The following is a 103,025-nucleotide window of genomic DNA, read 5'->3' as shown; positions in this document are numbered from 1 at the left end:
AGCGCGAGCGCACGTTCTTCGTGTCGTGCATCCACTACGCCGAAGGCGTGAAAGAAATTAATTTCGCGATAGCGTCCGGCTAATTGTGAACCGCACTTTGAGGGGGGTCGCCACCCCGCACCCGCCCCCGCCCTCTCCCCTCGATGTATCACGATGCACCGAATACGTAAACATATCACTGCTCTCTATCCTAATGACTCGTCCGGCTGCAGTATATCTCCATTAGACAATCGCGTCGCTATCGCTCTCGATCCTTACGCCCGCAATCCGTTTAGGAAGTTACGTTATCGTGTTTACTGTCCGCGGCAATTATCTCGACGTACGTCCTGGACCGAAAGATTTTCCGGAGAATCTGACGACGAGGAAGCGGGAGCTGGTCAATTTACGCTATTCAGACCCCGCTAGACAGTAATTGTTAAGTAATCGAGTACGAAGATCACATTGAAAGAAAACCGATTGATTATAGACTAGTTTATTTTTAGTTAATGATTGGCCTTATCTCTGGTTGATTCACGAAAGGCGGCGCGATTAAGTTTTATACATGGCGGCGGAGAGCGACGCGCTTAGACGATCCCAAAGCAGCTTGCAAGGCGCAGTGCATTTCCGCAGAACTCGCAAAGGTTGATCGGTTCGAGTACAACTTCATTCACCGATAATGCTTAAATATAATAAGTCTCGGCAAAGTTGAGTTGAGCAGTTTCGGAACAGTACCGCAGCGGCTATGCTAATACAACTTCAATGGAGCGCGATCTACGTCGGGGAAAAATGATTAAAAGACTTTGCACGCCGAAATTTATTCGTACTGAAATATATTATATAAGATTCATCTGTGTGTATATATGTGTGTGTGTGTGTGTGTGTGTGTGTGTGTGTGCATCTGTGCGCGCGCGCGTATAGCCCTTCAGCAAAAAATATTACTCCGCTAGGGAGGGATGTTTCAAGAGAGAGGCGTCACGACGTTACTTTCAAATGAGTGCAAATAATTCGTGAAGTTTAAACAGCTGTATCGCTTACAACGTTCCGCCCGCATTTTCAAAGAGGGTCAGGGAGAACGAGAGAGAGAGAGAGAGAGAGAGAGAGAAAGAGAGAGAGGGCGGGGGGAAGGGGGAGGAGAAGAGAAAGAGCTGTTCTCTTGTTGTAATCCGTCGAATAAAATATCGTACATTCCGCGGAGAAGCGCGAGAATATTAGACGAAAATGAGCGCGTTTTTACTTGAAATGTGTACAGTGAGAAACACGTATAATTCGGCGACTTATGGTCGCCTCATGAAGGCACTTCTATTGCAACGCAAATAGTGCCAACGTACTCGTGTGCAGTGGACCGCGTGCGCGCGTGTCATTATACATTCCCCTTTGCTCACGCCAGAGGTGGATGCATGAGAAATGGCGACGCGTGTGACAAAAAGCTGAGAACCGCATACGTACCGCCCCACTAGGATGTGCCAAAGAGTACGTGTCGGCTACGCATATTTATCTACCGTACGCGTCGCATTTCGCTACTAGCTAGCTAGGAAATTTCGGTACGCGCGCGAAGCACGGAATTGCTAGTTTAATACCGATTCCGCGTGCAAATACACAGCAGGGGTGCGCCGGGCGGCAGTGGTTGGCTGTTTGCGAATTAGGTGCAATCAAACGCAAAATCACACCGGCAAATATCACACGATTTACCAATCGCAGACTCCCGCAATTAATTGCTCGGCGCGGTGCACTATTAGCGAAGACAGTTCGGCTAGATTTTGCGAAGATACGACCCGGGGAGCCTCGCAGACGTCGAGAACGGCGCGTTTATCTGCGCTGTGCTGCCGCGTCTCTCATCGCGCGCCTCGGTTATTAAAATATGCTATTAAAGCTCGTTATTGTAAAGCAGAGTCGCGTAAAAATGTGCAATTTTTTTATGAAAAAACTGAGAGCTATTTATTTTGTCATGCGCTCGGCGTTGTTCGACGCGTCGTTGAATTATTACCCTCAACGCGTGAACTAAAACGGAAAATGGCGCTTTAAAAAATACAATAGATAAAGAAGCGTTACAAAAATAAGTACCGCGCGTCGCTAATCTTCGTGAAGATTTTATATTTTCAACGCGCTGGCAGAACCGGCGGCAGAACGCTCAGAAGATAACGCACCTCGTACTCGTGTAATTGTTATTTAATTATACCCCTTTAATACCCATTGTTAATCGAGTTTTCCGTGAGAAAGAAGTCAATGGGAAACAACAGCGACACATCATCGTGATCAATTCTTGATGCAAAATCTCTTGTATCTCTCATAATTCAGCTGCGAGTTAAATTTTAAATTTCCACGGGGGCCAAAGCTCACTCGGTGAAGTTAACGCGAGAAAGAATATTTCGCCGAATTTCTTGCCTGATCTTTTTATCCGATTTCCTCCGATTTTAATAAATCCAAGTGTGTCTTAAGGTGTCGGATGTACAAAAGCGATTCAAATTTCATTTCGAGTAATCATCATGCCGACGTTGATAACACATCGACGTGGATTTCGAAGAAATATGTCATTAACAGCCAAGACGCGGCAGGAAGCCGGCGCTATTAATAAAAGAGAGTTAAAGGCGGTAAAGATAGGAATTTATCGCGAGACTAAGCCGCTCCCCCCCACAGTTGTGAATAAAATATAGTCTGTGTGTCAGTCAACCGCCGTCAGCCGTCACCTCGAAATGCGAAATATGCGATAATTGCTCCGCCGATCCCCCGAGTTATGTACTTAACGAATCAAATTGCTCCTCGTGAGTGTCAGCGAACTGGTGCTTAATTTTTAAGAAGCACTTGTCTCAGCGATTAATTCATCCTCTCCATTACCGGATTGCTCCGCCGCGTGCATCGCGTTCAGCGGATTACGGGATCGTGCGAGACCTTTACAATCAATTCAGATCGCAGGGGCGAGAATGACGCGTAGCGCGCGCGCTCGCGCACGGATTAAATAATGACGTGCCAACAAACGCGCGATGAGTACGCACGCAAAGGTGGACGCAGCCCGTCACTCCAAGGGAATCCGCTTGTATTTCCTCAGGCGCGAAAGCGCGAAGCGCTAGGGTGCGAGTTCACGTGACTCTCTCCGCGAATGACAGCGCGAGACAGATACGTTGATATTTAAAAACACACACGGCGGTTGTAATGGAAATCGAGTGGATAAACTGTCGTGCGCAAATGAAGGACGCAATGAAGGTAAGCAATGCTGACGGGAACGTTATTCTTATCGGCAAATTTTTATTTCACTCGTCTCGTGGAGAACACTGTTACGATCACTCGGCGCTCTATTGATTAGAAGCGACAGCATGTAAATTCGGGAATCGGGTCACCTGCAAGATAGTTTTTATGCGATCTGTTAATTTATACAGAACATCTCGAAATAAAGTCTCGATGAGATTAATGAGCGCGACTTCGCGGCTTTCAATAATTACAGATCGATGCTTGGTGGTCCACTGTGCGCTTTTTTTGAGCGAATCGATCGAGAGGGAGACCTACTTTTCGGAAGAAAGTTTGAATCTAATCAGACGTCGATAATTAGAGCCACCGGACGAAAGTAGCCGACTCGGGAGACACGCGGCGAGAAACGACACGGAATTTCTTGCGTTCGTAGCTAGTCTAAAGGAATCGGAAACGCACACTCGGCAATAATGCTCGAATGCTCGTACTTATTCGCAAAATGCATAAAACACAGCCGTCCAGATTATCTGTTTTATTCGCGATAAAAACTCGCACGGGCCGACAGCTTTACTCCGGCGCGCCGTGCATAAATTAGGGTTGTAACAATTTTGAGAATCGTAAATCGCGGTCGTGCGCGCGCGCGCGCGCGCGCGCGCTGCTACGCGGCTTTTCTCTTTGCGAGAGGCGCATTCCGGCGTAAGTAACTCACGTGACGACTAGATTTAAGGGGGCAAGCGTTTATTACCGTCTTATCGCGAGTATCGAGGAGCAACGTGACGCGACCCGAACACGCTGATTAAAAACCTCGGAAATAGTTCGTTCTCGTCCTCGTCGCCCTCGTCCTCGTCATTATCATCGTCCTTGTTATCGTGCTCATAGTCGTCATCGTCGTCGTCGTCACTGTCGTCGTCGTCGTCGTCGTCGCCATCGTTGTCGTCGCCGGAAGCATATCGCGCCGAATCCCGCAACTAATTCGGGACTAATTCGGGCAGCAAGAGCCGGGCAATTAACGGTCGGGCCGTGCCAAGTGGATTTACGGAGCCTTCGGTCGGACGGCGCGATAATTCGACGCTAAGTCATTAGCCCACGCGAATACAGCGCAAGGCGCGCGTAATGGCGCCGACGTATTTCAGTGGCTCCTAATCCGCGGGTATCCCCCCACGTGCCGACACGCCGCGACGCTACGCCGCGTCTCGTCCGGAAGTCTCTCGCGATTACTTCCCTTGAAATTTCTGCCGTTTGTCTCGGCGCGCCGGCCGCGACGTAGGAATAATAGCGCGGGCGCGAATAAACGGCCGATCTCCGGCACGATCTACGAAGTGTCCCGTCCAACGGCTAAAGAACCCATTTCCCAGCCGACCGGCCGAGAAAGAGAGAGTAATTATTATCACGCGAAAGGATAAGGAGAGTTCGTTGGACTAACTTCCGCCGTGATAATTTATATCTGCCACGATTCGTATAAGCGGCGATACGGCGTGGCGCAACCGAGAAAAAGGACAGACACCCCCGGACTAGACGTCGCGGGGAAAGAATAAGCCGTGGGGGTGGCGAGGAGAGAGAGAGAGAGAGAGAGAGAGAGAGAGACCGATGGATGGCACAATGCCGACTTTCCGCGTTTCCATTTGCATGCGCCTATTTTCGTTTACTCTCGGCCACGGCGACGGTCGTGAGTCGAGAGCTGCGATCGCGCGGTCGATAGCGGGGGTGGGAGGGGGGGTGGGGCAGGGGAATTTGCCCGGGGGAAAAGGGGGAAGTACAAAGACAACAACGAGACTCGCTCTTTTCCTCTTTCTCTCTCTCCGACGTTGCAAACGTCGATTCGGCAGGATCCGCGTCAGGAACGAAGGAAACTGGACACAAAGCCGCGGCTACTAAGCGCGGAGCCCGTCGTCGGGGATTTTTACGCCCGGACAGCGTGTCGGAGCGCGATCTCGATCAACGGGTAACGTAAATTCACGTTACGACCCCGCGGTACGATCTCTCCCGCGGGATCTCGCCGCAAAGCTCCCCGCGTGGCGCGCGACGCGGCGCGGCGCGGAACGACGTAGCGGTTCGGGAAACCCGCTGGTGGTGGAACAGGAGCGCGCCGCGAGCGTGGCAATCTCGTTCGTTTAAATTACTGCCGGTCCGTAATCACCTACTGACTTTTATCATCCGCGTAATAAACAAACCGCAATCGTAAAAGCCGCCCGTAAAATTCCGCTCCGCGGGGGCGGCGGGAGAAAAGCCCCGCGACAGAGTGCGCGGTTAATGCGAGCACGCGGACCTCGCGTTGCGGAAACAGCGTCGTAAAACAATGCAACGAGCCGGAGCCCTTCCGCGTGTGCCTCGCTCGCGAGGATCACGATCGCGTCGAGCAGGGGCCGCGGGGTTCCCGCGAAACGTCAACCGCGAGTTCCCCGAGCGCGCGGAGCCGCTCTCGGCCGACGATGAAGATGCCGAGGATGTAAAGTCCCATCTCGCGGTCGCAGGCCCTTCGGCAATGGCCGCGGCAGGACGCGCGGCTGGTTCACCACGTGGATATTATACGCATCGCGATATTTGGTCGCGCATTTTTCGTGCCGTCGTAGCGTGGTTGCGTAGCGTGGGTGCGTAGCAGTGCGGGGTACGTGCCTGTGGCTCGTTAGGTGCTCGATGATCTTTACCTGATGACGGATCGTTCAGCGCGGATGCCCATGTCGTGATGCAGAACACCGGGATCGCGAGAACAGGGAGCATATTGTTACGTCGACGACGCGGCTACGTCAACTGAGGAGTAAACGCCGGGCGTCGCGACGCGGTTCCACTTTGCCGCCAAGCACGCGGGCGCCTGCGTGCTACCTCGCGCGTCCCGCCACTTCCGCATCCCGGCCCGGCGAGGGTCAAAACGACGACGGGGGGGGTCGCTACCAAGACGAGATATCTGTTTACAGTCAAGCGCAATTCACAAACGCGAGAGCGACGAAGCGCAAACGCATCGCAATTGCATTTCGCGCGTACATATTTGGCGAAAAGGAAGACAGTATGTACAGTTAGAGAGAGAGAGAGAGAGGGAGAGAGAGAGAGAGAGAGAGAGAGAGAGAGAGAGAGAGCGGGCTTGCATGCATACGCGGGGAGAAGTACCGCTTGAGATTACGTCCTCTTTCAAAGAACTTCAGAAACGACGAGAAGAAACTTCCTCGTGCCCCGAAGACCTCGGCAAAGTCCTCCCTTCGTGCAGAACGTGCGAATGCCGATGCGGTATTATTATTTTTCCCTTTTTTCTTTTTTGCTTCTTGAGATTTGCTAAACTACCAAAGTGGGACGGTTTTTTGATCCACCGTTGTCGTTGGGGAGAAATTTAAATCTTCTGTTAAGAAATATTGGCATCGCGCGAGATTAAAAATTGAATGCTGTTTCCGAGACTTCGTCTTTAATTCTTCTCCTTCTCTAAAGGACGTTGAACTCGTTCGCTCATTTTTTCGTACATTATTTAACCTACATTGTGAACATATTGTTACTGCGGAATTAAGAACTGAAAGGCCATCCTTGCGCTGAATCCTTTGACGCGATTATCGTACCGCATAAAATTATAACGCGTTATGAGAATTGAGATTGCTAATGCGCTTGTTATCACCGCTTGGAATTTTCTTCTAATTTGTATGAAGATAGAGGGCAAGAAACAAAACTTGTTTAATCGCAAGTCCACTTTCATTCTGATTAACGAGAATGCCTGTCGAAAAAGTCGAGAAAGAGCGAGTTTGCATGGTAATTACTTTCGCAATAATTACATTGCCTTGTAATCGTTCTAACGATCTTATTTCACTCCGCGTCTGCTTCTTGTTTAGCACAGACGAATTTTAAAGCGTCTTGATATTCATTTTACACGAGCCGGATTTTAATTATGGAATTTCACTCTCGTCGCGCTGGCGATGCGCACTTGCGAGATGATAATTGAGAATTTTCAGACATATATTTAGCATTTATCAGTACACTGTTACATGTCGTGCAATTTCGTTTGGGATGTCATCTATTATCCGTAACCCAATTACAGAAGTTTCATTAAAATATTGAGCGTATTTAAATCGACATATTACGGCTTTTGTAATGACGGGTGATAATAACGCGACAATATCTAGAAAATATAGAGGAAAAGCAACGAAATGCGCACATAACAACGATCAGCGTCAATTACCAGCCAGTCAATGACACGCGTTAATGTGCCATTCGTACAACGATATTCATAATTATGAAAATTACAAATTGTATTTCATGAAGCCTGATAAAATTGCCGTTACGACATTGCCAAAGAGTGCATTTACGATCGTTTTATTCCAACTCGGTAAACATCCAGTCTAAGTATGAAATAGAACAATTGCAGGCTATTATCAAATACGCTAATAGGTAATTAAAATTTTAACGCGCCTTGTCGAGATGTACCCGATAACATTTTCACATCAGAATCAACTTAGAATTTCAATTTGACCGATGAAAGTTTCAGAACAACGTGTTAATATAACACGTACGTCACCAGAATTTATTTGGGGCATATGCCCGCAGATCATCTTGTATTCCTCTCCCTTTACATAATAATGCACAATAGACTTAATCTGATAACGTGAATATGAATTAAGATATTTTTATTTTATCAAAATCTTATACGATGCATATAATTATTTTTCCGTATACAATGCTCGATAGTCTGTTACGGAGCTAAAATAATCCGAAACGTGCTTTTCTCTGTCTTGTTTCAATTTTTAGTCACCCTAAGCATTACATATTTTGTTAACAAACGAAGTCGTATATGATACACGACGATACGAGACGACGCGTCAAAATAGCGTCAGATATACGTCGCAACGATTGATGGTACAGCGTGAATTTACCGTTAACAAGATTGTTTTCCATAGTAATTTCTGAGATTGATCAAATAAGATGTGTCTCATGCATCCATCGTCCGACGAAATATCACAAGTAGCTACTCCCTTTCCCATCGGGCGGGGATGATGTCTGTGCGGCTGTGTTCAGAATAACTCCTTCGATCTTCACGTTTCCTGCAGGCAACCTGAAAGTATGTATGAGCGTCCTTTTCAACATCTGCATAAGCAATGAGACGTATAAATAGTACGTACAATTTAGCTGTTCTGTTATCCCAAAGGTCGTCAAATACCTACGTATTCTATACCGTATTCTTTCAACTTTTTATTACTCCGCATATCTCATTGGTACTCGCCGAAAAGATATTTATTTTTTCTTACTTGACCGAAAACAAACAAGTCTTTCTCCAACTAGTTGCTCAGCAGCATTCGTCGTCACGTAAGCGAGTAAATTATCGCACTGCTGTTTCAATGTTCGTACCAGCATCGCCGAGATATTTGTTTCCTCACATACGAAGCCAGAAATAAACAAGTCGTCCTAATTGGTGCTCACTTAGCGGCGCGACCACCTTTGCGTCGAATTGCGAGCGAATCGCGCGACTGGTCGGTTCGCGCATTATCCGCATTACACTCAGAAGTCGTCATTACAAAAGCCTGAAAATATCACGGCGTAATACAAATACACAACACAAAGCAATCGTCGATGAGATACAAAGCAGTTTATCGGCGCATTGTTACGGAAAGCAATTGTTTGTTTTCGCCGCTCTTCCGTAACTTTCCATGCTTCGATGCGCCGGTGAATTGTCCACTTTACCACCCGTAGCGTGATACGTACGCAATATTGCTTTTTTCCCCGTCTGCATAGTTTTTTTGTCACCATTTTGTCGAACTAGTTCTGGGTGCACACTCATGCAGCAAAAATCTCTTCGCGATATTCTCACGCGTTCGACCGTGGCGGAAAATTCTCTTTCGGCATGGTTGCAGCTACGCGTTCCGATATATACAATAGGGTTTTATTTATACGGCGAGAGCGGATCAACAAGCGGCGAACGGTAAATAAACACCGAAATCGTGAAAGACACCTGCGCGACCTGCGCAGGGCGGTTTACAGAGGGGAGCGGTAGAGACAAAGCGCTAGACTAGTGTGATACAGTGCAACGCTCTTTCTCCCTATCAGCGCGGCGTTTTCTTCGTCGAAGCTGCTTCGCCGCGATCGTAGTGGAGAGTTCGCGTGATAATTCATGCTCGCCGCGGATACTATTTCGAGCACGCGTGCCACTTGATGGAATCGCACCTCCGGTTCAGCGCCATTACGTACAATTGTTTTCGCTTATTACATGCATGCGATTCCAGCTAGGCCCGAGTGTGCGGATATGGCGCGGGCGCGCTTGGTAACTTCCCACCCTATCTTCTTCGCCGTCGTTGATTCTCTCCGACTTGGGAGGCTCGCCGTAACCTGCCGCAAAAGAAATTCCGATTTTTCCTGCGCAAGCTTCACCAGACTTTTCAATCGGCGAATTTTCAATCTCTCTGTGTGTGACGAATTCTGTGTTCCATATTACGCTCCCTCGTACGAAAGAAACGCGCCTCGTTATCGCCAATAATGTAATTTGCGAGATAATCCACGAACGGTATCTCGTTGAATAATCGGTCATCTTGATTAAACTCGTGCACCGGTGTATGCGCGCGAGGTATACGCGTACATGCGCCGCTGCGCTGTAACATGTATTCATTAAAGATAATTGATCAAGTGCCGTAAAGTACAAAAACTGATTCCCCGCTCGCTCGCTCGCACGCGCTCGGACACGCCTTTATCAGGAATTCGATCAGGAATGTGTGCGTCTCGCGGGCGCTTTTCGCCAAACGCTTGTCTCGTCACGTGGGATTCGGCGGTGGGATAATGGTTCGCGATGCAAGTGCGTCGTATGGCAAATTCGTTCTCGACTCCGTCGCGTCCCTATCGGCTGATGAACTTAAAACTATATCATAGCGAGGCTAAAGAGATGTTCATGAATACGGAATGAGCTGCAACGCGCTTAATATACATGCGTCGTGCAAACTTTTAATTGCCGTTTCTTTGGTAACTAACTGTGCACCACATTTTCATTAACTTATCTGAAACTCATCTATTTGATAATTATCTCTAATATTGCATTTAGCGCGCGACCGAATATCCCCGAGTCTGACAAATACGAGCCAAGTATTCGAGCGACTCGACACGTTTCTCCCGTTCCTCGCATATTTACCTGCGTGCTCCGTGCCTTTCTTTACTTTCTCTTAAATTTTCTCTTTATTCATTTAAATTTTACCTTGCAATTCGCGCAAGTTATCACCACAGATTGCGAGGTTTATTATCAATTCTCGTGCTACCCCGTGCGTTTGCATTTCTTTACGTTATAACTGCAGATGTTTGTCCGAGGATTCTCTTGTAATGTAATCTTATAAACATATTTATAAGCCATATCAGGAAACCTGTGCCACGTGTCGACTTTCTATTTTAAAAGTTGAGGAATTAGTCAATTCCTCCGACGAAGGAGCACGCTATATAAGAACGTGCGACCAAACCACTTCGCGTGTCGGTGATTCTACTGTAAAAGCAACTTTACCTTCATGATCTTGGCACCGCGTTCCACGACTCGTGAGACACGCTATGCCATCATTAATGTCCCGTAGCGTAGTGCATTATTTTATTTGCATGATCATACCTGCGCTGACTCGTCATTCCGAGGGAACGGATGGTTAGTAATTCCAGTCTTCGTGAAAGTATTTTGCGAAATATATTTTTCTGCTCGCTAGTTGATTTGTAACGATCGGCAATCACGTTACTCCCTTATTTTCGATCCTAACGCGGCGTGATCGTAAACGAGACGTTATCACAAGCCGACTGCACTCACTGCATCGCGATCCGAGACTTGCGACTTGCGCGCGATTGATCGCACGATTCATGTATGGAAACATCGATTATAATCCATCACTTCAACAGTCAGTTGAAAAATGCAAACGTCTAAAAGCGAAATTTTCTATATATTGACAGGATTCGAAAAATGTGTCATCAGTCAGTGTGAAGTGATTCTCCGCACCAAGTGAAGAAAATAAATATTATCGACGATTCTGCGACTGGGGAGGAAAAAAAAATAATCGAGAAACTAGTCGCGCAGTCGTTCGACACGACATAAAAGCGTCAGCGAATCCAAATTCTTCCGGCGAACCACCAGGTTACAATCTCGCCAATTCCATCTAATCATTCGCGATTAACGAACGCGCTCGTACACAGTCGGGAGCGCCGTTACAAATGACGTTAAGTTAAAGTTCGAGTCTGCCGTTCGCCGGGCGACGACGAGTCCACGGAAGCAGGTTCCGCAACGAGTGCGGCGCGGCCGTTCGGGCTCATTCGAACACAATTGTCGCGTGCACACTCGTGCTAGGTACATAGCCGAAGCGGGTGTACACGCCGAGCGAGCGAGCGAGCGAGCAGGTGGAAGCGGATATTCGCGCCAATCGTCGAGGCCGCGGCGGATCGAAGCGGAGCGGCCAGGGATCGATTTCAATTTAGCGGCCGTTTAAAGCGTGCACGCTCGTGGCTAACGAGCTTTCGAAAGTCGTAGATATCCGACAAGTTGGCCTACCAGAGGCAGTCGCTCGCGGCTCGCAACTACCCGCCAGAACTTACCGCAGTCAGGCAGCGAGTACCGCGAGCATACATGTAACACGACACCGTTAACTTCGCTCACTATAGTCGCACCGTGGACGTTACACGCGCGCGCATAGACACACATATACAATGAAGCGGCCGCGTGGCGGTTCGGCTTCACGTGGCAGGCACTCCCGGCAACCCCTCCTCGTGGGGTGGCGATCGTAGGTGGTAGGTAGGCATTGTTAACGTCTGGAAAGGATAAGAACGGCGGGCGATGGAGGAGGGGGGGGGGGAAGCGGTGGCAACCCGAGGACTGTTTTACTGCTTTTCCAACGGCGGGAAGGGAGAAGGAGAAAGACAGACAGAGTCAGAGATAGAGGGGAAGAGAGAAAGGGAAGTCGGGACGGGATAGCGTGCGGTTGCCGTTGCGGAGATTAGTGAGAAAGGGAGAAAGGGCGAAAGGATGGAAAGAGAGCGGGTATGCACCTGAGGAGAACGGATTTACGTTCGGCAGGTAGATTACACATTACAGCCGGCGCTTTTCTTCGCGAGCAGCTTGCTTTCGTGCAAGAAGAAGCCGTAGCGCTTCACTTTTTCGTTAATTCCAGCCGAAGGATCGATGCCACTGATAGGGCAGGTATGGCAGGTGCGTCAGATATTACACTGATTTAATCAGCGGCTCGGCTGCGCGGCACGAGAGAATCGACGTTTCGCAAATATTTGACAAGATTCGAGTCGCGATTACCTTCTCGCTGCGGTTTTACACATCGAGGAGAGAATAAAACAAGACATTTTTTATAGAAGAAGTCTTGAAGAGAGAGAGAGAGAGAGAGAGAGAGAGAGAGAGAGAGAGAGAGACAGAGAGAGAGAGAGACACAGAGAGAAAGAGAAAAATAATATACGATCCGCGTGGTCGCTACATAATGAAATTAAATTATGATTGTCGAGGACGACGCCACAACGTGCGTTTAATTAATTATTACGACATTATGTGCAATTTTATGGAACATTAAAAGCAACCGAGACGTATATGTAGAATCTTCAAAAGGATCTCCGGAGCGCCAAATATTTTTCTGGTGCTACCTTTAATTAGATATTTCTGATTCTCTCCAAAAAGAAGCATAGCACGATAATACATTTTTATAAATCTTATCTACGAAAGATCGCAATGAGACGCAACAAGATACACATAATATATATGTCATTTTCGAGACGTTCTATTATAATTAATATGCTTTCACTTAATTTAATGGTAGATGTCCATAGAGCGCATTATCATGGTATTCAGGTCGACTGAAATAAATGAGAAGACAGTGAATTTAGAAAACCATTTCATTTATTTATGTATAATTCTTTTTATTTAGACAGTATACAGAATATCTTAAAAATATCGTTGTACAGGCACGCGTTTGGACACTGCAGCGCGAGCAAAACTGCAGTTTTGTTATTTCATAAATCGCCACCGAGTCACAATTTTATGCAATATACGGTCTTACGTCGCTCAAACTGAGTATAACAAACCAGGAATGACACCATCAAACGCTACTGGAAACAAAGCGCGCGTTCAAAATTTTTCTCATTCTCTCTAAGAAACTCGCGTACATCAACAAGTGTTTGCTCATCGTAACTATTTTGGGAGTCGTGACTGATCGATAGAGTCTTTTTCCCTGCCACACCGTGTGAGAGAATAATAACTGTTGTGCGACAAGATGAAACGGATGTGTTTTATTCTGCGACAAAATCAGGTCGAATGGAAAGAAATAAATAAATAAATACTTTTGTCGTACGGTCGTATACTTTTGTCGATTATTCATAAAGTTATTTAAAAAGTTATATTAATAGTTACGTGGCGTCAATAGAGTTGGGAAAAATTACACATTCGTTCGAACCAAGTCGTAAAAACTCTACAATATCGTAAACGTTTATGTAGAAAAAAAAAAAGAAACAAGAAAAAGAAAAAAGAAAAAAGCAAGGAAAAAAGGAAAAGAGGACGACCCCAAAGCGGGACGAAATGTCGCTCGCGGCAGATTGACTTGTTCGTCGTCGTATATGTTCAATTTGCAATAAATGGTTACGTATAACGTACCGTAAACAAGAAACGTATTCAAAGGCTGTTATTTTTGGACAGATTTTGTTCGGTTCTTCCCTCGCGATCCCTTTTCCTTCTTTTTCCTTTCATTTCCTCTTTCTCTTTCTTTCTTTCATCCAAGACCGGAGCGTCAGGTTGAAATCTCCGTTACACGGGTTGTTAACGAGAAAACAGAAACGCGCGAGGTATTAACGCGCCACCGAGTAACGACTAACCAGAAACACGTAACATTCGTCACAAACGCGCACCGGCTTCGCTGAGTTCGGCAAGGCTGTAGTATTGTCGCTGCAGGCGTTACAGAAAATGTTCCCGCAATGACGACAATGGTGCTGCAACAGAAACAATATCCGCAAGAAGTGTATTATCAGTCCACATTAATTGTTAAGCTTATTTCTCTATCATGCGATAAGAACAGAGTGTATCGCGCAGTGTCTATTAAATTTTGCATCCTGTAAATGTATACCGTGAAGGAAGTGCAAAATTCGTTTATATTATAAGATGAATCGTGAAAATTAATATCCTTGAAAATAACGTATGCGTAATTACGTAATTTAATCACAATTTCTGGAGAAATAATGTGATGAATTTCTAGCGACGTTTTGAATATTACAAAGATATTTAATCAGATACAGACCAGACGCCGCGCGTGAATCTTTAATATACGACATATTGAGGAAATTAAACTTTAATTATCGACATTTTAAATGACTTCTCATTTATATAAAAACGATTTATAAATAAAGGAAAGTCTGCTGCAATCGATCAACCGCTTAATCTTTTTATCGGACCTTTTTATTAAATCAAATAATGAGATCCAATGACGCAAATATATCTGCCAAGTTGATTTATATAAAATAATATATAGAGTGAGTCGGGCTAATCAATGCGTATTTAAGGTTTTTGTTTATTTCAAGAAGTGGAAAAACAGTTAACTTCGTATTCGTCCCATGAATACTACCAGCAATTTGCAAGTGAAATATGAATTTTATTCTAGCGTGTAAAGCAAATATTCTGAATATAGACGCGTCCGCTGCGAAATGAACGCTCTAAATTCGCGCTGCGGAACTTGGAGCGATATTCGTTTAATATACGTTTACTGTAACAATAATAGAGAAATTGATAGGTATATCATATTTAACATTTAATTTTACTCTTGAACGCAAAGCGAAACGATGCAGTGAAAGTGATATTCGACCTCAAGCATCAGGATTTCTTCAAATATTGGCACATTGTCGAAATTGACAATTATTTATAAAACATCGAGTCCGTTGAATTCGAACAGCATGAATGAAATGCACGGAGCGCAACTTAAATTACACGCTGAGTCAGATCTCGAGATTTTAATTCGGACGTCCAAACCAATAACATAACTTGACGATGAGAGTTTCTCCACCTGAGTCCTACACGTTAAAAAGTAAAAAACTCTGTAACGTAGTTCGCAGTTACGGATTACGTGTTGCGGATCGAAAAAAGTGCATGCCCGTACCTGAAGCTGGCACGCGGACAACGGCCAGAGCTTTTTGCACTCGGCGTCAGGGATACTATTGTCCGCGCGTCAACTTCAGGTAAGAGAGCGCTTAATACTTTTTTGCCGCACTTCTTGCGCCGGCCATTTCCATGTGAGGGTCGTTAGATTGCTAAAGTATAGACGGACACGAAACAGGGCTGGCCGGCAATCTGGAAAGTAACTTTAGCAGGCGGGAAACAACGAGGGTGACGACAAATAGGAGAAATAAGTTAGTTTTAGTCGTATCGACTGTACAGTGTGTTTCAGAGGAGACTCACGCTTCCTGCGCGAGTCGTGCCGAAAGACGAGTAAAGAGGAGCGGTGATTGTCCCGACATCGGTACAAATTAAACTCTGGCAACTTTGCATGAGGAAAGTCCTCGGTTGAGCCTAAGTTATTTACATTTCCGGTGAAATTTTATTCAACCGTTGTGACATATTTGCTTTGAGATATTTGACTGTTCGATCAAACAGAATCAACTCCACCTTCGTTAAAATAATTAATTTTCTTGCAACGAAGAATTTATAAAATTAATTTCCTTGTAATGTGAGAATCTATAAGTTACGTACAATTTCCTGACACCGGACAGTTCTATTCGCGCTACGACGTTTATGAGAAGCTACTCCCGTGACTCCTAATTGATGCATTTAATCGGTGCTCTTACGTCCGATACAGACGTTCGTTGAATACTTTTGGACAAACTACGCTTCATCGGAAACATATTTCAAAAAAAAAAAAAAAAAAAGCTATCAAGACACCAGGTTCTGTTTTACAACTCTTACAAGCTTTCTTTTAAGCTATTTACAACAAAGGCGAGCTGTTGCTCCATTTAGACGCTTCTTTCTGGTCTACCAAACATCTTTGATATTCTGTTTTGTTACCCCATCTTACTTAGTGCTTACCTTAGTGCTTATTTCGAAAATACGGTTCTTGTTTAAAGCAAAAGCGAAGAATTCATCGTCGCTTGTTTGTGCGCGAATAGTCTGCAGATTTACCAGTTGCAATGGAGAATGGGGGAGGAACGAATGTCGCGACACCCACGCGTCGCGTTTCGTTTTTGTGCGTCGTCGTTTCGCACCTCTGCCCGCGCCTCGTCTCCCCATTACCCGGTATTCTTTATTTTCGAGCCATTACCGACGGTCTATTATAATAATGTGCTATTCGTACCGTGAAAGAGAAGCGTAACGGCGGGACCGAGGCGACCACGATTCTAAATTTTACATCTAAATTGAATCCCCTAAGTGAGGCAGCCGGATCGCCGTTCCCTCTTAGCGCGAGGGTGGCGAGGTTGCGGGTGATGGGGCAATGGGGTGATGGGGTGACAGTGGTGGCGATGGTAGTGGTGGTGGTTGCCCGGTTATTACCGGGAAGTAAGAGCCCGAATAATATCGTCCCGATAACCGATTTCCTCGCGAAGTTAATTATTGAACCGTCCCATCAGCATGACTTACGACCGAAACGTAGTAGATTGGTGCCTGCAACTCTCGCCGTACCGGCGTGCCTCAAGCTCGTCTTATCTTAACCGTGATAGATAACTACTTATAGATACTTTCCAAGACGAATAAATCAGTCTCTGAGATCAGATCCGAAAGATACCGTCGGGGAAATGATCGCGAACCTATGAGCGATCTATAAACTCTGCGCGAATTCGATTCTGAGTCGAGTCGAGTCGGCTCGGTTCGCGAGGCGCAACGCGAAAGTCTGGTAAACCGTGAGGACGCCGTCGCGGCTCGCGTCGCTCACCTTTGTAGCGCGCAACGTCGAGCAGACGGGCAAACTCACTTTTATACAATCGCATGAGCAAAGAAACGAGTTTTCATCTCCGGAGTTACTCGTTATGAGAACGCAAACACTATTGTGCTCGCGCCCATTCATTGTTGCAGGACGAAGATGGAGAGGACGGCGGAGCCGGTGGTCTTTCCCCTTCTTTCCGAATGTACGAATGTTTTAATCGCCCGTTAGTAATCGATCACGACTGATTCCGGCCGGTCGCTAATATACAAAACCCGAACAAAACCCGAACTGGTTATCTTTGTCGATCTTTGCGACTGCGGTCGCAAATAATCGAACCACCCCGTAGTCTGTCCTAATTGATGTTAATATAGTATGAGGTATGAAATATTTATTAAATATTTATTCAGTTGGAAATCAAATATACTTTTCACACACTGTTCCTTGCTGCTTGAAATATGCGCGTGCTCATTCGTCGGTTCACCAGGTCGGATTTGCTCGGCGCGCAAAAAGCGATATTTCTATGAATATGCAGCGCATCTTTTACGGTGCCGCACCGTTCCCGTTGCCGCATCGCATTCGTATAGCGCCTCAATATTCACTTATTATCGGCATTTATAAGAGCGACTTGACATCGTTGTTTATGATGATTCAATATTGCAAATGTCGCTCCTTTACGCAATAATCGCACGTGATACTTAACAATAAGTGCGGGTTCTCCCCGTCTCTATCGCACATATACGGCGCGAACAGCCACGTGGAGGAAAGAGCGATCGGCTCTACTAGGCGAAAAAAATTTGTCGCGATTTCCGCACCGAAATGCATAACGATACCGCGACTAAAAGCCTCGTCCTTCATTTCGCGTTGAGGTATCGATCGTGAGAAAGAGTCGCTCGTTCCCCGACCTCAAATTTCTGCTTCCTCATGCTCTGTCATTTTCAAAACGAACTCACGCATCGAATCCTATGAATCTCGTCGAATCTCGTCAAACGGTAAGTGGCCGGAGAACGGAGAACGTATTTCCCGACGCGATACAATCGCTCTCGTAACAGGGTCGCGGCCGTACGACTATTCGCCGGCAAATTTTTAAGCGCGGCAACAACCGCGGCCTGGAACTTGGCTGCCGCGATTCGTTGTTACCGCGGGCGAATCAAAACGCTCAGCGATGCATAAAACATACGAGAAAGTTGCGACCCGCTCCTTCCTCACCCCTCATGTCCTATCTCTTTTTCCTTCCCTCTCTCCCTCTCTCTTTCTCTGCTTCCTTCCCTTGTTAACATCACCACCGGAATCAAAATTCCGCAATCCGCGCAAACTGTGTCAAGTGCGCGTGCAAAGCAATTGTCGGTGTACCGCGCGTGCACCAGCGCGTGGCAATGCGCTCTCAGCGAGCGAGAAAGAGAAAGAGGAAGAGGGAGAGAGAGGGAGAGGGAGAGGGAGAGGGAGAGGGAGAGGGAGAGTAGAATAGAAAGAGAGAGGAAGGGGAGAGACAGAGAAAGCGAGAGAGAACGAGAGCAAGAGGGAGAGAGAGCGAGGGGGAGAGAGAGAGGGGGGAGAGAGAGAGAGAGAGAGAGAGAGAGTGAATTTAGCGTCTTAACATGGTCAACCGCGTCAGCCGGTGGACTGTGCGCGGCTCGGTGCGAGGGAAGGTTATTGTTTTGCATGCTTTTGCATGTGCAAGTACGCGGGCTTGCGGCCGGGCGGTTTTTTTCCAGCCACAAACCCACACCTTTCGAGAGACTCGCGCGCCTTCAGCCCTGCGCGCCACGTCCTCGGGTACCTCATCGCTTGCGCCAAGCAAGCCGCCAACGTGGCGCGGCTTGCTTGCCCACTGGCACGGTTCCACCCACACACGTCTGATCGTGCTATAGGTGGCCTATTCTATATTAAACAGTATGGTAATACACCTACGGGGCGAAAAATGAGTAACAAGGATACCCGAGCACTGCCTTGTTATTATGCAATAACTTACCACCCTTTCCTACGCTCTCCTTTCAGTCCCCCAACCCCCCTCGTGGCGGCGGAGAGCGCGCGCGCGCGCGCTCACATTCTCCGCCCGTCCCGTGTACGCGAGTATTCCTCGAAGCGTCGGGCTACGTAAAGCAAAGAGAGGAATACAAACTAAATGTGTTTTATGGGGCGAGCAACGTCTCTATCACATCGTCGACTGAATATGCATGCGGGCCATGCATGCACAACGCATAATCACGAACGTATGTCGAGTGATGGTGCAGTAATTGGACGTCTTGAGAAGGAAGAAAGCGCGGGGAGCAGAAGAGGGGGGCAGGGGAGAGACGCAGGGGCAAGACGCTGTGTTCGACAAACGGCACGCCGCCAAGGAGGTGGTGGTTCATGGTGGTAAGAGTAGATTGTTCAACGACTTTTATCCGCGGTGGTCGAGAAGTCGCGGAAGGCACGCAAGATCAATCGTCACGCCGACGATGAACGAGGCGTCGGATCGCACGCGACGACCCGGTTCTTTCGGAACTACTCCGTTCAGCTCCGAAGAGACTGAGAACCCACCACCACCGCCACCACCGCTGCCACCGCCGCCAACACTAGCACAGCAACACCCCATCATCCCACGCGCAACGATTAGCGCGACGTCGACAGGTGAATTGTATTTATCGCGCGCGTCCACGAAATTTCGATAAGGGGTCTCGCTATAATTCTCTCCACGGAATTTATCCCGTATGACGAATGCACGAATACGCTCTCCGCCACCGCCGCGCGCTTCCCTTATCGATGCACGCAACTGCAACGAACGGAACGATCAGATCTCCGCGAATACTTTAAGGCGCTTGCTACCGTGCCAGCGGATGATTCGAAAAATGAAAGCGAGTCGCAAACAAGCGCGCGTTGAAGCTCGCGCACGCTTCGAGCTTCATTGTACTCCCGAGGAAATCACTGGCGCCCTCGGGCTCGCTCTCGTGTAACGCGACACGTCTCGCTAATGAGCGAATGAAAAAACGTTACGGGCTCGCTCGCGGCATCGCCGCGCGTTCGCGTTCGCGCGCCGGCCGGCCGGTGCTTAACACGCTCGAGAACTTGTTTAAACCGGCGATCCCTCAAGCGGCTCTTATCTATCCGCAAATTCCGGCCCTCATTACGGCCTATCGCGATTTAATAAAGGGGGAAGTTAGGTAAACGAAAGCCTTTAAGTGTAATTGCTAGCCCGGGCAACGCGATAGCCCGCCCTATCTCTAATAATACGACTGTCGTGCATCAAAGTTGTTGCGCGCGAGTAGCGATTCCGATCTCCGAGATGCCGAGGCCCGTGACGAGCGCGCGCACCTTCGTCGGATCTTCGCCGGGGTGGCCAGCCTGGCCAGGTGGCTATGGTAGCCGAGTAGGCAGCTTTACTTCCGAGATTCCAGCGAGCCACCCTCTATTCACAACCACCACCACCACCACCACCACCGACCACGGTCATTTAACGCGCGCACCGTCCCGTCTGCGTCGCAGCGTTCCGACGCCACCTCGACGGCTAGAATCCGCATTGACGGGAAAACGGTAATTTCCAAAGCGACGGGGATAATTGTACAATTACGTACGGTGCGCCACGTTCTCAGCCGAGCTCTTCCTCCTCGTGCGCACGCGCGCGCGCGAGTTGCACTTCTGCGAATAGATCGGTCGGGCGAGAGAGTGGAAGGTAGGAAGTGAAGAGAAGAGAAGAGGGTGATTCGCGGAGGAGCCGGAGAAGTTGAAACAGAAAGCTGTAGAGAGAGAGAGAGAGAGAGAGAGAGAGAGAGAGTCAGACGGAAAGTGAATGAGAAAGGGGTGGAGCGCGACGAAGGGCGCGAGAAGGTTACGAAGGCGTGAGGGCAATTAAAAAGTTTGATTACCTTGCGACGAGTCATGTTGAACTCACGGCTGCACCCCTTGCATTGGGTGACCATCCGATCGTTCGCCCAGGCAACCGATCCTTCTTGCAGCGCCGACTGCTGCTGGTGCTGCTGCTGCTGCTGGTGCTGCTGCTGCTGCTGCTGCTGCTGCTGAACGTTGTCAGCGGCCTCGCGCAGTTCGGCCGCCGCTAATTTGGCCATGCTCAATTGTCCCCCAAGTTCCTCCAGAGTTCGTTCCTGCTCGCTGCACACCTCCTTCAGCGCGTAATACTCCTCCTGCAGCGTCAAGTATCTCTGGAACAACGGGACATCCCGGCGTCGCGATTATCCGGCGTGTATTTATTCGCTCGTACGCTGCCACGATTAACGGGGAACAGCCTGACTGCCGAGAATTTCGTCGGTGCGATGAACGCGTGAGCGTACTAATTTATTTATTAATCTGTTGCCCCGTTCGCACAACGGTGTTACTCGAGTCGATACGCGAGGTCCACGCGAGAAACGCTTTTTTTAAATAAACCGATTTAGTTTGATCGCGCGTTTTTCTTTTTTTCGCGCTGTATTTTCTCGCATTTTCTTCTGAAAAATCGATTTCATGGAATATTTTACATTCCTTCGATTCTTTTTGCCCCAATTCTTTTGTCGCCCTGATTATTCAGATGACGTCCACGTTATCGTGCAACAGCTTAATGCGACGCGCTTCGATAGTCGGACTTTCAGCTTCACTTTTCACGCCCGTCGGGAGCGACATATTTTTATGCTCCATACATTAACCGCAGTCATTATATCCAAGTGCACCCGGCGGATGCTGTTGCTCCATATTCTAGTTGAAATTAACTTATTCTTGCTCCCAACCATCAAATAGTACGTACGCGCAAAGACGCGAGATACGCAAAGACGAAAATCCGGTGGTTGGAATAAATTTCATTAATCTATTTCAGGTCGCCGCACCGCGGCACTTACTGTCGTTTCTATTATCGAAGGATGGATAAATCTCCGCAACTGCCGTTTGCCGATTGAATTAGGTGCAGGCTTATAATCCGCGCTGGCAGGTTTCGAGATGAGATTTAAATAGAAAGATCGAATCGCGCGTCGCGTCGCGTCGCGTCGCCCGTGCTACCCCTGTAACTCCCTGTAACTCGACGTCGCAGCGGAACTTACAAGGGGGCGGCGGCGGCGGCGGCGGCGGCGGCGGCGGCGACGGCGACGATAACGTTAACCGATGAGATTTATTCGTCTGTAGTATGCTTAAAAGGCAATACAGATCGTAGCTTACGTACGTACCTCGGACACCCGTTTCAGCTGATCGATCTCCTGATGTAATTGAGAGATCTTCTCCGTGTTACAGATCGATGTTTCCTGCAAGGAGGTTCTCCATTCGCGCTCGAGTCGCAATTCCCTCTCGACCCCATTCGTCCGCGCTTCCCTCTCAGCGGCCTCCGCGTCCAGGACTCTCACCCTCTCCTCTGCGCCCGATCTGACGCCATCGATCTCCTTGCACCTGATTAAGTCAAATCGCTGATACTTAAACGTAGAAGACATAAAACCCTCGTCTACGCCGCTAGAAGCCATTTCGTTCAATTGGATCGACGATCTTTAACTCATACCTCGCGCCGGGATTACGTCAGGATCCTGGATAAATGTGGGTGTAATGACGCGTGACGCTATATCTGAAACGATGATCCCGCTCGCTCGGTACAAAAATATCGCGCGCGATATCGATGGCTCGTCATAAATTTCCTATTGGTGGGACGCGATTCGCATTTCACGTTTTCGCACTAATTATATCAACTTTATATTAATTCATCCGGATATGAGACGCAGACACCTCGACGTTGTATATTTAGTTGGCTATAATAAATTTGACAGATCGTACTGCGTGCACTTCTCTCTCTATCACTTGAGACCAATTTTATTAAAGATAAATCCTACATTATCAATACCGCATTTTTCTAAATAAATAAAAGCGCAAGAATAACGCATTTAAGGAACTGCTTTGCGATCGCATTGTTAAAAATGGTAAAGGATTTGAATGATTATTTTTAAGTATGCATGGCATAAATTATCGTATTTTTAAGATTAACAATCTAGCAACGGGAACGTCAATTATCGAGTACTAACGAATTTACTTGATATAAATCTTTGCGCGTAAATTGTACATTAGGAGAATATATTAAGAGAACACGCCAGTTCGTGGAACTTGTTGGAAGTTTATATTTCGACATTGTTTTAAATTAACCGATATCACTCTAATATATTACTTTGATATTTAATATAACCGACGGCCTACGGTATATATTACAGTGACCGAATGTTTGACGAAATAAAAGTATGCATAGCTGCTATTTCATGTTCCTGCATTCGCGTATACAAATCTATTAAACGAGAAAGCAGCAAAGCCATTTACATAAGTAATTTACAATCTCACTAGTGATATTGCAAATGTATGTGCATAACTTACCTTACGATTCATTATCGTATAATCAGAGAATGACCGTACGAAAATAAACGTATAAAAAGAAATGGAAAAGAAATAAATTACCCCGCGACTATGATATTCTAAATTGGCGAGTCGCGACATCTTACGTCTAGTCGCCGATGAATTTGGGGTAAACAAACGCATACTCTTTTCTGTCATGAGTTTATTTTCGTAGCGTTGGTACAAGCACACGTAGTGTCAGAGTGCGTTATAATGTCCACTGCGCGAGGCTTATACGAGTACATTGTGTACGTACGTGTGTGTGTGTGTGTGTGTGTGTGTGTGTGTGTGCATGTGTGTAAATATATCGGTAATATGGATATGGCACGTTCAATTAATAATCGCCGAACATATTACTTCCGGCCGGAAGTAAACGATCATTCCGAAAAATGTCTTACACGATAATACGTCGATTACAGATATCGATAATGCGATTAACTTAATTGACGTGAGGCTTAATTTCGTGTGTAAATTGTGAGATCCACAAATCAGTTAGGAGAGGAATGATCCGGTGACGAGGATGATCGCTAATCAGTTCCTTAAATACAATCGTTTCGATTCAAGTAGATACGAAAATTCACGTTCTACGCGTTCAGATAGCCAGGCGAGCATTCTACGTTCAACGAGAAACTCACTTTTGCGCGAACGAACGATCGAGATGAGGTCCGATGTGATCATATTATATTTGTTAATATTATCTCTCCTGTCCCATAGTCCCATAGTCGTTAAAGTGGTTTATTTATTAATAGTTATCATGTTATTATTATGTATAAATCTACCGGTTATTGCGAAAGACTTTAAAATATGTCTCGACAATATTAATAGCTACGTCTTGATGTGATCTTATCGAGTAGCTATTTAGCGAGGGTTTGCCAATATCCCCGTGACGATAAGAGTCCGTTTAACTCCTAAAGTTACCACGCTTTTTTCTCCTCTTCTCTCTCTCTCTCTCTCTCTCTCTCTCTCTCTCTCTCTCTCTCTCTTTCGCTCTCTCACTAATCTACCCTATCTAAACCCGATCGCATTCTCGCGACATCTAAGTAAAAAATAAATCATCTCTAGCTAGAGCTGTCCCTCATCTGTCTGCGTGCGTGCTTCGTTTTAATCATTGATACGCGGCCGTTTGCTGTCACAGCAAACCTCCGTATAACGACAGCTGATAGAAAAGTCTTATCACAACAACTACATTTGTACGTAAATAATGCCTGCTAAGTTCGATAATGTGGAGAGGTCATTAGCGCGTTATCATCAGGAAACGGTAATATCACACGGCGATAAAGAACGCTCGACGTTTCAGTTGTCAAATCTTCCATACATACTGACGACGAACGTAAATATTACACTCACGTTCCGATGTTCTCCTTACGATAAATTCAACTACATAACTTAAAAATGTTATGTTTTTCCCTCAATGCATATAAGATCTCGTTGGATGTAAGTGTTTGCGAAACAAGGAAAAGTAACGAGAAACGTTTCTTGCATGCATCAAGAAAAGTTTTGCACCGTTTAGACCGTTGCTGAATTATATGTCCCATCGCGTTGACTAAAAAATACGATACAATTGCGCGTAAAAGATGTGCGATATTCCGATTCTTTGTAATAAAAATTTATTTATAATATTATACGGGTTAGGCGAAAGTGAGCTTTCGTCCTCTCTCGGTGCTCCCCCGTCGTCTCTATCTTTTTTGCAACAGCGTTCCGACATGTTGCAGTGGTATTAATACGCTATCAGGTGACATACGGTATTGATCAAACTAATCCCATTCCTTTCATCCCACGTGTACGAATTATTTCTCGATAATTCGCGACATCAGGAATAAGGGCAATTTATCAGCAAAATTATTGCGTTGGCAATTTATCAGATAAGCCGCTGAGCGGGGAGAAAAGGCTCGTCAACGCCTGAGTATAAAAGCGCGAGGTAATCAAGGGCAAAACTTTTTTCGATGGGTGCAGTTATTATGGCTAATGGCTACGTCGTCTCTAATCTCGAGTATACGCGCGACCGATCGCACTTACAAGTTAATTAACACTAATGAAAGACAAATAAACATACTTCTCATCCATTTTCTGGATGGTGTCAGTCATCGATAGTGTTTTAGCTTCCAACTTTGTGATCAGTTCTGTCTTATGCTTAAGCGAGCCTTCGCACTCCTGAAACGAATACTTATTGAGTACAAGCGAAAGAGACGATTATCTCTAAGCAAACTCTCTAAGCAAACCTGGAATATTACGACAGATTATGCATATTGACTTGAAAATCATTTCCACGATAGTTAGGCATACGATAGTACGAGTTTAGTAGAATGACTTATGTACATATCAACTGCATCTTGCAATTCTGCAAGTCATGCGTAGAAATTCCGAATGTGATGTAACGTAACGTTCGATTAAACTTCCGAATCAAGGGACCAGATCTCGCAAGTTGGACTGATCAAGGTAAACGCGATGCTTAAACACTTTATAGTGTTACCAAATAATGTACATAATATACTTTCCGTTACTTCTCTTTTCCTCTAAGAATAAATTAATGTATTTCGCTAAAAAAGAAACATGCTACTGTCCGTAACGCAACAATTTTCGCCGATGATCGTTTCGTTACACCACCATAATCATGCGTGACTCGTCAACTCAACGTCGGTTAATCTCCAAGCGTGGCACTTTCGACGAAAGTCAGACGCGTAAGACCGTTCGCGTAAGGAAAGAACGCAAGTGAGAACTCGGCGAAATAAGTAAATAATTTGCACGCGCGTCTCTCCGCAGAAAGCGTGCGTGTAGAAAGAAAGGCAAATGTACGCGACACACAGCTGAGCATAGCCGCGATATATCCGAGATATGTCTCGGGAAATTAATCGCACGAGAATGGCATTTTACTCCTTCGCGTTTTGCTCGGCGATCGAGCTGTTGTTCGTAGAGATTTCGGAGCTCGAGCGGCTCTGTTTCAATTTGTCAATGGGACTTTTCGACTGCTGCTGCTCGTCGAGGGAGCGCTGATGATCGACGATCGGCCGGACGATCATGTTCTCCGCCGGCGGAGGGCAACTCTTCGGGAAAATGGGACTAGTCTTATTAAGGATCGATTTAGACACGCCACCCGGGGTGGTGGGGCTTCGTATGCCGTCGCCGTCCTTCATCAGGTGATTGTACTTCTCGAGATTGTTAAGGATCTTGCCGATTTGATTGGTCTTCGCGTGAAGACGGCTCACCATCTCGCCCTTCTGTGTCAGCTCGTGCTCACACTCCTACAAGGGAAACACGTCCAGAAACAGAGAATTTACATGCACGCTGCGCCGCGCCGCGCCATGAATCCTCCCCCCTCCGTGAGAGGGATTAACATTCCCGGCGTTATCAGCGCGCACACGAGCGAAAAATGGCAGCTTTGTGTGTGCTAATGCAACGACAGCCTCTGCATAAGGTGAAACTATTTGTTAACCGTGTGGGCACATTGCTGAAATATTTATAAATACACATTGCGGAAATATCGATAAAACGCGAGAAGACATATGAAGCGGTCACTTCTGTGCTAAGACTAAGAACAGCTTGGCTATCGAAGAACAAATCCTGCATGTGTGAGTAAAAAATCTGATAGAGTAACTGTAATATATAGTATCACGGTCATGATATAGTATACTAGTTTATACTAACAATCGTATTATGAAAAAATATTCTTTAGCAAGTATTTAGTGTCGCGTAATATCTGTGAAACAATTTACTCACGTGTTCATACAAACACTCAATTACTTCGCAATTCGACAAAGTAATTCATGTAAAATGCAAGCATGCTATATCACACGGATGATGAAACAATTAGATATTAATAGTTGCAAGTTATATCACCTGCAGCTTTTTGTACATTTCCAAGTTGATTAATTTGATATCGTCCAGTTGTCGTCTCAAAGATATTATAGTGTCTTGCTTCTCGTGTATATCCTTCTCTAACAACTTCATAGCTACTTCCATTTCGGACTTCATGCTAATCTGTATGAAGAAAAAAAAAATATAAAAGCCCCGGTCAATCCTCGTATGTGTGTCCATGTATACGCACATATATATACATATCTATATTTATATATTTTTTTCGTAAATTCATATATCACGTGAGAAAGAAAAGGTACGCTCTATTCGCACGGAAGAATAACGCTGCAAAAATACGACTCTTATCCACCTGCAATTCCAATTCTTTTTCCAGATCTTGCCGAGATTTCTTCTCAGATTCTAATCTACTTCTGAGTTCTTCCATTTCCACTGTGGTTTCTGTTATTTTAAGGGGTGCCTTCCCGTTCTGAAATCAGATCGATCCTTCAGTAATAATATAGTCCGTACGTAACACGCAACTCTCCAATGACTATGTGTGTGTGTGTGTGTGTGTGTGTGTGTGTACCTCATTCGCATCTTTAACCTCGATACCAAGTTCCTTCTTTAGCTGCCTGTTCTCCTCTTGAAGCGATAGGATATTATTCTTAGCAATAGCAAGATCTTCCTTCATGAGAGCATTCGTTGTTGTTAGAGATTCCACTTTAGCTTGGAGATTTGTCACCGTTGCGCTAAAATTACCGTGAAACACGTGAGTCTCAGGTATCGGCATCGGATTCACGCTCAAAATTCGAAGTTGATGAGATATTTACTTCAAGTGTCGATTGAGCTCCTCGATGTAGTTCTTTTGATCGAGCACGGTGGTCATGTTGTCGTTTTCGAGCTCGTCGTCTGGAGATTCGCCGGGTATATGATTACTGTTACGTAGATACAACGAAAAGTCGATTACGCCCTGCTGGCAATCGAGGTCTTCTTCCTGTCACAACAATTACGATCGATCTCGGCTTAAGCTGTTACGTCGCGTCTTCGTCGTGCACGTGCAATCACGCTTTCGCGACCACACGCGACCACACGCGGCAACAATATTAATGCAGACTAACCTTTACGCAGAAGTTGCAATCAATCACGTTTAATCCCACCAACAAACCCATCACCACGATCGCCTCCTCGCTCATCATGAGAGCGTCTGGCTCAAAGTACTCTGACAAAATATCATCCTTATGATCTATCAGAACTTTCAGATAGTCCGCTAACTTTTTTTGCATCAACGCCATACGAAGCCAAGCGCGCGCCCTACCCATAGCCGTCCTGTAAAACAGCAGTAGTTTCAGTAACAGCTGTTCCAGAAACAGGGGGTTAATGATTATCGAGATATCGGACAATTATTAAAAGCTGTTTTAAGCGTACGATGAATCGTTCGATAAATGCAAGTAACAATCAATGAACGAATACCGCTAAACCGTACGTCGACTCGAAAAAAAAAATCCCGTGCTCAACATCGATAATAAAAATCAATGTGTCCACAAGAAAATATGAAATTATGAAAAATAAGATAATACTCGAATGTCAATTCAATCTATTTATTATTTGATAACACGAAGCCATATGTTTTTTTTTTCGTAAAAAATAAAATCGTTGAACGCTAAATGAGTTAATTAAAAAAACTAAAAAAAAAACGATATGTCGATTAGTTATATAAATCCAGGGAATCCAGTACCTAACAGTAGGCAAATCACGAATGCTGGACGTAATGTCTTGCGCTTCGGAACAATATTTCTCTACAAGCTGAAGAATGTCCCAGAGCTCCTTCTTAGGTCCGAGAAGACCCTGAAAGCGAAGGCCGTTAGTACCGTTTCGCAAAAAAAATCCATCCAAATCGATCCTGCCGTCTCCACAGCGCGGCTGTTTTACCTTCTTCGGCCGTAAACCATGCCTAAGAACATGTTCGAGAACGATGAAGAAATGTTGCAACGGCATGTGATCGGAATCGAGCATGCGACCATACTTCAATGATGTTTCAATCAGCTCCTTGACGATTAGTTTGGAAATGTTAACGAGATTACTTCTCTCGATGATCACCGGGTCCCGTGCTGTAAAAACAATACGTGTCCGCTCTAACTTGCAGCAACCTTGATTAATCTCCCCCGATTAAGTCGATTAACGACTTGGAATAACGACTCCGAGTTCATAAGCTGCATAAGTCCGGAATGTAAAATACTCTTAAACCGAAACCTTGTTTTTTCGGATCATTCGATTGATACAAAAATGGCGGCGTAGCATGATGTGTGCCAAGATATCAATATATTTAGCAGTCTTATATTTTTTAAAGAAAACAAAAGATACGTAAAATATTAATGTGTATAACTATAAGCGAAGCAATATTTGCAATAGCTTTACTGTCAAAGAAATGCATTCCGCAAAAGCATACGCGTGAAAATGTGGCGAGAAAACGAGAACGCTTTTCTTTCAATACCAATAAAGCAATGCTTATTTTATAGATAATACGATTAATTACAAAGCGTTGATTTTTACCAAGCTTTACGCATCAAAACTTTATTGAGAGGTCTTAAAAATTTTATTGAAAGGTTCTACTATAAAAATCAAATTCTGCGATGCTGCGGAAAATTCAAAACTGCTGCTACGAAGCATTTGCCGATGAATCCTAAAGCTAATTTGGAGCAAGAATGTGATCCCAAGCTTAACTCCCGATTATTATCAAATAAACAAAATACTCTGGATTGCATTTCATTCATCAAGTGTCGGTCTCGAAGGCTCCGAAGGTCCCGGAGATGTGACTTCACTGTCAAGACGATATAACGATAAGACTACGTTAACCGATAAACCGAGCATCTTACTCGACCCAACGAAATCGAAAGAACTGAGGCCGAACATGAATGTGTACTCCGCTAATAAAACAAACGAGTGCGTGAACACATCGAGTTACAGACACAAGCTGGAGACGTGCTGCAATGGCAGTGAACTTGATGGCATTATATCGCGAAGCTCTCGCCGCTCGGGAAGCTGTTGTTGATGATGATGGTGATGATGGTGATGATGATGATGGTGATGATGATGATCGTGAAGGTGATTAATACCACTGAGAGCGAGCGGCGGCGACGGTGATCGTTGCATCGAATCTTGCAGCGAGAACTCGACATCCTGGAGTTCCTTCAAACAGAGCCATTCGCCATCTACCGACACCCTGAAATTGCACAGGTATATCGTGTCCTGAGCACCAGCCATGTCTTCCTCGAGCATGACCCCGCCGTGATGTACACCACCGTGATCGCCCGGCGGCCGCAGTTTCAAACCGGTCAGAGATTCTTGCCGCATAGAAGACGAATTCCTCCGCTTTCACTATCCCACAATCGATCCCGGGGATTATGCGATATCCTGCGATGGTCGTTCAGTACGCACAAGCGCAGCTGCTGAAGCTTCGCACAGACTCTCGTTTCCCCGGTCTTCAACTGCGCAGACTGACTTGAGAACTCAGGCTCGAATATCGAATGCTCTTCTTGTCGTCTTGCAGCGATGACTTCTTCGTCGATAATTGATGAATAATACGCGTCGACTCGTTCTTCCGATATATACTCGTCGTTGCCTGCGCGTCTGCTACTGTTTCCGCGTTATAGTCGAGATTTGCTACGTGCTGTGTGCGCCGAAGTATTATTCTCTTTTTGCATCGATCAGCTGATTGACAATTGCGTCGCAGTGATGAGTCACTAGGATATATAGCGTAGTCGGAGCTTACGTTGTCAGCAAATAGAAAAAAATCTTGATGTTCTTTATTCTGCCGTCTCTTCCCGTTCCCTCACTTATATGTTCAACCTCGGTGGCTGTTGCGGTGTTGTATCAACGACGAGTAGATGCGTCATCGCCTCAGGTAAGGGACGATCCAATAGAGTTGTGGTGTTCGGCGAAAAGCGGCAAATAAAATCTCAAGCTCGAGCAAAGAAGAGATGACACGCGCACCAAGTGCGACTACATCGTAATATCAACGATTGTGCGATTACTTGTTCACAGAACAGGACACGTGATCGACGATATGCACACTCCTGAAAATAGCTTGGAAATCGTACGAGCGTCGAGCGAGCAAAATTTCCCGTCGAAAATAGCGAGGGCGCCGGCGAAATGTAATATTGATTTTCCCGCCGACTTTGTCTCCATCTACGATAATCAATAAAGACGCGAAGTGTGCGCGCTACCAAGTGGTGCTGCCACCATCATTCAATGCTGCTCCATCGGTACGGCAGTGCTTCAGCAGTGCGTTTCAGCAGTGCGACGACTTATGGATGGAAGTTCTGGAGCCGTGAGGATTTTCTACACTTTTGTTTATTTATTTTCTCGATACACGGAAATCAACTGCCGGAGAACGACGCGTTTCAAGTTGCAACATTTTATTTCGACGTTACAAAGTTCGCTGCACATTTCCATAAAGTTACAACACAAACGCTATTGTAAAGTCCATCCAAACACCACTCATTAGGCAACATTCATTGATAATAAATTGATTATAAATTACGTTACGGTTAAGTCAGACTCGAATCAAAACATAAAAACGCTTGTTATTCCGCTAGAATGGCGAATGCGGCAATACAAGCGGCGATTTATGTATTCTCACGTCATAATCAAACAATTAATAACACGCGCAAATCGTGGGAGAAACAGCATTATGGGCTGCACGCGTTCCCATCAAGTACGTCACATATCACGACTGTTTTTCTTTTCTTTCATGATTTGTTGTGACAATCATGTGGCACATAAACATGTACATGTTAGAAACTGACGTAGTGCGATATCCCAAACAGAGGTGATACCACCAGTGAAGTGACAATCGTTTCGGATGCAATTGCAAGATCCATTCGAGTAAAGCTGGCTTTGTTTATTGCTTTGATACGATGATAGCAAGATTCGGCGAAACTGTACTCAACTAGCGTATCGCAAAAGTTGTTTATGAGTGCTAAGTTCGATAAATATGCAATAGTAAATGCGCAAATGGGTAAACCAGCTTAACGGGTCAATGCGGATTCAGATTAATTCTCTACGAGATAGAGAAAACACGTTTCCATAGAAATACTGATTAACGCATATTGCACGAAGAAGCTTAAGAAGAAAATATAGCGAAATGCAATGTTTGCGTCTGGGTTGAAGCCGATCTAGAGTATGTAAAGGGAGAAACGTTCCCCACGCAATGCATTTTTCAGCACCTCTTTTTGAAGTCTAGTCATCGGGTCTATGCATATTATTTGCAATTGGGTTCGTTTATGATAAATGATGTCTTTCTTTCTTTTATATTAATCTATTTCATTATTTCACCATAAGAGTTAAAATAAAAGTTAATAAAAGTTAAGTATAAAAGTTATTCTTTATACAGCCAAGATAGACACTTAACACAAAATTTGGACAACCCAATAAATATCCATCGGATAGCCAATAAGTCTCAGAGGAATTCTCCAAAGGGAGATTTTAGTATCTAAGGAATTTAGAAGTTTCCACCTGTTTAAAAACGATCGACGAGATGAATCATGTCATGTCACATTCCAAATTATTCAGTAGGACCTGAATTACTCAGTTGAACGCCCGTTTTACGACACACGTAAGTCTCACTCGCTTAGATCGCTTTGAATCAATGAGTCTCCCCAGCGGACACGCTCGTCTCGTGTGTCCCTTGAGAATCCCGAAATAATTCAGCTGTTCCGTAACTTCGGTGGCGAAGATCTGATCAGTTCAGATGCCATAAACGGCATCAAGCTATTGCCGATGAGGGAACAACGATGACGACAGACGTGTGTGCGGACACGGTACGTTCACGCACTGTTCACGCACGTTAATTGTCGCGCGCGCCAAGAGTATTCCGAGCGGACGCGGCCTTTTGAAAAGCGCGCCAGAATCGCGGGAACATGCACCTATCACACTACGTACTTACGTCTCGGCAGCCACCAAACGTCCAGCTTTCTGGGTCTGGACACTACCAGGTCCGGCCATTTGTCCTCCCGTATGGAATAACTCGACGGCGAGCGCGAGACACTTTTTTCGTTTTCGTCGGACACGAGGCTACCGGTGAGCGATTTCTCAGACTGGGATATTGGCAAACCGTCGCTACTCTCCGCGGCCATGTTTACGTTTCCACTGTCGGCTGACGGCGCACGCATTTACCGACTCGCTGGGGCAGCAATAAGTGTGTGCGGTGTGTACGTACATACGGATATCAATGTGGACGACAAACGAGTCCGCCGCGTGTCATTCTTTCTGCCGGCACGCGGTAAGGAGTCCAGTCACGCGACACGCGTACGCCTACCAAACTATGTGCGGTCGAGCTGATAATCGCTGTGGAATCTGCTGTTACACCACCGAAATTCAATTAAATGCGACCCTGAGGATGACAAGGAGCAATCTTAGGCTGCCATCAAGCGATCGATGACATTCGCTTGTCGAGAATTGCAACAGCGGGTCTCTCTGTGGCTCTGTTCCGTCTGCAAGATGCTATGATGTATCTTTATCAGCAAGAGAAAGAGAGGAAGGATCTGGAGAACTTTAAAAACAAATTGCCATGTATGTTAAATAAAACGGCTGAAACCGATGAGTATCGAGATCATCAGAAATAATATAAGGTTCTATAATAATTCTTTATTGGATTCATTCATTGGCTAAGGAAGTCGACTCGATTGCATAGTCTATCCTTACAAAACTAAGTTTAAGATTAAAATCTCGTTAAGAAATAAATTGTACCTCGAATTAACAGCAAACACTAGAAGAATAATAAAGGGAATACTAAAAGCTCTTGGGTGTACCAACAAATAAGCACAAGACGGGCTAACGACCACCCAAATTGCACGTATCTATACGCAAATATTATTCATGATATTTGCCACGGGGGAAGTTCCCGTGAATCGTAAACAAAACAATTGTCTAAACTTTATTGTTGTTACACTTTTAACTTTGGTACATAAACCTACATATCTGATTCGCAGTACGTTTTCTTTCTGTCGGACCGAATCATCGACAGCTCTTGACTCTCTCCCTGTCTTCATTCCCCCTTTCATGTCAATTTCCTTGGTTAAATTACGCAAATTTCGTCGCGAGCGTTTATCGTTAGGAGCATTCAGGTACGACCGCCTCTGGAACAGTGGTGAGGTCTGCGCACGCATCGCGTAGATCTCACCAACCTATCCTTACTTTGACGGTGGGTTGAGTAACCCACCGGCCACAGTCGAAACTCGATCTTCCGCGCCATTCAGCTTGACTTCCCTCTCTTCGCTGTGCGCCGGGGGAGGCCTAACGTTCGAATGACACCGGGTACCAGGAGCCTACCCCGATGACGAGGAATACTTGTCTTCCGAGCGTCGCGATAGCGCTTGGGCGAACTTCGTAAGACGGGTTGATGCGAAGGGTTTTCCGTTTCCGCTCGTGCTGGAAGATTGCCAGGGGAATCTTTTCTTAAGACCGCCGACCGAGCGCTTCCGCGATTTAATTAACGGACCGTTAGATAAGTGAAACAAAACGCATTAATCAAGATGTACGGGATGCTGCTGGAAAGTGTGCAATATTTCGTGCAGGTCGGTAAAGTGCTAGCGAATTGAGAATAGAGGTAAAGTTGTATATTCGGCTAACTTGGGACATGCGTGTCGTGTCTCCCTTGCACGGAATGCACGGATGTGTGCACGGAAAATAACTGTGGTGTTTATTTTTTCATTTTTCTTTTTAATTGCGATTTTGTTTCTCCTTCGTTTGCTTCGCGGTAAGTAATTCTTCTTTGTACTTAAAATCCTCGAAGTTCCACCGAGATGATTTTTAGCTTTTGATAAATTTTGTTGATAAATAACAGCTATGAAAATTTTATATTTTGATATTCTCGGATGAAGCTCGATTGACGTTTCATTGTTATAAAGTTTTGTAAATTAAGAGCCATCATAGGTCAATCGATCATTTTCGTTTTGACACCGAATACTATTCAAAGTTACTGAGAAAGTGAATGGTTGGTAAGATGGAATATCAATACATGTACATAGACATACATAGATATATACAGTGTACATAAAGATAATTTAGATAATGAAAAATATCAGGTACGCGGCAAAAAAGTGAAAATTGTCTTCCTCCAACGCGACATTATATACACGAATGTTCTCTGTAATAAGAAATTAAAATATCCAATGTATTTTGAAAAAGTTTACAAATGTCCCAAGTTAGCACACTTTCCGATATTTAATTCTGTTATTATGAATTACGTAAGTTTCGCGGGGTAATAGCGATGCAGCTGTTGCTAGAAATATCCGATCCTAGAAGTTTACGGAAGTTTGTGAATGCTGTGCTGATGAAAACACAGTGTACGCGACAACTTGTACAATTGCATTCAGAAATATCCGAGAGGTCTGTTCTCTTAATTCTCTTTCTGTCTCCTTCTCTCTCTCTCTCTCTCTCTCTCTCTTCTTTTTCTTTCTTAAATTTCTTCTCTTAAAGTTAGAGCGACTTTCTATCCGCAGTCATTCTACGCGTTGACGCTACTGAGATACGATCAATTTGTTTTTGCGTCATGGGATCACATTTATCTTTCGGCTGCGCAGATTTTAATAAATCTCATCTCAGAGCCCGTTTTCCGCTAGTTGAGTCATTAAAAAAGAAGGTATCTGATGTTGAGAAAAAAGATTTATTCACGATGGGAGAAACGTTTCGTGCTTAATTCGGGCCGCAAACGGGGTTATAAATAAAACCTAACTCGTGACAGGTTAACGAATTTCGCAGATCCAGATTAATTGCACGTTCGTTAGAACCCTCTTTAATGAACTATACGTAGCGAAAGGGACATTCAGTTACTAGATGCGTAAAAATAGCGCGGCGAATAGGTTTATTCTGTACTCTCTATCTGTGATGTATACATTTTGGACTATCTTTTGATAAAAATAACAGAACTAAATTAAATTCGTTGATTCACAGTGTGTCCAATTTCCCACGATAATGTTGAGTTTCATGACACGATTTATCAGAGTTCACTTATCAGAACTGATAATTGCGTATATTGCATATATATAGTCTGCGATTATACACGTGCACATATTATCAAGCTTTAATTGATATCGTGAATTAAGTAATTACTTAAAGTAGTGGAAATGAAACTCGATTTATATATATATATATATATATATATAATTTATTTATTTATATATATTATGATTAAAATTTGCTGTCTTAATTTTTATATTGGTCTTTTATATATGATATTAGACCGTTAATTAGTACTTCTAAAGCAAACACAACCAATTGCTGTTCAAATAGAGGGTTATATTGCTTTTATTCATAGAGTATGTAATTTGGGGAAGGATACAAATGTTGAATTTCACGACAGTCGCGCGCGCGGTAAGGTTTTAATAGACGAAACATACTTATATAATATCAATTTGATATTCATCCCCTTGCACGTGCGTTCAATTTAAAATACGCTTCGATTCGGGAAATAACCTCCATAAATATGACAGACGTATAAGAACAGACGAAATCGTTATATGTTCCCTTTTTATTTTATTCCCTTTTGAAGTTACTGAATGGAAAAAGTTATTGAATATGTCGATCACGAAATTATATATTGCGCTCATAAACTTTGTATTACTAGAACGATTTAAAAAGTTCTAAAAAGCAGCATATTTCTTTGTTTCATTACACACACATTCTTCGGCTATCCCAAATTAATCCAAGCACTTACGATGTGTGTCACGTACTCGCCGAAGGAAACGCTTCATGAGATATGTAATAAATGAGATGCTTGAATATGTATGGACTTAAAGACTTCCTCTTAGCTCGATACCTTAATTGTACGAGGTTTTAAAAATAGCATCAATCGACCATCACGTAAGGACGACTATTGATTTGTTTTTTTCATGTTCTGCTAACGTATCTTTCTTGCTTTTTCTCTTTAACATTACTCTCGATGCTAATAGTATCTTTTTCACAAAAATCAATTTATTCAGGACAACTTATCAGTTAAACCTCTAAACCTGTTTTCTTTTACGAAAAATAAAGGAGTTTTAAAACAGGTAATATGTATAACTAATTGGTCTTCCGAACACTTCTGCTCATTTGCGATATGAGTCCTAAGAGCTTTCCTCATTAAAGAACACGTATTCATTTCCATGGTCTCTTCTGTAGGAACAAAAGAAACATTTATTGACCTATAGGGACCTATAGGGGTGAATGGCTAGTATCGATTTATAATAGACCCCTAGGAAACCTATTATCCGGCACGTAATCAAGATATTGCATGGACGCTGTCCTTTAATGTGTAATATTCTATACATGCAACATGTCCCTCGTATCCGGCGTTAGGTTTTGTTCTATTCGGCTTGTTTCGATGAAATACAAGTTTCAATTTATATTTTTATATCGTAAATAATACGAATTGATACATCTATATCGCTATTAATATGACAGATTTGAGTTTATCCTCTTTCTCAAGATATCTAATCGGTAGAGAGAATATTGATATAGCGATATAAAAACGTCTCTTTACAGTTAGAATTCGGTGACGAGATATGGTGTCATATTTTGGAAAAAGCTGACTGCAAGCACATGGTTTTTAATACCAGACAGACGTACTCGGATGAACTGATGACCAATTTGGCCGCAGCTCTCGCCGCGTACACTGGCGATTCCATGGATAACATTATGCAATTTTTCGGCAGGTGCTTCGTCAGGTTTTTTAGTAATTTGGGGTAAGTTGCCTGTGTTATATGGAAAGCAGCGAAAACACAGTCTACACCGTTAAGAATTATTTGTATTACTTTCTCGGTGATCGATAGTTCTTGCCTGCGTGGGTCTCATTAATTTTGTTTTAGATAGATTCATCGCCTTAACGATCTCAGTTTTATGCGATTCTCGAAATATCATTATCTGTCGTCGGAAACATAATTGTTAAAAGTACATGCTCGGCTGTATTGATCACAAGCAAATGTGTGAATTGATATGCTATCGTGTATTGTGTCACCGACAGAGACAGGTCGCCTACTGAGCAGACTATTATTTTACTCATGCCACTGACAAATTATAAATAGTACTACATATCGCTCGCATTCATCAAACACGAATCCCTTTTAGTTACCTCGGTTGTATTAAACTTCTTTCCAACTTTCATAATCCGAATAATTATTTTATAAACATATCTGATGACGCTTTATTAAGTTAAAAATATATAGTCTCACGGTTTTAATAAGATTACGATTATACATTTATGTCGCTAAAATCGTTATATCCCGTCGAGTTAACTGATTGAGCGAAAGTTCAGATTTCTCTCTCGAAATCTGAACGCGTCAGCTCTCTGCTTTCAATTACACGCGCTTTACGAGCACGGGAGTTTGAAGCGACGAAAAAATCAACATGTAACTTCAACGTTAGTTATTTTTGAAAAGCAAAAATGCTGAGCCATGAGTCTGTGAACATATACATCTCACGGAGAATATTCGTTGATTACACTGCAATTGTTTAACCGCGCATTTCCTTGCGTAATGGAAGCAATTGCGTTTACGTAACAACAGATAAGGAAACTTGCACTTCAAACGCTTCAAACAGTTTATCTGATTAGGTATGATTGCACCGTAAAAGCGACTGGTCGTTATTTTTGCGACTTTCTGCAAAGCGTTGACAACATTCACATGCAAATGAGATTTACATATCCAAAAATGAAGAGCCCTTCCATGTACACAACACATGTAGATCCGCAGGGAGTCGTTCTGGTTTATAGAAGTACTCGGCAAGGCTTCACGCATTACCTCATGGGTAAGAATCGCCTATTCACGCAAGTCGCATAATTTATGAAAACAGTTTTGGGAATACTTCATTGATCAAAAGAAAATTGCACCTCTAAATTGAACCCGACAATGGATCCGACAGTGCACTCGACAATGAATATTAAATAACTTACAGCTTGTAAAATATCGTCGATTCTGCTCTTTCGCAGGACAATTATTTCAAATAGCAAAAGATCTGTATAATACAGAACTGGACATTAGAGTGCTGGAGACCTCGAATAATATTCCAGGATCCCGAAACGTGATGGTTAAATTCCGAATTGATTTCGATAACCGTCAGTATGTAAGTATAAACTTTTCCTATCAACTTAAATCCCTCTCAATTCCTCTCAATTAGAAAATTTACAACTGGAAAATCTCCACGATTTATTTTCACATCAAATTTCCCACCGTTATCGCGAATACGACTACTTTATAATGAATTTAACATTTAACTTTGACTACTGCAATCTGTATCTGTCACTAATCAATTATTGAAAATCACTGGATCAGATCGCTAAAAACAACCGAATGAAAACTCCGCTGGGTCGCGAACTGCCTCCAATTTCCTGCACATTTTTCCTGCGCCTTTTCCCATTTGGCGTAGTGATGAACAAGGAAATGCGAATTCTTGGGGCGGGTGATAAGTTACTCCAAGCCTGGGGTGGCACCGCGTCTATTTTAAACAAGCACGCCACGGAAATCTTCAAATTGAGAAGACCCAAAGGAATTTCCTTCACTTGGGGGAACGTGAGTAATCCCCCCCGCGAAACGGCTTTATCTTGAGAACCACATTTTTTCACTTATGATTTCGCGATACACTTAGAATACATACACATTTGCAAAGCGATAAATATGGAAAACGAGTACGCGATGAAGATGCTTATTTCTGCACTTTTAGGTAATGTATTTGCATTCGGTGATATTTGAATTAGAGCTCATCAGAGCGAACGATCACCACACCGCGATCAATTCGGGCGACGCGCCGAGCACGAGCAGTGGTTTAGACAGACGTGGTAGTCAAGGCGCACGAAGCATCCTGCTGAAAGGTCAAATGAGGTACATCGAGGATATCAAGGCGATTATATTTCTCTGTAGCCCTTTGTAAGTCCCGATGTTTGTTTTAATTGTACCTGCCACGGTGCAACAGGTTCGTGATATTTATGATCTTTTTTATCCAACAGGATCAATAGTTTGGACGAACTCCTTAATATGGGTTTGTACCTGAATGATCTGAATCCTCATGGTATGAGCAGAGAACTGGTGCTAGCAGGATGGCAGCATTGCGGAAGGTACGGCTTGCTGAGGTTCCCGGATTAGCATAGATCGTTTCATCGAAAATTTAAATTTTACTCGATTTAGATTTTAATCTAAAATTTATACATTGTGTGTGTGTACGAGGAAAAATTTTCCCGTCACATGCTTGGCCTCGCTACGTATTTGCTGTGAATTTTATTTACGATATTCGTGCTTATATTTACGTTTATGGTAAAATTTGCGAGTCTTTTATATTTTCGTTAGTCTGCTCTTCTCTGTCGCGATAATCGCAAATTCAGTTTACGTACTATTTCTCGTACATGCAATTTGTGTCATTTGCCCGAAGGCTGGAAATGATGTTCGAAAGGGCCGAGCAAAGATCGACGGAATTGGAAAACAGTTACGCACTACTGGACCGTTGGAAAAACAAGAGCGACGAGCTTTTGTACTCTATGATCCCGCAAACGGTGGCCGATCGATTGCGAGCTGGAGCCAGTCCGTTGAGCACTTGCGAGGTTGCACTTGGAAAATTCTCACCCATCTCGCCCGTGCTTGGCAATTGCTAAGGAACACCGTTGTTTGCAGTCGTTCGAGTCAATCACGGTTCTCTTTTGCGAATTATGCGACTTCGATTACTCGACCATCGAAGGAGCGATGGACATTGTGTCGTCCATGAATGCGGTTTACTCCTGCTTCGACACGCTGATGGATCAGTTCAACGTGTACAAAGTAAGACCAATAATTATCAGCATCACCCATTGAAACTTCATTTCTTGATTCACTTAACATGGATAGATGACCCTACAAAAGTGTCTTGGTTCAAATAAACAAACGATAAGTATCGTCGCCGCGCTCGTGGCTGTCGAGATAGCGCAACGGTTATTCGCCATGAAATACGATTACATTGTACGATACAGTGAGATAGTTATGTTTATTAAACGCATGTATACATTTTGCATTTACGGTTCACGGGGCGTATCTCTCGTAATAGGTGGAAACTGTGGGTCGCGTGTACATGGCAGCGAGTGGAGCGCCGGACAGAAACGAAAATCACGCGCAGAATATCGCCGATGTTTCCCTGCAGCTTATTGAGCACGTCCGATCCCTCAAATTACCCTCCGGACTCGACATACGAATCCGTATAGGTAACCGTGGCCGGTCAACTTTCAAATGAAGTTGTTGCTCGCGACTCTTGGGAATTCGCTATTCGTTCGCTCGATGCGCGCGAAAAACTTGATCTTCCCCAAGAGTCGCGATTATCGACACACGGTGTAAACCCAATTGAGAGATAACAGAGTTCCTTCCACGCTGCTAAAGGAATCCACTCCGGACCAGCGGTCGCCGGCGTGGTCGGCATCAAAGTACCGAGATACTGTTTCTTCGGAGATACCGTTAACACTGCTTCCAGAATGCAGACCACTAGCCTGGTAACCGAGTTTCTTTTTCTTTTTCTTTATGTAACGCGTTATCAAGTGTGCGTGTAATTAAAATGAATTTTTAAGTCGAAAAATTTATCGACACAATATTTATCTTCTGCTGCGTATAATTAAAATACAGATGCGACATTTATGTGATATCTAATCTCGTTTATTTCAATTTAAGTAAATGTTTTGGTAAAATTAATAACTAACATACGTCAAACTGTACAAAAAAGTTTTCTTATCACCTCTTTTATCGTATTTTACAACACAGCCGGGGAAAGTTCACATTTCTTCCAGCACCAAAGCTCTGTTACCCGAAGGTCGTTTTCGTACGGAATCACGTGGCGTTGTATGGGTTAAGGTTTGTATTATAAGAATTTTTACACAATAATTGACAATATTTTATATTATATATGATAAAATTGCATATGATTTATCGCGTAAAGGGAAAAGGAGACATGGAAACATACTGGTTGCAATGTGTGCTAAATGAGGAAGCAAAAGAAAAGGTCGACTCGTCGGACGACGAAGATGCGGTAGTCGAAGGTCTTCTAGTCACTAATATATAAGACTTACATATAGAACTCTAATATTAAAAAACAAAAAAAAAAGAAACTTCACGTAGCATAATTTTCATAAGAACCAAAATGTATATTTTATCGAAAAATCGAGTTATCAGAACTGGACTAGTATAAAATAAATAGCTACCGTCGAATATTTTCAGGCCGAGCGTTAAACAAAGTTATTTATGAGGAAAAGAAGACTTATTATTGAAACGGAAAAGCTTATTTATATGTATACATATCGTGTTTAAATCTACGTCAAAAGTCCATCTATCAATAACAAAAAATATATTTTACATTGTCATCTATTCATCGTGTAATGTGAATGGCGTTACGAGTAGGCGACATGTATGTGAGTTTTCCGACCGAAATTCCATGTCATTCAATTGAAATGAATAGAGAAAGTCCAAGGACTTTTCTCTTTTGTGCGTGCATTCTATATCATGATTCTCGATGGCGGGAAGGGAGCAAAGTGCGTGCCTTAAGTTTCAAGTACCATTGTCTGCATATAACACTCTCTCGTGTACGGTGAAAGCATAAAACACGTTACGTATTACGTGTTACGTGCACGCGTGCACGATTATTGTAGAAAAAAAAACAGTAACGACAAATAAATAATCCACATTTCACAAATAATCTTCGATCGAGCGATGCGGCACGAATTCCGTCGTCGCACGAATCATCGTCGATTAAATGTCTTGAAGTTAATTCGCGATATATTATTATTACACGTGTAATTCACATAAATAAAATAAATACGTCAGTCTGCGTACAAAAATTGTTGTTATTGACAGTAACAAGCATCCTTCGTGTTCTGGTCGATCCACGTGTTGTATCGATTCACTCTGGTATAAACTCCGGGATAGCCGGGCTTGGCGCATCCTTCGCCCCAGGATACGATTCCTGGAAAATTGAAGAATTTCTCTCCGTAAATTCGCTCAGCTCGCGTTCGCGAGCGAAGCGCTGTCGCCTTGTGCGCGAGCGTTCTTTCACATGCGGCAATTTCCCGAGCTCCGCCTGCGTCGCGCAAATTAAATAATCCGTGCAATTTACAGCTGAACTTACCGACCAGCCGGTGGATGCTATTCTCCTCCACGTGCAACGGACCGCCGCTGTCTCCCTGCAACGTGAAAGTTCACATCACCATTCTCTCGCTCAGCCTGAATTTACGATCCTAATAATTTACAATCTTACAGAGTGACTTTTCTTCCACCAACCTGACAGGAGTCCTTGCCGCCCTCGCTGTAACCGGCGCACAGCATGTTATCCGTGATCCTGCGCGACGGATAATTCATAGAACGACATTCGCCGTTCGAAATGATTGGAACGGTAACTTCCTGCAAGGTCTGCGACACCGGCCCAGCTTCTACGATAGCACCCCACCCAGTCACGATCGCTTGCGAACCGGTATAAGTTTTCCCTGAAAGCAGACAATCAATGTGTGATTCGTAAATCAGTTCGAATTGCCATCGCTTCTTCTTAACTTCAATGTGAGTTTTATTTAACTTTATATTACACAAATTTGTAAAATTTATAGAACTTGACTGCTCGACCAATTTAATCAACAATATTGAATGTGATATAATGTATTTCATTCACATTTTTATTTATAGCTTGACAAGTGTTAATTAATCTTCATGAAATCATAGTTATTAACCTGCTTCCGCAAGACACACTGGCCGCATCTTGCCCTCGAACTTGATGGGCCTCTTGAGCTTAATGAGCGCAATGTCGTTGTTGTAATTCACAGTCGAGTAACCGCTGTGTCTGATCACCTTCTCCACTTTGAACTCCTGCGTTTCGCTCTCAGTAGTCGAATTCCTATCGTGTTCTAATATCCGGATCATCATCAGTTTCGGATCGAATCTGTGAAGACGAAGAGGAATTCGATCGTTCGCGTGTGACTCGTACAGACTTATTTCGCGCTTTCGGAGACGATCTGAGATCACCATCAAGGAAGCAATCACCTGTTGATGCAGTGGGCAGCAGTTATCGCATATAACGAGTTTATGATCGAAGCACCGCAATAAAATTGTTTGTTATATGTCAACATGGCCATCCAAGAATACTGATTGACCTCGGTCTCGACTCCTCCGACGATACGATTCTGCTTACTTACCAAGCCGCAAGCTGTAAATAATGGATTAATGTCTTACTACTTTAACCTCCAACAATATTCCACCAATACAAATGATCCTTTTATGGTGTTCACTAGTGATAAGTTCAGATTTCGATATTTCTATCGCGGTTTATTTCTCGACGTCTATTGTCAGCCTGAAGATCACTTCAATCCCGTTAAGTAGCATTCAGAATTCATATTCGAGAAATGTAATGTATATATCGTAATTTTGCAACTGTGATGTAGGAGTCTCGTTAAAATGAAAATAACAAATGTCGTGGGGTAAACATTTCGAAACGCTCATATTCCTGCATTTCTCCATCGGTAATCGAGAATTGGTATTAAAGATGTAACATGAATACAAGAAAATAATAACGGCCGACTTACCGCACTTTGGACACGTTGCTTGATCTATCGGTTGCGGCGGTTCAGTGATCATCGGTGGCTTTGACACCACAGCATCGAGCAACCAGTCCAATAGTCCTTTATCATCGTCGACCGATACAGTTTTATTCGCGCTGCTCGAGATCTGCTCCTCCGCGCGTGACGTTGAGCTCGGCTGCAATTGTTATTCAAGACATTCCTCCTTTACTTACGGTCGACGGTTGCGTATGCTAAGCTGTCGCGTGTAAAACTGTACCACAAGTGTGTCTCGCGTTGCCGAAATGGAAAAATGCGCAAGAAAACGTTTTTACATTACTTATGTGTTACAAGCATCGACGGTACCTCATTGTCAACAGCGAGCGGTCTCGCGAGCGCAACGAAGATCAGTAACAATATCAACCGAATCAACATGACGCTTCGCAAGGATATCGCACTCCGAAAACACTCCGCCGCGTTTCTGTCTTGCTGAGCGCCGCGGCAAGTATTAATTCGAACTGATCCACCGCACTTCCTGCCAAGACGGCATACACTTTCACACAAACCGTCGATTCGGTGTCACGGTGTCTTTATTTATACGGAATAGCGGACAGACGGGTGGCAGGAGTGAAAATTTAGGCTAGCGGTATGCAAATTTTGCAGCGAATAAACCGCCGTCGTAAGCATACAAGAGATCCAATAAACCTACTACCGGTTCGCCAAAGATGGTGCGTCCTGTTCGTACGATCCCTCCTCCCTCTCTCTCTCTCTCTCTCTCTGTCTCCCATGATTTCTCTTTCCTCGTTATAAAAAAAGGGCAAGAGCAAACGTCCTAGTTAAAAGCAACCTGTTAGAAGTGTCACTCGCGTAAATCTCGGACAGAGACGCTGTGGGGAAAAAGTGATGTATATTGTGCGAGTATCTCTGTCTCCTTAAAATATACCCTCGTAAATTATCACAATCTGCTCGTTTTAAAACCACTTCACTGGGGATCTCGGGGAAAACGCGGAATAAAAACGAGATATTCCCTTTATTTATGTGATTATATCTATCGTTCCCCCGAGCGAAAAAGTAAATTGATATCAGTGCGAAAACACTCAACAGACAATTCGTTCTGGTCGAGATTTAATCAAGGGACGTTTTAACGCCAAGCTACCTTTCCTCCAGCGCTATTGAACGAGAAGGAACTAGAATTCTTTATATACACGAGCTTACACGCGTGCTCCAGCACATGAATATTGAGCGACACGCTATTATGGTATACGTCTGACTTTTGAGGCACCGCTGTACCAAGAGAGTTTAATGACTCCCACGGCGACTTCACATTCGACTCGCCTAAAAACACAAAAGGTGTAGCGCAAATTTCCGGCGACACGTTGCGCAAGCGCGTCACGCGTTGCAATCGCATTCACGAAATACACAAAAGTGACGACGCGCGGTGGCCGACACCTTTCTCGGAAGGGTCCTGGTCTTCACCTTCGTCGCTATTTTTACACATTCTCTTTCTCTCTGACCCGGCTTATCACGGCTGCGATTATTTCTAAGCGAACGAGATAAGATTGCGGCAAAAAGATTGTACACCAGCTGTAACCTGCGACAGTAGGTCAAGGTATATAGGTCACGAGACCCTCATGCGGGCGAGACGCATCGCCTTATTGTCTCATTGTGTGTCTAGTTTTATCAGCAGCCTTGCTTTATTTTGCGTTTGTCTTCAGGGTCAGATTGTATCTCGGCGATGTAATCTTTCCCCGTGAGTTCCTTATCACTGCTGATGCAAGGAGCAACAACGCGTAACGCGTTGGAAAGAGATCTGAAGGTGATGAAAAATAAGTGTGAAAAGTTCTTGAAGCACTAGAACTAGAATGTTTAATGATTGTATCGGGTTGGTCAGGAGACGACAGGATGAGACAGAGGAAAAAATAAAGAGAGAAAGTGAGGAATAGAAACATATTTGAACCGGAAGCACACAGCGAACCTAATTAGCGCCTCTGGCTGAAACATTCTCCGTGTCCTAACATCCCTAGCATCGCTACCCCAACATGAAGTAATGCAATTATATTCATATTATATTCATATTATGCAATTATATTAGTCTGTATTTAGCCTCATCCTATCAAAAATTTTGTAAGAAACAGCCGCCGTAATATGTTTCGTTCAGGTGTTTTTGCTACGACGCTATTTATGGCTCATCATATTATTATATTATATATATTTGGCCTAATTGACAAAATTTAAGAAAAAAAATCAGTGAGACACGATTCCAATTCCTCGGGATTCGCAGCAACGCAAGTGAAGAGCGATCGAGAAGTTAAAGTTGAACGCTTCTTCGTTCGTGATTTTTGCGATGAGCGCCTCGAGAGAGAAACACAATGCCGTTGCGCCGTCGTCCGCCTGGAGCCGCAATTTTCTCACCAAATGAAGATTACATGCGGTCCACATAATTTGCAGTGAAAGCAAGATCACCGGTGAGTTAATAAATCGTCGTTGGAAAAAGTGAAACGATGATTTCTTCCGTCCTGAAGAACGAGCGTGCGCGACTGCCAAATGGCGCGGAACCAATTCGGATTTATATACCGGGGAAATTGCGACATTTTTAATTGACGGCCTTATTGCGCGGCGGGTCGTTTCTCGCACCTTTCTCGCGCGAGCGAGCCCTTTTCAAGCGTGTTTTCCTTCCATGACGCCATCGGCAAACCTTGATAAATCGAAGGCTTTATTACTCGCCGACTCATCGCTTCTTTACGGCTGTAGTGAACAAACGGCCCAAGGAAATCGTATAAATTTTTTCCCCCGCCGTGTCGTGAGTTCGTTCTAGCTCGATGAATTTGATGGCTGAGTTACACCTCGCCGCTACGTGTCGGCACGATGGAAACCGCATCTGATATATTATTATACCAAGTGTCAACAACTTCTGAGAAGATTCCAGTAAAACATCTATGTATTGCTTGATATATATTGAAATTAACGATTTGTCCATCCGTCTTTCAAAGAAAATCTTCCACCTTGGCATTATTCATGTCGCGGAACTGTGTCATCCCCCAACAAACGTATCGCTGATGTACAAAGTAGAATTTGCGATATGTCAAATCCAACAGAAATCTGCACGTATTCGGATAATCGTTGTTTTCGACAAGTCGCGGAAACGAAGGGCTGCAAAAGCTGTTACGTGCGGTTTGCGCACAGGATCGAACTGCAAGTCCAATGAATTTCAGTCGATCGTTGCATCTCGTCGGATGGATTTTTTCGGAGCATGCGGCGACGCGCAATCTGCGCTCGCACGCGCGCAAAAAGCTCCCGCCGCGAGTCACTTTCTTCGGGTAGGACGCACTCGATCGTGCTCGATGAAAGTACGATTCGGTACCGCGAAATTCGCCGCCGTGGAAATGAGAAATTCGAGCGATGACGCCTCGCGCGTGAGGCGTGACGAGTACCGAGTGAAATCCCCTGCAATTAGCCGGCTCGTGCGAACGAGCTATCGGCGACAATGTCCCATTATCATCATCATCATCATCATCATCATCATCATCATCATCATCATCATCATTATCATTATCATTTCCATCATCATCAATAACAATACCGCCACCGCGTCCGCCGCTGCCGCCACTGCCGCCGCCGCCGCCGTCGTCGCGCCGCCATCGTCGACGTGCATCACGACAATGAACCAGAGCGGCCGCGGTAACTTTCGCGCTCGTCCGCTGACGAAATTGACATTGATCCAGTCTCAGTGGATCCCTGAAAGGAAGGATCGCCGCGGGAGAGGAGGTGTGGACCGGGTTGACATTGGAACGCGCTCGTGGTGGTCGGCGGTCGATTGCGCCATACATCGTCGGCGCTCGTACGTGCGTACACGTATGTGTGTATGCGTTGACTACAGCTCTCATTGTGCCTGTACCGACGGTGTGACTGTGTGTGTGCAGGTGAGACAACGGGCGCGTACACCGACCGAACGAACGAACGAACGAACGAACGAACGAACGAACGAACGAACGAACGAACGGGTGATTTAAAGGCTGTCACATGCAACATCTGCCAATGCAAACGCACCACTCAAGGTTGACGATCCCCACCGAGACACGCTGGGCTCCTTCATTAGTTATAATTTACTATAAAACGGCAAAACGAGCCGGGGTACCTTTAGACTTTTCACGCCACGGGCGTAGGCGCGCGCACCGGCCCGAATCTCGCGGCTACGGATACACCGGACTGGCCGAACGTGGATCACCGGAAACCGCACGCACGAGGCATGGACGGCTACGCGACGACGATGAGATGCATGCTCCTGTTCTTCCTATGTCTGAGCAGTCGCGCCTATGCGCTGCCGCGCGTGGTGAGTTGAATGATCATTATTATACGCACGTGCTCGTGAAAAAGAATAATAACAACGGCGACATGACGGTGCAGCGGAGCAGAAACTGCAGAATCTCTGTCTGAGCGTCGTCGACCATCATAATAGTGATGGTGAAACGTCGATCGAGATTCTGGGTTGTAAAATAAGTTTCGGTGTAAAGTTGGGTGTATTTGGATATTTTATTTCAACCAGTTTTTCTCAAATCGAGAACTAATGACATATATCACTATTCTTTTATTTGTTCGTTTCCCCTTCTGGTTTATATCCACTATGCGATAGAAGTAGATCGTTAACTTTATTTGAATATCCACACTTGGCACATGGGACACAACCATTAATTATCGTATTCATCGTCGCATCCGCTCCATATGCGTTGTATGACAAATTGCGTCCATAGAAAATCCGAAAATATATTCATTAACAATAATTAGCTTCATACATCACTCGAATTCTTCTCTCATTTTCCCTTTGTGTACCGAGCGGTTTTTTCAGATACCACGAAGTAACATAAGAAACATTCCTGCTTCCAATGCTCAGGTGCACTACAATATCACGAATGCCGAAGTTGACGATCATCCGGCGATAGACGAGGTGTCTTACGTTGACTTCGATGCTGCTGCACCTGCGTCCTCCTCAAGACCGGACGTCTGTGACGATTGTGGTGAGCGAATGCGTTTGAAAGACTGTACCTGATCAGAGAACGCACTTAATTAATCACGTAATTAATTAAAACATTTTTCATGGTTGTGAGACACACGTTCCAGTGTTCCAGTATTATATTTTAAAAGTTTAAAAATCATAACTACCATATATGCGTACACTTAAGAGTATGCATATTATACTGCAGTCGAGCATGAGTATCGTATGTAGTGAAATAGAAAGCGTAATAAAGTTACGAAGCCATTCGCACTCGTGAAGAACAACGTGATGACTAAGCAATCGAATTTTTTATCCGCACCACTTCGAGCGAAAACATTACAATCTGACACGCAATGTGGTGCAAGTAATCTGATTTGGCGCGGAGTCTCATTTTATCCCACGTCCGACAGATGAAGCATTCAGATGCGATTAAAAGTCACAAACGAATCTAAAAGCTCCCGTCAGTTAATCAGGCGCGAGCAATTCTGAGCGATCAACCCGGCCGCTCACGTTAGTCTAGATGCGAATCTAGATCGTTGCAAATTTACGCGATTGTGCCGATACATTGCAGTCTGCGGGGTTGGCAGAAAAACGAGGATCGTCGGCGGCAACGTGACGAGCGTCTACGAGTATCCCTGGTTAGTCAGTATGACGAAGAAAGGAATGTTTTACTGCGCCGGTAGCATAATATCACGCAAGCACGTCCTCACAGCGGCACATTGCTTAGAAGGGTATGTACTCACCGCGAATGATTGTGATCTTATGGATCTCATTCTCGCGTTACGCATCACAACGACGTTACATGTCGTCGACATGATTTCCAGATTCGACATCAAAACCATCAAGCTGGTCTTAGCGGACAACGAGCGTCCCTCTGTAGGCAGCAACGCCATAGTACGACGCATTAAATCCGCGAAAATCCACGAGAACTTCCACGCTTACACTTTCAACAATGACATCGCGATCATAGAGATGGATTATCCCGTGCCGGTGGACGGTGTCGTACGAACGGCATGTCTGCCCGAAGACAGTAAGTTATTCACGCAATGTCAGCAAGTTGATTTATCATCTCGCCCGAATTGATCGAACGTTCAATCGTCTTTCACCTTCAGGTGTCTAACACCTTCGCTTTGATCATTCTCATGGTAATTACACGGGATATTACACGGGATGTCATATGAGACGCATCAGTTAGTCTCTCTGAGATTGATTGAGAAATACACATTTGCTTTCCATATAATTGAAAAATGCGCGTTATTGTCGCAGCTGAAAATCGCTCGAAAATGTGTGAAGAAACGTGTGAATACTCACGTGATTTACACGATCTTACACGATTACGGTGTGAGACACAGAATGTCGTCCGTAGAACATATGATGCAATCTACGTAGATCATATAACGTGGACTGTACGATCTCAATTCGATACGATTGTACGATACTAAAATTCGAAAAGAAAGTACTTCTACAAACGTGACACGCGTACAAGCTTCCTGCTTCTTCGTGTGTTTATCTTCGTATGTATCGCATACTTGTGTTATCGTCTTCGCACGAGACACATCCGCGCCTCGATTATCCTATCACAGCAAAGAGGTATTGTAAAATAAGCAGTTCTTACATCGTAAACTAATCAAATTCGTCTTCGTTGCGACAGAAAAACGAATGCGTATTATTGCATGTCTATTGATAGCAACAGAATTTGATAATTCAATCTTTTTGAGTTCATAGTTCATAGATAGCAGAAAAAGCTGATTATTTGGTAAAACTGTATTACATCAGCAATATCAGGTAATCGTATTAAATACTGCGCATTAAATACTGTTCGGCGCATATCTAAATTAAAATTTCGCTTGCCACACTCGCGGACAGAAAAGTTCATCGCAATTGACTCCAATGAATTCCGCGCGATATCGCTAGGAAATAATCCACCAAAAAGAACCATGAAAAATAGATAAAAAAAATGATTGCAGAAGCCATTGATTACACAGGAGCGATAGCCACGGTGGTAGGATGGGGCAGAACGGGTGAGACGAAACCGGTTAGTGACGAATTGCGAAAAGTCAATCTACCGATCTTGTCGCAAGAGGAATGCGATCAGGCCGGATATGCAAAAAATCGCATCACGGAAAATATGTTTTGCGCCGGCTACTTGGAAGGGGAGCGCGGGGATGCTTGTTTCGTAAGTCTTCACAGGAATATGATATGTATGAACAGCTAGTACCTTTGCACGCAAAGATGCAAGTGCCCGAGTAAGGGAAAATATATAATGTACATATGTAATCACGCGACTGCGGAATTCCACTGGGAACAGTAATTCATAACATCACGCATGAATCATATAATATGAACGTTTAATAGTGCGCAGATGAATTACTTATCAGTGCATCGTCTAAAAATCGATGAGCGCGAGAAGCAATATGGTTTTATCGTCTTGGGTTTCGTAAAGATATAATGTTTATTATTTTCTTCGTCACGTGTAATTGTACATCCTTCCTTTTTTCTTACAACTGCATGTTTGTCTGTAGGGTGACAGCGGCGGTCCACTTCACGTTAAGGGAAGTAACGCACACCTGGAATTAATAGGTATTTATACGTATATGCAAAATAAAATTTTTACGTAGAATTTATCATCAATGAATGCGATAGATGGCAGAAAAAGCTGATTATTTGTTGTAAAACTGTTATTACATCAGCAATATCAGGTAATCGTATATAAATGCTGCGCATTAAATACTGTTCGGCGCATATCTAAATTAAAATTTCTATATAGAAACGAAATTCGAGCGAAAAATTCGATTATTTATATCCGTATGTTAAAACGTTAATTGACTAGTTCTTTTTAAATTTCTTTTTTTCCTTCTTCTTTTATTTCAAATAATTTTCGGAAACATATATGCCTCTGATATTTACATGTCACAGATAATAATCGCAAATTTATCAATCAACCTTACTTGGAACTTAATATATATTCTAATTATTACTAGTAACGTGTGTATATGTTCATTCAGGGATCATTTCTTGGGGACGCGGATGTGCCAGGCCAAATTTTCCAGGTATATATACTAAATTAACAAATTACATGGATTGGCTTAAGAATCACTTAGACGGCGAATGCGTTTGTCCTCCACCACATCGTCAATGAAATCAAGGTTCCTCGAGGATTATTTTATGTACGAATATAAATCATATAATATAATTAGGATGACTATGAGTGTTAAATTAGCAGTGCGTCGATCTTTTCAAAGGAATACTTTTAAAATCTTTCAAAGTTCACGTTAAATGAAAGCGCGATGCCAATATTCTTTCTAGTTGTTCCGTTATTGAATCATATTACACATAACTCATTGTAAATTCGCTTCATTAATTTATTACAGTTATCGATATATATATATATATATATATATATGTATGTATAAATCACGTCGTATACATCTAGTCCAATGTACATAATAAATACACTTATGTGCGCATTAATATATACGAATATTTTGTTAAATAAAACCAATTTATACCAACGGAAATACAATTAACTCTAACTTCACCTAACATGTTGTGTGTCGCGGAAACGTCGAAGTAAATATTATTCAAAGATTATCGTGACTTAATTAACTCATTGGCGAGCGGAAGAAGCAATCAAAAAAGAGAGAGGATGCAATTGAATGAATTATATTTAATGTTTGACAACGACTCCTTATGACGTCGCGTCCTTTCGAAGATGTGGATGATGCAAAGTTGTCGCTGACTTCATGCGTAGGTACATAATACATTCCGGGTACAACTGGTGTCATTGACACCGATGGTTTACTAGTTTTAAACGCATCCACTACGTCATTGTTACGTCAGTCGATACTTTATCATACCATTCATACCAAGAAAACATTCGGTAACATCTTCTTAGAACGATTTGTTCTACGGTAGAATGACTCCAAATATTTTGTTATATTGTTATATTCAGCGAGTTTCCAATTGTATTACATTTTATTTGCAATAATTTTTATTACAAACAATAATATCATAGCGTGTACAAACACATGAATATTCATAATCGCTAACATATTACATAAAATGATTCGATATCTATACCACACTTTTACCATACTTGTTGTACCGTTTTCTCATTTCGGAATTTGATGCTATTATGAAATAGCTGATCTTTAAGAATAGTCGCAAATTGTTATGATAATGTTACGAGTTATAAATAGTGGCTTTCGAAATGCTTTAAAATCCGAATCTATCATTTTGCGTGACATTTTTAATCATACATTTTGACAATCCCTCCCAAAGTTCAAACGGTTAACAAACCGCATAATCATGTTTTTGTATATAAGTGATAATAAAAACATATGTATGTAAATAATGAATAAATCGTGAATATATTAAGCATATTTTACGGGATAACGTTAATCTAATCAAAAGCAGCAATTTCTTTTTTTCATTTAGTTTGGTATTTGTAATACTAATACACAATAGGCTCCGATTGTGTTTCATCATGTTTCCTATGAAGTTCTTAATGTAGAATTTCCCGTACGTTGGATGACGTCAATACGTCAAGACAACATTGTGATGATCACGAAGGGAATCTCCTCTTCCGCTGCATGTTACTTCAATTATCGCTTCGGCATTTTTTCCTCGTATTTCTTACGTTACGACGCATTACCAAAATCATTGATATGTATTATTAAATTGAAAAAAATAATAATTTATCTTCATGAAGACGTCCCAATTTTATATAAAACTCGAACTTATCAATTTCGTGTTTCGTCAACATATCTCGAAAGATATTTTACTTAAGATTTATAGAATTCATTTTATATTCACTGAAAAAATTGTGGTAATTGTTAATAAACTTGCCATGCATAACAGTTATTAGGCGCTTAATTTAAGCACTATCGTGCCTCTTGAAATTTGAAATACATTAACCTTACAGGGCGATTTTGATTAAATATTTTTCATGAATACGAAATTTCCTCGAGAAGAATAAGTTAAAAATATAGAAAACTGAATAATATAAAAGACTGAAGTTTGTTTACGTAAGAACTTTTGATTCGCGAAAAATTAATTTTGCAAATCAGAAGTTCAAAAAAGATTACAATATTCGTTCAGAAGTTCCAACTACTAAGTATCAACAAAAGCATAGGTAATTGCGTCATAAAAATTTATCTGTTTAACGATTATCGCCTAATCATATTACTATAATGATAATGAGTAGTCACGAATAAATAAATATTCATCGTCAAAACAATATTTATTATAGATAGCGTTCATATGTAATTTGTCTTTGCTAAAAAATGCAACAGAATCGTAGCGAGAGAGAAACATTTTGCGAAAGATAATTGATTGTTCCTCAAACAAATACAAAACTAATATATTCCATGGAGTCGTTCATATTATGCAGCATTGTTTATCGAAATCAGCGCGTTAATGTGATATCACTACAATGTTTCAGCGCCTTCTTATTAGCTGTAGAAATAATGAGCGGCGTATGTAAATTGCGTTGTGTATGTAAATAATGCGAAATGCCAATATCAAAACGAGAAGTATGTGGTCATTTTCTTCCCCTGTGCATGTTTCTCCCCGCTGATGTAATTCTGCATGCAGGCGATCGTACAACACTGTGCTCCCTGCAATTTAAACATGCGTCATCCAGAATCTCCGCTCCGTACTATATAAACGACGGAGTGAGCTAGCACGCCATCAGTATCTCAGCATTGATATCAGAGTTGCCAAAACTATGGCGAGTCCAGTAACATACGCTTCGTCCAATGCATTGCAAAGATACAATGTATCGGCGATAGTGGACGAGTTCGCGGACGAGTTGGGAACTATGAGAGGGAAGTGCATGGACATTGGTTGCGGTCCTGGTGACATCACAAGAAATATCCTTTTGCCGGTTCTTCATCCGAAAACTACAATGATCGGTAAGGGAATCATACAAATGCAAAATACAAAATGCATTTTACTAAATTTTCCGCTCAATTCAACGATTGCTTGTCGCTTGTAGGTACAGATATTTCAGAAGACATGATCCAGTACGCTAGTAAGAAACACGGTGATAAAGCGCGAATCACGTTCAAAGTGTTGGATATTCAAACGAAATACCTTCCCAAGGAGTATATTTCCGAATTCAATCACGTGTTTTCATTCCATGCTTTACACTGGTGCAACGATATACGGTGAGAAAGATTCTCAAATAAATTAGTAATATTAAGACGAATGTGAGACGAAAATGTAGCATACATTGCAATCTGATATTTTATGTTTCCAAAATTAATTTTATTTGTCCTCTTTGTCCATTAGGCAAGCGTTTAGCAACATTTATGATATGCTTCAACCTGGTGGAACTATGCTTGTATACTTTGTAGCATTTCACGATTTATTTGCTGTTTTCGACCAACTATCTCAAAATATCCGCTATGCCCCTTACATAATGGTAAATATTTTACATTTGTATATCTTATTCGCTTATCGTGATAACAAATTATTAATTATTCGGTTCTATTTGAAATTAAAAATTACTCATTATTACCCTTATGTTTACAAAGGACATCAAGAAGCTTATTTCACCATTTCATCATTCAACCAGACCTCAGAAGGAATTGAAAGATATGCTTAGAAGTATCGGATTCCATGTTCCTCACTGCAGTCAACGGGAAACAAGTTACTTACATGTGAATTCGCACCAATTTCTGAGTAAGTACACCAGTAAAATTAATGCAAACGTGTGTGAAAAATTAAATTTTATCCGTGTCTCTGCGATTTGTATTATAAACTTTTTCTGCGCATCCCTCGCCCACATCTAAATTACGATTGTACATTAATGACTCTGATTTATTGCCGACAGATTCAATAATGGCCTTCATATCGCTTTTGAATATGCCGCAAGATGTGAAGACAGAATTTTGGGAGGAAGTTAAGAATGAGTATATGCAAAAAAAAATAATCTTTAAAAGACAACAAAATGATGAGGATCAAACGGTCATATTAGATATGTATAGAGTTTTATTAGTTTATGCGGAGAAATAAGTGTCATGTATGTAGAATTATTGCCGTATGAAATAATGCTCAACTCATTGACATCTCCGTACATTTTTGCAAGTTCATACAAAGAGATGACTACATGGCTTTAGTTTATTGTACATTAACCAAAATATCGACAAAATATCGACTTGCTTTTCTTTGTCTTATGTGCAACGATGCGACAACAATATTTTTGCGTCTTACTTATTCGCCAGCTCACTTTTGATATCTCTTCTTGTTCTCAGTCTTTATAGTTATTAGCTTGTTCCAAGAATATATGTTATAAGCATTATAAGAGCAATAATCACAAAACGTTGAGAATATAAGAAATATAATATAATACAAATATATAATACATAAGTAACAAGTGCAATCAGAGGGATAAAGACAAAAATTTGATAACGCTACATTCGACGGTCATGTTCAAATTTAGAAATAACACATAATTTATATAATCACATAGTATAAAACATATACCTAGTGTTTTATATAATTCATCACACGCATCGTATTTATGAAGTTAAATAGTAACTTATTTAAATATTATTTAAATATTAAGTTATTTATTTATTTAATAAATATAATTTATATTTTGTATCAATTAAATATGATAAAATAAAGTATTTATATATTATTCTATGACATGTATATAGTAATATGCCATACTTATCCATTTCCTCCTTTGTAATCTTTCATTTTGTAATAACAGTGATTTGTATATGCTTCGTCAAATAAATAATTTATCTACTACATTAGCACTATTACATACAAGTACGTATGTTTTAACAGACAAAGATCACGCATTTAAGCGAATTAATGGAATTATGCAAGTGCATTGCGACACGAGATACATTGAACCGCCATCGTTAATTGAAATCTTTCGTTACTGTATATTTAGGATAGGGGGCAGGGGCGGGAGTAGTAAGGGGTGAAAAATGATAATTAAAAGGGTTAAGTGATTACAAGATCAGGTCAACGAGGATCAAGTGATTAGTAAATAAAAATATCGTCTCGCTGATATCTCTCATTCGTTTCCTCTAATAAGAGTGAATATCATATCGTCGTTCACGACGCACGTGCAAGATATGACCGACTCTCCGATTATAAAATAATTACTTTCACATTATCTTTTGCAAAAAAAGAATATTTTTCAATTTAAATTATACATTGATATCCACAATCCTCATATAATGATTTAATGTCACGAGCCATAAAAATATCAATGATCATTAAAGCAGTCGTTTCTTATACTATAATCTTGCATTACGTCCAGCAAAAGAACAGCGGAAACGCAAACAACAATGATTAATACGTTGCACAAAAAGAATTATAGTAATGAAAAGTATCAGATGAATACGGCGATCCCCTAATGTTTACGCAAATGAGCAACAAGCGAAACCAGGTCAGCGATCCGAGACGTTTTGCTTTCAACGACGAATGTGGGTTAGTGAAACCTACGAAGCGTTACAAGAACTGAACGATTCTTCCCGAATTTAAGTGCGTGTAACAAATGAAGGCAATAAAAGGAGAAAAGAACTTCGTGCAGTCTCGACAATCACGAGTTAACGGTCAAATAAGTATAATATAATAGTTTGAAAATATCGGCTATTAGAAAAGTAATATAACGTAAACTCGATAGTGTTACGTTTACAAAGAAGGGAAAGTGATTCTACGTGAACCAATATGTCCGACCGCGCATTCTACCGACTTGCCGATGAACTTAGGCCGCAAAATCCTAACGGGACGCCTGATCGCGTAGGTCAATCGCGAGCTGAGAAAACTGTTAAATCACAGTAGAAAAGTACGATGTTGTATACGGCGAAAGCTCCCGTGAATGCGTACGTGCTACGAATTCTTGTGCAAAAAAAGGAAGACGCACGGCTATCCGGTCGATTCCAAATTGAAAGAATCCACCACGTTTCTAGCGTGCGTACTGAATGGGACTGGTGGTAGTGACGGTGGCAGCGCGACAGTGAAAGAAGAACTTTCTTCGCCACCATAAAGACTGGCTGGCTCCCGGTCGATCAGTTCGACTTCTTTGTGGAACCAAGGTGAAAGCACGTACACTGAGCACTGAGTGATCTTCAACGGATCATCTCGGCGCAGCCTCGTCTACGAAATTCATTCACGGTGACGAAGAGGAGGTCGGTCGGTCGGTCGGGAAACGAAATCATCGCCGAGTGTTCGTTGGAACGCACGATATATCATGCGTGTTTGCCGTGGAGTCCAGCGAAACGCGTGGTGTACGGTGATGTTCCATCGATGTGAGAGAAGAAACGTAACCGTGGTTCCTGCTCATTGAACGACACTCGCGTAGCGCGAACGAGCGAATGGGAAAATGTCGTTGCACACGTGTCGAGGTGACACCTTGATCTTGACCCTGATCGTGATCTTTCACATATCGGTGCCAGGCAGAAGCTATGAATTTCGACGGCAATCTAGTGCAATAGCGCCAGGTGGCTCTACCGTGAGTATCGACTCACTGGTTACATCGAACTGTAATGTAAGTCGCATCGAACTGTCATGTAAGAAATTCGATTTGATTTCGGAACCTGACAAAGAAATTTCAACAATATAGCTTGTTGTCACGTTTATGAGATACTAAATAACAATATATTGTGTTCGCATATTTTTAATTAAATTTAATATTTTCAATTAAACCTCTCAAAGAAACTAAGTTTAGCTTTTTAGAAGTTTATCTTTATTATTTAAAATAATGAAAGTCAATAAAAAGTTAAGTTAATTCGTTTGGCTCAACTTTCTTCGATAGAAATATTCGTCAAAAGATATGTCTCTCTTCTCCTCTCTCGTTCCTTTTGAAGAAGTTCTATAACGTGACAGTAATGTCACAGCATAGAAAACTCATAAAAAGGAAACACACAGTAATAATGCTCAACAGAGTTATATTTGACACATGATCGATCAACGTTCGACGTCACAGAAACCATTTGGTGAGCAGGAGGTGCGGCACACGAATTCCTTTATTCTGATATAAGTGACGGTCACAATCAATCATAGCATCGGCGTTAAAAGATCCATCTGAATATCGCGTGCACATAACGCTTATGCGCACGAGATATTTAGTTAGTCAATAAGTCGTGGTGGACAATTTAACCATCCAGACCTTGACCCATAATTCTGATCATGGTTACTTTCTCCTGTCGTTTATATCGTATTTACGGTGGAAAGTGAGCACACTTGCTGCACGGCGCCGATTAGTTACACATCCTTCTTTCAGGAAGCGAGTAATTCGCAAACTCGCAACGGGAGATTTTTGTTCGACGATTTATTCGGCATTGACGTCACGGGCGGTGACGCGGACGAGGAGAGGCTGAGAAATTGCACATGCGGTAACATTTTTTCTTTCGTGGAACAAATAATTTTTTCTCACACATGTGTGACGACCATTTATTATTAATCGACTGTAAAATATGAACTGTAAAAATTAATGTCTACAAAAATGAACATTTTTTTCACAAATTTGTAGCGTGTAAATTATTATCACGTGCGTCGGTATATTATAATTATTATATATAACAATCGGTAAATTATATATTTTCTTTTTATTATTCTTATTAATTGTGAAGTGACAATCGACTGATTCGTTGTTTGTTTCGTCTCGAATAAGAGAGTATCTCATGTGGCAAAATGTCAAACGGATATCTAACGCAGCATTGGTTTCAGAGTGCGGACTATCCAATCAAGAAAATCGGATTGTCGGTGGACGTCCTACTACACCGAATAGATATCCTTGGATTGCGAGAATTGTGTACGATGGTCGTTTCCACTGCGGCGCTAGTCTGCTTAACAATGATTACGTAATCACCGCTGCCCATTGCGTACGAAGGTACATATATTTATTCGTAACACACTCTACGCAACGCTAAATAAAAGTAAATGAAATAGTAATAGCAACACTGCTGCAATCGAAATTTCAAATATCTAAAGATCGAAGCCAAATATATCGCACATTAGTACTTCCGCATCACTTTAAATACACTACGTAATTTTAAACATTATAACGATGTTTCGATCGTATTGAACAAAATTCGCAAAAATTTCCAAAGATTTCAAGACACTAAACGAATCTCAACACACCAGGCTGAAGCGGTCAAAGATTCGTGTGGTACTCGGCGATTACGACCAGTATGTGAATACCGACGGGATTGCCATAATGAGAGCAGTAAGCGCCGTGATACGCCACAAGAACTTTGACATGAATTCTTACAATCACGACGTAGCGTTGCTGAGACTCCGTAAATCCGTCCAGTTCTCCAAGACAGTTCGTCCGGTCTGCCTACCTCAGCCAGGTATATCACGCGATTAACGCGGTCGATTACGCTCCACGCGATTATGCCCGCATTGTATTATCGGCGCAACGTTTCAATAGACGCCGATCCCGCCGGGAAAGAAGGAACGGTGGTGGGATGGGGCCGAACGTCGGAAGGAGGCATGCTGCCTGGGAAGGTGCAAGAGGTGCAAGTGCCGATTTACAGTTTGACACAGTGCCGGAAGATGAAATACCGAGCGAATCGGATCACCGAGAACATGATCTGCGCCGGTCGAGGCAACCAAGATTCCTGTCAAGGGGACAGCGGCGGTCCGCTTCTCGTCGTGGAAGCCGATAAACTTGAAATAGCAGGTAAACGCGCACGTATGCTGAGTGTTTGGCCAACACTGTTGAGCACCACGTAAGCAAAGTTTTCGTAGGCGGAACACTCGTACTCGGAAATGATTACTGTCTCATATACTCTTATCACATCACGCGGTAGAGAAAGAGAGACTCATACGTCACGTCGTACGTCACGTGTTCGACAGGTATCGTGTCCTGGGGTGTGGGATGCGGTAGACCCGGTTATCCTGGAGTCTATACCAGGGTATCCCGGTACCTGAAATGGATTCACGCAAACATGAGAGAAGGCTGTTTGTGCGTCAATTGAAGATTCACCTGCTTTCACCTCCTCCTTGTCTATAAAGTTTAAAGAAACGTGCCGTGATTGAAGTAACGAAACTGTTACTGTTTGGACCGGCGAAGCCATATGTTTTATATCATCCCTTACATAAAGAAAAAAAGAAGAAATTCACTTGCCATCGATCGTTTGATAATAGAGATTATCAAGCATAGTTCCTTGCATAGGCCATTGTTGATGTAAGCATTAATGTTACACCGCAGCTTGTAAAATGGACGGTGCGAGAAACACACGGTGTCTTTGTACATAGAATATTTTTCTTTTTTGTAATCGAGGTATAATTTAGAGTGCGACTATGGTTAGAATTCGCGTCGCAGGTTTCTATCACGCACGGATAGCGGTCGAACGTTTCCGGAATAATCAGCAACCGCTAACGGTTCACTGTCAAACCGGGTTGAACTCGACTCTTGCGTATATGTACTCTGTAGGCGTTTTTGTCACGCTCAATTTGTGTATAAATAGAAATAATAGGGACACGATTAATGTTAACCGGTCATTAATACGATTATATCATGTATTTTATACGATGAGAATGTAAAAGAATATTTAGAAGAATTTACATAAATTTTAAATAATGAAATATATGTACACACACGTCTTTCATCATTCTCTTCTGATATCTGCAAATTCGGCGCAAATAACAAAGTAGACACGTTTGCAATGGCGCCAGTTATAAATCGGAGAAACTTGAAATCTTAACATCGCCATTTCATCGATTCGTGAATCTTTCCATTTTTCTCTCTCTTTTTCTTTTTTAAGTACAGGTCGCTAATAATGACTATAATGCAGTTGCAAAACCTGTTTCTTCAACCGAAACTTGGTTCCAGGGAATAATTTGCCATTGACACAAGATAACGAGATTGAAACAGGTGGCTATTAATTAAGCGGCTCTACAAAAGTTTATGTCCCGTCGAACTCTATAAATTCGGAAGTGGAAATATACAAAGATCTAATGTCAGCAAGATCGTATCACATTCTCTAAAAGCAACCTGACTGTCGCGACCGTCGTTGATACGTATAGTTTGCGACTGAATTTCTGGCCGAACGGTACCGGATGACGCACCAAGTGCGTATGTGCATATAAAAAGATACAGATGAACATCCACGTACACAACCTTTCCTTATGCTGTTCTCTCCTTGCATTATGCATTCTCATCTGCATCTCGAAATGTGCGACCAGCATTTATCGATACTTCGTAAAATTATATTTTTCGTTACTTTGAAAACATTTTCAAAAAGGTTTGCTTAGAGATTATCATTTCAAGCAGCTAGTGCTTCTTGATTCTGTCACATTTGGACCTGTCAATTTACTTATTGTTCATTGTAAAAAATGTTTAATTTACAAAAATATCTTTAACATGTAATTAGCCAAAATAAATAATTTATTTGTCTTGTAATCACTGTCAGATCTGTTATTTTGTCGATGACGATTAAAGTCTTAGTAAAATTACTGCCGAATAAAAAAGTGTTCGAAGAAATTCCTCTCGAATCCTATTATTAATAGCAAGATTGGTCGAAGCAAGGATCACTATATCGGGAGGAGACTCTTAATATGATAATTTTTCGGTGTCGTCGTGGCCCTGGTCAATAACACGTGGACGGTCAATAACAGTCATCCGTGATTCGACCCTGAACATGAACATGAACTGGTCAGGTATCGGCCGGTCGTCTGTGCCCTCCTTCCCTTCCGGAATAGCAATTACCTCTTCGACCTCAGTCCTCCTCAGTCGCCGTAGGACACCAGCGATAGTCGCTCTCAGTCAGGGATATGTTCATGACCCGTTCTTGACGGTGCCACCGCGTGGCAACTCTATCACTCAAAATATTCACGAGAAATCGAATCCGAGTTAAAAGTGTGCAATTATCTGTGCTAAAAAGTTTAATTGAATCGTCGAAGGAAACATGAAGAGTTTATGCTACCTGAGTTTATTGTTTATTCTGCTGTCGATAACGGAAAAATGTCAGGTAAGAATTTTCATTCTTAATTCCTTGTATAGTTCCTTCCATTGATTTTCGCGTCTGATGTATATCATATTACTACAACATTTCATGTGAAAACGTTGGTATGGAAATTTAAACGTTAGAATTTTATAAGGAAATGTTGGAATTTTTATCGAAATGAAGATTTGTGTTACTAGCGCAACTACAGGTGAGGTATTTGCATGATGAGAAACGCAGATGTACAATTTAAATTATTTTAATATATCACCGAAGTTAAAAAAAATTACACGTAAGGAAAAATTATAACAGTGATATATCCAACAAAATCACAAATCGGACGGCACATCGTTGTAATGTTTTTTAATTTTTTTAATTTTCAATAAGAATTAGCTCGACATTATTCATGATGAAATTATCTATTTCAATAAGAAGCTACACGAAAATGCAGAAAAGTCGATTATCTCCTTGAATATTATTTTACGAATAAAACACAGTGATCGTTAAATTATATAGTCACTTTGATCTCAGGCCGGCACGTTCAGCGACAAAATGAAAAACTTTTTCGGACTTTTCGGCAATAAGCCACCTTCCTCTGACGAGCCACCTGCGCCATGCTATTGTAGTAAGTAACTGTGATATTCGTATTATCGGATTTATCTTCATCGGGAGTAGCAATTAAGTAGCCTTCGCAAAAAGAGTGTACTGTACAACAATCGATGTTATCTAGGTTGCGGGCTACGGAACGAAGAAAGTCGCATAGTCGGAGGCCAAACGACGAGTATGAATGAATTTCCATGGATGGCTAGATTATCATACCTAAACAAGTTTTATTGCGGAGGCACGCTTATAAACGATCGCTACGTGCTGACAGCCGCACACTGTGTAAAAGGGTAGATATAACATATAAATGTTTTACACATTGTGGATGGAATTGAAGATAGTATTGTATATTAATAATCTTAGCTCTATTTATTACGTGACATTCGTCACGTAATGGCTCTCTTTTAATGTTTAACAATTTTTTCCGAGCCGAAGCATTCCTCAGATCTGAACAAGTAGATTTTATTCTACACACATCGAATACTATGAGGATTATGTGTCTCTAAAATTAAATATATGTGTAAAATATATGAATGTGCAAATACATCGAAGCTAAATTTTCCACAGTCAACGAATTGGTATAACTGTATAAGCATAAAATCGCTACTCGCATGTCGGTATCATCCACTGGATACAAACAGGTCGAACTTCATATTTGCATTCTCAATTAATGCCGTGTTATAAGGAAAACGTTCGATGCCGTTAACTCTATTATGCTCAAAAAATGTCGAACGACTCTATATTAACGATTAAAAATTTGAATTGTTATTTTTAAATTAAAAATTGTCGCATGTGCCATCTCATGTCAGTTAGTATAAATTATTTAAGATTTCACTGTAGCAGTACAGCTAATGTATCTAGAAAAACTCATTATAAGTTTGTTCACGTTTTCTATGTAAGAAACTTTATTTCTCAAATCAGCATGATAGATTAATTGATAAATAAAAAAAAGAGAACAGTCGAATCAACCGATTCCTTTCCACTCATCATTTTTGATTGCTTTCTCATCGCAGTCTCTCTGCCAGGCGAATGTGATCGGTTCTTCTAGTCTTATTTTCAGATTCATGTGGTTCATGATTAAGGTCACGTTTGGGGAACACGACAGATGTATCGAGAAAGGAGCGGAAACTCGATATGTGGTGCGCATCATGACCGGTGACTTCAGCTTCCTGAATTTCGACAATGACATTGCTCTTCTCCGTCTGAATGAGAGAGTGCCATTGAGTGACACGATACGACCGATATGCTTGCCCTCAGTATTAGGTAAGTGCTGTACTTCTCCTGCACACACTTGTGACGAAATTCAATTATAGTAAATCGTGGAACTAGAAAGAAATAGTGAATAAAAAGAAAAGAAGACATGTCTTTGCTCGACGTGTATACTTTAACATATTTAATTCTATTTAAATTATTGCGATAAACTGTCGTTAGACACGCGTTCGTTGTTAACATTATCTTATACTTGAACACGTCGCCGATATACACTTTCGTCATTCTTCATGCACAATTTCAGGCCTGATCGACGTATTCAATTGGCGTGTCCGCGATCGTAAATTTTGACCGGTGCAGTTTTTCACAGTCGAGCATAATATTGGACAATACTCTGTAATGTGATCCATGACTAATTGTCGCGTTGCTCATTACGTGACGATTACACGATAGCCTTGTCATAAATCAGACGGGTATACGGGTACCTACCGTCGGGTGTAATGCACCGCTGCGGCCCATAACTGCGTAATAGAGAAGATTTCTCTGAAATCGAGGACTTAAATTTGCATTTCGAGCACGCACGCGATAATCTTTCCTGAATTTGCTAACGCGTTCGTGACGCTGCACGCTCACCAACGCTGTTTGTTTGCCGCGTGCATGTATTGGCACCGATAACGTACACAACAAACTCGTAAATATACCGTACATGCATACGATTATATCAAAGCGCACAAATAATCTAAGCGAATGTTTCACAACTAAAGAAAATATTTCATTGGCTTCTTTCTTCTCACTGTGCATTTATCCCAGGACATGACGTGAAATTACATTTCAGATACTCAGTACATAGGGACAAATGCGATCGCGTCGGGTTGGGGCACATTGCAAGAGGACGGCAAACCGTCTTGCCTCCTTCAGGAAGTGGAAGTACCGGTCATGAGTCTCCAGGAATGCCGCAACACCAGCTACAGTCCCCGAATGATTTCGGACAACATGTTGTGCGCAGGTTACCCGGAAGGAAAGAAAGACTCGTGTCAGGTAATCGATCTATCAGTCCTTTGCTCTGTTACGCGCGTAACAGAATTTAAATGTAAGATGTAATTATGATAAAAGTTGTCGCCAAGCTACAGGATGCATTAACGAGCAACGCGTAATATTATTAATATGTTATAAGTACAATATACAAAATAAAGTTATGTTTCATTTTAATTTTCGTCGCGACGCGACTTTATCGAGTTTTATTGAATACAATATATTGAATATAAATACAGCGAGCGATGCGAATGTTTTTTTTTCTTCTTTTAAATTATAGGGGGACAGTGGCGGACCTTTGATAGCAGAGCGCGAAGATAAAAAGTACGAGCTCATCGGCGTCGTGTCCTGGGGTAACGGATGCGCGCGACCTGGATATCCAGGTGTCTACACGAGAGTCACGCGGTACATGGATTGGATATTAAAGAACTCAAAGGAAGGCTGCTTCTGCGAGCAAAACTGAATGTGATTATACGGCGCCTCGTAATGGAACATACGACACAGAAGTGGAGTCTGTACGTACTGTTGTAAAATACGTTCTGAAATCGCGTCATAGTCGGTTAGCGACTCGAGCGATATTGCGCCCGATTTAAGACCGACCGACGCGTAAATTCTTTGAGTTTCTTCGTACGATATCAATTTATTATTATTATTAGGTACATTGTTATTATCTACTGTTATTTAATATCTGTTAAGTGGTAGGATATCAATCGATAAACGAATAGCTTAAAAATGACACCACCAGAAGGAATATAACGACGTTAGGTTATCGGGAAAAGGAAGTTTGTAGAAACGATAATGCACCGTACAATATTTCGGTATTGCTCAAACATAGCCAAAGGCTAAAGACAATCAAATTAGATATAGCGAGATCAAGATTGTAGACTTAAGCTACCAGTGTCATACTCTTTTTTTATAAAAAAAAATCTTTATTACTATGATACTTTTTTATATACAAAAAATACTTAATAAATATTCGCATAAAGTATCAAATGTATGTTGTCTTGATAAATTATATGATATTGAACATTCATTCCCACGACTTATTCCGTATTTTCGCATATCACAGGTATCTCGAACGAAAGTATACAGGAATTTCGTTAAAAATGTGAAATAACAAATAGAAATTATTTCTCAAATGTACATATATATAATGTCGACTTAATATAATGTCGTAATTCAATTGAGTCATTTAAAATTTTACAGTAACTGTACATTAATAACTTCAGTAAGAAATATTTCATGCAGATCATACGTGCACATATTACGAGGCGATAATATATTTGGCATTTTAAATATTTCTACAATGTCGTTCAATTATTCTTTAATGAGAATATTCTAGGAAAAACTTTATAAAAATTTTATAAAAATTATTTGTTGCGTTTCTTCAAGATGCGTACCTTATTCACAATACTAAAAGTATAATGACAATCATAAATATTGTTAGTATTAAAGGTGTTAAATCTATCCCAAGGAAGATAAATACAGAGATTTCTATCAAGCATGCGAAATTTATTCCTAAATCTCGTGCTGACGGCAGCAAAAGAATTTCGCTATACCGGGAAACGCATAACGGTACCGACGGACCGGTTACTGACTGCGTTTCAGGCCAAAATGAAACATACAAAGCAAAATGGGTATCCCAACGATGAACTCACAAATGCGAACTTGGGCGCAAATACGTGGGACGTTCGGTCTTTATTTATGATCTTGGGAGGTTCCTGGGATGCGGGCGACGATAGTACCGCTATACGAGACAAACAAGTTGCTTAAACGAGACCAGTACCGCCTCGACTACCGACAGTAAAGTCATGAAGCTACAAGACATCGTCAAATACCTCGTTTGCATCTCAGCGATAAGTTTTGGGACGACTTATTGCACCGAGCGCGTCATCAATTTTTCCGTAAGCCGCTTTACATGTTGTTTCGCGACTATAGGCTATTTTCAAAATTTTCCCCTTAGGATGGAAAAATTCTCGTTTGAAGCAAATATTTCTTTTTGCGCGGAAGATAACTGAGAAAATATTGAAAATTGCTGCTAGTATCAAAAAGAGAATCGTGAGTGTATAAAAATTTATAAATCTCTTCATTGACTAGACCGACGATTGGACTGGCCTCAGACATGAACGCAGTGTTTTGGACTTACTATTTGGAAGATTCCGGACTTGTGGCGCTTGCTGTAAGTAACTTTGACCATTCTTTCGTCGTTAAAACTACTACATTCATATGGAAGTAAGAAGATGTTGTCTTCAAAACAACAGAAAAAATTAAAAATTAAAAAATTAAAGCACAATTATGATTTAACAAATTCTATAGGTATTTATAATTTTGTATCGCAATTATCCCAATTACTCATCGTATCTTCGTCGGCGTCTTATATTTTTTTTTGCAGTATGCGGCAGAGCAAACCGTAAAGCAGCACGATTATTGGGCGGCGAAACTACGGAACCACACGAATTTCCCTGGCTCGCTAATATTTACACAAGCTCTAAATTATTAAGTAGCGGAGTTCTCATAAACGATCGCTACGTCATGACAGCAGCTAGTCCCCTCGTTGGGTTAGTATATATTGGAATTACTTCAGTCGTTATTATTGAATATCGCGGTAACTACGATCCTCGGTATTATCTCGTTATTAACTAATTCTTTGCATATTTAAAATATAACAAGTGTCTCCCTCGACAGAGCACCTGCACCCACTGTAAAAGTATGTTTGGGAGAATACGACCGATGCACATTGGACATTTCGTCGGTGAATAGTAGCGTCGAGTCCATAATTTTGCATCCAGAATTTGACCAGGATTTACACATTTATAATTTGGCTTTAATCCGCTTGAGTCGACCGACTAAATTCGAGAAGAGAATATCACCGATATGCCTACCCAATCCAGGTCTGTTCTAGTAGCAACTTTCAGTTGCTTGTGCAATCTGAAGATATAAAAGAAAAAAAGGAAGAAAGATATAAAAACTTCGCGGGGAACTATGGATATAAATCTATATTTTACATTTCAGGATCAACCTACCTTGGCCAAGTTGGCACTTTGGTAGGTTGGGCCACAAGCGAACTCAACAATACAGCTGACGCTCGAACATGCAAACCGCGAAAGATGGGACTTCCTATTTTGGGATATAACGAGTGTGTCAAGTCAGGAATAAATGCAATGACTTTCAACGATGATTACGGGTGCATAGGGATTGTAGGTACATATTCTCTGGTGTGCGAGGTAAGCAAATTATACATAAATCTTTTCATAGTTTTAAACTATATAAATCACTTTAATAGTTCACACAGGATATAACATAACAATTTCACAGTATCTTTAAACTTGCACTATTTTAAATTACCTGTACAAATTTCAACTCTCCGTTTAAATGTAATTATTTTTATACGATGTATAAATGTACCGTGAATGTACCGACAATTTATAAAATTATTCAATTATACATCACAATAAAAATATTGCTCGCTTACAGAATGACGTTGGATCTCCTTTGCAATATCGTTCATACGCTGGAATTTACGATCTTATTGGTAAGTAAAACCATTCGATAATCGCTAACTTATGCAAATAGAAAATGCCGATAACATATTAAGTTTGTAACAATGAGAAGACAAATATTTTTTTATCTAAATTTTAATCTTCCTCGCTTGACATTTGACGAGATAAATATCACTAACAAAATTTGTTGCATTACAGGTATTATTCCGAGTATAAATAAATGCGACAACACTCCTAGACCAACACTCTTCACCAGAATAGGCCCGCAACTCGATTGGATATTACAGCAAACTAAGGATGCGTGCTACTGCACAAAATAATTGATTTTGCGATAATGCTATCGGGATATTATTACATAACATTAATATTAGTCATTATTATTATATTATTATATTATTATATTATTATCGCATCGCTATGATTTAGAACAGAGCTCGGCAAAGTTTACAACTTTCGGCCGATTTTCAGAAGCTTCTATCTCCCCTTACCGCGCGGCGGATCCAGCAACTGACGGTCGCGGCTCGCAACCTCAGGACCGTTGGTAAAGAACGATAAGGGAAGATAGAAGGCGTAACTTCCGAAAATCGGTTGAAAGTTGTAAACTTTGGCGAGCTCTGATTTAAAAAGTGCCACGGAGCAAGCTTTATTGCCAAGTTACACCAAACCAAAATTTACACCAAAAGAACATTTATTTGTTTAAGATATATATATATATATATATATATATATAATAATCACTATTGTATATACATATACACACATATATATATATATATAAATATGTATATATGTATATATATATACATATATGTATGTATGTATGTGGGTGTGTGTGTGTATGTGTGTATGACAAAAAATGATTTTATATTAATATATTCAACATATAATGCTTTAAATAAAAGAATTTTTGCACCGCAAAATATAAATCGCTGCACGTTTATTTGAACATCTCGATTCAAAATTAACGATCGCATATTTAAACTGTGTAAGCTTCATTCTTACAATTTTATAATATCGAGCTTCTTTTGCGTTCTCACACGATCCATTACGTTTTAAAAAAGGACAGTTTTAACCTTGCTATCTTATCTAAGAATTATTAGCGTAAACCACGTCCGCAATTCACGGTAGTTTCCTTACGCACATGAATATCAAGCTATAAAATATCCAAGTATCGCATATATGTCAGTTCAGTGAGACACGTCTTATAGCGTAAAAGTCGCGAGTGCTCCTTCAATATTACACATGCAGTGCTTCATATTGATCAGTTTGTCGTCTCTGATACTTGGATGCGCAAACGCTTTACTGTGGAAACGAAACCGAGAGAACCAGCCAACGAACACGTTTTACGGAAATACCAATTATGGATGTGGTAAGATTTGTTTCGAATGACTAAATAATTTAATACAAGAAATAGAAAATGGAGCACGATAATAGCAGTACTGTTTCTGCTAAGTATTATCACATGCGTTTATATAAAAACTATTGATGTTAACATCAACAACGTCTGCATAAAAATGGAAACAAAACCAACAGACTATTTACAATAGTTTACATGAAAATAGTTTACATGAAAAAATAAGGTCCGGGAAAAAATGATAAAAAATGCATGAAAATTTAAGTGTAATTAACTTTCAATTGAATCGTTATAAGAACGTTACTCAAATAATTCATCAATCATGCTTTAGAATGCGGCAAGAAAAATATATTTCAACCAGAATCCAGAATAATCGGGGGACGAGAAGCTAACGAAAATGAATTTCCTTGGATGGCAGGTATCATGAGCGTTAATAGATCGTTAATGATATGCGGAGCGTCAATCATAAACGATCGTTATGTGGTAACAGCAGCCCACTGCATCCCTTATGGGTATGTATACGCTGTATAAATATTTTCCATATGTGTGTATATGTGTGTGTGTGTGTGTACTTATTCGACTTTTAAACTTCAAGACCTAACGACTGAAAATTATATTCTACAGTTTCGATAAAAATGACCTGAAAATATCTGTCGGCACTCACAGTTCGTGCAAGTGGGGTATGAGAACTACGATCTTTTCTGTTGAGGAGATCTTCCCTCATCCAAGCTATAACAGTCGAACAAACTTCGCTGATATTATGCTGGTTAAATTGGTGATGAAGATTACATTCAACCAATTTGTCAGACCAATTTGTCTGCCGAAACCTGGTAATCACTGTAATTTATCTCATAAACATATTTTTATGACAAACCTGTAACTAAACAAAATTTTTAATGATTGCTCGTAATTATATATTACATACTCATATAATATTACTTAGGATTCGACGTAGTTTCTCGATTCGGAGGGGAATCTGTATCTGCACTTGGCTGGGGATTTTCAGAAGATAACTCTTTATTTAGTAACGATTGTGGTCTACGTGTTGTTGATTTAACATTATTTACGAGATCGGAGTGTCCCACTAGTGTATCGGGTTTAATCTGCGCTGGGCATATGACAATTCCACGCGGGACTTGCGGGGTAAACAAGCAATTGCAATGACTTCTCTCTTACACTCCCTCCGTGGATCTCCCCTAATTTTTATCAATATTTTGATCGTTCGAAAATATGTGCATGAGATTAATCACGTTCGAATTCTATATAATTTAGGGCGATAGCGGCGGTCCTCTTCAGATTATAGACGAGAATTACAGACACATTTTGATAGGTTAGTAATGACACGAGTGACGTGATCGGACATAATCGGCAGAAATTAATAAAATCTGTCTCACAGGAATCACTTCAAACGGATATGTATGCGCCAATGTGAACTACCCGGATTTCTACACGGAAGTCGAGCGAATGGTCTCATGGATATTGAAAACAACAAAACGCGACTCCAAATATTGTTGGCACTGATAATCTCATAGCGAAATTTGTAAATGAATAGTTTTGGCAGCGAAATAAACGCACATCGGGCTGTTTTTTCGCGCAAACGAAATCCCCTCCTGCATGTTCTTGCGAATTTTCCGGCACTTCGACACAGATGTTGACCGTCCTTCCACGACATATCGAGCGTCTATCAGCGCTACCGCGTCGTATAAACTCAGAGCATCGTTGACCGCATTGTATCCAAAGAAACTCGTAAACTGTAATTCTCGGGTGTGTACCTGACCACCGGCGGCCATAATATGATATCTACGGAGTCGTGTCGACGTTCGTTCGTATTTGGGCCGAGGCAAGAGTACGGTGACTCGCTTCGTTCGACAAACTTGTCCGTGCAATTCGTAACACACCCATGCCGAAGATATCTCTGCCTACGTCGACGACGATAACGAACCCGTTGCAGTACGGATAGAGTTGCAACTCATTTGCCGCGAGTCGCAACTTCCATTCTGTTCACTGCTGCTCGTGAAAATCACTCGTATATGTGCAAATTCGTCTGTGGATCTGAAAGTTAGAGAGAGAAGAGGCAACTGCTGCCCGATTCTCTCCCGTTCGTGCGCAGGCTTTTAAATCGCCATCTGTCTTTTTTATACACTGACTGTGGCAACAGGCACAATTGGTTGAAGGGAGCCCTTATAGAATTTATCGTCCATATCTTCGTAATACGAGTACGTTTCCACCGTTCTCGGAGCAATATTTTACGCTTTCGCTTCCGAGGGTGAACACGCGGCAAGCGTGAAATCAGCGAACCCTACGCGAACGAGTGTAGAATTGAGAAAGAAATTCAACCGCGAAGTACGACACTCGTTAGTCGCACAAATATATCGATCAGCGCGAAATGAGCTGCAAAAGTTATCGCGCGGCGAGATCCTTCCTAAGAGCTCCCGTGAGACTATTTTTCCGTGCGCTTTGATAAGAACACGCGCTGTAAAATTTACATTCTACAGTCAATTGGCGTCACAGGGCTCAAACCTCTTTTCCTGCCGCGCTGATCTGGCCGGTGGTACAATAGAGTGCGCCGGTGATGCCGAGCGTTAATGAGAATAGCGGTTTTATAGGTACACGCTTCTCGCGTAATTAAATGCCGACGCGAGGCGATACGCAGACACGCTCGTTGTCGCTTACGAGTGCGCACGATATAGTTTAACGTGCTCGGGGTGTCGCGCCTCAGTCATCGCAGCTCGCCGTTCTCAGCAAGTGAGACCTCGCAGAAGAAGCTTACGGCGAGTATGAAGCCCCGATTGAACCTGGCTGCGATCAGCGTCCTGCTGCTGATCCTAGACGTTCGTTGAGAGAGTAATTAAACGAAATCATCACGTGGACGGGTCGATGATATAGACACAGCGCGCCGATTGTAATTGCGTTCATTTTCAGGCAGCACACGCGCGGAATCATCAGCTACTGATACGAGTGAACACGGAGTGCGGTAATGATCGAAGCGGAATTTACGCAAGTAGCCATGTGCGACGCAAAGCTCGTTCGCACGAGAATCGTGCGATCGGGCACTAATGATAATAATCCCCCTTCGATCCGGAGATACTCTTCTTTCCAATTCGACTAATTCGACGTCGACCTCGCGAAAATAGACACGTTGATTGCCACGGGGACGACCAGAGCTATAATATCACCGCGTATCATTAATTTATGTACAAAACGTAGCCGATTATAACAAATCGAATGTATATAATAGTCAATAACAAACCACAGATGTATCGTGAACTGTATTTGTCTAGCGTAATTTTGATAATCTAAAGGTTAGAAGTAATCACGAAGGAAAGAAGAAACTTTAGGTAGAGTTAGTGAAAATCATCGCAGCAGTGAAACGTATTAAGTGACTCGGAAAGCGACCAAATTGAAATGTCGCGTCCGATGAGATTTTCCGAGGGAATATCAGTGCGTCAAAGTTTTCGATAGGTCTACACAAAAGTGTGCAACGTTCGTATTAGAACGTTATACGCTTTTCTATTGGCTTTTGCCGATACGCGTGTATTGGACTTTTAATCGATTTATTCGCTCCCTTTTTGGCGACAGATTGCGGAATATCGGGAGGGATATCGAATCGTATCGTCGGCGGCACCATCACAATCCCGCACTTGTTTCCTTGGGCCGTGGCGATATTCAACAAAGATGAGTTTCACTGCGGCGGCACTTTGATCAACAATAGATATGTGCTCACAGCCGGCCATTGCGTCAGATGGTATTCCGCCTGTTCTTGCTTGCTTCAGCGACAATCGAAAGAGGCAATTACTATCGCGGAGCTTCTGAAAAAATTTTTCCGCTGCGCCGAAATAATATATTCTTTGTTCGCGAGGCGAACATACACACGTCACGTCATTGCGATGAACTATTCTGATTCCTGTACGTTTTTGCGTAGGACAAACCACGCCGACCTCTCGCTCGGCTTGGGAATGCACGACGTCGAAGGTACGGACGAGGGATTTTTAGCTCAGATCGATAAAGTGATCCTACACGAGAATTTCGAGAGCGACTATATTCACGATACGAACGACATCGCTCTGATTCGACTGCGGGATCCAGTGAAATTCGATGAAAATGTGAGACCCGCGTGCCTACCGCATAAAGGTTTGCTTTTTCATAGCCTTCTTACAGTTCGCATGTTTAATGAGCTTCAATTGACGATATTTGCTTCTCTCTTTCCCTCTCTTCTCCCTCCCTTTCTCTCTCTCTCTCTCCCCCTCCCTTCCTCTCTCTCTCTCTCTCTCTCTCTCTCTCTCTCTCTCTCTCCCCCTCTCTCTCTCTCTCTCTCTCTCTCTTCTTGTTCTTATTGTAACCTTCGTCTGAGAAAAATAAATAGGAACGCATCTTCGACAATAGGTTCCGATTATACAGGACACAATGTCCAAGTTATCGGCTGGGGACGTGTCACCACCAAAGGCGGCGCCTCTAGATTTCTGCGTCAAGCTACCCTGAAAGTTATGTCTCATGAAGCCTGCAGGAACACTTCGTTCGGCGACCATGTAACGCCATCGATGATATGTGCTTACAACGACGACACCGATGCCTGTCAGGTATTTCGACACGCTATGATCTTTTCGACACTACAATACATTTAGTATCGACGCAATCTCATTCTTCAATTCTTTTATCATAGCGTACAACATTAGAAATTCTTGTTTAATCATTTTACTATATCTTTACTATATATTTATCAGATGAAGATTGCATAAATTATATAATACATACCAAATGCAAAACGAAGAAACACGTTTACACACACGTATTGTTCGCTCGCTAAGTGTGTGGTATGTTAATGATACCTCAGAGATTTAATTTTTCATTGAAAATTTCAGGGTGACAGCGGAGGACCTCTTTTATACGGGAGACCCAACGGAAAGCACGAAGTGATCGGTGAGAATGTCTCTCGTTGAGCTTTTCTTATAGAACTTAACTCACATTGACGGCAATTTTATCTCACGTGATCCACAAACGTTTTAATCGAATCTATAAATATGTGGAATTATTTCCTCTTTCGTTCCGACAGGTGTAGTTTCCTGGGGTATTGGATGCGCCAAGCGTGGAATCCCGGGTGTTTACGTGAAGAACACGGATTACTTGAATTGGATTAGGTACAATAGTAAGGACGCGGTTTACTGCGCGGATAGCTAAACGATTAGTATGTTTTCCTGTAGCGAACATAGACAGTGAGTATAAATGAAGAAACGATCGAGTGTAATAAATCATTCACAAACTGCAACAAGAGATGAGAATTAATAAATTGGGTCGCGTACAAATGAATTAAGGCAAATACGTTGCGGTTGAAAGAAATCTGATAGGCAAGGGTAAACGGTTTTGGCCATTTGTTATTCATCGGAGCAAATGTTTCAAGCGCAATATGACTGTAATCGTTTATTCGGCTTCCGAATCAAATACAATATCTCATGCCTTGTACAACCTAACAGTTCCCTAAAGCGCGATAAGCTTAACATTATCGAGTCACGGACGAAACGTACGGCACGAGCACTTCGCTTTAGATATTAGCACGGTCCGTAACAATCGCAATTTTTTATACGTCGTTAACGGGTCAGCCACGGTAGGCGTTTTCAATCTTATTTTATCATTCGCGTTATTACTTTCGTTGTACGCTGACACTCATCGATGTCGACACAACGACAACGTTGTACGATAACACTCCGATCGTACGGCAGAACAGTCGGGCAGCTGATTAAAAAGCATAAAATATCATTGTTACTGAAACCACATAGTGCAATATTCCGAGAGAAATAGAAATTGGATGACTTTATATATATGACATCGCGGGAAGTACAACCGAGTATAAAATTCTTTCGCGAGAGAGATTTGATCTAATTCTTCCTTAATCGATCTAATTTTCTTTCGTAATTTTAATTCTTCCTTGATTATACAGATGCCTATAATTGTACTAATCAATTTTAATTAAATTATATATATATATATATATATATATACAATACAATTTCAAATTGTAAATTTATAGTAACAATAAATTAATAATAATAACATTGATGTCATAACGCGCAAAACAATGAAAATGAAAATGAAACTAAATGGCCGATATCAGTAACATATGCGATGCAGCTACATCTTCTTTTCTCACAGAATTTGCCTATATTTTGGTTAAAGACAATTTTCTAGTCCGGGAGCGACTTTCAACATTAGGTTATTTTAAATTTTCAATTCAATATTTCGGTAAGAACTGATCATTTGTTTGATTTCATCATAAGAAAGTGTCATTAGATAACAATTGGGGACTGGTACTTTGTTTCTACGACAAGCTACTATCGCGTGAATTACGAAAAAAAGAACTGGATAGAAATCGCGAAATACCTAGATGATGCCGATTATATGAAGATACATGTCTTGAATCGTGCTCAGATCATTGACGATGTCCTTGTAACGGACCACTCATTATATTACGTGACTTACAAGCCGATCACTTACTTATGGAGAGATAAATCTTACATTAAAAAGCAATTTTCGAACGATTAAAAAAAATAGATGTGCATTTAGCATTTATTAATAAAAATGTACAAGTAATTCACAGAAATTTTCGACGTTTATACATTAATTCATAAGCAACAGCTTCAGCAACAAAGTACACTTATTTTACTAATTCGAACTGTTTTCGAATTACTATGTCTCTGGGGTTCATATAAACGTACGTTTATACATGTATATATATATATATATATATATATATTCCATATTATCAGCTATTAAATCTATTATAAACTGTATGTAAAAAAATTTACAAGGTTAGCCGTGAATTTTAATTGGATACAACTGGACGGTTTTAAGTGGAAAAATAACGGTAATAATCGAGAAATATTTACATGGTAATTTATTCGATTAAATGAAATAATCGTTTATGCAAATATTCGAATAAAGATATAATTAATTTTCTCATCTAATAAATTTTGATGTATAATTAATATCATTTAACGATTCTCTTTACACAGTATAAAAGACTGAAAAAATAGAAGCAAATTTAATAATTCTTTGCGACATATAATTATTATCAATTAATATGAAACATAAAAAATATATATTCTATAAAAAAATATATAGTTGTTAAGACAAAAATGGCAAAACAGAACAAAGTGAAAATATATTTAACGAGTCGTGTAAAATGGAGTGCGATCGCGGAAACAATTATATATTGTTAAATATATACGAATAATGCGTATACTGTAAAATACATCACATATACTGTACGTATAATACTTGCACAGCACGTAAAATAGTCATCACATAAAATACACACAACACATAAAATAATCATCATATTGTGAAAGATATTAATGTCCGAAGCAAGAACGAAACGAAAACAACTTATCAGGATTTTCCGCGGTCGTATATTAAGTATATGATTCGATTCCTTTTTTCTACGGAATACATGAGATTAGTATTTTATAAAATCTATCAAACCTATACTTATTATAAGATAACCTCGCTTTCCCAAAACGCATAGTGACTTAAATCTTACAAAGACTTGTAGAGTAAACCATAGCAGGTAGACGGTACTGAAATAGTGAGACAAGTTAGTCGTTTTTTCGCCGCCTCCCTTGTGATTGTTTCCGCACGCATCACCGTTTTTATCTAAATCACGATAGCTTTTTCTTAATTTTCTATTCATGTCATTATAGGACAATCGAGACTACGTTAACAAGGTCTCGGATCGCCTGACCAGAAAGGCTCATCATAAAATCTCACAAACCTACGTTCACTAGACATGAACTAAGGAACTATCGATTTATTAAATTAATAACGTCTACAAAGAACAGTTAAACAATTTTAGATATAAATGTAGCGGCTAAATGAAAATCGTAAAACAAAATTTATTAAATAGAAACAAAATATAAATCACAAGATGCGATTAAATGAATTAATAATCATTTATGATTGGTGGATTGTCTAAAAAGTCTGTACCAGAAATTCTGTTATATTTCGCAATAGTACCATGTTCTTCTAAAGTTCCAATTCAGACTTCACACAAGCGTTATAATGAATTATAAAATATTTGATACAGCATATAACAAAATTAATTAATATTTTCTTTTTAGTATTGCGTATAATGTACTTTATATAATTCGTAAGAAACGATTTGCTTGAAAGTTACTGAATGCCACAAATATTAAACGTGAATTCTCATTATGATTTGTCTCACTTGGAAATTATAATTTTTAAATATCCGTGCGTATCTTTTCGTGCGATATTAACAACACGCTAATGGTGCGCTATTGATTGACAATACACTTGACGTTTCGTAAATAATAAGTTGTTCATTTACGTCGCAGTTTCACATGAAATAAAAGTATACTCTCTGATATTACCAAACAGTAAACCGCATGTAGCATACATTCTATAATATATACCGCGGTATATGTTATAGTATGCAGTATTCATACATTTTGATATTCCGTAAGATTGTTTGACGAAATCCTGAAGGAATCAAATAATAGTGTCATATGTATATATGTATATGCTGGAAGTATGCTTAAATATAAAATATATATTACACACCTGCAGTACTATAATACAGACATTATAAAACTTGTGATATTCTACTCGCATTAATATATGACATGGGTAACGTTGGCATTACATTGTGACGTAACGGCTTCCTCGAGTGTGCAATCCAGCTTTCGATAGTTGGCTGTGCTCGGTCGACGTCTACCGCGACTATTTCTCGATCTTCGACCTTCTAATACGATAGCAAGTATCTGAAAATACGAGACACGATTTTTACAAGTGATATTCAATTGCGAGTGTGTCAAATAAATATGCGCCAGATAAATTCACCTTCTGCTTGTTATGATAACCTATGTAACAAGCGATACACGCCACAGTAGTCACAATGAAATAAGTGAAGAAATGAGAATCACCCTCAGCCCTCATATTAGGATACCGCAAATTATTTTTCCGTTCAAACGGCTCCTGTAGATTTTCATTTTGATTCCCTGTAAACATAATTGTACAATGTTATTGCTATACAATTAATCGGTATATACAAAAAAACAACTTTGAAGTATTCTCATACCTGTCTCTATTGGTTGTTGAATCGTGTCATCAACTTCTAGAAATTACACATGTATTTATAAGATTTACGGAAAATGTCATGGATTATATGAAGAATAAAAAGAAAGAGACAGAGAGAGAGAGAGAGATTTGTTACAAATACATATCGTTTAAGAAAATAAAAGCGTAAAGTACGAAATGCATTCTGTGACAAAATCAGATTTTATATAGATTGTTTTTGAAATCTGTCTGTAAAAACTTTTACTTTTCCATTAAAATAAAGTAACATGTTGCTTATCATTGTATAAAAGCATACAATAAAATGTACAGCTTTGAATTTATTACAGCCTTGTTACATTCAAAATAGTCATTTTTCCATACTTGTCACGTGCGTTCAAAAAATTCAGTACGTAAACGTATTTATACGTATATAAATAGATAAATGTGTTTTAGCATTAACACTCTCATTAATAATACCTTCAATAGGTTCTTCGTCTTCTCCATTGCTAGCACCATAATGATCCTGTGTATTTTCGGAAAGAGTACTAGTCTTTACGTCGTCAACTTCTGGCTTCCTGTTCGTCTCTTTAGCGTTTTCTTCTTTCGCAACTTCTTTCGTATCTACATTTTCTTTACTTGGCACATTGACCGGAGTCTTTGGTGCTTCAGGATTAGTTTCAGTTTTAACATTATTAATATTTTCTTTGTCTTTGTCCTGTGAGTTATGACCTTCAGTTCTTGAAAGTATATCATTTAACATTTTCTGGGTTTCGTGTTTACTCGATTTTTCGAGATCAGATTCAGCCTTTTCAGTATTAGGTTGTGTGTGTTCATTAAATATAATGGCAGACGTATTCTTTTCTTTGTCATGCGGTTCCTTGAATTTTTTCATTTCTGTTTTCTTTTCTGTTTCCTGCAAATTAGTTTCAAGAATCTTGTCAGCAGTTACTTCTTGATCCACTGGTGCTTTCGGATTAGAAACTTCAGGTGCACGGTTCACGGCATCATGATTCGTTACCGATATCTTCGATTTTTTAATTTCATCTTCAATGCTCTTGATCCAAGCGAATACCGCGCATAATGGACGGAACTTATAATTAAGGTCGAAACATAATCTTTGACATAAGTGAGGTTTACCAAACCTTTCAGCCAGTGGTCCCCAGTGTAATTTTACTTTACTGTACAACGACGTGAATCCCTGCAGATTGTCCTTGCAGTATGTTTCCTCATTATTCCCCTCAGTCCCGAAGGACTTTTCATTGGGAACAAATTTTTCCACATTTGCATCGAATACTGCTACATGATTAAGAGGAATTTGCAAATGATCAGAGTATTGGCAAACCTTATACGCTGTATCGTAGACTCCTAAGCATAAATACTTGTCCAACGTCCCCTCTTTGTTGTCCCAAGCTTGAACGGGATAGTCCAACGATGCGCAACTGTTTGTATATTTTGACTCGTATAAAACTTTAATGCTATCGCATAATTTTTCGTCCGTCTTCATGACATCAACGATACTTTCCTTCATTGGTATACTTGTCACTACTGTGGAAAAAAAGAGTAGAACGAGGAAATTCAGCGTATAGCTAATGCAAAATAAAGGAACATTGCGATTCTCCATTATTCTCCCGTTTTCCTTTTCAAATGACTTTTAATCCTCTACCACGCGGTCTGATGAATGAGAGCAGTTTGTCGCTCTATCGGTTGACGAACATAGTTTTCGTGTTCCGTTGGCTTCAATTCTCACCGAACATTATCGCGCGAGGGAAACCAACACCTTTGTTAATTCGCCTTGCTGCAAAATGTAGTAATTTAACTATTTAACACTTTTCCCTCACATAACCTCTGTCGTATGCAGTTTCCTGTGTTTCCGAGAATACTCAATATGCCGTCACTCGCGCATGGTTGCGTCGAGTTTCTGCGATACGTCGCGCCACTCAGAGAGTAGCGTTACCTTTTCCTCATAGAGAATTTTCTCTGTCAGCTTTCTTCGGCTGTTGGCTGCCGTTATTCACTGCCAATATCTGCAGCAACGTTATTCTGTGAGTAAAACTCGCCAATTCGCTGTGATAACAAGCAGTGAATAACTAAAAGCAGCCGTTATCTTACCGATCATGTCATGTTACTCGCTATCAGTATCAGCAATAATATTCAGCATTCGTTGAGCAACAGAAATAAAATAACGTTGCTGATAGTAACAGCGAATAACTGGTTACTGCTTCGTTCAGCTCTCAGGCACCGACGATCGGTCAACGTTAGTAGTTCTCTTCCACTACCTGCTCTTTTCCGTTATTCAAGTGTGTAGTTCCAAAGTTTCCGCTACGACTCGCCACCATCTCGAGTAAGAAACACAGGTAGTAGCACAATTTAATAAGTCGAGCAAACTTTTTCCTTTTCAATTAGTATAATCAGAGAAGCTTTTCTTTACTACTATATTTCCTTTAGAAAAGAAACACTTTTTCTGCCGAGGATGTTTATAAAAGTATTGTTGAGTTTATCAATTCAAACCAATTCTTCTTTCTCCGAAGTGGAATTCGGCAGCTCTCCGAAAGATGGCACAAATATGTAGAAAGCGAGAGATTATTTCGAAAATCGAGGTAATATTATTCGACTTTTTATAAATTAATATCAAAGTTCAATAAAAAAGGTCGAGAATTAAGTTGAATTAAGTTTACCTAATAAGTAAAAATAAAATCAATGAAATTGAATACATATACCAATAAAATAAACAAGAATTAATCGCACTATGTTTTAACTTGCCACCTTCAGACCCAAGCGATCTGAAATAATATTCAACCTGGTAACCTAAAATGTAAACTACCGACCATGTCCCGTTACATTCTGCACAATCCTATTTTATATCCGGAAACATAATGGAAAAAGAACAACGTTACATCATGCGGCAACCCAAGGAACGCAAGCAGAAAGTGATCGATCTGTCGAAACAAGAAGAAACAACGCAGAGAGTCGCAGCGGTGGAAGCGAAGAGACAGAAAGTCATAAGCGAGGTGGAACTTTCTTTAAAGCGTAGACGATTTGACAGAAAAGCGATAGAAAAAGCTCGACTCGATATGGAAGAGAGCGTTCGGCAGAAGGAGATCAGAGATGCGAGAAAATTGCGCGGTGAAAGAGCGATGGTGCAGGTTACAGCGTAACCTTTACTATTTCGTTTTGCATAAATTGAATTATCCATTCACACTGAAGTTGTCTGATTGTTTTAAATAATATATATATATATATATATATATATATATATATATATATTAGATAATTGTAGAACTTCGTAATTACTGATTTCTTTAAAAAACACAATTAACATTAAAAAATATTTAATCCTCCCATCATTCCGCTCATGAAAAAATTGATATCATTATGTTAATAAGTCTAATTCATATAATATCATCAAATTATAATATCGTATATTTGCTCTAACAAAAAGAAATTGTCTCTGCGAGAGAAAAATACATAAACTATATAAAAGTATATGAGAGAAAAATATATGATAGATAAAACAAATTTCTTCGTTGTATAAACTTCTTAAGCACCTTTTCCGATGCTGTTAATAAATACAGATCCGTCAAGATCTACGCGCCATTATTGAGGTGGGTATAAAGTCCATTCAGCCGTCAGCGATTGTACCTGAGAAGATTAAATACGACGGCCGCACGACGATGACAATTAAGAACGTCAAGTACAAAATAAAAAATAATTTGCACATAGTCGGCTGGGGCAAGGAAGCCGGTATCATGAGCACGGCGCTCGAGAGGATAGTAGGCAAACAATTGAAAGAAGGATTTATAGTGGTGCCTCGCAAGTCGATCTCCACGATGTGGAGCTATCCGGAAGCGTTCCCGAAGTTGGACAGCCGTATAAACTTCGTTGAAGTCGGCATGAACGGACTGCCGGATGGCGGGACGGTCGATATCGCGCGGAAAATCGCGAATTACTGTAAACGACTGAAGAAACGCGACTTACTGATAGTCATGCTGTCGCGAGATTCCAACGATCTCCTGTGCTGCCCGCGGGACACAATTACATTGAGAGATAAGTTAAGAGTTCTCAACAGGTTAAAAGCTGCTAATGCGACTCTCGTGGAAATCAATATCGTGAGGAATAAACTTTCCGCGATAAGAGGTAAGTGGTTCAGTCAAGTGCGAGAGAATTTTATTAATCGCCGATGGAACTTTTACTAACTCGCATTTCATCCCCGCTATTCCTCCGGTGGTCTCGAGGTAATTCTGTTAGAAACGCGAACGTAATCTAACGAACAGCCTAATTCCATCGTCCTCGTGACTAAACTGTATTGCGCCGCGTCTACAACAGAAATTAATTTGCCTCAACCGTAATAACATATAATCCATATCTCGATACATAATCCATATTTTACACGCAGATTAACATACACATGGGAGAGAGAGAAAGAGAGAGATATTTAGATAAGTGTATCTATCTCTCTCTCTCTCTCTCTCTCTCTCTCTCTCTCCCTCTCTCTCTCACCTGCGTGTTCTCTCTTCTTTTCACTGGCAATAACATTACGGAGAAAAATTTGCTTTCGCTCGACCGACAGCCCGTGCCGAAACACGAGCGCGTGTCTCTCCGTGTTTCTGACGGGAACGAGCGCAAATTGCGTTAAGCCCTTCCGAAAACAAGTCTTTCCAATAATAATCGCGACACGAACGGCGGATACAATAAGAGAGAAATTTCTAGGCGGCGATCTGGCGCGTCTGGCTTATCCGGCTAAAGTCATCACCCTCTTCACGTCTGACGTGTCAGCAGAACCGCCGGAACACTTGGGAGGTGGCCCGTGCGTTTACGAGCCGAAGGACCAAGGGGCTCTGACCGTTTTGACGAGGTACAAACTTCTCGACCAAGTATCGCAGAGCATTCGCGAGGCATTAGGGGCGCCGAAGCCCGCAACGGCGGCCGACGGCCGATTGAACGAGAACGGCAGGTATAGCTTCGTGGAGCAATACGTGATCGCGTGCAACGAAGACGCGATGGAGCGCATGGCGACACAGGTCCTGAGACTGGGACTGTCCCCCATGAAATTAAAGTCCACCTGCAGCGGCACCGTCGACGAATTAGCGCAGGAATACGCGAAGATCGCGTCGCTAATGATCCTGACGGCCGAGAGGAAAATCACCAGGTTGGAGCTGTACGAGCAGATGACGGAGAGTCCGGTGTGCTCGCTGAGCGATCAGATGTGGGAGCTGTTCCTCACCGACGACAAATGGGCACTGGGGCTGTGCCTCTTGCTGGGAGGTCGGCCGGCCGTCCATCTCGATGGCGCGCATTCCGGCAAAAGCGGACCTAATCAGGAGCTCGCTCTGCGCTTCTCCTTGTATTGGTGCATGCGTACGAAGCAATATCCAATTTTGCGAGGATACACCGTCTGGTTCCTCGGAGGTAGCTCTTACGGCAGAGACGGCAATACCAGCGCAGCTGGCGCATACGGATACAAGAGCCTCGCCGAGGACGTTTACTCGGAATACGAAAAAGCGAGGAGCGCGCATAAGGCGGCACTCCGGAAATTGCGGAAGCTCGTGGAAGATAAACAGAGCGGATCGGAGATCGCGGTAAGAACTTCGCGCCTGCAATAGCCCACTTAATTTTTTATCACGGATAAAAAGTCGCAGAGCGCTGAAATACCGTGGCACCGCGCCGGGGGAAGTCGATGGCGCGTTGTCGACACGTGTAAAAAAGGAGGAGGGGGGGGGAGGGGGGAGTGAGAACTAAGGAAGGAGAGCAGATCAGGATATTGTCCGCTTTGTTTGCGTTTAATCACGGCGCGACGCAGTAATTCGCGCAAATCTGCCGCAGACGGCTCGCCGAGAGACGACGGACGCGGAGGAAACGTGCGAGAAGTACGCGACCGTTCTGCCGGAACGAGTCCTGAGGGAGGACGACAGCAACCTGTTCTTCTCGTGTATCAACGACGGCGACGAGCTGTTGCTGCCGATGAGCGAAAATGTTTATGCGGCCGTGGACGTCGGGGAGCTTCACGTAATACGAATCGTGCGCCACCAGTGTAGCTGCGTCGGCGACTGTCACGTCGACGAAAATCGGCCACGCGTCGATACAGACCGTCCTGTCAATCGCGCGTTATCGGCAATGGCGAAGCCGGTGTTGCAATATGGTGGTCGGGTCGCGACACCGGAGAGCCGTTGATTATTTACGAGGCCGTCGCGCGCTGGATTTCGCGATGGATTTTACCCTCGCTCTCGAGCGGGCTCTCGAAATTCTCACGCGGCCAGTCGATTCCTTGCTTCGGCACGCACGGACGCATCTCATTTGCCATTCGACGTGACGCGTTAAAGTTTCACGAAGCACTCGCACGAGCGTAACCGTGCGCAATAAACGCGCGAACCCAATTTCGGAGCGCGGCAGACCCGCGACGAGAGTAATGCGTGTATTGCGTGTATTTTTGTCACGAGAGAGGGAGGGGGAGAGAGGGGGAGAGAGAATGGGAATGTAACAGACAATACGTATGTACGAATCCCAGTGAATATTTTTAAACCTTGACGCGCTCCTTTCCGCTTCACGCGCGAATATTTCACCGCGGACACGATAATAAATCGTACGTTCTCCGAGCGGAAGCGAGCCATGTATTGTATCTCTATTTCGCGATTCAGAAATTTACAACGACACACGCGTCACGTGCGCCAAGATCCCGCTGTAACTCAAGCATTCTTCCGCGCTGAAACGCCGCCGTCGAAGCCGTGCTCGCTAAGAGATACTCGAGATGAGACAAATCGCACGACGAATTTGTCGCCATGCGGACGCGGACGGACGGGGAAGAACAAAGTCTTCTGTTTATCAGACGCAAATTTCTAATAACACATATCTTATCTCTCTTTTTCTGCACGCAGCTGCTTCGCACGCTATGATAACTTATTGATTTCTGTGGCCTTTCGCGGTACTGCGTAAGCGTCATCCGTTGCTGCATACAACACGGTGCCTATTCCATCGCGAGTCGTACAGATTTCCAATTAAATTGCGAGCCTTTAACATTTATTTTGCCAGATTTGATCGTCAATCATTAACGATCATTTGCCAAAAGGGCAAAGCATTCACGTCATTTTGCAACATTAATCATCTTGAACGGCGTTCAGGAAAGTTCCTTCTATATCATTTACATGCCGGTATCGATCGATACGTTACAATCACAATCACGGAACGATTGTTAAATTTCCTTCGGCAAATCTAAATCTGTCGTCGCAAGCGAAATGATTCCTATTGAACGATCAGCCGTTTGGGCGAGGAGGAACGAAACGAAAGTCCCAAGAAGCTCATTTCGCCCTTCTTTGACATAATAGAGATCTTCTAGCTCGGCATGTCCCCTGGGCTCGGTACCAATCCCGTTCAACAAAGCCCTGGGAATGGACTCACCTACCTCGACGACATGTCCGCAATATAGCGTAACTCCGAGTGCATTTTTTCTTACCGTTTTAGGTAGAGTTCCATATTCGATCTCGGTTCGATTTTAATGAAATTTTAGGCACGCAAGACACAAGATAATAAGCTTTCACGATTTCTTGCTTTTTTCTTTTATAATGATATTTTGACAGATTAGTGTTTATAATTCTATGAAACATTAATGAAGTAAAACATGTCAGCAAAATATTTTTGAATTTTAATCTTTCTTTTAGCCCCATAATTAGCTCCATAATAAGCCCATAAATAAAATGTTCATTTAGCCACATAATTAAAAATTAAATATCTCGGGAACTAGACATTTCCGTACATTCGCACCTGTAGTATTCGAATACATTTAGTATGTGCTACGTGCCTGTAAAATTCCACTAAAATCGAGCCAGGTTCGGATACAGAACTTCAGCCACCGTTTCTTCGCGACCTGGCCTAAAGTGCCTCCTGAGAACATCACTTATAGAATATAATATAAAACGTAATCATCGGATTGAAAATCGAAGTCAAGTGATATCCACTTGCCTAAAGTCATCCGAAGGATATTTCAAGATTCAGGTGAATTCTCTATATTTAATATTTCCATGTTCAATTCAAGCCAGTTCGCCCACTACCGTTCGGGAGACTGTAATTGATATCGACATCGGTGCAGCGCGCTGATAATTCCCGATATATTGGTTTATTTTACTAGCCATTACTAAATCGATTATCACTGGCAATGTAATAAATGCACATGTAATTAAATCAATCTCTCAATAGTCATTTAAATTCGTTCCACTTGTAGAACAATCTCGTTGCCAATTAATATCCTTGATCGACAGAAACATCTGAGAACTTGTCGAAATCTTAAAATATCCTTGGGCCGTCTTTAGGCAAACTTAAGATATTACTCAAGTCCGATTTTAATTGGTTGATTACGAATCCTCCATGTCCAAAAATATAACGGAAACGGTTTCAACGACTATATTAAAAGCGGCTTCGGTCTTTACATAATCAAATAAAAGCAAAAGGAGACTCGTTTAAAAAAATGACGGTCTATTTAATCGCTTACGATCGATCCGCTTCATTTTATTAATATATTTATCATGCACATTGCACAGATCCGCAGTACAAGTATATGTAAAAAGAACTCTGAGCACGACTGTAAAAAGTATCATATCTCACAATGACGCGACAGTCGAGCATAGGATGCGAACATTTTTATAGTCTTATCTCCATTCGTGACCTCACATTTACGCGTTTACGATTATGTGGGGTAACGTATAAATTTAATTCGACATCAAGATCTCTCGTAATAGTTCGTCAAATCTCTTCCGTACAGCAACATATATCTCGCAATGAAGCGTCTCGCGTTGCTCTGCATCTTCCTCATACTTGTGCAATATTCGATACAAGTGCCAAAATACGGTGAGCAAATTAATTTTTGTTTGTTTCTGGTGATCTTAGCTTTTCCTCTGATTTGAAGTGTGATACGATATACATTTTAAATCATCAGTATATATCTGAAAATTATTCCAAAGAATAAGGATTTTATTGTTTCTTTTTTCCGTGTCGGTATGTTATAAATATTATTTCAGAAAATTGCGCCAACCAAGTGCTTCCTACAGGAGAGCGGGATAGATGTGTGAAAGTGACATGCACGTCGCAGAATAAATACAACATAAAGGAGTAAGTACGACAAGTTATGTCATGCACAATTACGTATGTTTAATTAAATACTATTAAAATGTTTAAATTTAATTGTTAACGTAAAGTTAATATGTACCATGTGATTATCTATTTTAGGTGTAGCTGCGACAAAGATGCGGGTCTACATTTAGGAGATCGTCATGCCGAATATCCCGGTTGTTGTCCAAGATGCTGAAAGAAATAATAAAAAAGATATATAAAACATGTCACACACATAAGATAGACGTTCATTCGAATATATAATAAAAAAAAATTATTATTATAATTATGCGTCGAATTGTAAATAAATGTTCAATGCACGCATTTTTTAGAATAAAACTCAAGAAATATAAATCAATGGCAGAACCGCATTTTTCAGTTAATTCCATGGTAATTTAATTTCAGCGGAGCTTCGATCATACATGCACATACACACAGCCACATACACTTGCATATACACACATACACAAATGCACACAGTTGCAGCGTATTTAATGCCGATAATTCAATATTTGCATCCAAAAGTGGCCTCTCATCAAAGTTTTCCCATGTGGAAACAAATTCCAGATTGATCAAAAAATTCACGCGTTCGGTTGAAGAGAGAGTCAAAGTATAAAATAAAATTTAAAATGAAATAAGTTTTAATTGCACGGCGAGCAAGATATACAACATTGGTATTTGTGTAATGTGATATGTGCTCACATAATAACGATATCTTTGCCCGATATGCAGATGTTTGTACATAAATATTGAATTACTGGAAAATCACTGAATCGCTAAGATTATACACATGTAATCTATTTTCATATAAAAATAACTATAAATAAACTTTTTCTGCATTAATCTTTTCACATTGATCAAAATTCGTAATAATAAACAAGTAACGCGATACAAAGGGAATCGCCCTTGTGTATATTCTTTGCGCTTCGCTCGGTCTATTTACACAAGATAATCCGGTAAAACGAAACGCTTTGGATTATTGTGTACACTTCTTATCCTTGTCACACACATACAACTCCTATACACAAATACCAAAATATATACGGTTTGATATTAATCAGGCTGATCCATGTTCTCCACTTATCTGTTAAAGTCCAAAACTCTTTGACAAATTCATATTACTCTTTTGTTACATATATACATCGCGATATTCCCACAGATGCCTCATCATCGATAAATTAATAGATATTAAAAAATTCCATCTTCGTTTTTTTTCTCGAAAACAGAAAATTATTCGATGAAATGTAATACCTTTCATTTGAAAATAAGCCGTACGGTTATTCCGAATCAATCATGATATCGTGATTCTTTCAAGTAATCAGGGAAGCATCATCGCATTCTCAAAATGCATCTCAAAATATGCCGAACTCTTCCACTAAAAAATATTGCAAAAATAAAAAATGAAAAAAAGCGATTTATGTAAAAATATGAACCGCGCGTGCATTAGATCGATGCTTTACGCATCGGAGATTCGTCAAAATGCAAAATTTTATGAAGAATTGTTCTCCGGAGTATAATGGCCGGCGAAATCTTGATTAAGCATGAAGCGGAGTATATTTCACGTAGTATAGAGGCAACCAACCGAGAGGAGCCATCGCTGTACATTTGCATGTCTCTGCAGAGAAGCCACGACTAAATATGCACCGCTCGTTACTTAACCAACCGCCAAGCAGCGTCGGTGAAGCTCTGCTCTGCGACTACAGATCCACCGCGAAATTCTACCGTGCTTACACGGACTATGCCGTTCTCCGCGATTTCGTGTTGAAGCGCCTTAATTCAGAGTGGTTTGATTACTTATGACTTGACATTTATCGCATAAAATTACACGATATTTTTCCCGGGGTTCCGCACCGCCTGTTCGTTGCCTGTATCCGTTCCTCTTTTTGCAGACCGCATAGAAATCGATCTACAAATATGCTTATAGGTATGCTAATGTGGAAAGTAGTAGAAGGTAGATGGTAGTATGTAAAATGCAATGTTGTACGATCATTTCTAGCCGCAGATATCGAATATTCAAGAGAACATATCATACATGTGTAAGTGTTAAAATATAGATGATCTCTTAATTGCAAACGTTAAAAAATATTTATAGTAGCAAGTGATTTTCGTCAAATAGACTGTACCAAATAGAATCAAGCTTCTTGTGGTGGTGTTTACGTGTCTTCGAAAAATTTATACAGTTGCGAAATTCATTCCTGAAGCGGGAAGCTGTAAAAAATCTACAAGGAGCTATCTCGATTGAATATAATTAAATTCGCTGTAATTCGTAGAAATATATTTCATAGAAGATCGATATTTTTTTAACGTAACAACCTAATAACTCTGATGCTGACGTTGCATTGTATAACTATGACTTTATCTTCATGCGTTCTTGTCTTCTTTCGCATCTTTCGAGTTAAATCTACAATGCAAATCGAATAGCAGATAAAAATGCTCGCGAGCCAGGCTTGAAGAGAGACGACATATGCTGTATAGATACACTTTTTCGCCCCGGAGATCTCCGGTCAAAATACATGAAATATAAGAGGAACGGCAAATTTCCATATAAATCTCAGCACTGTCCTTTTACGCTGGAAGAACTGACGGACTGTGGAATAAGCGTTCGCAACGATATATTGCTTTAAAACAGATTAAACTAGTTAGCCAGATATGGCCAACGGGATTATGATGCTATCTGAAGGATACACAACGCGAAATTTTTCTTCATTAAAGCCGCGATGGCGTTGCGCTAAGCGAACGGTGTGTTTAAGCGACGCGTAATTTATTCGGCCAAAAATAAAAATATTTCCTTTTTTTTCCAGACGCGGGAAACGTTTCTAAAATATTCTCTTTGCGCGTGATTACTTTTCGAGGAGAAATATTTCCTACTTCTCGTCCAAAGAGGTGTACGCTTGATCGATGATAATAAAATGATTCCTCGCGGATGCTAATGAACGATGAGAGATGACGTACCGTGTCACCGAGACCGCAGATATAACGAGTTCTCGCGCGAAGGACCACTGGTTATATCTTGATCGATCAAGCATCGGACAAAATTACCGATATAATTGAATTATGTTTATGATTTGTAATGAACACGGGGTATGCAGACCGGGCAGCCTCTGGCCCCATTGGTTGACTGATTATGGAATAATTGAATTGGCAGACGGCAGTAATTCCGGCCGATGCCAACGCGTCGTCATATATCCCGGCGAGTCGCGTGAGTGAGCAGAATTAACACGGAAAAATGAAATCGCCAAAACTTTTATAAATTCTCGCGACCGCGACGGCTCTTCTGTCGTACTTGTTAGACGAATCACGCTCCTTCTCTGGCCTCCCCGTGCACGTCGTGTCGATGTGACCTAAGCATGACAAGGTATATAACGTATGCGTACGAATAATGACTTCTGTGAAAATATCCTCGGAGGGGAGAGGAAGAGTAAGACAGCACGATAGAAAGAAAAGGGAAGAGAGAGGAAGAGAGTGACCTCGGGAGGGAGATGTGGATTGTGTAGATGGAAAGTATCTCGCGCAAGCAGCTCCGCAAATACCGCACTAGGTGGATCTAATTGCGAGCAGCATTTCATCCCCTGCTGGAAAAATCTCCAGAGACACGCGACAAAGATACTGTGCCGGTACTGACGGTAGATAGGTAGGTAGGTATGCGAGTCGCTACTCACCGCGTTTCGTTGCGCGATGGCTTGAGAAATGATGTAAGAGTTTATCAACCCTGAATTAATGCCCGGCATAAGACTGGCGCACCCGAGAAAATCTCTTGTTTAAAAAAGCGAGTCATTAATTCACACCGAGCGCACGAGCACGCTGGGAGCGGTGAGCAACCGGACATAAAGAGGAACGAGAAAGCAGCATATATCGCAGAATCACTTAAGAATTGCATCTGTGACGCAATCTGTACGTTTCACTGCGTGGAATAAATCTGAAGACAAGCTATTTCCATCCGAGCTGGAAATATCTCCGAAGAAAAGAAAAGGAAAGGTAAAAAAGAGGAAGGGGAAAGCAAAAAGAGGGAAGAGGGGAGAGAGGTAAAAAGGTATTAAGAATCAGCATGGAGGATGCTCGCAGAGACATTTCAGAGATGTTCAGTATGATAATGTATGATGAAGCATTTCGGTAGAAAGCGTGAACGTAAAATGTGAAAGAAGTTTAGTAGGCTGCTTAAAGGACAACGATGATAAATGATCAGAGTCAGAAGTACGATGAGGGGACCGAAGAATCATCTTGACCTAATTTCAAATTCGACCCGGAATTCGTCTTCTGTGTTAGTTGTGCCCACACCAATCCAATCATCATCGGTTTGTGCCTTCGAACTTCTATTGACAACTGCACGACCCACCGCTTTGGATTTAAGCAGAATGGAATTGTACGAACCTAGGTCAGCGATTCTGAATGCTTCGGATTGCTTAAACTCTTGAGAAAACAAACCGTGGACCCCATTTCCATTCCTTACCTTGCCGTTTCGCGGGACGTCGGACGATTTTCGATCACTCTGATTACACCTCGATGCTAGGTTGTTTGAAGATCAGAATTTAACGAAGGAGTAACTTTAATTATTCATTTTCTCCGTCGTATGTCAAAGCATCAGAAATGGATACTGAACGAGGTCATCGTATGAAGAAACTGTTCACTTTTATAGTATCATTTTTTTTTTCTTTTTTTTGTATTCAGTAATGTCCAGTATTAATTTCCATATCCCGCGTTTAATGAATTTTTTATTAATTTTGATGATTTACAAAACGTATAATCGTATACACGTATACACAAAATTATTTCGGAAGATATGTTGTGCAGACATACACATATGTACATTTGGGCTGTTCATTAAATTCACAGTAAATTCACAATAATTTTATTTAATAAAACTTCTTCATAAAAAAATGTCTGTTTTTCATCAAGCACGCGTGCTATATCGAGAGAGAGAGAGAGAGAGAGAGAGAGAGAGAGAGAGAAAGAGGAAATAGTGAATTTATTAAAATATGTTTTGCTTGTATAGGAATATTGTCGGAAGTTTTGCACGCTTTATGTGAGCACGAGTAGTAAAGTTATTAACGGTAGCAAAATACTATCCTGTGCATACCGTGAAATATACATACGTCCGTTATTGTATCGTCAACCGAACAATCAAAAAATTTGTTACGTTGTAATTAAAAGATACGTGCGGAAATAGTAATCGAAACATTTCATCGGAATAAATCGTTAAGACGCGTATAATGAATTGAAAGAGATCGATATAAAGTTATACAATTAACAATGTTTAACGCTTCACGAGATTTTAGGTAACGACAGAGCCGTGCAGTGCGCGCAAGAGAGAAAGAGAGCATGCATTACACAAGTTAACATTATTATCTCATTATTATTATTATAATATTCATGCATAGTATAATATAATGGCATAATAATTGACATTGCGGTCATTTCGGGCAACGTTATTTCTTTCCCTAGACTCCTCATCACGCACGACCGAATCTTTTTTTAACCACAGATATATTTAACAAAGGATGAACTCTCCACTCGTATAATTCACGTGATTAATTATTTATTTATTATTTATTATTCTCATTTATTATCTGCAGAACTTATCGTATAAATTTTACGTCACAATTCTTCTGCGTTCATCGAGCTGAACGTATCTTCGGTTTATGCGAAGCGTGTATGTATCAGCTTTAGTCTCTAGAGATTCTAATATCTTTATTCTATCTTATTTTACGTACATATGAATTTAACATTATCTGCTATTGAATTATGCACCGACCTCAGACCTCTGTTGACACAGCTTCCTCACAATACCCTGTTATGTCTCTGGTGGCGCTTGATTTCCTCGGGGCCGAAATATTTAAGAATTTTCCGAGAATCGTGTGTTACGCCTGTTCGATTTATACATCGAAGTTTACGCGCGTTTTCGCTCGACAAAAGTATCCATTCCCAATAAAGTAACTCTTGCGTTCGTTTCTTTCTCTTTCTCTCTCTCTCTCTCTCTCTCTCTCTCTCTCTCTCTCTCTCTCTTTCTTTCTCGTCCTTCCCCTTTCCTTCTTTTCGTATTATTCGCTAAAATGGCAATTCGCTCGGCTATACTTTGCCGAAATTTATCGATACGATATAACAACATGTGCAATGTCCAAACATTGTCCGCTATAAAAAAATAGAACGAATTATATTTTAAAAACTACTATATTCTCTCTTCTCTCCTCCTCTCCTCCAGTTATTCACTTAACTACTTGTGCTGCAAATTATACGCCACCATTAACGATAATACCGTTGCATTCTGCGACGCGTCATGAAATTTATATTTACTCACGTCGTACATAATATTTTAAACAAATATCAACGCGAGCGTTCGATGGCGAGTATTCGAATGCGGGCTCGAAATGCAGACACTACAAAAATCAGAAAGATGTTCACCGATACGCAAAAACACTCGATTCGAGTATCGACTGATACATTTCGACGGGTCGAAGTGGCACTCTTTTTTTTTTCACATTATTTCCCGTTCAAGTCCGGCTTCGCGAATTCCATATTTAATAATCTAGCGCTCTGTCAGAGTTTCATGTGATATGCACTCGCGCTTACGAGGCCTATGTCGAGCCGCGCAACGCCATAGTAAATATCACGGTAGTCCATCGCTGCGCGCTATTCAATATTGACACACCGTAGTAAAACAATGGAAATATGTTGCGCGGCCGCGGTGTCGAGGAGGAACGTAAATATCGAGTAAATTAGCATTAATCTGTTGGCATTCGCATCGTGCGCTGTTCAACGGGCCGCGCCGGTCGCTGTTAACGGTTTGAAAATCACGACGGCCGGAGCTGCCGAGTGCCGTTGTAGTCTCGTGTTTGTCGTCCGCTCGAAAGCCCCTTTAACAGGCACGCGAGGTATTTTTGAAGCCGGAGCCTCTGTGCCCGAAACAGACACCGAGCCGATCGCGCGCGCCCGCCACTTTTGCTCGCACCGTCCAGAGAAACTCCACGGGCGCAGCAGCCCGCACGGTGCGCGTCCGCTACCGACGAGCCGGTAAATATTTCGACATGTGCGCGGATTTCAACTCGACGAAAAAGAAACTGCGGAAACGTAGTCAGACCGGTATATTTATCTCGCGTTATTTATTCGTCAACATTTACAGGAGAAGCCCCGTCGGCACTTAATGAATAATTCTGAACAACCGTGTTCCCTCGGTCGGAGCGCCATAGTTCAGACGCTTTTATCAAAATACCAATCACGCGGCGATCTCGAACTAGGGGAAATCACCTTCCAATTGAGCAGCGTATGCGAGGAAAAGGATGCGACTGAAATCGAAAGCTAATGACAAACGATGAAGGGTTCGACGAATAAGCGGCCGATGGTTATTGAAGATTCGTTGATTCTCCGGCTACGAGGAACTGTTCCGCTGAGTTCCGCTGAGCTGAGCTCTCAGAATACTCAGGCGAATTACAAAATCGGCTAATTAGCCCGACCACGTGAAAGGAAGCGCTTTACGTGCCGGAGCGAGTGGCACCGCCCCGAATACGTAACTCCTTGAAGCTCGGGTAGCAATGACGGGAAAGCATCGGACATAAAAGTATTTATCGGCTATAAAGGGCTCGTAGGATAATTACAGCAAGCCGACGATCCCGTGATGAGGCAGATAACGCTAACAGGAGCAACTCGTGCGCGTCGACGAATCTCCTCGTCATTCCGCCGCGAAACATTGTGATTCGACGGCGAGTACAGCGAGTGCAGCGACATAAAGCGGCCGCAAAATTCGGATTCCGCTGGCGAAACCCCCGGGACGAAGGACGGGATGATTGACATCTTGCCGGAGCTGGGAAGGTGCTTTCGCGCGCGCGGCCGCGGATACGCACCACGCGGCTGACATAAACCGTCAAACGTGACGGCTGGAGAGAACAGATTGGCCTCGGCGCGGCGCACGTGATCAGCGTAGGTAGAGCTCTCTGATTTCTCATTGTGGCCGCAGAACGCGAAAAAGACGTTTCGCGCGAAGGAGAGCAACGTTTAATGCCCTCCGTCTCTGGCGCAGGGCGAAAGGGCGCGGTGGACGGTGGAGCGCAGCCGTGTGAGAAAGATCGCGGGAGAGATCGGACGTGACGCCATTTCCATTTCCCGAAATTTATGGGCCAAGTTTTGCTCGCACGTGGCCTCGCTAATTACGCGAGAACCGCGCCGGCCGGTTAACGACCCGCGCCGACTGCCGCCGCTCGAAATAGGAAGATGCAGAAAGGAGGTAGCGACCTGCGGTATCGATCCACGTCCGATCGCCGGGATCGAGGATTCTTGACGGAGAATCCTTTGGGTTTGACGCGCCTCGCGGAGCTCAAACTAATGAATATATTATAATGGGTGGATACATTATAATGGAGCGAAATTATTTCAGCATCGTAGCGTGACGTGCAGCCACGTGTGGACCGAAGGATGGAAGCTGGATTGTAATTTTTTCGCGTACATTTCGGTATGTATCCATTTGGCCCAATGGGAGAGAATTTGTTTTCCAACGGGAGAATTTTTTCACTGCATAAGACAGATGCATTCTGATGGTCAATCGACAAATTATGACTTTTACTTAATTCACGTTCGTGACTACTTCTCCGTGATTTCCATCTCGCCGGGAGATATTTGAGAAGCGACGTATTGAGTTGATTGAAAAAGTTAACACGACTCTCGCATCAGCAGCCGATTTTTCTGTCTCATTTGGCGATATAAATTGGCGATGTCAATTGGATGAAGGTCGAAACAAATGCGTAAAGACTCGCGACTCGTTGCGGTGTGTCAGCACGCGAGAAATATCTCGGTTCCAATTCCATTTGATTGAAAGCGAGTCGAAACCGGCGGCGGGGGTTGAATATCGTAAAGAATTCACACGCGAGACACGTTCATTAGAGACGTATTTACACGTCGCGGTTAACGCGAGGAGAATGCACGCTGCTGTTCTCGCTGATTGAACGCTGATTGATTGCGTTCTCGTGCGAGGGATAATCGAGACCGCATGAGACGAGCATCTTTTCGTAGCATCATGCTGCGCGTTTTTCGGATCGAAGGATGATTTCCAGCGGTCCCTCGGTCGGGAGTTTTGTTCGCGGAAACTTCGCCTACCCCCGAGTCTCTGCTAATTGCCATCTTGTTAATTGCGGGAAGAGGTCAAGAGGCGGGTTTATATTACACTCGCAGGAAAATAAACGTGCGCGCGACAAACATTCGTCGACGCAAAATAAAAATAGAATCATTCGTTGCGCGCGCGCGCGCGCGCGCGTGCGCGCGGCGGGGCTCGGCAATTCCGTTCGATTAAAATCTTACCAAGTGTGCCCGAGTTTCGAGAGTTTTATGCGCGTGCCGTAACGCAGTTTCGCGAATCTCACGAATCCCCAGTTCGTTTTCCCGCTCGCGATACACACAACACCCACGCACACACTCGCAGGCACGCAGACACGCAATTGCGGGTTGGGTGCGCGAGCGAACGAGCAGCCCGCGTAAAATTCGCCGTAAGTTAATCATACGAAATTTCATTAAAGCATCTCTTGAACACCTCGTAATTAACACCGCTTTGGCAACACCGCCCGTCGGTGTCACGGCTAATTAATCGCTAAGTGAAAACGCTCTTGCTCGTGATCCCGCGAATTTGCTTTCCTGCGCCGGTATATACGAAACACTCGAAACCGTGGCGAAACGAGACGAAACGAGTAGGCGTCAGTAAGGTAAGCGTTTGCGACGCGAGTAATATCCGATCGCACGGCATCTTTGTGCACCGCCTTATGCCGCGATTTATCCGACGTGACCGACGCGTCTGGTACTTTATCGAGCGCCTCAAGTAACGCCTCTAACGGAGAGCTCCCTCCCTCCCCCCCGCGCGCGCGGGATGAGCGGATTAACGTTCGCGCTCGCGTGCGAATTACGCTGCGAAAAATCAACGTTCAGTCTGTCAAGCGGCGATGGATGCCGCACATATGCGTGATCGCACGCGGAGACGCAAGCGGCGCCTTGCTAGTCGAATACAAATGTGTGGAGCGTACAGCGGCAGAAGATGTAAACTGCGTATGCCGTATAACCGCGCCGGGGGACTCGGTGAAACGCAACCGGATTTATTCGTATACATAATTTATATGCCGCCGTGTTCCTAAACAACGCAACGGCAAGACGCAAAATATTAAATCGTTGTACATATATATATATATATACGCGAGACGTCGAGTCGTGAAAATTTAAATTTTGCGGCCAAATCCTCCGGGAAGAAGCGAACCCTTTTCCAGTGCTGATCGGTGGATGACGACGCGTTGCGTCATCAAACGTGACATTTGCCAACGAAAAGTCGCGTCCCTCTTCTTCGGAAGAAAAAATCTCGGTCTTTCTTTTTGTGCGGAGCGGGGTAAAATAATTCGAGATTTCGACCGCACGCTTCAATATGTCTTGCTTCAGAATGTCGCTTGCTTGACGTTCTCGTCTGTCACGTCACTTGCTTGACGATCTTGTCAAAGCGAAGGAGAAGAAGACGTTATCGCTCGTTATCGCGTCAGAGCGTTGACTTTTCCCGCATTTCCATTGCCGGTGGGCGTGCAAGCCCTTTCTCGCCGCAGACACGAGATGTGTAATGTCGCAACTTAAAAATTGTTGAATACGTGTTTTCATACTCAGCGCAGACTGCACGTATCACAGCGTGACCGACTTTTAACATTGAATCAGCTGATCTTGTAACCTCTGTGGCGCGTACATAAACGTAAACAAGCCTTCAGCAGTCGGTCGCTCTTCAACGAGGATTTTTTTCATACTGCTAGCCGATGAGCTTCAAAGAGCAACGTGCTGTGTGCTTTTCTCCTTGGGAGAGAGAAAAAGCGAGAGTTTCGCTCAAGGCCATTGAGAGATCCATCCTTTTAGCGCAGATGTATCCACGCTAATGAATAATTTTTCCACGAAACGACGTTTGTACTTCCATACGTGATGGATGCATGTTAAACAATTATGCGCTATTGAATATTCATGTGTTATGAATCGGATGTGAGAGGATCGCAGCGTTAACATGTAAAACGAGCTGTAAGGACGGGAGAAAACTGCGAAAATCACTGATGATACGCCGCATCGACGCGCGCGCGTTGTTCGTTTGCACGTGAATTCGTTTGCATGCAGGCTTGCTTGCTTGCTTGCTTGCTTGCTTGCTTGCTTCCTGCAAAAGCAGCTCGAAATTTCGCGCGCGCGTTCTCCGTTACTACCGTTACTCTGGACGTTCTCTCGTCGTTCGAAGCAATCACCATTATAACTGCCGGCGGGAATTGCACAACTTTATCATGCGGTCTAAACAATGCCGGACTTCGTCGTGATGCCAACACACATGACGTCACGTCCAGAGTCAGTTTATCAATGGCAACTAATGCAATGGATAGTCATTCTAACGTATCCCCCCGTTATCACTGACATTGAGCTATGCCGCCGTCGTCCTCGACTATGCTGCTCTGGCGCGGAACAAACGGAAGAACTGAACACGTTTCGGAGTTCTCTCCGCGAGGCACGAAATTTATCCCGTTTATAGCGCAGCTATCGGCGTATCGAGCATTCTCCGTGATATCGGGGGAATGTAACCCGATGTAATATCGCGACGCTTCTCTCGAGGAGCGCCGTTCACGATGCTTAAACGGTGAGCCAAACGTAGCACTGAATAAAGGGAAGGAGAAAAAAGAAATCTTGCGGCGTACCTTCTACCGGAATAAAATAAAATGTTTCGATCTGTTGTAATATCATCACAACTATTGCGGGGAAAATACATGCGGAACGAAGCGACTTCGCACCAGCGCGTATCGATCGGACCTTGAAAAAAACGGTAATACGCGTGCGTATTGTCTGGCAATTCGTGGCGACCGTCGCAATTTTACCCCGTCCGATCATCCGGCGTTTTTATCTGTCAGCGGCACTCGTAAATTAATTGTCAACTCCGCCGAACGCAGAGGCGAGTTTTCAAACGCGATATCGAGGCCGTCCCGCGCCGCGCTAAAATCAAATTTCAAAAGATCCGCGGAGGAGATCCTCGCCCGCTCCCGCGCGGCGGGCGGTCCTCGTTAATATATCGATCAATCTGATTGACAATCGTTTCTCGCCGGAAGGGCGACATGAACATTTCCGATTATCCGGGCTCGATAGCAACCGGCCGGAATTCTCCGTCCTCTGACTGACGCATTCGCGTGCCGCTGCTGCGGCGAATAAGCGCGACGACCCTCGTGTGTGTCGCGCACCATCTCGTAATGGAATCCCGCGAAGCGCTCGGGGAAATTCGTGCGAGCCTCATAGGCCGGTTCCTTTGGGATCTCGTTTAGCGAGCTGTTATAGAAACGGGTAAGCGCGTTGTCGTATCCGCAAGAGAAAGAGGGAAGAGGGGGAAGAGAAGAAGGGTGTCGGCTAGGATCCTCCTCTCGTCGGACGCGCACATATCCTTCGTGCGCCGGTATTATTCCTACGGTTTTGTTTATTCGCGCACACACCACGGTGGTATTATTCTCCGTCCGCGACGGGGCGACCGGGAGTCCGGGATCGTGGGGAGGGAAAGGACGCGGGGGGGGGGGCGAGGGGGTGGCTGATGGCAACGGGTGGGAAGAATAAGGAGAAAGAAAGACGAGATAGGGAAACGGGCTCGCCATCGAGGGACCGTGGCTCTTTCACGTCTCTCAATTTGTATAAGTATGCCAGTTATTCCAGAGCCTGCCCGAGCACGTGCCGTTCATGCACGCGTAAGGGCAAACCGAACGGATCATCGCGCAACCCGGCTGGAGCCGGGAGCGGGAGGACGTACCTCCGCCGTATGAATTGTATCCGCGAGCGCAGTCGCGCTCTCTCGCCCGACACCACCGCGATTGTACGCTAATAAGTTTCTGTGGGAATACCGCGGGGGAACCGCGACGGATACTTTATTCCGTTTCACGTCGACCGCCGGGTAACGCCGGCGCCGGAGTAAAGGCGACGAGAGCGAGGGAAAGAGGAGGCAGAGGGAGAAAGAGAGAGAGAGAGAGAGAGAGAGAGAGAGAGAGAGAGAGAGAGAGAGAGAGAGAGAGAGAGAGCAATTTCCCGAGAGGTCGCCGAGAGCGAGCGAGAGAGGACCTCGGGCAACCCGATTGTCCTCCGGGCAACGCGGGGTAATCCGCGGGCAGGCGGATGTCAAGTTGGTGAATATTTGATGGCCCTGCGTTTACGTGCATGCGGTAGGCGTAGAAAAACTGAAAAAACGCGCGACCGTATTCACGGGGATACAAAACGTCGGGCGTCTCTCGCCCATGAGCTCGGACTTTCGCGCGCTGCGCATTTAAAGGCGAAAAAGCGAGAGCAAGGCGGCCACACGCACACACACGCACACAGATGTACATGTGCGCAGACACGCGGTTCCCGGGCAATTTCGGTTAACTCGATACGCGCGCGCGAGCGCTTCTTCATCCGGTTTGCACGGGCTCGATTATGTCGAGAGGATACTTCGGACGAGACGTTGAAAAAAATAGCAACGCGGGTCCTGCGGTGTGTGTTCAGCGCGTTCAGAGCGCAATCGAATGAATGTAGAAGGCGTGTTTTATATATGTATTTCGACATCTTGACCGATTTATTCGCTTTCGTGCGTGACGATTCGACGGAATAACGCACACTGTCGGAAAGATGCACATTCCCAAATGTCGAATATTTTCTTCTTCCGCAATCGCGACTGTGAATCTGCTGCAAAAATCACAGATATCTAG

The 103,025-nt window shown here is 42.3% G+C and overlaps 11 protein-coding genes across 17 annotated transcripts in view; 7 read left to right on the top strand and 4 right to left on the bottom strand.

The window, feature by feature from the left end:
* Positions 1–5,893, bottom strand: part of LOC105181716 (neurotrimin) — an 89,884-nt gene extending 83,991 nt beyond the window's left edge. Inside the window, exon 1 of the mRNA XM_019840676.2 lies at positions 5,805–5,893. Coding sequence (XP_019696235.1) covers positions 5,805–5,877 — 73 coding nt within the window. The 5' untranslated portion in view covers positions 5,878–5,893. The remainder of the gene's footprint in view (positions 1–5,804) is intronic.
* A 7,094-nt stretch (positions 5,894–12,987) lies between these two features.
* On the bottom strand, positions 12,988–33,244 carry LOC105181701 (protein RUFY3). Of its 3 annotated transcripts, none has more exons than XM_011138657.3 (12): positions 33,013–33,244; positions 28,998–29,176; positions 28,804–28,913; positions 28,187–28,394; positions 27,899–28,062; positions 27,655–27,817; positions 27,439–27,555; positions 27,111–27,251; positions 25,330–25,427; positions 22,082–22,298; positions 20,801–21,094; positions 12,988–14,046 (listed from the first exon to the last, which is right to left on the bottom strand). In XM_011138657.3, exons 1-12 carry the CDS (start codon positions 33,236–33,238, stop codon positions 13,906–13,908), a joined length of 2,058 nt encoding a protein of 685 aa, XP_011136959.2. In that variant the 5' UTR covers positions 33,239–33,244; the 3' UTR covers positions 12,988–13,905. The 3 variants fall into 3 exon arrangements, with proteins under 3 accessions (XP_011136959.2, XP_011136958.2, XP_011136960.1); XM_011138656.3 differs by lacking the exon at positions 33,013–33,244 and adding an exon at positions 30,182–31,565; XM_011138658.3 differs by lacking the exons at positions 12,988–14,046; positions 20,801–21,094; positions 22,082–22,298; positions 33,013–33,244 and adding an exon at positions 30,182–31,541 and having other exon boundaries at positions 23,425–26,515.
* A 998-nt stretch (positions 33,245–34,242) lies between these two features.
* Positions 34,243–42,176, top strand: LOC105181700 (Guanylyl cyclase at 89Da). Its single transcript, XM_019840700.2, has 13 exons — positions 34,243–34,642; positions 37,590–37,789; positions 38,656–38,849; positions 39,031–39,164; positions 39,374–39,610; positions 39,762–39,964; positions 40,045–40,152; positions 40,464–40,632; positions 40,703–40,846; positions 41,109–41,262; positions 41,435–41,544; positions 41,810–41,899; positions 41,985–42,176. The coding sequence occupies exons 1-13, from the start codon at positions 34,601–34,603 to the stop codon at positions 42,105–42,107; spliced, it is 1,908 nt and encodes a 635-aa protein (XP_019696259.1). The 5' UTR covers positions 34,243–34,600; the 3' UTR covers positions 42,108–42,176.
* Positions 42,177–42,812: 636 nt separating this feature from the next.
* Positions 42,813–45,750, bottom strand: LOC105181699 (trypsin-1). Of its 2 annotated transcripts, none has more exons than XM_025306544.1 (7): positions 45,290–45,750; positions 44,608–44,779; positions 44,069–44,231; positions 43,759–43,967; positions 43,319–43,521; positions 43,167–43,221; positions 42,813–43,004 (listed from the first exon to the last, which is right to left on the bottom strand). In XM_025306544.1, the coding sequence occupies exons 2-7, from the start codon at positions 44,657–44,659 to the stop codon at positions 42,886–42,888; spliced, it is 801 nt and encodes a 266-aa protein (XP_025162329.1). In that variant the 5' UTR covers positions 44,660–44,779; positions 45,290–45,750; the 3' UTR covers positions 42,813–42,885. The 2 variants fall into 2 exon arrangements, with proteins under 2 accessions (XP_025162329.1, XP_011136956.1); XM_011138654.2 differs by lacking the exon at positions 45,290–45,750 and adding an exon at positions 44,947–45,148.
* A 2,985-nt stretch (positions 45,751–48,735) lies between these two features.
* Positions 48,736–52,853, top strand: LOC109503706 (trypsin 3A1-like). 2 transcript variants are annotated; one of them, XM_025306540.1, is made up of 7 exons: positions 48,736–48,910; positions 49,469–49,592; positions 50,142–50,301; positions 50,395–50,600; positions 51,538–51,746; positions 52,093–52,150; positions 52,576–52,853. In XM_025306540.1, the coding sequence occupies exons 1-7, from the start codon at positions 48,827–48,829 to the stop codon at positions 52,707–52,709; spliced, it is 975 nt and encodes a 324-aa protein (XP_025162325.1). In that variant the 5' UTR covers positions 48,736–48,826; the 3' UTR covers positions 52,710–52,853. The 2 variants fall into 2 exon arrangements, with proteins under 2 accessions (XP_025162325.1, XP_019696234.1); XM_019840675.2 differs by having other exon boundaries at positions 49,424–49,592.
* A 2,420-nt stretch (positions 52,854–55,273) lies between these two features.
* Positions 55,274–56,991, top strand: LOC105181715 (juvenile hormone acid O-methyltransferase-like). The gene is made up of 5 exons (XM_011138675.2): positions 55,274–55,485; positions 55,569–55,740; positions 55,865–55,997; positions 56,110–56,257; positions 56,409–56,991. The coding sequence occupies exons 1-5, from the start codon at positions 55,299–55,301 to the stop codon at positions 56,588–56,590; spliced, it is 822 nt and encodes a 273-aa protein (XP_011136977.1). The 5' UTR covers positions 55,274–55,298; the 3' UTR covers positions 56,591–56,991.
* Positions 56,992–58,623: 1,632 nt separating this feature from the next.
* On the top strand, positions 58,624–67,258 carry LOC105181695 (transmembrane protease serine 9). The gene is made up of 11 exons (XM_011138648.2): positions 58,624–59,087; positions 59,823–59,934; positions 60,269–60,431; positions 60,686–60,894; positions 60,975–61,226; positions 61,403–61,515; positions 64,024–64,117; positions 64,223–64,385; positions 65,144–65,358; positions 66,140–66,342; positions 66,617–67,258. The coding sequence occupies exons 1-11, from the start codon at positions 58,923–58,925 to the stop codon at positions 66,797–66,799; spliced, it is 1,872 nt and encodes a 623-aa protein (XP_011136950.2). The 5' UTR covers positions 58,624–58,922; the 3' UTR covers positions 66,800–67,258.
* Positions 67,259–68,061: 803 nt separating this feature from the next.
* On the top strand, positions 68,062–70,507 carry LOC105181697 (vitamin K-dependent protein C). Its single transcript, XM_011138652.2, has 7 exons — positions 68,062–68,240; positions 68,434–68,515; positions 68,729–68,894; positions 69,022–69,227; positions 69,349–69,560; positions 69,811–69,868; positions 70,035–70,507. The coding sequence occupies exons 1-7, from the start codon at positions 68,148–68,150 to the stop codon at positions 70,154–70,156; spliced, it is 939 nt and encodes a 312-aa protein (XP_011136954.1). The 5' UTR covers positions 68,062–68,147; the 3' UTR covers positions 70,157–70,507.
* A 531-nt stretch (positions 70,508–71,038) lies between these two features.
* Positions 71,039–76,928, top strand: LOC105181698 (transmembrane protease serine 9-like). The gene is made up of 14 exons (XM_025306543.1): positions 71,039–71,205; positions 71,522–71,702; positions 71,815–72,020; positions 72,134–72,333; positions 72,463–72,520; positions 72,587–72,704; positions 73,349–73,406; positions 73,881–74,021; positions 74,113–74,164; positions 74,770–74,935; positions 75,113–75,321; positions 75,574–75,767; positions 76,050–76,107; positions 76,241–76,928. The coding sequence occupies exons 1-14, from the start codon at positions 71,079–71,081 to the stop codon at positions 76,363–76,365; spliced, it is 1,893 nt and encodes a 630-aa protein (XP_025162328.1). The 5' UTR covers positions 71,039–71,078; the 3' UTR covers positions 76,366–76,928.
* Positions 76,929–78,307: 1,379 nt separating this feature from the next.
* Positions 78,308–82,237, bottom strand: LOC105181694 (trans-Golgi network integral membrane protein 2). 3 transcript variants are annotated; one of them, XR_002162698.2, is made up of 5 exons: positions 80,731–82,230; positions 80,276–80,311; positions 80,038–80,195; positions 79,759–79,958; positions 78,308–79,677 (listed from the first exon to the last, which is right to left on the bottom strand). XR_002162698.2 is itself a non-coding variant. In XM_011138647.3 (4 exons), the coding sequence occupies exons 1-4, from the start codon at positions 81,872–81,874 to the stop codon at positions 79,809–79,811; spliced, it is 1,485 nt and encodes a 494-aa protein (XP_011136949.1). In that variant the 5' UTR covers positions 81,875–82,237; the 3' UTR covers positions 79,728–79,808. The 3 variants fall into 3 exon arrangements, 2 of the variants coding, with proteins under 2 accessions (XP_011136949.1, XP_011136948.1); XM_011138647.3 differs by lacking the exon at positions 78,308–79,677 and having other exon boundaries at positions 79,728–79,958; positions 80,276–80,308; positions 80,731–82,237; XM_011138646.3 differs by lacking the exon at positions 78,308–79,677 and having other exon boundaries at positions 79,728–79,958.
* An 889-nt stretch (positions 82,238–83,126) lies between these two features.
* LOC105181713 (glycerate kinase) lies at positions 83,127–86,421 on the top strand. Its single transcript, XM_011138672.1, has 4 exons — positions 83,127–83,396; positions 83,826–84,387; positions 84,961–85,829; positions 86,074–86,421. Exons 1-4 carry the CDS (start codon positions 83,127–83,129, stop codon positions 86,419–86,421), a joined length of 2,049 nt encoding a protein of 682 aa, XP_011136974.1.
* Positions 86,422–103,025: the final 16,604 nt, after the last annotated feature.

Source organism: Harpegnathos saltator, unplaced genomic scaffold, assembly GCF_003227715.2.
Source record: "Harpegnathos saltator strain DR-91 unplaced genomic scaffold, Hsal_v8.6 scaffold789, whole genome shotgun sequence".
Taxonomy (NCBI): Eukaryota; Metazoa; Arthropoda; class Insecta; order Hymenoptera; family Formicidae; genus Harpegnathos; species Harpegnathos saltator.
Note: the sequence above shows the minus strand (reverse complement) of the source record. Positions and strands in the feature narration are given on the sequence as shown.

Coding starts and splice junctions, on each gene's coding strand:
- LOC105181701 (XM_011138656.3), bottom strand. CDS start 30,419: ATGCGGCAAGAATCTCTGACCGGTTTGAAACTGCGGCCGCCGGGCGAT. Junction 29,177..30,181: donor GCCGCCGCTCGCTCTCAGTG/GTATTAATCACC, acceptor TTGTTTTTACAG/CACGGGACCCGGTGATCATC. Junction 28,063..28,186: donor ATTGCAACTTCTGCGTAAAG/GTTAGTCTGCAT, acceptor TTGTTGTGACAG/GAAGAAGACCTCGATTGCCA.
- LOC105181700 (XM_019840700.2), top strand. CDS start 34,601: ATGTACGGGATGCTGCTGGAAAGTGTGCAATATTTCGTGCAG. Junction 39,611..39,761: donor TTTCCTTCACTTGGGGGAAC/GTGAGTAATCCC, acceptor CTGCACTTTTAG/GTAATGTATTTGCATTCGGT. Junction 40,633..40,702: donor GTCCGTTGAGCACTTGCGAG/GTTGCACTTGGA, acceptor CGTTGTTTGCAG/TCGTTCGAGTCAATCACGGT.
- LOC105181699 (XM_011138654.2), bottom strand. CDS start 45,015: ATGTTGATTCGGTTGATATTGTTACTGATCTTCGTTGCGCTCGCGAGA. Junction 44,780..44,946: donor CGCTCGCTGTTGACAATGAG/GTACCGTCGATG, acceptor TAACAATTGCAG/CCGAGCTCAACGTCACGCGC. Junction 44,232..44,607: donor AGCAACGTGTCCAAAGTGCG/GTAAGTCGGCCG, acceptor CATTATTTACAG/CTTGCGGCTTGGTAAGTAAG.
- LOC109503706 (XM_019840675.2), top strand. CDS start 48,827: ATGGACGGCTACGCGACGACGATGAGATGCATGCTCCTGTTCTTCCTA. Junction 48,911..49,423: donor CCTATGCGCTGCCGCGCGTG/GTGAGTTGAATG, acceptor CGGTTTTTTCAG/ATACCACGAAGTAACATAAG. Junction 52,151..52,575: donor CGCACACCTGGAATTAATAG/GTATTTATACGT, acceptor ATGTTCATTCAG/GGATCATTTCTTGGGGACGC.
- LOC105181715 (XM_011138675.2), top strand. CDS start 55,299: ATGGCGAGTCCAGTAACATACGCTTCGTCCAATGCATTGCAAAGATAC. Junction 55,741..55,864: donor CACTGGTGCAACGATATACG/GTGAGAAAGATT, acceptor TTTGTCCATTAG/GCAAGCGTTTAGCAACATTT. Junction 56,258..56,408: donor GAATTCGCACCAATTTCTGA/GTAAGTACACCA, acceptor TATTGCCGACAG/ATTCAATAATGGCCTTCATA.
- LOC105181695 (XM_011138648.2), top strand. CDS start 58,923: ATGTCGTTGCACACGTGTCGAGGTGACACCTTGATCTTGACCCTGATC. Junction 61,516..64,023: donor TGAGAGAAGGCTGTTTGTGC/GTCAATTGAAGA, acceptor CTTTGATCTCAG/GCCGGCACGTTCAGCGACAA. Junction 65,359..66,139: donor ATGCTTGCCCTCAGTATTAG/GTAAGTGCTGTA, acceptor ATTACATTTCAG/ATACTCAGTACATAGGGACA.
- LOC105181697 (XM_011138652.2), top strand. CDS start 68,148: ATGAAGCTACAAGACATCGTCAAATACCTCGTTTGCATCTCAGCGATA. Junction 68,241..68,433: donor AGCGCGTCATCAATTTTTCC/GTAAGCCGCTTT, acceptor TTCATTGACTAG/ACCGACGATTGGACTGGCCT. Junction 69,228..69,348: donor GATATGCCTACCCAATCCAG/GTCTGTTCTAGT, acceptor TTTACATTTCAG/GATCAACCTACCTTGGCCAA.
- LOC105181698 (XM_025306543.1), top strand. CDS start 71,079: ATGCAGTGCTTCATATTGATCAGTTTGTCGTCTCTGATACTTGGATGC. Junction 74,022..74,112: donor TCCTGCTGCTGATCCTAGAC/GTTCGTTGAGAG, acceptor GTTCATTTTCAG/GCAGCACACGCGCGGAATCA. Junction 75,768..76,049: donor ACGACACCGATGCCTGTCAG/GTATTTCGACAC, acceptor TGAAAATTTCAG/GGTGACAGCGGAGGACCTCT.
- LOC105181694 (XM_011138646.3), bottom strand. CDS start 81,874: ATGGAGAATCGCAATGTTCCTTTATTTTGCATTAGCTATACGCTGAAT. Junction 80,312..80,730: donor AGACGAAGAACCTATTGAAG/GTATTATTAATG, acceptor TGTAATTTCTAG/AAGTTGATGACACGATTCAA. Junction 79,959..80,037: donor GTTATCATAACAAGCAGAAG/GTGAATTTATCT, acceptor TCGTATTTTCAG/ATACTTGCTATCGTATTAGA.
- LOC105181713 (XM_011138672.1), top strand. CDS start 83,127: ATGGAAAAAGAACAACGTTACATCATGCGGCAACCCAAGGAACGCAAG. Junction 83,397..83,825: donor GTGAAAGAGCGATGGTGCAG/GTTACAGCGTAA, acceptor TAATAAATACAG/ATCCGTCAAGATCTACGCGC. Junction 85,830..86,073: donor AGAGCGGATCGGAGATCGCG/GTAAGAACTTCG, acceptor AATCTGCCGCAG/ACGGCTCGCCGAGAGACGAC.